This window comes from Balaenoptera physalus, assembly GCF_965194825.1.
Source record: "Balaenoptera physalus genome assembly, chromosome: 4".
Classification (NCBI taxonomy): Eukaryota; Metazoa; Chordata; class Mammalia; order Artiodactyla; family Balaenopteridae; genus Balaenoptera; species Balaenoptera physalus.
The window spans coordinates 79056537-79176874 of NC_138891.1; the positions used below are offsets into that span (position 1 = coordinate 79056537).

At 36.2% G+C, this 120338-nt stretch overlaps 1 protein-coding gene across 8 annotated transcripts; it reads left to right on the forward strand.

Moving 5' to 3' along the window:
* The first annotated feature begins 250 nt into the window (after positions 1-250).
* POLQ (DNA polymerase theta) lies at positions 251-117603 on the forward strand. 8 transcript variants are annotated; one of them, XM_082459383.1, is made up of 30 exons: positions 251-2761; positions 3248-3427; positions 5147-5277; positions 6718-6874; positions 9784-9892; positions 24004-24223; positions 26467-26614; positions 28792-28938; positions 30300-30512; positions 35057-35199; positions 36660-36864; positions 37184-37326; positions 50392-50585; positions 51465-51589; positions 52892-53135; positions 66743-69849; positions 72218-72361; positions 73376-73572; positions 76323-76563; positions 82200-82393; positions 85900-86037; positions 87276-87450; positions 89889-90015; positions 90596-90717; positions 98038-98222; positions 100932-101043; positions 105936-106060; positions 112221-112374; positions 114475-114590; positions 115042-117603. In XM_082459383.1, exons 1-30 carry the CDS (start codon positions 2581-2583, stop codon positions 115153-115155), a joined length of 7791 nt encoding a protein of 2596 aa, XP_082315509.1. In that variant the 5' UTR covers positions 251-2580; the 3' UTR covers positions 115156-117603. The 8 variants fall into 8 exon arrangements, 6 of the variants coding, with proteins under 6 accessions (XP_082315509.1, XP_082315510.1, XP_082315512.1 ...); XM_082459384.1 differs by lacking the exons at positions 51465-51589; positions 52892-53135; XM_082459385.1 differs by lacking the exons at positions 251-2761; positions 3248-3427; positions 5147-5277 and adding an exon at positions 5293-5796.
* Positions 117604-120338: the final 2735 nt, after the last annotated feature.

The following is a 120338-nucleotide window of genomic DNA, read 5'->3' on the forward strand; positions in this document are numbered from 1 at the left end:
GAAATGGAGGTATTTGTAATGAGGTGGATGGAGTTAGAGTCTGTCATACAGAGTGAAGTAAGTCAGAAAGAGAAAAACAAATACAGTATGCTAACACATATATACGGAATCTAAGGAAAAAAAAAAAAAAAGGCCATGAAGAACCTAGTGGCAAGACGGGAATAAAGACACAGACCTACTAGAGAATGGACTTGAGGATATGGGGAGGGGGTGGGGTGAGATGTGACAGGGTAAGAGAGTGTCATGGACATATATACACCACCAAATGTAAAATAGATAACTAGTGGGAAGCAGCCGCATAGCACAGGGAGATCAGCTCGGTGCTTTGTGACCACCTAGAGGGGTGGGATTGGGAGGGTGGGAGGGAGGGAGATGCAAGAGGGAAGAGAAATGGGAACATATTGTATATGTATAACTGATTCACTTTGTTATAAAGCAGAAGCTAACACACCATTGTAAGGCAATTATACTTCAATAAAGATGTTAAAAAAAAAAAAAATAAAATAAATAAATAAATAAATAAAAAATAAAAAAATAAAATGGGCCAGAATTGATATGTCTCCCAGGTAGCTGGCAGAAATATATTCAACAAAAATTTCAAGGTCTTTAATGCAGACCTTAAGGAATTACCACAGATAAAATTCCAAGGAATCCAAGCTCACAGTTAAAAGATAGGCGGGAAATACTTCAGGTGCATTAGCTTTAATTATTATGGTAACTATTAGCACCAAAAATGTTTAACATTTTTGAGAAGTAATCTTCTCCTTTCTATTTTCTAAGAGTTTTTTTTTAAATTAGAAATTTATGTTGAATGCTTGAAATACATTGTAAATTTAAAAATATTCTCTAGGCTTTTTAGAAGGATGACACAAACTATGCCTTTCAATTTCTTCCTAATTATTTTTCCCACTTGATCATAGTTCACCTAATAAAAATAGAATAACTTTGTGACAGAGATTTCTTTGGTTTATTCTTTTCCCATCGAAGTGCTGGATTTATATTGGGAGCAATATTACAATATTTATATAGCACTTTCTCTGAAGAGCACTTACTATGTGTTGGGCACTGTTCTAAGCACTTTACACCTATGACTAACTTAGTGCTAGTAATAACCAAATAGTTGTTACTCTTATCACCTCCATCATATAGATGAGGAAAAGGAAGCTCAGGGGGTTAAGCAAAATCACACAGCTACTAAGTCTTCAAACACAGACTGACTGGCTACAGAGTTGCTGCACTCTTGACGCCTATGCTACACTGCATCTCTGAAAGATCTTCCATGACTACAATCTAAATTAGGATCCTTTTATTTCTTTGATAGCACTCTATTCTTTTTGGCCTGAGCATTAGTACAATTTAAAATTATCAATAATTAATTAGTTTAATGTCTGTCTCCTCTAGTCTCTTTCACTTTGAGAGCAGGAGCCATTTCTTCCATTTCCCTGCCATATACCCAATGCCTAGCACGTAGTAGACGCTCAATAACTAGTTGAGTGAATGATCGCACGAAAGGTAACTAAGAAAAGTGCTTCCTTCATGGAGTAATGTCTCCATCTTGTGGAATTTTAGAATACTGTCCCCCCAAATTTTCTTTTAACAAGGAAGGTTTCACAGGAGAACTGATTCTCCTATTTCCCAGGCTACAAGTCCGGGAAATAGGAGAATTTTTGTTGTTGTCATTGGACTGGTCCTTTTGAGACTTTTCGAGCTGTAGAAAAGCACCGCCCCTTCAAGGCAGGCTTTTCCCTTACTAGATTTGCTTGGTGAAACGAATTGTGCAACTGGGTATTTAACTGGCATCAATTTAAGTCCAGAACTCGTTTGATTCTACCTTGCCAAAGGTAGAGCACAGATCCATTAACAAGCTCTTGGCTCCGAATGATCACTCAGGCACATCCAGAGCCCCTTCCATGCAGCGTTCTACTACCTAAGAGGTCTATCGGCCGCAGTCCCTATCTCTCCATCACATATTCCTCACAGCGTATGATGGCTAAAGTAGAAATTGTGTACAGAAATAACCTCTGCCCTACCATCACATACCAGGAGAAAGTAAATTGCACTCCATTCTAAATCCTAAATTTTACTTGTATAATGTTTTGCACATATAATTTGTAATAATTGTTTTAAAAATACGATATGTTAAATAGAGCTACTTCTCTACCGATTATGGGCAGTTCATTTTATGAAGTTAACATAAACTTGCTATTTAAACCAGACATGGACAAAAAGAAAAGGAAAAACTTTAAGCCAGTATGATTATAATTGGAGATTATATATACTGAGTTTGGTTTTCCCCTCGTTTAATCTAGGTCCAACTCTGGTTCTCTTTCACTATCCGACAACCAAGGTGAGCGGCCGGAGGCCTCGAACACCAGCGAGAGCCGCTCCTTCCCCACGATTCTATGGTCCTCAGGTTACTCTCGTCACTGAGAACTCTATGGTTCCGGGGCGGGCTGGGAGGCTTGAGTTTGAAAGCCGTGGCGGGAAGATGGCGGCCGCATCTGTTGCCAGCCTCGGTTTCTTCCGAGCGGGAGGACGCTGGGACTGTGCCTTTCCTTGAATGGCCGAGAATATTTCGCGATGAATCTGACGCGCTGGAGTGGGAAACGACGACGTTCAGCATCAGGCTCAGACTCCTTTTCGGGAAGCGGCGGTGACAGCAGTGACAGCCCCCTGCTCCTCTCGGGACCGGTGCTGAGCCCGCCCCCGGGCCTGAGACGCAGCCTGAAGGACCGCGGCCGCCCGCCGGCCAGAGCTGCAGGTACTCCCAGGCACTCCGTGGGCAGCGGGCGAGGTGGGCAGCTCACCCGGGCCCCTCGTCGGGAGGTGTCCTCACCGCGCGGAGCTCGCGCGTTTGCACGGCCTGCTAGGCTTCTACTCCCCTTTCTCAGTTTGTGACTAGGACCTGGTGCGGCACGTCACTTTCTGTTGACGTGGAAGAGCTTTCAGTCCATATTCAGCGACTGTCTGGTAGTAATCTTCCAGTGGTTTCTGGGTCTTTTCGACCTTTATTTACAGAAACAACTTGCTAGTTGGCCAAATCTCATCACCTGTAGGGAATTCACTCCTAATAGTGCGCAGTGCTCCTTACAGATCCTTATATTTTATATGTTTTATGTCAGGATGTACTTTAAATCGCCTCTTTACAACACATAGGAATCCCAAAACACAGTGGAAGGCTAATTACTGAAGTCTTATGTTAGAACTAAATTCAACTATTTCCTTTTTTTCTTTTTTTTCCTAAAAGGGGAATGCAAGCAGACGTTTCCTGACGATAAAGTAGACAAGCTGCTATTGGCAAATTGGGGGCTTCCTACAGCGGTTCTGGAGAAATATCACAGTTTTGGTGTAAAAAAGATGTTTGAATGGCAAGCAGAGTGCCTTTTGCTTGGACAAGTCCTGGAAGGAAAGAATTTAGTCTATTCAGGTATTCAAATTTGTGCAAGTTAATTTCTCTACTATTTTTAAGACATTATTAATGTAAAGGACACTCTATGGAGGTAAGGTGGGTGAGAAAGTGCTTTATAACTAGAGAAAGTCTTAAAATATTTGAAAAGCAGAGTTTCATCATATTCATACTTAAATTATGAAAATTCCATTAGATGGTAGGGTGGGGGAAGGCAAAACCCCAACAATTTAAACAGAATTATCTGCCTACCATTCCTCTCAAAAAACATATGTCCCAGAGTGAGTGTGCAGTATGAGATGTAAATGTGCTCTTCCCACAGTTGATCTCAGTTGCTTTTCAGTGTGTGAACATTTTACGTTATATGTTTATAAGTTGACCTGCTTATACAGGATTGTATATACAAAACCCTATGTAAAATACTTTATGAAAGGTTTATATGGGCTTTCAAGAGCAACTTTGACTTACATAATTTTTAACCATCTGTGCTTAGTATACTGACTTTAGAATCTAATCACTTGGTTAGATGTACGTCCTTTGTTATCAGTTTTCTCTGAAATTGTGAGTCATCCAGATTTTCATTATGGCTGCCAAAAATAATTAGAGAGTTAACCGTCAATAGATATAAGTTCAGGCTGTTTACTGACTGTGTAACCTTGCAAATTAGTTGAGAGAGAGAAGCGGAGGGAGGGAGGGAGTGAGCGCGTGTGCGCACAGAGAGCATGAGTGCCAGGGTGTGGGCTTAGAAAAGTTTTTGGCATGTAAGAAATACTCAGTTAATGCTAACTAGTGGCAGTTGGTGGCAGTGGTAGAATGGCCTGACCATTTCAGTTGCTTAAACAAGAATTTGGGTGTCATTCATAACTCTGCTCACCAACTCACATTAATTAATCACCAAGTGTAGTGTCTGTTACCTCAAATGTCTTGATTCTGGCTACTACTCTCTGTTCTTAGGTCCATTACCTAGTTTAGTATCATCTTCTAGATTATGCAATAGTTCTCTAACTAGTTAATCTTTTCTTTCTGCTCTTGCTTTGCTCCTGCAGCCAAAGTGATCTCTATAAAGTACAAATATGATTTTGTCATTCCTTTTCATAAAACTCACTAGTCACTCTGCATTGCTTTCAGGATGAATTCCTTACGTGGTAGGATTATAAAAGTCTTCTCCATGTGGCACTTTCATATCTCTTTTTTCACTCCCCTACTTGTACTTTATACTTCAGACTTACTAAATTACTTACTATCATCTGAACATACCAGGCTTTCCTCTAGACCTTTACATATGCTGTTTTTTTCTGCTTGGCATTCCTTTCTTCTTGCCTTCTTTGCTCTCATAAGTTCTGTTTCCATAAACTTCCTTACAGCTCTTCTCCCTCAACTTCTATCATAGCTCCTATCACAATGTATTAAAGCTTTTTATCTACTTCCCCAAAGCAGGGCTTTTAACTATTCAGTACTTAAAGGAAAAGATCTTTAGGTATAAGCTAGGTACTCAGTAATATTCATCATTTATTTGATGTAAAGATTTATTTGTATCTATTTTCATTGTGAGAGTATTTAGAAACCTGGTTTAAAGTCAGGGGCATTTCAGGGTATAAAGGTTTCAAATGCTAGCTGGGGCCTTAATGATAGTTTAGCCTTGGGCTATTTAGTTACTGGATATGATTTAAAACATTTATTAATGCAGTGTATCAGATATTACTTCTTTTTGTGATAACCTTGCCGAATAACTTGTTTTAGCTCCTACAAGTGCTGGGAAGACTCTTGTTGCTGAACTACTTATTTTGAAGCGGGTCTTGGAAACGGGGAAGAAAGCTCTATTTATTCTGCCCTTTGTCTCTGTGGCTAAAGAGAAAAAATACTATTTCCAGGTAATGTTCTTTTACTAAGTTTGAAATTGTGAAAGGCCTATTATTGGCAGCTTCGGCTTTACTCATTTGAAATAGAATTATAAAAGCAATTGGAAAATAAAATTTCTTTTATTACATCCCATTGTAGCTTTAAAAGTTGACCATTTATGAGGGGAAACTTTTAAATTACTGCATAAAGGAGAAAGGGCCATTAAATCAAAGAGCAATTGGTGAAAATTGTGTAAAAATTTATAAACTTTTCCTTAGGAAATAGACAGAGTACTTTAATTAGCATATAAAAGTGCAAATTAAGAATCAACCTCTTAAGTGAATAGTAGGACTAGACTGAAGCATGGAAAGGAAGTGTGTTTGAGGAAGCATATCCCATCCTAATGCAGGGCCATTTGGGAACGTTAGAGGATGAAGAACAAGATCCATTGGTGCTTATGTAAAGCTCCAGACCTGTGTTTTCTTCTTCTGTTCTCCTGCAAAAATGAATGACAACAGTATACATTTGTGTGATGCTCACTGGTCTTTAAGGTATTTTTACAAATACAATATTTCATTAAATAGAATAAATTTATTCTGATTTCTGCAGTGAAAAAATGTGATTTTGGAATGCCAAGATTATTGCAGTGGTAATACAAAAAATCTGAGTTCTCTTCCCAGTTTTGCCACTACCTGTGTCTTCAGGCCAGATACATAATCTGCTGGGCCTCAGTTTTTTCACTGGTAAAATGAAACTATGGGGTTAACTATGGGTTAACTTAGTAAACACTCAGAAACATTTCATTGAATGAACAGCTCTAAAATTCAGTGGTTCTATAAATCTTTTTTAACAGTTATTTCAGAGGTCAAATAGCCAACAAAGTTGGTTCTACATGGTAACATCCTTTCAACTTAGACCAAAGTAACAAAATAATGATCCTTTTTATTGAGAAGGTATGTTAGTTAAAAGTTAAACTAAAAAAAATTAACGTCAGAGTCCCATTGCATTTGACTTTTGAAACCTTTTCTTCCGTTATATAAAAAACTAATCTTTAGTGGGATAATGAGAATATTTTCCTCATGAAGTATAAATTTGTTTCTGAAAATATTACATTAGTGTTAAAGAAAGAGTGGGTTTCTTGCTTGTTTATTAGATTAAAAATGTTAATGCTTAAGGTAGTTTTTCTTTAATTTTAATTTCTATAAAGAGCTCTTAGAACTTATTTGATTAAGTATGCCATTTTATTTGACTCTGTCTTAACAGAAAATCTCTGTACTGAGTTTTGTCAGTTCTGAACTTCTTATTTTTAGTATATGATTCTAAAAAGAACCAGTGTGCCCTGACCAGGAATAACTAACAGTAATCTGATAAATGTATTTGAATACTTATGTCTATGTTTTGGGACAGAACCAATTTAAGATTCATGAATTTCAAATATTTTCCCCTGTATTTTTCCTTTTTACTCAATTTAGAGTCTGTTTCAGGAAGTAGGAATAAAAGTAGATGGTTATATGGGCAGTACCTCTCCAACAGGGCATTTCTCTTCTTTGGATATTGCTGTCTGCACAATTGAGAGAGCCAATGGTCTGATCAATCGCCTCATAGAGGAGAATAAGATGGATCTATTAGGTAAGGAAATAAGTGTATACTTTCTCTTGCTATTTTTGATAGAATGGAGTGAAGCTGTTGTGATTTCTGTATGTCTTATGTTTTATTCTATTGTCTGTCATCTACTTCTGGAGATGAGAATTGGCATCTGTAGTGTTAGGAACTCTGTAAAAAAAAAAAAAAAAGTTTTGCACCCTACTGATGTTATTGACTCTACTTCCTTGTATTTTTGCAGTTTACAAAGCATAGAGGGTATCCTTGAACCCTCAAGTCATTTCTCATTGCTTCTTTCCTATCTAAAGTTTACCAGGAATAGAAGGAGGCATCTGCCATCTTTGCAATTAGTGTATATATGTATTCATTATCATATTCTGGTACTGTGGTATCTAGATTAGGCCTGGACCCAGAGGCTACCATTTAGCAGGCAAATGGTAGGGAGCTATAGAAACTGGCACTGTATTTGAGCTTGGAACTTTTCTACCTTAATCCTTTTTTTTTTTCTTTTCCAACCACTTGGGAAAGCCCACTATGTAGAGGTAGCAACAGGAAGAGAATGGTTATAGCAGTAATAGAAGCTGCAAGAATGTCAATTAGCGAGACTAAGAGTGTCAGAAGGTCAGACGGTGGCGTTCTGAGAGTTCTCATTTCAGACAGCAAGTGTGCTCTCAGCGAATGCCTGACGGACGGGGAGACTTGGTTTGGCAACTGTGCGTGTCGTCTTCCGTTCGACAGTAGAGCTCAGATGGGTTGAGATAGCCCCCAAGTGGACTGAGTGGGGCGAAAGACAAGCCACCAAATCTGCAAACAGGACTATGGAACTGTGAGAAAATAGTGTAGAATTAAGGTGCCATTTGGAGTATGAGGAAGTTTCTGATGAAAAACTCCCATGGAAAAGTGATATTTGAGGTCAACAGTTACCACCAATACAAGGTACCCAACTGCACAGAGATGGAGCCTAGAGCAGCAGGAGGTGGTACATAAAAACCCAGGTACCACTGGACCAGGTCTTTGTTTGCTAGGATTCTGTCAGAGGTAAATGCATTTTGAAGTAGAGAACATGGATAATTGCACGCTTGGAATGGAAAACTAAGGGACCTCAGCCAAGAACTCAGAAGGGTAGAGGGAAAATTATTTTTCCTCCCCAACAAGGGCCTCGTGACTGGGAATGAGAGGACGCAGAGCGGCCGCAGAGTACACCGTGAGAGCAGAAACCCCATGGGAACGCAAGTGTCCTGAGGGATGCCAGAGAGAGGAGGGGAGGAGGACAGCCAAACAGAATGACATTCATCTCAGCAGGACCCACGGGGCACCTGTGACACTGGAAGACCAGATACCTCCAACCTCCTCCTCCCTCCGTGTCATGATGCTTCACAAACTCGCAGGCAGGGAGTGAGCCCCAAGTTGGATGGTTTAACTCTGAGTGGATTGGGTTTGCCCTAAACCAATGAGTTCTCCACTACCAAGCAGAATTGAGGTTCAAGTAACTTGACATAGTAACAGAGTGATAAAGACAGTTCGCGTATGGGGAGCCTCAAAATGGAGGCCGCCCCAGTGACCCCATGTCTGTGACCCACGTCACAGATCTAAGCCTAAATCAGCCTGCTTTTACCAGAAACTCCTGCCAAGGAAACCTGACATACACCACTCACAATCCTCCAACTCAGCTTTAGCTAGTTTACCTTACCCTGGAGAACAGGACCTGCTAGTTTTGTAAGGAAATCCCCACCCTCCTACCCAGTCGTGCTGTTTCCACGTGGCCTCTTCTCTCTGTAAGCCTCCTTCTTGCCCAAAATCCCTCTGGGAGCGGGTTCCACTGCTTGTGAGACGCTGTGCACCCCAAATCCTTGAATAAGGGACATCAAACTCAAAAAAAAAAAAAAAAGAGTATCAATTAGCTACTCATTGTTTTCCTGGTGAACTTAAATGGTAAAGTTAGGGTAAGCTAGGGGTGGGGAGTAAAATCAAAGATTAATGAGACACAGGCTCCGCTCTATAAAGCTTGGAGAGAGAAATCACATTCATCAGTTTGTATCAGAATTGTCAGATTGTGTTGTATCAGATTAAGTGTTATATCTACTATACCTAGCACAGTGCCTGGCACACTAGGTAGAATAAATATTTTTTGGGTGGATGAATGAATGCTGAAATAAGTCATCATACAGTATGATTTGGAAATAGGTAATTGATGAGGAAAAAGGATCATCATGTGTCATTAGGAAATAGTCTGAAAGGTCTTTATTTTTGTAGGGGGATTTGTGGGGGAGACACCAGTGCCCATGCAAACTATGATGTTATGAAAATGTTTAAAGGAGGCATTCGTTGATACTAATTTCAGTACTTCTTGAGCATTATTCCAAGTGCATAGACTGGTTTGATTCTCCAAGTAGGGGAGGAGGGAATTATGATCATATTTATGTTTTATAGTAGGGTGAGTCACTAGTCTACCATAATCAAACAAAAACATCCCCTTAAAATCATTTATTTCTTCTTGATCTGATTCTGTTTTTCTAAGCACTTGCTAACATCAGTATGGTTGCCCTGGCTGTTTTCCCCATAGAAAAGTCAACCCACTGAATAATTGTCATGGATGTCCTTGATTTTCATTGTACATGTATTTCTACAAGGTTGCCAATTAAGAATTGTCTGAGTAACACGACGAAGTTTTCCTTGAGTTAGACCTGAGTTAGCTAATCATTGATTTTTAGATCCAGAATACATTGTGGTAAGACCACTTATTATACTTGAAATATCTTGGAAAAGAATTGTTTGCTATGTGGAATCTGATTTTTGTTTTATGGTTAGAAATTTGTATGACCTGCAGTGTATTATAATGACAGCTATTTATGGTACAAGATACAAGATATTGAGTCTTTTAAAATTCTTGGAATTGTGAAATTCTGTAAAAACTAGTATCTGGAAAATCTCTTTAGGAATGGTGGTTGTGGATGAATTGCATATGCTGGGAGACTCTCCCCGAGGGTATCTGCTGGAACTTCTGCTGACCAAGATTTCCTATATTACTCAGAAATCAGCATCTTGGTAAGTACCTGAAATAACTAAGTTCCTGAGATTCCAAAGAATGTTGAGAATGTGTTTGCAAAAGTGCGTAATAACTAGAAGTTAAATACATCAGAGGAGGGTAGTACTTATTTAGAACAAACTCATGTACAGCATTTCATTTTTGTTCCAAAAGAAGTACTTAAGACTAAGAGTGATTTTAGATTATTTTGAAAACATTCTTAAATTTCTGACTGCTCACCACTTTTATCATAGAATTTTTAAAATCCAGTTTTTGTATTTGTTATCTGTACACACATCCTTTTTAAGTAGTCAAGGCTAATTATGAAAAATAGCATTTCTTTATCCCCTACTTTCCAGAGGTAACTATTTTCAACTCTTACAGCTTTTTAAAAATTCTATTTACACAGATATCTCTAAATATAGCTACTTGAGTTTTTAGGTTTACACATTATACACTTGTACATTTTATACATTATACACTTTTTACTATGGAAGGTGAAGATCTAGCTCTTTTTTATATTCTTTACTCACTCTGCCCGATCTCCTCCTCCAGCCCCTTAGTCTCTCTTTATCCTCTCATTATATTCCCATTCTTCAAATATACTTATATTCTAGTTTTGCTTAGTTCAGTATTCAATATTACACTATTATGACTATATAAGTGTCGTTGTCAACTGAGCAATGTGGTATATTATGATTATTTTTACTTTCTAAATAACTTTTTGTTTTCTCTGAAATTAATAAATGTCTTTTGTTTGATGAGTTGGTTTTCTATGAACTTATCATTGATTTATCTCCAGCCTCTTCCCCACTTATATAAATCTCCACCCAATATGTTCCAATACATTTGTTATTCTGCCCAATTTGTTTTCTTGAAGAAGTTTCTCCTAAAGCCTCCTGAGTTGTTCCAATTTAGATAGTTGGTTAATCTATATATGTGCTGTACAACAGTTATCTTGAGATCTCTTTTTATCATTATCATTCATTCCCATTGCTGTTTGCTTGAGTCAGAGCCCTCTTTTTTCGTGATCATACGTATTTCTCTTGATTCACTTTCTTATTTTAGTGGGGATATCTTCTAGGAAGTTCCACTTCATTTCAGTGTACAGGCTATTCTGGGTATAAATTTTGCAAAAATTAGCATGTCTGAAAATACCTTACAATTATTTCATAGATTTTCCAGGTACAAAAGTCAAGATTTTAAAAACTTTTAGAGTTTTTAAGATAGTACTTCATTTTTCTCATTACTATTGAGAAATCCAGTACCATGCTGATCCTTCATCCTTTGTATAAATTTTATAAATTTATTTATTTATTTTTGGCTGCGTTGGGTCTTCGTTGCTGCGCGCGGGCTTTCTCTAGTTGCAGTGAGTGGGGGCTACTCTTACTTGTGGTGTGTGGGCTTCTCATTACGGTGGCTTCTCTTGTTGGGGAGCACGGGCTCTAGGTGCACGGGCTTCAGTAGTTGTGGCTCGTGGGCTCTAGAGCACAGGCTCAGTAGTTGTGGCTCACGGGCTTAGTTGCTCCCCGGCATGTGGGATCTTCCTGGACCAGGGCTCGAACCTGTGTCCCCTGCATTGGCAGGCAGATTCTGAACCACTGGGCCACCAGGGAAGCCCTATATAAATTTTAAAATTTTTCTCTGAGAGTTTTTAAGAGATCCTTTTCTTCCTTAGTATTGTGAAATTTCACTGATGTGTCTTAGTGTTGGTCTATTTTCTAACATTGTGCTGGGTACTCAGTAGTTGCCTTCAATCTAAGAGCTCTTGTCTTTCAGTTTAGGGAGATTTTTAACACATCTCTTGCAGTATGTGGGAAAACATGCAGATAATCATCTATATCCCAAATTAGTAGGGATATAGAAGATATGACTAATACAATTAGCAAATTTGACCTAATGGATGTATGTAGAATATTTGCCAAATAAGAGCTGTGTATATATTCTTTTCAGTTACATATGAAACATTTACAAAAAAAACCCCCTACCATATGCTAGGCCATAAAACAACATATTTAAAGGATTTAACTCATTTAAAATATATTCTTTGACAGCAGTGGAATTAAGCGAGAAATAAGTATAAGAAAAACATAACTAAAAGATGCCCACGTGTTTAAAAATTAATAAATAATTTTGACCCCGTTTGGGGTGAAAAAATAATCACAGTAGAAACAGGAAGATAGTTTGGAATGAAAGTATAATAAAAATATTTCCTAATGAAATTATGAAATGCAGCTAGAGTTGTTTTTAAAGGGAAATTGATAGTATACAGTGTGTATATTATTAAAGAGGAGAGACTGGAAAATTAATGACTTATTCATCTCTAGAACTTAGAAAAGAATAGTAAAATAATGCCACAGAGAGTGGAAGGAAAAATAATAAAGACAAGAACAAAAATTAATGAAAGGGGAAAGTCATTATCCTGAACATTAAAAAAAATTCTACAAGCCAATGAGGAAAAATACAATCTAATGTATCAATGAGTAAGGAACTTGAACAGACATTTATAAGAGGGTATCCAAATGGTGTCTAAACATGAAATGGTGCTTAATCTCATTAATAATCAAGGAAATGTAAATTACCTCTTCAAAGAGATATTACCACACACTGTCCAAAATACCTAACAGATTGACAATACTAAGTGGTGACAAAGATGTGGAACAGTAAGGAAGTCCTAGCCACAGCAATCAGACAAGAAAAAAAAATAAAAGGAATCCAAATTGGAAAGGAAGAAGTAAATCTGCCGCTGTTTGCAGGTGACATGATAACTATACACAGAAAATCCTAAAGACACCACCAAAATACTAGAACTCATCAATGAACTATGTAAAGTTGTAGGATACAAAATTAATATATAGAAATCTGTTGTATTTCTGTACACTAACATGAATTATCAGAGAAATTAAGAAAACAATCCTATTTATAATTGCATCAAAAAGAATAAAAATTCTAGGAATAAGTCTAACTAAGGAGGTAGAAGACCAATGCAATCCCTATCAAATTACCAATGGCATTTTTTGCAGACCTAGAGCAAAAAATCTTAAAATTTGTATGGAAACACAAAAGACCCAGAATAGCCAAAGCAATCTTGAGAAAGAAAAATGGAGCTGGAGGAATCAGGCTCCCTGACTTCAGAGTATACTATAAAGCTTTGTTCCAGTACCATACTGAAATCAAAACAGTATGGTACTGGCACAAAGACAGACTTATAGATCAATGGAACAGTATAGAAAGCCCAGAAATAAACCCATGCACCTATGGTCAATTAATCTACGACAAAGGCAGCAAGAGTATACAATGGAGAAAAGACTGTTTCTTTAATAAGTGGCACTGAGAAAACTGGACTGCTACATGTAAAAGAATGAAATTAGAATACTACGTAACACCATACACAAAAATAAACTCAAAATGGATTAAAGACCTAAATGTAAGACCAGATGCTATAGACTTCCTAGGGGAAAACATAGGCAGAACAGTCTTTGACATAAATTGCAGCAAGATCTTTTTGGATCCACCTCCCAGAGTAATTAAAATGAAAACAGAAATTAACAAATGGGACCTAATTAAACTTAAAAGCTTTTGCATAGCAAAGGAAACCATAAACAAAATGAAAAGACAACTCATAGAATAGGAGAAAATATTTGCAAACAAAGTGACCGACATGGGTTTAATCTCCAAAATAGACAAACAGCTCATGCAGCCCAATATCATAAAAACAAACAACCCAATAAAAAATGAGCAGAAGATCTAAATAGACATTTCTCCAAAGAAGAATACAGATGGCCAAAAAACACATGAAAAGATGCTCAACATCGCTAATTATTAGAGAAATGCAAATCAAAACTACAATGATGTATCACTTCACACAGAATCACCATCATTAAAAAGTCTACAAACTATAAATGCTGGAGAGGGTGTGGAGAAAAGGGAACCCTCCTACACTGTTGGTGGGAATGTATATTGGTACAGCTTCTATGTGAAGAGTATGGAGGTTCCTTAAACTAAAAAGAGAACTATCATATGACCCAGCAATCCCTGGCCATATACCCGGAGAAAACCATAATTTGAAAAGATACATGCACCCCAATGTTCACTGCAGCACTAATTACAATAGCCAGGACATGGAAGCAACCTAAATGTCCATCAACAGAGGAATGGATAAAGAAGATGTGGTACATATATACAATGGAATATTACTCAGCCATAAAAAAGAACAAAATAATGCCATTTGCAGCAACATGGATGGACCTAGAGATTGTCATAAGGAGTGAAGTAAGTCAGACACAGAAAGACAGGTATCATATGATATCACTTATATGTGGAATCTAATAAAAGTGATATAAATGAACTTACTTACAAAACAGAAACAGACTCACAGATCTTGAAATCAAACTTATGGTTACCATAGGGGAAATGTGGGGGGAAGTGATAAATTAGGAGATTGGGATTAACCTATACATACTACCATATATAAAATAGGTAACTAACAAGGCTGTACTGTATAGCACAGGGAACTCTACTCAATACTCTGTAATTACCTATTACTGGAAAAGAATCTGAAAAAGAATAGATAAATGTATATGTATAACTGAATCACTTTGCTGTACACCTGAAACTAAAACAACATTGTAAATCAACTATACTCCAATATTAAAAAAAAAAAAAATCCTAGGAATAAGTCTAACTAAGGAGGTAGAAGACCTGTACTCAGAAAACTATAAGACACTGATGAAAGAAATTGAAGACAACACAAACAGATGGAAAGCTATACTATGCTTCATGGATTGGAAAAATAAATATTGTTAAAATGACCATACTACACAAGGCAAGTTACACAATCAGTGCAATCCCTTCCAAAATACCAATGGCATTTTTCACAGAACTAGAATGAAAAATTCTAAAATTTGTATGGAAACACATAAGATCCTGAATAGCCAAAACAGTCTGGAGAAAGGATAACAAAGCTGGAGACATCACACTCCGTGACTTCAGACTATACTGCAAAGCTACAGTAATCAAAACAGTATGGTACTGGCATAAAAACAGACACATAAATCAATGAAACAGATTAGAAAGCCCAGAAATGAGCCCACACTTTAATGGGCAATTAATCTATGACAAAGGAGGCAAGAATATACAACAATGGTGAAAAGACAGCCTTTTCAATAAATGGTGTTGGTAAAACTGGACTACTGTCTCACAGCATGCACAAAAATAAATTCAAAATGGATTAAAGATTTAAATCAAGACCTAAAACCATAAAACTTCTAGAAGAAAGCATAGGTAGTATGCTCTTTGATGTTGCTCTTAGTAATATTTTTAGGATATGTCTCCTCAGGCAAGGGAAACAAAAGTAAAAATAAACAAATGGGACTATATCAAACTAAAAGGTTTCTGCACAGCAAAGGAAACTTTCAACAAAATGAAAAGGCTGCGTACTGAATGGGAGAAGATCTTTGCAAATGATGTATTCAGTAAGGGGTTAATATCTAAAATATATGAAGAATTCATATAACTCAACATCAGAAAAAAATCCAATTAAGAAATGGGCAGAGGATCTGAATAGACATTTTTCCAAAGAAGACATACAGATGGCCAACAGGCATATGAAAAGATGCTCAACGTCACTAATCATCAGTGAAATACAAATCAAAACCACAGTGAGATATCACCTCACACTTGTCAGAATGGCTGTTATCAAAAAAGACAGCAAATAACAAGTGTTGGCAAGGATATGGAGAAAAGAGAACCCTTGTGCACTTTCGGTGGGAATATAAACTGCTGCAGCCACTATGGAAAACAGTATGGCAATTCCTCAAAAAATTAAAAGTAGAACTGCCATATGATCAAGCAGTTCTACCCCTGGGTATTTATCTGAAGTAAAACAAAAACACTAATTTGAAAAAGATTTATGCACCCCTAGGTTTAATGCAACATTATTTACAATAGCTAAGATATGGAAGCAACCAAGTGCCCATCAATAGATGAATGGATAAAGAAAACATGGTGTATTTATATACAATGGAATATTATTCAACCATAAGAAAGAAGGAAATCCTGCTGTTTGCAACAACATGGATGGACTTAGAGTGTATGATGCTAAGTGAAATAACAGAGACAGAGAAAGACAAATACTTTATGATTTCACTTACATGTGGAATCTAAAAATACAGAACAGATGGTTGCTAGAAGGATGGGGGTTGTGGGGAGGAAAGAAATAGGTGAGGAAGACTGAGGTATAAACTTCAGTTGCAAAATAAATGAGTCATGGATATGAAGTGTACAATGTGGGGAATATAGTTAATAACTAATAGCTTTGTATGATGACATATTGTAACAAGACTTATCATGCTGATCATTTTGAAATGTATAGAAATATTGAATCACTGTGTTGTGTAACAGAAACTAACAGTGTTGTAGGTCAATTATACTTCAAAAATGAACAAACTCGTAGAAAAAGAGATCAGATTTGTGGGTTACCAGAGGCAGAGTTGGGGAGAGAAGGAGCTGAATGAAGGTAGACAAAGGAACAAACTTCCTGTTATAAGATAACTAAGTACTAGGGATGTAATGTACAACATGATAAATATAATTAACACTGCTGTATGTTCTATATAAAAGTCATTGAGAGTAAATCCTAAGAGTTCTCATCACAAGGAAAAAACATTTTTCTGTTTTTTTAATGTTGTATCTATATGAGATAATGGATGTTCCCAAAACTTATTGTGATAATCTTTTCATGATGTAAGTCAAATCATTATGCCGTACACCTTAAACTTATACAGTGCTATGTGTCAATTATATCTCAATAAAACTGGGAAAAAACACACATGGATTGCAGGGGTGTAACTCTGGTACAGTCTCTTTGGAAAACAGTTGGACATTATCTAATAAAATTGAAGATAGACAGAGGCTCGGCGCCGAGCAGCACTCTCCAGCCCGAGAGGCTTGTCTGCTCACCCGCCGGGGCGGGCGGGGCTGGGAGCTGAGGCTCCGGTTTCGGTTTCGGTTGGATCGCAGGGAGAGGACTGGGGCTGGCAGCGTGAACACAGCCTGAAGGGATTAGCGCACAACAGCTGGCTGGGAGGGAGACCGGGAAAAAGTCTGCAGCTGCCGAAGAGGCAAGGGACTTTTTCTTGCCTCTTTGTTTCGCGGCGCGCAAGGAGAGGGGATTCAGAGTGCCGCCTAAACGAACTCCAGAGAAGGGCGCGAGCCGCGGCGATCACCGCAGACCCCACAGCAACAGGGGCGCAGAGAAAAAAAAACGGAGAGACTCCCGCACAGAGGCTCGGCGCGGAGCAGCACTCACCAGCCCGAGAGGCTTGTCTGCTCGGCGGGCGGGGCTGGGAGCTGAGGCTCGGGTTTCGGTTTCGGTTGGATCGCAGGGAGAGGACTGGGGCTGGCGGCGTGAACACAGCCTGAAGGGGTTAGCGCACCACAGCTGGCTGGTAGGGAGTCCGGGAAAAAGTCTGCAGCTGCCGAAGAGGCAAGAGACTTTTTCTTGCCTCTTTGTTTCGCGGCGCGCAAGGAGAGGGGATTCAGAGTGCCGCCTAAACGAACTCCAGAGAAAGGCGTGAGCCGCGGCGATCAGCACGGACCCCAGAGACGGGCGTGAGACGCTGGGGCTGCTGCTGCCGCCTCCAAAAAGCCTGTGTGTGAGCACAAGTCACTCTCCACATCGCCCCTCCCGGGAGCCTGTGCAGCCCGCCACTGCCAGGGTCCCGTGATCCGGGGACAAGTTCCCCGGGAGAACGCACTGCCCGCCTCAGGCTGGTGCAACGTCACGCCGGCCTCGGCCGCCGCAGGCTCACCCCGGCTCCTCTGTACACCTCCCTACCCGCGGCCTGAGTGAGCCAGAGCCCCCGAAGCAGCTGCTCCTTTAACCCCGTCCTGTCTGTGCGGGGAATAGACGCCCTCAGGCGACCTACACGCAGAGGCGGGTCCAAATCCAAAGCTGAACCCCAGGAACTGTGCGAACAGGGAAGATAAGGGGAAATCTCTCCCAGCAACCTTAGAAGCAGCGGATTAAAACTCCACAAACAACTTGATGTGCCTGCATCTGGTGAATACCTGAATAGACAACGAATCATCCCAAATTCAGGAGGTGGACTTTGGGAGCAGGATATATTAATTTTTCCCCTTTTCCTTTATTTGTGAGTGTATATGTATATGCTTCTGGGTGCGATTTTGTCTGTATAGCTTTGCTTTACAATAGCTTTATTTTACTTCACTATATTATAGCCTCTTTCTTTCTTTCTTTCTTTCTTTCTATTTTTTCTCCCTTCTACTCTGAGCCGTGTGGACGAAAGGCTCTTGGTGCTCCAGCCAGGCATCAGGGCCGTGCCTCTGAGGTGGGAGAGCCAACTTCAGGACACTGGTCCACAAGAGACCTCCCAGCTTCACGTAATACCAAAAGGCAAAAATCTCTCAGAGATCTCCATCTCAACATCAAGACCCAGCTTCACTCAACGACCAACAAGCTACAGTGCTGGACACCCTATGCCAAACAACTAGCAAAACAGGAACACAGCCCCATCCATTAGCAGAGAGGCTGCCTAAAATCATAATAAGGCCACAGACACCCCAAAATACACCACCAGACGTGGACGTGCCCACCAGAAAGACAAGAGCCAACCTCATCCACCAGAGCTCAGGCACTAGTTCCCTCCACCAGGAAGCCTACACAACCCACTGAACCAACCTTAGCCACTGGGGACAGATACCAAAAACAACAGGAACTACGAACCTGCAGCCTGTGAAAAGGAGACCCCAAACACAGTAAGATAAGCAAAATGAGACGACAGAAAAACACACAGCAGATGAAGGAGCAGGGTCAGAACATACCAGACTTAACAAATGAAGAGGAAATAGGTAGTCTACCTGAAAAAGAATTCAGAATAATGATAGTAAGGATGATCCAAAATCTTGGAAATAGAATAGACAAAATGCAAGAAACATTTAACAAGGACGTAGAAGAACTAAAGAGGAACCAAGCAATGATGAAAACCACAATAAATGAAATTAAAAATACTCTAGATGGGATCAATAGCAGAATAACTGAGGCAGAAGAAAGGATAAGTGACCTGGAAGATAAAATGGTGGAAATAACTACTGCAGAGCAGGATAAAGAAAAAAGAATGAAAAGAACTGAGGACAGTCTCAGAGACCTCTGGGACAACATTAAACGTGCCAACATTCGAATTATAGGGGTCCCAGAAGAAGAAGAGAAAAAGAAAGGGACTGAGAAGATATTTGAAGAGATTATAGTTGAAAACTTCCCTAATATGGGAAAGGAAATAGTTAATCAAGTCCTGGAAGCACAGAGAGTCCCATACAGGATAAACCCAAGGAGAAACACACCAAGACACATATTAATCAAACTGTCAAAAATTAAATATAAGGAAAACATATTAAAGGCAGCAAGGGAAAAAAAACAAATAACACACAAGGGAATCCCCATAAGGTTAACATCTGATCTTTCAGCAGAAACTCTGCAAGCCAGAAGGGAGTGGCAGGATATACTTAAAGTGATGAAGGAGAAAAACCTGCAACCAAGATTACACTACCCAGCAAGGATCTCATTCAGATTCGATGGAGAAATTAAAACCTTTACAGACAAGCAAAAGCTGAGAGAGTTCAGCACCACCAAACCAGCTTTACAACAAATGCTAAAGGAACTTCTCTAGGCAAGAAACACAAGAGAAGGAAAACACCTACAATAACAAACCCAAAACATTTAAGAAAATGGGAATAGGAACATACATATCGATAATTACCTTGAATGTAAATGGATTAAATGCTCCCACCAAAAGACACAGGCTGGCTGAATGGATACAAAAACAAGACCCATATATATGCTGTCTACAAGAGACCCACTTCAGACCTAGAGACACATATAGACTGAAAGTGAGGGGATGGAAAAAGATATTCCATGCAAATGGAAATCAAAAGAAAGCTGGAGTAGCAATTCTCATATCAGACAAAATAGACTTTAAAATAAAGACTATTACAAGAGACAAAGAAGGACACTATATAATGATCAAGGGATCGATACAAGAGGAAGGTATAACAATTGTAAATATTTATGCACCCAACATAGGAGCACCTCAATACATAAGGCAAATACTAACAGCCATAAAAGGGGACATCGACAGCAACACAATCATAGTAGGGGACTTTAACACCCCACTCTCACCAATGGACAGATCATCCAAAATGAAAATAAATAAGGAAACACAAGCTTTAAATGATACATTAAACAAGATAGACTTAATTGATATTTATAGGACATTCCATCCAAAAACAACAGAATACACATTTTTCTCAAGTGCTCATGGAACATTCTCCAGGATAGATCATATCTTGGGTCACAAATCAAGCCTTGGTAAATTTAAGAAAATTGAAATAGTATCAAGTATCTTTTCCGACCACAACGCTATGAGACTAGATATCAATTACAGGAAAAGATCTGTAAAAAATACAAACACATGGAGGCTACACAATACATTACTTAATAACGAAGTGATCACTGAAGAAATCAAAGGGGAAATCAAAAAATACCTAGAAACAAATGACAATGGAGATACGACGACCCAAAACCTATGGGACGCAGCAAAAGCAGTGCTAAGAGGGAAGTTTATAGCAATACAAGCCTACCTCAAGAAACAGGAAACATCTCGAATAAACAACCTAACCTTGCACCTAAAGCAATTAGAGAAAGAAGAACAAAAAAACCCCAAAGCCAGCAGAAGGAAAGAAATTATAAAGATCAGGTCAGAAATAAATGAAAAAGAAATGAAGGAAACAATAGCAAAAATCAATGAAACTAAAAGCTGGTTCTTTGAGAAGATAAACAAAATTGATAAACCATTAGCCAGACTCATCAAGAGAAAAAGGGAGAAGACTCAGATCAATAGAATTAGAAATGAAAAAGGAGAAGTAACCACTGACACTGCAGAAATACAAAAGATCATGAGAGATTACTACAAGCAACTCTATGCCAATAAAATGGACAACCTGGAAGAAATGGACAGATTCTTAGAAAGGCACAAACTGCCGAGACTGAACCAGGAAGAAATAGAAAATATGAACAGACCAATCACAAGCACTGAAATTGAAACTGTGATTAAAAACCTTCCAACAAACAAAAGCCCAGGACCAGATGGCTTCACAGGTGAATTCTATCAAACATTTAGAGAAGAGCTAACACCTATCCTTCTCAAACTCTTCCAAAATATTGCAGAGGGAGGAACACTCCCAAACTCATTCTACGAGGCCACCATCACCCTGATACCAAAACCAGACAAAGATGTCACAAAGAAAGAAAACTACAGGCCAATATCACTGATGAACATAGATGCAAAAATCCTCAACAAAATACTAGCAAACAGAATCCAACAGCACATTAAAAGGATCATACACCATGATCAAGTGGGGTTTATCCCAGGAATGCAAGGATTCTTCAATATACGCAAATCAATCAATGTGATACATCATATTAACAAACTGAAGGAGAAAAACCATATGATCATCTCAATAGATGCAGAGAAAGCTTTCGACAAAATTCAACACCCATTTATGATAAAAGCCCTGCAGAAAGTAGGCATAGAGGGAACTTTCCTCAACATAATAAAGGCCATATATGACAAACCCACAGCCAACATTGTCCTCAATGGTGAAAAACTGAAACCATTTCCACTAAGATCAGGAACAAGACAAGGTTGCCCACTCTCACCACTATTATTCAACATAGTTTTGGAAGTGTTAGCCACAGCAATCAGAGAAGACAAAGAAATAAAAGGAATCCAAATCGGAAAAGAAGAAGTAAAGCTGTCACTATTTGCAGATGACATGATACTATACATAGAGAATCCTAAAGATGCTACCAGAAAACTCCTAGAGCTAATCAATGAATTTGGTAAAGTAGCAGGATACAAAATTAATGCACAGAAATCTCTTGCATTTCTATACACTAATGACGAAAAATCTGAAAGTGAAATTAAGAAAACACTCCCATTTACCATTGCAACAAAAAGAATAAAATATCTAGGAATAAACCTACCTAAGGAGACAAAAGACCTGTATGCAGAAAATTATAAGACACTGATGAAAGAAATTAAAGATGATACAAATAGATGGAGAGATATACCATGTTCCTGGATTGGAAGAATCAACATTGTGAAAATGACTCTACTACCCAAAGCAATCTACAGATTCAATGCAATCCCTATCAAACTACCACTGGCATTTTTCACAGAACTAGAACAAAAAATTTCACAATTTGTATGGAAACACAAAAGACCCCGAATAGCCAAAGCAATCTTGAGAACGAAAAATGGAGCTGGGGGAATCAGGCTCCCTGACTTCAGACTATATTACAAAGCTTCAGTAATCAAGACAGTTTGGTACTGGCACAAAAACAGAAATATAGATCAATGGAACAGGATAGAAAGCCCAGAGATAAACCCACACACATATGGGCACCTTATTTTTGATAAAGGAGGCAAGCATATACAGTGGAGAAAAGACAGCCTCTTCAATAAGTGGTGCTGGGAAAATTGGACAGGTACATGTAAAAGTATGAAAATAGAACACTCCCTGACACCATGCACAAAAATAAACTCAAAATGGATTAAAGACCTAAGTGTAAGGGCAGACACTATCAAACTCTTAGAGGAAAACATAGGCAGAACACTCTATGACATACATCACAGCAAGATTCTTTTTGACCCAGCTCCCAGAGAAATGGAAATAAGAACACAAATAAACAAATGGGACCTAATGAAACTTAAAAGCTTTTGCACAGCAAAGGAAACCATAAACAAGACCAAAAGACAACCATCAGAATGGGAGAAAATATTTGCAAATGAAGCAACTGACAAAGGATTAATCTCCAAGATTTACAAGCAGCTCATTCAGCTCAATAACAAAAAAACGAACAACCCAATCCAAAAATGGGCCGAAGACCTAAATAGACATTTCTCCAAAGAAGATATACAGATGGCCTACAGACACATGAAAGAATGCTCAACATCATTAATCATTAGAGAAATGCAAATCAAAACTACAATGAGATATCATCTCACACCGGTCAGAATGGCCATCATCAAAAAATCTAGAAACAATAAATGCTGGAGAGGGTGTGGAGGAAAGGGAACACTCTTGCACTGTTGGTGGGAATGTAAATTGATACAGCCACTATGGAGAACAGTATGGAGGTTCCTTAAAAAACTACAAATAGAACCACCATACGACCCAGCAATCCCACTACTGGGCATATACCCTGAGAAAACCATAGGTCAAAAAGAGTCATGTACCAAAATGTTCATTGCAGCTCTATTTACAATAGCCAGGACATGGAAGCAATCTAAATGTCCATCGACAGATGAATGGATAAAGAAGATGTGGCACATATATACAATGGAATATTACTCAGCCATAAAAAGAAATGAAATGGAGGTATTTGTAATGAGGTGGATGGAGTTAGAGTCTGTCATACAGAGTGAAGTAAGTCAGAAAGAGAAAAACAAATACAGTATGCTAACACATATATACGGAATCTAAGGGGAAAAAAAAAAAAAAAAAAAAAGGCCATGAAGAACCTAGTGGCAAGACGGGAATAAAGACACAGACCTACTAGAGAATGGACTTGAGGATATGGGGAGGGGGTGGGGTGAGATGTGACAGGGTAAGAGAGTGTCATGGACATATATACACTACCAAATGTAAAATAGATAACTAGTGGGAAGCAGCCGCATAGCACAGGGAGATCAGCTCGGTGCTTTGTGACCATATAGAGGGATGGGATGGGGAGGGTGGGAGGGAGGGAGATGCAAGAGGGAAGAGAAATGGGAACATATTGTATATGTATAACTGATTCACTTTGTTATAAAGCAGAAGCTAACACACCATTGTAAGGCAATTATACTTCAATAAAGATGTTAAAAAAAAAAAAAAAAAAAAAAAAAAAAAAAATTGAAGATAATATAAGACCCAGCAATTTTACTCCTAGGTGTATACCTGAAGAAATTTATACACATATATACCAAAGGACACGACCAAGAATATTGTTAGCACTATTTGTAATTAGTACTGTGTGTCTTTTAGCATCATTTTCATTTGTTTTTCACAGCCAGGCATATTTAGCCAGTCCTCTGTCTAATGCCGTGCAGATTGTTGGCATGAGTGCTACTCTCCCAAATTTGGAGCTTGTGGCTTCCTGGTTGAATGCTGAACTCTACCACACTGACTTTCGCCCTGTACCACTGCTGGAATCAGTAAAAATTGGCAATTCTATTTATGACTCTTCATTGAAGCCTGTGAGGGAATTTCAACCCATGCTGCAAGTAAAGGTAAGTCATTATTTTTATATAATTACCACCAGTACTTTTGTGTTTGATTGCATTTTCTCACAAGTTAACAGTTTTTGAGTTAAGTAAAGTAGGGGGTTGCAAAGTAGTTGAATATGCATTATATATGCATTAGAAGGATTCCTAATGTTAAGCTAACTGGTTTCATATTAAAGAATTGGTGGTGTTGGTGAGAGAGGAAATGTAGCTGTGTCTTAAATTTAAATATTATCATTTCCTGTAAGTGTAAGTATAAAATTTTGTAGATTTTTCTTTTTAACTAGGAAAAAGATTTTCTTATGGCTTTGTTTACACTAAACACTAATGTGGAAAATTGACCTTTTGTTTAATGATATAGGTATAATAGAGTAGAGTGGAAAAATCATGTTTTGGAGTCAGAAAGACCTACTTCTGATACTTCATAGGGATACTTGATATGGCTATGATATTAGTTGAATCACATAACTTCTCTGAATGTAGTGTCTTCATCTATAAAATGGGATATAATACTTGTCTTTAGTATTGTAAGAATGAAATTTGATTTAAAAAAATTGCCTAGCACCTAGAAAGGGCCTGAGAAATATCCCCTCCCCACACCCCTAAATACACTTTAAAACGTTTAGTTCACAGTATTTTTCTAAGCCTGATTCTTCAGTCCTGAGGTTAAAGGACTGACTCATGATCTGTGCTGCGAGGGATCTGTTTTTATGCCGAGCGGTGCCTCTGAGTACTAAAAAAGTTAAGGGTAAGTTTAGAACTAGGAATAGGACTAAATTCATGTGTTTTAGTATCCTCATAGGTATGCATTTGTAGCTTCTGTATGCCTGGTATGGAATCTTATTTAGTTGCTTCGATCTGTACCCCAAATTTCACCTGACTGTGCCTTGGTTACCTCAAATATATAAGTAAGCACATTCATCTACTCTCCTGTTAATCTTCTATTATCATGCCTATGCCTCCATCTCATTTAAATGTTACAACTCTTACCTGGATTTTTGAAATAGCCTCATAATTGATCTCTTTGCTTCCTACTTTGTCCCCTTCAGTCTGTGCTTAAATCAAGAGCTAGTGACCTATTTAAAATGAATATCACATTCTGCTCAAAAACTTGTGATGGTTCCCTGTTTCATTTAGAATGAAAGCCAACATCTTTAAAGTAGCCTACAAGCCCCTGCATGATCTGCCCCACTCCCTTAGTGCTCTGACTTCAGTTTCTATATTCCTTCTTACTTCCTCCATAGCCTTTTTGCTATTCCATAATATGCCAAGAATCTCCCACCTCAGGTTCTCTTTATCTGGAATGCTTTCTCCCCCAGGCATCAGTAGGGTTTACCCTTTCACCTTTGGACCTTTACTCAAATGTCAATTTCTCAGACCTTCCTTGGCCACCTTATTTAAATTGCTGTGTTCTCCCATTCCTCCTATTTTCTCTGTTTTATTTTTCTCCTTTGCACTTTTCAAAATTGAACATACTATGTGTTTTACTTATCTTGTTGTTTTTATCTATCTTTTCTTACTGAAGTAGAAGAACTCTGAGGGCAGAGCTGTTTTTCTGCTTTATTCTCCATCCCCAGTGCTTAGAACAATATATGGCACATAGTAAATATTTGCTTAATGAGTGAATGGATTAATGAATTGATCCAGTTACACACACTGACCTTCCAGTTTTGAGAACTCCCTGGGCCCCACTGGGTGTTTACAAATGCTCTTTGTTCTGCTTGAGTTACCCAGTTACCTTTCATTAAGATAATGCTTCCCATTCTTCACGTCTCAGCTAAATCATCAGTTTCTCAGGGAAACCTTTCTTTCAGATCTTTCTGTCAAATTTATGTCAAATATGAGGCTTCAAAACACCATAAAATCTCTTTTATAGTACATATTATGATTGTATTTTACATTTGTTTGTTTAGTACTTTAATATGTTTCCCCAGTGAGACCTAAACCCTTTAAAGATAGTACCTTGACTTTCTTTTACTCACCATTATATCCCTATTACCTGAGGGTTGGAGGTCAGTCAATATTAGTTGAATGAATATATTTCCTACTCACCTTGCATCATAAGGAAGTTTATTTTCTTCTTTTCTCTTTCTGTTTTTTCTTTGTTTTATTACTGACTTTGTGTAACTGATTTTTATCATGCCTTTGTGTAGAAAAACCTTTCCCTTGAAGCAAAATGAATGACTTTAAAATGATATGAAAATGTTTTGAAAGTACTACTACAGTGGCAACTTCTCTTTCTTTTTTAGGGAGATGAGGACCATGTTGTTAGTTTATGTTATGAGACCATTTGTGATAACCATTCAGTACTACTTTTCTGTCCATCAAAGAAATGGTGTGAGAAGTTGGCAGATATCATTGCCCATGCGTTTTACAGTCTACACCATCAAGCTGAGGGTAAGTTACTGATGGCAGTGAAAGCCTCCATACTTAGGACATTTGCTTGAAAGTAATGTTAATAATTATATTAGCAAAGCATGGCTCTCTTTCTTCATTGCCACCACCTGCCTACTGGATACTCCTTTGTAAAACTATGCTTTTGTGACTAATCATCTCCTTATCCTCCTTACAGTGTGTACACACATTCAGACTAATCTTCAGAGTTTTAGAATGTTGGATTTCTACAGGTATACACTGAGGTTCTTCATCTAGGATCCATGGGCTTTGAGAGGTTGACCTCGAAGCCCCTAAATTGTATAAAAAACTTAACATATACACATTTTTTGGGGGAAAGCAGTCATATCTTTTTTATATTTCCAAACTGTAACTCTAAAAAGAATCATACACACACACACACACACACACACACGTATATGTACATATACATATATACACATGTATTGGGTTGGCCAAAAAGTTTGTTCATAACATCTTACGGAAAAAGCCTAATGAACTTTTTGGCCAACCCAGTATTTTAAAATCGGCTTTACTGAGGTGGAATTTATGTGGAATAAAATGTATCCACTTGAAGTGTGTAACTTCATGAATTTTAACAAATGTGTTCACCTGTTTAACTCCCCCACTGTGATCAACATGTAGAACATTTCTGTCACTCTAAAATGTTCTCTTTTGCTGTCAATCTCCTCCCTCTATCCCCAGCTTCAGGCAACCACTCATATATTTTCTGTCACTCTAGATTAGTTGTGCCTTTTCTAAGAATTTCATATTATAAATGAAGTCATATTGTGTGTATGTGTCTTTTGTGCCTGGCTTCTTTCACTCAGCATAATATTTTTAAGATTCATCCAGATTGTTACTTTTATCAATTTGTTTCTTTTTTATTGCTGAGTATTGATTTAGTATATTGCTATAACCATTAGTATATATTTTTACTGATTCTAGGATGAGTACTAGCTTATGGTCCCTTGGGGTCAAAGATAAGTGTAGGGAAGACAGACCAGTTCTAGTTACAGAATACTACGATATTTTATGACTTTGTTATGACAGTGGCATCTTGAGGACAGGTGATGGATATCTCAAGCCTAGCTCCAATAAGTAAACTTTGCCTGAAGTTATATTGGGTAGACTCTGATCCAACGTTATAATATCTCTTCTAGTTCCCTCTTAATTGATACTTTCTTATTATGCCAACTTGTATTTTTTATGTGAACCATGATAACTTATATTCCTTAATAACCAGAAACATTATTAGTATTTTCTTTGCTTGAGGCTCTGTTATTTTGATTTATAGCAGTGGTTCCCAAATCCTAGTGCTTAGACTGGAGCCTGGGCTATGATGAACTTTTCACCAGAAGAGTAAAGACAAGGCAGCACATTTTTCATAAAGATGAAGTTTAAATTTTGAAATTATCCCTACTAATTTTTTTATGTTAAAATAACTTTTCTTTTGAAATAAGGAATCAATGATAATTTTTAAAAAAATTTAAATTGTCCTTAGAGAAATAAAACTTTGGCAACCCTCTGTGGATCCTCAAAATTTTAGGAAAAGTTTACCTAAAAGACTTAAAAATATATAAAATATAAGATACATTCTATGAGAAGGTTTACTAGTTCAGAAATCCAAAAGTCTAGGAAATTCTTTAAGCAAACATAGTTCTTGCATCTAAGAAAGTCTTCTGGGGGAAGTTACACATAGAGGCAAAAACAGAGGGTAATGTATGATTAATTACCACATTGGTGCCAAAAAGGCTAGAAGAATTGTCATTTAGAACTAAGCTCCTATGTGATTCTGACACTGCTGGTTTGGGGGGTGGGGCACACTTTGAGCAAGGATTTTGATTTTTAGGCTCTGAGTGGTAGTATCTGTAATTTTCTCCTTCCTTCAGCTGTTTCTTTTGATCTCCTCCTGTGGGCTTGATCTCACCCTAATATAGTGTTTCCTAAACTTTGGTACACATTAGAATTGACTGGGGAGATTTAAAAATCGTTATGTCCAGGTTGCATCGCATCGCAAAGTCCAGAGGTGAATGCCAGGCATCAGTATTTTTAAAAGATGTCCAGGTGATTATTATATGTAGTAGTTTCAGAACCATTGCCCTCTGTCATGACTCAGGCAGATAGCAGTTAAAGAGGTCCAAGGGGAGGTGACAGTGTTGATGATTTTTTTGTGACAGGATTGGTAAGATCATCTGAACTTCCACCAGTGATACTGGAACAAAAGGGCCTCCTAGAAGTGATGGATCAGTTAAAACGTTTGCCTTCAGGACTGGACTCTGTATTACAAAAAACTGTGCCATGGGGAGTAGCGTTTCATCATGCAGGTATCTGTATTTATAGTATGTTTTAAGAAGCCCCCTCCAAAAATCCTTATAATTTCTTCATTTTTATTTTTATATTTGATTTGCATTTGATTTCTTGTTAACCACACTTAATACTCTTAGATTTCATTTTAAGAAATTGTGTGATTAAGGTTAAACAAGAATAAAACAAACATGTAGGTTTACTTATCTGTATGGTATATAAATACTAGATATAAGCTTTTTTGTACCATTGGGGAAGTGAATTCTAAAATTATTACCTTTCTATACTTTGTTTCCTTAAAAATTAGGTTAGAGTGGTACTTGCTATCCTAATTTTATGCCACTCTGTTTCCTTTTATCTCAAGGGGTATTGGAAATATTCTCACGAGTATATCAAAATCAAATTAATTTTAGAATTTGTCATATTATATTTTGAGAGGGCTACAAGTGTTTAAAAACCAAATACCTAGGTTGTCAAAATTGCAAGGGTTATGACAGTCACCGAATTAAATAATTTCTTTCAGGGTATGATCTGTCCATGATGATACGTGCTGAGGATATGATTAAGAATATATAGTTTTTATGATTAGGAACTTAGCCTTTTCAATTTATTTAAAATTTTTATCATGCTATATATAAATAAATTTTAAAAAAATATATATATACCCACACACACAAACACATAAAAGAATATTTTCATTGTATATAACTTATAATGCATACTAATAAAATGAATACCGGTGGACCCACAACTTATTTACAAACTAGAACCCCAATCCTTTTGATTTTTTTAAAATAAAAGAAAATAAAAAATAAGCCACATAAGTGTGTATTCTATATGCTGTTTTTCATTTACTCATGTATTTATTCTTCAGACATTTATTTATGTGTCTCACCATGGTGTTGGATAGACCCTGCGGATACTGTTACAAGGCATGTCTCTACCTTCAAGGAGTTCTTGTCTAGAGCAGGGGTCAGCAAACTACAGTCTGCTGGTCAAATCCAGCTGTTTTTGTAAATAAAGTTTTATTGGAACACAGTCTTGCCCATTTGTTTTGCGGCTGCTTTCATGTGACAATGGTAGAGTTGAGTAGTTGCAGCAGAGACCATCTGTCCTGCAAAACCTAAAATATTTACAGATAAAGTTTGACAACCCCTGGTCTAGAAGATGAGATAAAAGTACAGTATACAGTACAAGGGTTGGCAGATTATACTCTTAAATTGGTAGACTGTGATTACTTCTTTGTTTACAGTCATAACAATAGCTTGAAAAAAATCTTTACATGCTTGTAACAGATTATCAAATCCATTTGTAAGTGATCAAGTACAATATTTTCATTATATGTTAATAAATATATGCTATTGTAATTTCTTTTTTTTAGGTCTTACTTTTGAGGAGAGGGATATCCTTGAAGGAGCCTTCCGTCAAGGTCAGATTCGGGTCTTGGCAGCAACTTCTACTCTTTCATCTGGGGTGAATTTACCTGCACGTCGTGTAATCATTCGGACTCCTATTTTCAGTGGTCGACCTCTAGATATTCTTACTTACAAGCAGATGGTTGGTCGTGCTGGCAGGAAAGGAGTAGACACAATAGGTAAGTGAGTTTGAATTTTGTAATAGTGTTGCTGAAGGACAGTGTCAATCTACCTGAAATTGAATGGCAACCCATTTCTTATCATGCTGTATTTCTTTGTTATCCAAAACACTAATGTCATCCTTTTGGATTTACTTAATATTTATATGAGTATAACTTAAAATTTTCATATCATTAACTATTGATTTTCTAGTAATGTAGAATCAAGATTTTCTTTTGTATTATATACAGTGAAATGATTCAGTATTATGTTAATCAGATGACATCACATTGGCTGTAAGATGACTTAATTTCCAGTATCATCCACTATTTTGTGCTAGTGAAGGGATTAATTTTTATGGGTATTAATTCTGTTTATGTGCCTGCTGTAAGAGTTCAAATAAGGATGCTGAGAGCCGGGAAGTACTCTCACACTTTTGGAATAGGAACTTCATGTACCCTCTTTCTCTTTCTAAATTGGTGCTGGCTCTGAAAACACTTTTTCAGTTTTTTATCTTGTATCAGCAAGTAATGATAATATTACCAGCAATGCAAACAAAAGTTTTGTCTTAAGCAATAGGGAAGAGGCTTGTTTGAATTAAATATGAAGATAGCAGCAAATATTATTTCTTGCCTGCTACATTATTCTGGGTATGACTAAATTGTTGAGTCTTCTAACATTAAAGAACTTTGAGAGGAACATTCTCTGTCACACTTTCTTTCTTCTAGTTTGTTTTTCCGTGTTCAGCAATATAGTTTCTATCTTGTGGTATAAGATGGCTATTCCAGTCTCTGTTATCACATCTGCATTTCAGTCATCAGGAAGGAGAGATGAGGAAATAAAGGGCCCATCCTACCCTTTAAGGGCACTTCCCAGAAGTTGCACATAGTATTTCTCCTTACACACAATTGGCCAGAACTAAGTCACATGTTTATATTCCCCGATTACAGGGAAGCTGGTGAATATAATCTAGCTGAGTGGCCCTGTGTTCATCTAACATTTAGGGGTTTTATTAAAGAAAGAATGAGAGAATGGCTATTAGGGGCAAGTATTAGTCTCAGCCCTAGTAGCAAATGATTCGTCTGTGTGTAATCCCTGAAGGGCCACTGGTCTGCCTCACTTTTAAGCCCTAAGAAGTTTGTTGATTAAACAAACCTTGCAACTCATTGGATTTCTCTTACTGTAGGAATCAAAGAAGTTTATCCTGCTTCTGTCTCTTACTTTATCTACGAAATATGCAGATTACATTTATGTGTTTTAAAAGGGCAGGAGGAAGAGCTAAGACACTCCCTTCTCATTTCTAACTGCCTCCTTCTGTCCTTCCTCCAATTTTCATTCCTCAGTAGACTCACAACTCTGGAGAGTGGAGTGTAAGTTCATTTTACACAGATGCTCTTCTTTCAAGGCCAGAGGGTCTTCAAGGTAATGTAAAGATAAGGAGGTTTTATTTGCCTTGCTACATTCTTAGCTTGTGCTTATCTTTCTCATGGGGAAGAATAATAGGAAGGTTGGCACCCTGGACTAATATCAAGCCTTAAATCAGATAACATTCAAACAATACTAAAATATACCACAACAACTTTGTTTCTGAGGTCTTGGAAACTTCTGAGATTTTGACTTTGCATAATGTTCCATTTTAGGATGGCATATGGCTTGCTCAGAATTTCTTTAAGTGGGGAATGTGCAAATAAAGGGTTTCATATCAACTACGAAGATTTAAATACTTGGTCATTCTTTTTGGACTGTGTAGCATGTTTGTAACTTCTTTGCATTTTATAAATGATGTTAATATTTCCTGGATAGTTCATGGAGTTTTATTTAGATGACTCTTTAATCTCTCTTTGGATTTCTTGGAACCTTCCAGTGTAGGATGATGGTGCTTTGTGCCAAAACAGTGACTTGCAAGTTAAAAAGTTTGCAGATCTATCTATATCAAATCTATGAATGATTTGATTCTAATTGACTTCTCAATTATAATATGGATACAGCCTCACTAGGCAGGTGGGAATGGGATCTGGACATATATACTGGCATTATTTTGGGCATTTTCATAAATCTTGCTCATCCTGAAAAAGGATTGTCTATTTTGTTGAAGAATCAAAGCCTGGAAGAGCTTTATACTGCTCAAAGTGGCTTTTTACCTTGTTGCTAATGCTAGTTGATCCATTTTCTAGGTAGTTTTTTTGTTTTAAGCTGGGTTGTTTTATAGTTATCACAAGAGCCAGGTGGTATATTTTATTCACCTGGCTTTTGTTTGTTTGTTTGTTTTGATGGTACCTATGTTTTCTGTAATTATATTTGGGATAACTAACCAATGGTTATCAAGTTTATAGTTCCTTATATTTTTCCTATCTTGTCTCAATTTGGCAGTGTTAAGAAAGCATCATCTGTATTTTCTTTCTGCCTGGGTGGTTAGTATAGTCCACCACAATGCTACTTTTATTTTTATTTTTCTCTAATGCAAATGGCTTTCATTTTGCCTGTTGAATATCTTATTTACCACTTCCTTTCCCTTACTGTTGGATTCATTTTTGAAAAAAAATTTGTTTTCTCTTGTCTTAATTGTTGTAATAAGTGTTTATGTTTGTATAAATTGTATATTTGTGTATTTTTTTCTTAGTGACTTTTTTTTAAAGATTTATTTATTTATTTTTTTTGTGGCTGCGTTGGGTCTTTGTTGCTGCACGTGGACTTTCTCTAGTTGCGGTGAGTGGGGGCTACTCTTCGTTGCAGTGCGCAGGCTTCTCATTGCGGTAGCTTCTCTTGTTGCGGAGCATGGGCTCTAGGCGTGTGGGCTTCAGTAGTTGCAGCACGTTGGCTCAGTAGTTGTGGCACACAGGCTCTAGAGCACAGGTTCAGTAGTTGTGGAGCACGGGCTTAGTTGCTCCATGGCATGTGGGATCTTCCCGGACCAGGGATGGAACCCGTGTCCCCTGCATTGGCAGGCGGATTCTTATCCACTGTGCCACCAGGGAAGTCCTATATATGTTTTTAATTAATAAGTGCTTTCACATATTTTTGTTCACTTGATTGTTTCAATAGCCTAAAGCATTTAAATTAATGAGTGTTATAATATGATTTCTAGGTATCTGTTAATAGTTTTGATTTTATATTATCATCATGTATAACTGATATTGAACTCAGGTTTGGCTACTCACTACACGATAGGCCAGTAAGTTAAGTGACAAGGTGTTGAGTCAAGGAAAGTGACTTTATTAGAAAAAGCCAGCTAACCGAGAAGGAGAAGATGGTGGACTAGCGTCCTTAAAAATTATCTTAACATCTTGGTGCAGGCAAAGGGCTTTTAAAGGCAGTGTGAGGGAGGGTGCTTCCAGGTGCATGAGCAGCTTGTGCACAATTCTCGGATTGGTTGGCATCAAGGTGAAGTTTCAAGCATCACCAGTTTTCTGGGTTCAGCTGGTCTGGGGTCTGCATGCTTGCAGTCAGCAGTTTTCATCTGGGGGTCTGCTTCCTATAGAACAACTTAGGAATGTGTGTTAGATCTTTTATCAGTATCTTTCAGGGAACTGAGAGTTCGGTGACTCTGCTTTGTGGCTGGTTTATAGTCTAAATTGTTACTAGTTTCCTGGCCCAACAGCTATTCTTTGTTTCTACACCTTCACATTTCCTAATCATTAACTCCTGAGCCAGCCTTTTGAGACTGAGGGGAGGCCTGGGAGCTTTTTACTTCAAAGGACAGGAACACAGGGACTGGTATGCAGTTTCATAACCAGTAATAATTTGCATCTGCATTTTCCTTTATAGTTTTCAAAATATCTATTACTGTTATATACTTAGTTATTCAATAACAGTAGTTAATCCTGTAGGGAAGGAAAAAACTTTTCCTCTACCCTCTTAGGTTCTATGCCTAGCGCCTGCAAATGAAACTGACAAATTACAGATTAACAGGAAAAAAGCCATACATATTTGACTTGATGTTAATGTTTAATTTTTTACATACACAGAGTCCCTAATAGAAAAGTAGAAATCTAAAGAAGCAGTTAGATGCTGGGGGCTTATATACCCTTTGAACAAAGGGTGATGAATTGTAGAGAAGTGACAAGACAAAGGAATAGGGGTTTGGGCTTCTAGGGGGTGGTACATTGTGGGAAGGTAGATATATGCTGGAGATTAATGCAAGTTAAGGTTTCTTTAGTGAGGTTTGTGCACACCCATCTCAATACTGACTTTTTGTCTCCAGTGATAAGAATTGTCCTCCTGCTGTGAGAGACAGGAAGGGGAACACCTTCACAGAGAAATTTACGTCCTGCTTCTAAGCAAATAAGGAGAAAGCAAAGAGCTCTTTCTATGTTTGCTGCTTGCCAATTGGCTTCAGGTCAAAATAATCCTTATGCTAAAGTGGCATATTTTGGTGTAGCATATTCTGATCCCCTTCAATCCAAAATTCAGAAAATAAAAACATTAGTGATAATTATATGATTATAACAGCCACTATCATCTCTTGTCTCCTTTTAAACAAGTAAACCAGTTTAAATTCTCTTTAGCAGGTATTTTATCTAGATGTGTTGGGATTCTGCAAATATATAGTTTTTTTTGATTATAGGTGAGAGTATCTTAGTTTGTAAAAACTCTGAGAAATCAAAAGGTATAGCTCTACTTCAGGGATCTCTAAAACCTGTTCGCAGCTGTTTGCAAAGACAAGAAGGAGAAGAAGTAACTTCGAGCATGATAAGAGCTATTCTGGAGGTAAGAGAGAGTTCACTAAATTACCATTTGCTTTTTTGTTCCTATAGTACAATGATAGAACTTTAGTATGTGAAAAATCTTAGCTTTGTGTTTCTGTATGAGATTATTTATAGCCTTCCCAAGTCTGAACCTCTTCTACTTTATATAGTTATTTCCTGGAGTTTAATACAGCTAGTGCCATATGAATCTACTTCAAAACAGTGAATTAAATCACAAATGCCAGATGGTTATTTTTTAGATATTCTTTATTATTTTCTGAATTTTAAAAAAAGATGACAAAAATGGACCTTAGTTCCTCCATCCAGATAATACGTGTTGACATTAAAATAAAATTAAATTACAAATACACAATTAGAAGTTGCAAACTTCTAAATACGGAAGTATCTAAAGTGAAAAATAAAACCTTTTGCTCGGAGTCCTCAAAGGTAACCCCTTTTAACTGTTTCATGTATTCATCCAAAAAAGTTTCTATTCCTATACCAACATGTCTTGCTGTTGGTTTCATTGCTGGTGCTGGAGGACTCGTATTGTACTCATTCTCTTTTTCTCCCCTTTAGCTCTGTTTAAAAAAAAAAAAGAAAGTAATTGATAGCACAGGATAGGTAAGACTGTAAAAAGTAGGCACTCATACAGTGCTGAAACTCTTTTGGAGAGCAACGTGGCCATAGCTACTAAGAATTTTTTAAAAAATGCACAAAGCCATTTATCCAGCAGATTCACATCTAGGAATTTTACCTAGAGATGTATTTGTGAAATTTCATAAAATTAAAGATACAAGAATGTTTATTATAGCTCTATTGGTAATAAGAAGAAACTGGAAACATCTAAAATACCATTAAAACTAAACAAATCTTGGTAAAACTATGCTTTGCTCTCATTAAAAAGAATGAAATAGCTCTGTTTAGAATGATTTGGTATGTTTCCAGTATACATTAAATGAAAGAAGACAAGGGGCAGATTAGTATATGTAATAGAATAGTTTCAGGAAAATGATATCTATAAGATGCCACTTTCATCTTTTTCTACACCGATTCTCACCCCTCTTCTAGGTGGGGAATATTCAATACTTGCATTCTTATATGCCCACATATTTAAAAAAGGAAGGATGAGAAGAATTGATTTGGTTCATGGCCATGAACCATCAACACCTCCTTTATATATGTTATATACTTATATATGTATATTATTTAATTATGTTGTTAATTCCCACATTTCAGATAGATAATGATTCATTTATTTTCATTTATGAGAACATGCTATATCTACTTTTAAGGAAAACTTTTCATGTTGTCAGTAGGTGTTATCTACCTTTGTAATGAATGATGGTGGAAGAGTTAATAAAGAGTCTCTACATTACGATGCTGATAATATTTTAAGAGAACAAAGTAATTTCTTTTATATTTTGAGGACCTATGTGTCTTATTAAAAAGTTACAGAATATTTCAAACCTCTTGTCTCAGATAATAGTTGGTGGCGTGGCAAGTACATCACAGGACATACAAACTTATGCTTCTTGCACATTTTTGGCTGCAAGTATGAAAGAAGGGAAGCAGGGAATTCAGAAAAATAAAGATTCTGTTCAACTTGGAGCAATTGAGGCCTGTGTAATGTGGCTACTAGAAAATGAATTCATCCAGATTACTGAAGCTAGTGATGGAACAGAAGGTAAATTATTCTTAATTGCAACTTACTCACTTTTTTACCTTTAGTGATTTAGAGTATCTAAGACTGCTTAGTAAAAGGAAATTGACTTTTCCAGCAGTATAAAAGGAAACTGACTTTTCAACTCATTTTTAGTAAATTAGTGCTGTCAACATCAGACAATTAGCATAGAGCCTGCTAACAAATATCCATGCATTGGATTCTGTTTGTAAAATTTATCAGAGCCTTAAAATGTTAATTATAGAATGCCAAAAGACAGCATTTGTTTTATTTTATTTTTAACATTTGGTCCTTTATTTTTCCACCCCCAATCCCAAATCAGGAAGTGTGTATCATCCAACACATCTTGGTTCGGCAACTCTTTCTTCTTCACTTTCTCCAGTTGATACTTTAGATATTTTTGCTGACCTCCAAAGAGCAATGAAGGGCTTTGTTTTAGAAAATGATCTGCATATTGTTTATCTGGTAAGTTCTGTTTTCTTCATTATTATATTTGTGAAAATGGGGAGAAAATACCTATAAGAATGCTGAACATCAAAGATACCCTACGGGAATATCTTGTCTGCTTTCCTTGACTAGGGTAGTACTGGTGGGAATAGAGAAGAAGTAAGAAGAATTGTTGTAAAGTAAAAAGCTAAATGTTCTAGTGACCTTTTCAATCTACTTGCCTACTTGTCTTTTTTCTCCAACTTTCTTTCAAAAAGTACTTGAGGTGATTTATTAATAAATGTGTATTATATAGTATGTAAGAACACAGCAAAGGACAATGAGATATCTGGAAATTAAAGATAAGATCATAATGTAAAACTCAAGCAAAGGTTGGTACATAAACAAGAACACCATTAAGTCATGTACAGTTGTTGTGCCCAACATTGGTTCTGGGCTGTCTAGCAGCTGTAGCAAAGAGGGAAGCTTTGTTAGTCTCAATGTTCATAAGATAAAAAAAAAAAAAAAAAAATTGGGAGAAGCATTGCATTTTATTGCCTAAGAGAAATGTCCTAAAAAGACACTATGGGACTTAGATTCTTGATAAAATATTTAGAGTAAATGCAATTAGGAATTTTTAAAGTTTGTTTATATTAGATAATCTTTTATAAATATTATTTCTTATAACAAAGATTTTTGATAAGAATTGAGTAAAATAAAGTTTGAGATCATATTCTCTGGGAAGAACCTGACCGGAAATAAATACTTAATTTTGCAATTAAGAGCAGATGTGGGGAGTGGTGTAAGCAAGATGGTGGTATAGGAGATCCCTGGCTCTAGTCCTCATCAAAAATACAGATTAGCAACTATTCACAGTCAAGAATGCCTTTCTGAAAATCCCAGAACCTGGTGGTGAGGTTAAAACACTCTCTTAGAGCACAAAAACTGAGAGAGGCCACATGAGAACACTAAGAGCAGTGGTTTCACTTTGACTCTGTTGTCGCTCCTTCAAGCAAGCACAGTGCCACACTGAGGCATCCAATTTCTCTAGTGGGGAGAAGAGAGTCAAGGTAGTCATCCAGTTTCCTCAGCATTCTGGAGTATTCCCTGGGAAGGTCACTTCTGTCTCGCCTCATGGAGAACCCTGGGAATATTGGCAAGGCTAGACCACCAAGGGTCAGCTAGTAACAAAAAAGTGGGTGGGGCTCACAGTGACCAGTATGTGGATCATGGCAGTGGCTCTGTATCTCTCCTGGCCACCTTGCCCAATCAGAGAGGCCAGTAAGCGATTCCACTCACTGTGACATCAGAATGACGTCCCCATCTGGCCAGGAAGCAGGGTGAGCAGTTCTGCCCAGCTGGCATCCCTGGCTAGTGGCCTGTGCATAATCCTCAATGTATATTTATAAATTTTTATTTTTTATAACTTTGGGAGAATTCGTGGAGGGAAAAAGTAGTAACAGAGCCAGATTAAGAATGTGATTTATGAGCTCTTAATAAAGGTCATAATAAAAACCTTTTAATTAAAAAAAAAAAAAAAGAGAGCCAAGCCAGCAGCCCCACCAAACTGCAGAGCTTGCTTGCAGTCTTACCTGACCAGGGAGCCTGACTGTGGAACATAGCCTGGAGTCCTGCATGAACACAGAGTTCATCCTGTGGGCACACCCAACTGTGGAGCACAGTCTCTGTCTACACCTGAACGTGGAATCCAGCTAATGGCACCAACCAGCCAGGGAGTACAGTTTGTTCCTGCCTGACCGGAGAACCCAAGCAGCAGCCCTACCCAACCTCAGAGCTCAGCCAGTGGTCATGCCTATCCATGGACCCCAGCTAGCAGTTTCACCTGACCAGGCAGCTCAGGCAGTGGTCCTGCCTGAATGCAGAGCTGAGCCAGTGGCCCCACCCAACCAGAGGCCCTGCCTGCCCTCCTATGGACTCTACCAGCTGGCCCTTTCTAGAACCCCAAGCTAGCCTGACTAGTGAAGGTCTTTCTCTGCCAAAGCAAATGTGAGGATTGGAAGAGGTGACTGCTTCCTCAAATGCACAGACACCAACACCAGTATGCAAGAGTAATGAAGAATCAGGGAAACATGACACCACCAAAGAAACTAATAAAGCTCCAATAACAAAACTTAAAGAAATAGAGATCTATGAACTGACTGACCAAGAATTCAGACTAATCCTTTTAATGAAGTTCAGTTAACTACAAGAAAACACAGATAGGCAACAACAAAATAAAGAAAACAATACATGAACATAATGAGAAGTTCAACAAAGAAACAGAAACCATTTTTAAAAAGCCCCCCAAGCCACCTAAAACCCAGAAATCCCAGAGCTGAAGAATACAATGAGTGATCTGTAAAATTCAATAGAGAGCTTCAAAAGCAGACTTGATCAAGCAGAAGAAGGAATCAGTGAACTCAAAGGTAGGTCATTTGGGGCTTCCCTGATGGCGCAGTGGTTGAGAATCTGCCTGCCAATGCAGGGGACACGGGTTCGAGCCCTGGTCTGGGAAGATCCCACATGCCGCGGAGCAACTAGGCCTGTGAGCCACAACTACTGAGCCTGCGCGTCTGGAGCCTGTGCTCCGCAACAAGAGAGGCCGCCATAGTGAGAGGCCTGTGCACCGCAATGAAGAGTGGCCCCCGCTTGCCACAACTAGAGAAAGCCCTCGCACAGAAACGAAGACCCAACACAGCCAAAAATAAATTAATTAATTAAAAAAAAAAAAGATAGGTCATTTGAAGTTATACATCCAGAGGGGGGGTGGGGGTTGGGGGGATGGAAAGAATAAAGAGTGAAAAAACCCTGCAAGACTTATGGGACGCCATCATATACATTATTGAAGTCCAAGGTGGAGAAGAGAGAGAGAAAATGGCAGAAAGTTTATTTAAAGAAATAATGGCTAAAAATATGCCAAATATGGCGAGAGATATGGACGTGAAGCTAAAAGGACCCCAAACAGGTACAACCCCAAAATGACTTCATCTAGACACATCAAACTGTCAAAAGTCCAAGAATCAGAATTTTGAAAGCAACAAGAGAAAAGACTCTTGTCATGTACAAGGAAACCTCAAAAGGCCATTAGTGGATTGCTCAGCAAAAACTTTGCAGAGAGAATGGTATGATATATTCAAAATATTTAAACACGAAAACTGCCAGCTAAGAATGCTCTACCAAGTAGTGCTGTCCTTCAGAAATGAAGGTAAGGTAAAGACTTTCCCAAACAAACAAAAGGTGAGGAAATTCATCACCACTGGACGTGCCTTATAATAAATGTTAAAAGGAGTTCTTCAAGCTGAAATGAAAGGATGCTAATTAACAGTGTAAAAACATATGAATGTATAAAACTCACTGGTAAAGGTAAATTTATAATCAGATTCAGAATTCTGAATGTAATGGTGGTATGCAAATCACTTTTATACAAAAGTTAAAGACAAACATTGAAAATAACTATGATTACAATAATTTGTTAATAGATACATAAGATAAAATGTAAATTGTAATATTAATGGCATAAAATATGAGGGGGTGGAGAAGTAAAAGCATAGAGTTTTTGTATAGCATTGAAGTTAAGTTGTTATTAGCTTAAAATAGGATTTTATAACTATGTATACAATGGAACATCATTCAGCCATAAAAAAGAAGGAAACCTTGCCATTTGTGACAACATGGATTAACCTGGAGGGTGTTGTGCTAAGTGTAATAAGCCAGACAGAGAAAGACAAATTTTGTATGGTCTCGCTAATGTGGAATCGGAAAAGTTGAACTCAGAAACAAAGGAGAATGGTGGTTGCCAGGGGCTGGGGTATGGGGGACATGGGGAGGTGTTGGTCAAAGGGTACAAACTTTCAGTTAGAGGCATACCTCCTCATTTTATTGTGCTTTGCTCTGCTTCATTGCGCTTTGTAGATACTGCATCTGTTTTTTAGAAATTGAAGTTTTATAGGAACCCCATGTTGAACAAGTCTTTTGGTGCCATTTTTCTAACAGCATTATTTTTATTTTTTTTAACTAAAAATTTTTATTTGTATTATTTATTTTTGGCTGTGCCTTGTGGCTTGAGGGATCTTACCTTGCGGCTTGTAGGATCGTAGTTCCCCCACCAGGGACCGAACCCCGGCCCTCAGCAGTGAGAGCGTGGAGTCCCAACCACTGGACCGCCAGGGAATTCCCTAACAGCATTATTTTTAGATTAAGGTGTGTGCATGGTTTTTTTTTAGACATAATGCTATTGCATACTTAGGAGACTACTTTTATATGCACTGTTAAACCAAAACATAACTTTTATATGCACTGGGAAACCAAAACACTTGTGTGGCTCACTTTATTGTGATAATCGCTTTATTGTAATGTTTTGGAACTGAACCCACAGTATCCCCAAGGTATGCCTGTGTAAGATGAATAAGTTCTGGGAATTTAATGTACAGCATAGTGATTATAGCTAATAATACTGTATTGTATACTTGGAATTTGCTTACAGAGAGAATCTCACCACACACACGCACACAATGGTAACTATGTGAGGTGATAGATGTGCTAATTAACTTGATTGTGGTAATCATTTCACAGTGAATACATATGTCAAATCATTATATTGTACACCTTAAATATATACAATTTCATTTGTCAATTATACCTCAATAAAGTTGGGAAGGGGGAAAGAGCAAATGCATGTGTTTTGATAGGCAAGAGAGTGGGGGGTAAATTTGAAATTATCATAAGAATTAGGAAGGCTTATCAAGAAATGTATTTCAATAAAAACACTATATAGAGGAGAGCAGAGGAGAAATTTCTGTACAGGGCCTCCCCCCCTCCCCCCCAGTGAACATGTGTACTACGTGGGTGATAATGTGTTCAAAGTTCTGTGCCTGAGAATGTGTCTAAGGAGAATCTCAAAGCTGGTCTTACCAGTTATCTGGCATGGCCTTAAAAATAAGTCTCATTTATTGTACAGTGGTTATGATTATGGGCTCTAGAGTCAGACTGCCAGTTTACTTCTATGAAAATTAGATTTAATGCAAGTTACTAAAATAATTGCTGATAAAATATGTGAGTGAGACTTCTGTAAAGCTCTGAAAAAAAGTTATAATCTATATTGGAAAACAACTAGAAGGATACTGTTCACAGATTATTTTGCAACTTTCTTTAATGTCTAACTTCACTTGACCAAAAGAGAAACTGGATTTATGAGACAATGTATTGTGGGTATGGTTTACATAAGAAAGACATGGTAAATTCTAATCAATAGACTCATACTCAAAAGACCTTAACCCTATCTCAAAAAACTGGCAAGTTAATGTACATTTATATTTTAAATAAAACATTTAAGTTTGCATGTACTATTTTGTTTTTTGAATATTTAAAACATTTATGTGATTCAAAAGTCAGAACTATATAAAAAGGAATACCCAGTGAAGTCTGGCAGCTATATGTCAATGCCCTGCATGCCGTTTCCTGTCACCTTCATAGATAACTGTTTTCATTAGTTTCTGGTGTATGTCTTTTCTTTTTCATTGTATAAATATTAGCAAGTGCTAATAAATATTAGCAAGTGCTAATAAATATTAGCAAGTGCTTAGGTACAGTCTCACTTTACCTTTCTTATTCAGAGGATAGTATTCTATATACATTACTTTGTACCTCTTTTTCCCCTTTAACAATATATCTAATATATCTTGGAAATCACTCTTTGTCAGTTCATGGAGATTTTTATTCTTTTTATATCTGTATAACCCCATTGTGTATGTGGATATACCATTGTTTATTCAGTCAGTTCTCTGATGGATATTTGAGTTGTTCCCAATATTTTGGTATGGCAAATGATGCTGCAGTGAGTAACTTTGGCATATATTATTGTTTAGTTTAGTTTTGATGGAGGTGTATCTTTAGGAAAGAATCCTTCAAGTATGATTGCTGGGTCAAGCGTAAAGACATATGTGATTTTGGTTTTGCAAAATTGCCCTCTGTAGCGTTTGTATCATTTTCCAGTTTTACCAGTGCTATATGAGAGTGGGTATTTTCCCACAACCTCATAAATAAAGTTATATTGTCAAGCTTTTATATTTTTGAGTGTACTTTTAATTTACACTTTTTATTATGAATAAATTTGAACATTTTTTCTATATGTTTAAGGTAGTATTTTATTTTCTACGCGTTGTCCATGTCTTTTGCACATTTTTCTATTGTATTTTTGGTTTTTTCTTAAGTTTTAACAATTCTTTTTTTTTTTTTTTTTAACTTGTTTTTAGCTGTGTTGGGTCTTCGTTTCTGTGCGAGGGCTTTCTCTAGTTGTGGAGAGCGGGGGCCACTCTTCATTGCGGTGTGTGGGCCTCTCACTATCGCGGCCTCTCTTGTTGCGGAGCACAGGCTCCAGACGCGCAGGCTCAGTAGTTGTGGCTCACGGACCCAGTTGCTCCGCGGCATGTGGGATCTTCCCAGACCAGGGCTCGAACCCGTGTCCCCTGCATTGGCAGGCAGATTCTCAACCACTGCGCCACCAGGAAAGCCCTTAACAATTCTTTTATATATATTAGGGAGAGTAGTTCTTTGTGGTATAAATATTTTTCTCTTAGTTTTTCACTTGGCTTTTGACTTTGTTTATTGTGTGTTTTGTATAGCATTTAAAAAAAATGTAGTTGAATTTTGAACTTTAGAATCAGTGAGAAATGCTTTTCTTGCTCTGAGATTATAAATTCTCTCACATTTTCTTCAAGAAATTATATGATTGTAGTCCCTCTCTTTTGTGCTCCGTTCCATTTAGAGTTTATTCTAATATATGGTTCTTCAATTTTATCTTTTTTCATAATGGCTATCTGTAGTCACATCTTTATTTATTAAAAAGATTTGTTTACACACAGTGACTGAAAAATTTTCTTCAGCTTTCATTTAACTTTTTTCTCCACTTTTTATGTACTAATTTGCATTTGTGTTTAGATGCATTTCTAATTTCCATTTGTTGTTGGGTATATTTCTATTTCATTTGTTGACCTGACAACAGACCAATTTTACCAATATGTACACTACTACCTCTGTTTTAATTAAAAGCTTTTATTGTATTATCTAGTAGGGTTAGTTTCGTTGCTCTCCTTTTTTAGTGTTCATAGGTATTCTTGCTTACCTACCTTTTCATATATTGCTTAGAATTAACTTGGTATTTTCATTGGTATTGTTAAATTTATACATTAACATGGAGGAGAACTGACTGACATCCTTTTTAATTTGATTGGTCTTATTCATGAAAAGAGATGTTTCTCTATTTCTTTGAGTCTATTTTGGGGCTTTCAAGAGTGTTCTGAAAATTTTCTCATAGGGAATTTGAGTTTTTCTTAAATAGCTTTGTTGCAATACAATTCACATAGTATATAATTTAAAGTGTACAAGTCAATGATTTTTAGTATGTTCACAGAGTTGTGCAGTCATCAACATCTAATTTCAGAACATTTTCATCACCCCAGAAAGAAACCCTGTACTCATTAGCAGTCACTCCCCATTTTCCTTCAACCTCCTCATCCTCCCCTACCCCTGAGCAACCACCAGTGTGCTTTCTGTTTTTCTATAGACTTTCTATTCTGTTCTTATTCATATAAATGGAATTATATAATATGTGGTCTTTCATGGCTGGTTTATTTCACTTAGCATAATGTTTTCAAGGTTCATCCATGTTTTATCATGTATCAGTTCTTAAGTCCTTTATATTGCAGAATAATATTTCATTGTAGAGATGTACTACATCTTTATCCATTCATCAAAATGATGGACATTTGATATGTTTTTACTTTTTGACTATTATGAGTAATGCTGCTGTTAACATTCATATTCAAGTTTTCGTGGACATATGTTTTGAATTCTCTTAGGTATATCTCTAGGAGTAGAACTGCTGGATCATATGGTAACTAATTTTAACATTTTGAGGAGCTTCCAAAGTGCTAAAAAGCAGCTGCATAATTTTACATTACCACAAGCAGTGTACAAGGGTTCACATTTCTCCACATCTCTCCAATGCTTGTTTTTATCTGCCTTTTTAAGTATATCCTTATGGGCTTGAAGTGCTATCTCATTATAGCTTGAATTTGTATTTCCCTAATGGGTAGTGATGTTGAACACCTTTCCATCTGTTTCTTGACCACATGAATATCTTCCTTAGAAAAATATCTACTCAGATCCTTTGCCCATTTTTAAACTGGGTTATTTATCATTTTATTATTGAGTTGTAAGAGTTCTTTATATATTCTGGATACAAGTCTCTTATGAGATATATGATATGGAAATATTTTCTTGCATTCTGTGGGTTGTCTTTTCAAGTTTTCGATTATGTCTTTTGAAGCACAAAGATTTTTAATTTTGATGACAATTAACAACGTTAAGTCTTCCAGTTAGTGTACATGGCTGTCTTCACATTTGTGTAGGTCTTTAATTTCTTTCAACAATTTTTATAGTTTTCACAGTACAAGTTTTATATGTCTTTTGTTACTTATTCTTAAACATTTTATTGTTTTTAATGCTATTGTAAATGGAATTCCTTTATTAATTTTATTTTCAGATTGTTTGTTGAAATGTATGAACAATTTTTTAATATTTTGATCTTGTATGCTGCAGCCTATTAAACTTGTTCATTAATTTTAATAGTATTTTGGTGGATTCCTTAGGATTTTCTATATACAAGTTCATATCATCTGCAAATAGAGGTAGTTTTGCTTCTTCCTTTCCACTGTGGATGAATTTTATTTCTTTTTCTTGACCTGTCTAGAATCTCCAGTTAAATACGAATAGAGATAGTGAGAGCAGACATCTTTGTCTTGTTCCTGATCTTAGAGGGAAAGTGTTCAGGCTTTCACCATCAAGTATGATGTTAGCTGTGGATTTTTTGCACATAGCCTTTATCAGGTTGAGGAATTTACCTTCCATTCCTAGATTGTTGAATTTTTTTAATCACAAAAAGGTGTTAGATTTTGTGACGTGCTTTTTCTGCATCTATTGAGATCATCATGGGATTTTTGTCCATTATTCTATTGATATTACATTATTTGAGTTTCAGATATATTAATCTTGAATTTTCTGGGTAAATCTCACTTGGTCATGTTGTATAGTACTATTTATATGTTGCTAGATTTGGTTTGCTGGTATTTTGTTGAGGATTGTTGCATCTACATTCGTAAGACACATTGGTCTGTAGTTCTTTATTCTCATGATGATTTTGTGTGGTTTTGAGGTAGTAGAATGAATTAGGAAGTGTTCCTCTCTCTTTTTGGAAGAAATTGTGAAGGATTGCTGTTAATTATTTAAACATTTGGTAATAGATTTCACCAGTCAAGCCATTTGGGCTTAGACGTTTCTTTGGAGTACATTTTTTGATTACTAATTCAGTCTCTATTCTTGTTGTAGGTCTATTTAGATTTTCTATTTTTTCTTGAATCAGTTTTGGTAGTTGGTATGTTTCCAGGAATTTGTCCATTTCATCTAGGTTATCTAATTTGTTGGTATTCAATTGTTCATAGTATTTTTTTATGATTCTTTTTATTTCTATAAGGCAGCAGTAGTGTCCCCTCTTCCATTCCTGATTTTAGTAATTTGAGTATTCTCTCTCTTTTTCTTGATCAGTCTAGCTAAAGGTTTCAGTATTGTTTCAAAGAACTGTTAACAATACTTAAACAAGGAAGCTGTTAGACTGAGGCAGCTTTAATGTCTTAGCAGCTTATGTAAGCAAACCAAAACTTAAGCCTTAGTCAATGCACTTGAATCCAAGAAAGTGAAACTTGAGAACAACCAATCACAAAAAGGTAACTAGGTTTTCCCAAATAAGGCAACTGCTGAAGCTATAACCAGTCCTGTAATTGCTTTGCTTTTCTTCAGCATCTTCTCTATAAAAACTTTGCCCCTAGCTCCTGTCATTAGAGGGCTCCTAACTGCCTTTGGTTTGGTGCTGCCCAATTCTAATTGGTGCATGCTCAAATAAACTCTTGAAAATTTTAATGTGTTTCAGTTTACCTTTTAACAGAACCTATTTTGGTTAGGTTGATTTTCTCTATTATTTTTTACTCTCTATTTCATTAATTTCTGCTCTTTATAGTTGTTTTTTTTTTTTTTTTTTCCTTCTTGCTTTGAGTTTCCTTTGCCCTTCAATTTGCAATGTCTTAAGGTGGAAGATTAGGATATTGATTTTAGATCTTTATTCTTTTTTAGTATAGGCATTTATAACTATAAATTTCTTTCAAAGCACTACTTTCACTGTATCCCATAAGTTTTGTTATTTTATGTTTTCATTTTTTATCTTCATCCGTTTCAAGGTAGTTTGTAATTTCAATTGTGATTTCTTCTCTGACCCATTGTTATTTAGTAGCATCTTGTTTAATTTCCACATTGTGAATTTCCAAAATTTTTTAAAATTTATTTTTAATTTCATTCCATTGTCAGAAAACATATTTTACATGATTTCAATCCTTTTACATTTATTGAGGCTTGTTTTATTGCCTAGTAGGTGGTCTGTCCTGGAGAATGTTCTGTGTGGCTTCAAGAAGAATGTGCATTCTGCTGTTGCTGGTTGAAGTTCTACAGATGTCTGTTAGGTCTAGTTGATTTACTGTATAGTTTTCACCTTCTATTTCCTGTTGATCTTCTTAGGTCTTCTTTCCACTGTTGAAAGTGAGGGTATTTAAATCTTCAACTCTTATTTTTGAATTGTCTGTTTCTTCATTTCTGTCAAGTTTTGTTCATGTGTTTCGGAACCCTGTATATATTTACAGTTGTTATGTTTCTTTGATGGATGGGTCCTGTTGTCATTATAAAATATTCCTCTTCTGTGAACTTTTTTTTAAAAGTCTATTTTATCTGATATTAGTCTATATACTCTGGCTTTGTTATAGTTGTGGTTTACATATTTTCCCTTCCTTTTACTTTTGACCTGTTTGTATTTTTGAATCTGTAATGTGTCTCTTATAGACAGCATATATTTGGATTCTGGGGTTTTTTTTTTATCCAATCTGTCAATCTCTTGTCTTTGATAGATTATTTAGCCCATTTGCATTTCATGTTACTATTGATGTAGTTGGATTTACATCTTCCACATTTTGTCTGTTTTCTATATATCTCACGTCTTCTTTTGTTCTCTTGTACTTTTACTGATTTCTTTTGAATTAAGCAAAACTTTCTAGTATAACTTTTAAATTTCTTTAATTTTTCTCTATATTTTTTGAAGTTATTTTCCCAGTAATTACTCAGGGTGTTAGCATATACAGCTTAAAATTTATACTTACTTAATCCCATTGAGCCCATTGAGATATAGAAACATTATTCTTGTATAGCTGTATTCTTATTCCATTTTTTTTTCTTTTTGGTGCTATTAGTGTTATACATGTTACATCTAATCTACATGTGTTACAAACGCAACAGTACATTGTTATAATTGTTATTTTATACAATTTCATGTCTTTAAAGAAGCTGAGAGTAGAAAGGAGAGCAAATGTATACTTATAAAATTTGTTGTATTTACATTTTTATTTAAGATTTGTGCTTCCCTTTATTTGTTTCTGTGGATTTAGTTGCTATCTCTTGTTATTTCCTACTTCAATATAGCTTTGCTCCCACCTGCCTCCTTTGGGCTGTTATTGTCAAACATTTTGTACTTTTATATGTTTTATACATACTGTTTTGTACTGTTGCTTTTTAAAGTCAGTCAAGAAAAGAAAGGAGGGGAAATACGCAATAATACTATCTTTACAAGTACCCACGCAATTACCTTTGTTGGCACTCTGTTTTTCTGTGTGGAATTAATATACTGTTTTGGGTCACTCTCTTTCAACCAGAAGAGCTTTTCTTTAGTAGTTCTTGTAAGGCAATTCTGCTAGCAACAAATTTTCTGTTTATCTGGGAATGTCTTTGTTATGCCTTTATTTTATAAAGTTAGTTTTCCTTTATATAAGATCCTTGGTTGACTTTTTTTTCTTTCAGCAGTTTGAACACGTTGTTTCACAGCATTCTGTCCTCCAGTTTTTGATGAGAAGTCAGCTCTTAATTTTTTTTGGTTTCCCTTGTATATGATGCATTGTGTTTCTTTTGCTGCTTTCATGATTTTCTCTTGGTATTTTACATTTTGACTCTGATGCATCAGGGTGTGGATCTTTTTGAGCTTTCCTAGTTGGAGTTCACTTTTAGTCTCTTGCATATGTAAAGTTTTCCATTAAATTTGGGAAGGTTTTAGCCATAATTTCTTCAAATGTTCTTTCTGTTCCTTTCTGTCTTCTTCTGGTACTCTCATTATGCATATGTTGGTACACTTTAATGCTTCCCACATTTCTCTGAGGCTCTGTTCATTTTTTTTTCCTTTTTTCTCACCTCTCAGATTACATAATCTTGATTGATCTATCTTCATGTTTGCTGATTCTTTATTCTGCCAGCTTGCATCTACTGTTGAGCTCTATAGTTAATAGTTCATTTCAGTTGTATTTTTTAACTCTAGAATTGCCATTTGGCTCTTTTTTTTTATCATTTCTCTTTACTCATATTCCCTACTTGATGAGACATTGTCATCATACTTTCCTTTACATTATTAAGCATGTTTTTTTTTGTTGTTGTTGTTCTTTGACCATACTTATAATGTCTGTTTTGAAGTCTTTGCAGATATTTCTGACATCTGGAACCCCTCAAAGGTGTTTCTTTTGCCTGCTTTTTCCCCTGTGTTTGGGACACATGTTTCTGTTTCTTTGCATGTCTCATTTTTTGTTGTTGTTGTTGAATCCTGGACACTTCAGATAATATATTATAGCAATTGTGAATATTGATTCCTCTTCCCCCTCCCTGTATTTTCTCAGAAATCATACAAAATACTTAAGATTGTATTTAACATCAGAATACTGAGATTAAAAATGTCTATGATTAAAGTTCTTGGATTCTGTAAAATCCAGCTTGTATGCTTAGTGGTCTCTTCTTTTCTCTTGTCAGTGAGTTGTTTGTGATTAAATGAAGTTTCCATATAAGTGAGGCATTATCACATTTAGAAATTTTTCCAAATACTGAAGCCTTTGTTTTTAATATGAAGTTTACATTTACAATTTTGTCCCTTTTGTAATGCAATAGTCTTAGGTAATGAATGATGCTTCTTCCCTTTAGGTTACACCTGTGTTTGAGGATTGGACTACTATTGATTGGTATCGATTTTTGTGTTTATGGGAGAAGTTACCAGCTTCTATGAAACGGGTGGCAGAGCTAGTGGGAGTTGACGAAGGGTTCTTGGCTCGCTGTGTGAAAGGAAAAGTAGTAGCCAGAACTGAGAAACAACACCGACAAATGGCCATCCATAAAAGGTAAATATCAAGGAGCCTGGACTATCCAGTTTTTAACACAGTATTGGATATACAGTAGATGTCCAGTTTATTGTAATCACTTTCATTGTCATTAAAATCAAAGTTTTGGCTGAATATAGTAAAAATTTTCAACTTCTTGTATTTACTGAATTTATTGATATTCTTCTTCTTTGTAGCTTGTAAGAAACCACTATATATCAAGACTTTTTAAAGTAGAACATTTAATTACTTTCTTCCCTTAAAGAATATATGATCAGAACTGCCAACTTAGTGTGGCTCCATTTGAGGATACGGTTTGTATCATCCTTTGAAGTGATTTGTTACCAGTAGGGAAGAGCCAATTAAAAGATTCAGGTGGGGAAATTGTACAGGCTTTTTAGCCTCTTTGAAATATAATAAAATTATTTTTCTTAAAGCATTAGTCTCATATTATTTACATCATAGTCAAGTGTAAATTTTGTAAGGATTATATACTTGGATTATTTGTGGCACAATTGCCTTTCACATCAAAACTTTTTTATAACCAAATTTTGATTGAAATATGATTAGGTGATATAATTGTGTATCAAGTGTTCTTTAAAATTTTTGTGCCATCGTATTTCTTGAACCAAGTCTCATTTCTTAAAATTAGTTAGCATTATTGAAATATGGACAAAATTGTTTTGTTATACAGATATTAGTTTTTTGCTATAGTACTAACGTATGTTAGAATTTACAAACATTGAGCTCTTTGTCCACTAATCCTATATCCTATTAGGAATCTTCTCACCTTCTCACCCTCTTACCTTTTTTGGTTCTTTCTTGTTTCTCAACATACATCGTACTTTCATAGTAGACATAAGTGACCTCTTACCATACTTTTGGTAATTTACTTTCCAGGTTTTATACCAGTCTTGTGCTATTAGATTTAATCAGTGAAGTTCCCTTAAAGGAAATTAATCAGAAATATGGATGCAGTCGTGGACAGATTCAATCGTTACAACAGTCAGCTGCTGTTTATGCAGGTCAGTTAAACAAGTGTTCCCACATTTATTTAAGACTCTGTGGTTTGAGGCCAAGTTAAGATGACTTTTTTTCAAATTCCATTTTACTGTAGGTTTCTCTAAAGGTGAGGGGATCATGTTAAGCCATAATTTTGTATCGTTCCTGTCATCATCAGAACACCCAAAACTATGACTCCTGTGGGCTCAGTTACCCTGCTACAGAAGAATAGCAGCTGGCTGAGTGTCTGGGTCTTGGTCCCCTTCCATTCCCTAGCAACCTGCTGACCATTGCTCTTCTTTCTGTTTTTCTGTCTGTTTTTTGGGGCGGGTGTGTATTGTAAGAAGAAACAGACACAGTTCTCACTGATCTTCATTTTCTCATCAAGTTATTGATTAATACTTATTATTGTGGAAGATGGCAAGTGGAGAGGGATTTCTGGACTTCCTTCTCACTGTTCTAAATATCTCTTCTCTAAGGAAATACTGGTCTTTCTTAATAAAATTAAACTCTTATCTTCTAAGCTAGGCAAACAAGGGAAGCTCTAGGTCTGATTTTACCAAGAAATCCTTAAGCCCTTAGGAGGGAAATCCTGGGCTGCTGGAGAGTGTGTTTACATGTGTAAGAAGTTTCATTGTGAAATTGTGTGCATGAGAGATTACTGAGGGAAAGATGCCAGGAGAGGGTAGTAAGAAGGGAGAGACTTACCCTTCAACTCACTGGCATCAGAAATCTCAGATTACCTCTAGGGTTAATGTTCTTGTAGGGAAGTGATTTTCTTAATGACTTGACACTTGGCTACTCTGGCCTCTTTATTTCAAGAGGGTATAGCTATCAAGCTGGGCAACCTTTTTTTTTTTTTTTTTTTTTTTTTTAAGAAATTATCAATGGGACTTTCACTCTTTGTAAATAATCCTCTCAGCACTTGACAATTTAAATTAGCTCTCTTGTTTTCCTCTAGGTGAAAAGAGTTCTTTACCTGTTTTAAGAGTTCTTTCTTCCTTAAAGAAAGTAAGGAAAAAAATTGAGAGAGAGGGGGGGGGGGAACTAGTGAGGGCTTTTTGTTTGTTTTGTGTTTATGTGCTCTGCCTCAATTTTTTCAAATGCAAGTTCATGATTAAGAAAAAATGAGATGATATTTAATGTGTCTAGCCAATTAGCTAGGCCCTTAAAGATGTCTGCTCTCCTATTATTTTATACCTTGGGCCTGTTAAACTTTATAATTCTGCAGAAAAAACAACAGTGAAACAAAAATACATCTCAAGAAACGGAGAATTGGTCTAGAAAGAATTTTTAATTCAATAAATATTATATGAATATTCTAGGGATGATTACAGTGTTTTCCAACCGCCTGGGCTGGCACAACATGGAACTACTACTGTCCCAATTTCAGAAGCGTCTTACATTTGGCATCCAGAGGGAGCTGTGTGACCTGGTCCGGGTATCCTTACTTAATGCACAGAGAGCCAGATTCCTCTATGCTTCTGGCTTTCTTACTGTGGCCGATCTTGCCAGAGCAGATGTTGCTGAGGTGGAAAGTGTTCTGAAAAATGCTGTGCCTTTTAAAAGGTAAGAAAAATCCCCTTGTCTACATATGTTATTAAATGAAAACAGGTCAATTTGTAAATAATAGATAATATATTAAAATATTTTTCCCTTAGATAATATCATGCCATATTTGGTATAAGTGGAAGAAAATGTGGCTCCTTTTCCCCTTTGAGGATTACTTTTTTCTTTTTTTGTATATTTAAAATATATTCTATGACTTTAAAGACACTTCTAAATGTATCATAACTCTCTCCTAGAAAGTTTGAGTAAAGTTAAGTTACTAATGTTTCTGCATTGATGGATTTTAGTTCTCAGTATATATCCAGGGCTCACCTTAGATTTTCTTCAGGCAAGAAAACTTTAAAATATACTCTTCTTGAATATTCTTTGGAACACTAGTCCCTCAAAAACAGTTTATGAGAAGAGGACTTCTTGATATATGTGTGTGTGTGTGTGTGTGTGTGTGTGTGTGTGTGTGTGTGTGTAACCAATTCATTGAGTGGGCTGGACTCAGCATATTATCAAGGAATAGCTTAATTATTTTCTCAACCATTATTCTTTGAACTCACTGTTGTATGGAATCTCAGCCAGATTCTATAGCTGTTTAGGCAGTTTCAAGTATTAACAGTTTTATTTTCAGGTTTTAAAAATTTGTTCTAAATTAGAGCATTAATCTCATTTCCAGTTCAGTGCTTATTTCCTCTTTGGTTTGACACACGCTCTGAAACTTGAAACATGTGGGAAGGGATGGGGCATAGTCAAAGAAAGGGCCTCACTGCGCAGTGCCACCTCACATCATGGGCTCTACTCCGTGTATTTCGGCAGCAATGCAGGTGTGATTCCTGCTAGTGGGCCCTGGTACAGCATGCACTACAGCCAGCATAGCTATAGCTGTATAGCTACCTCTACCTAGATTTTGAAGGATGAAATTGCTTGGAGTCTTAAGTATATGCAACCCAAGCAGAGAATGTGGAGCTGTGGGGGCAGGGTCATCCCCTGTGACCCCAGATTGGAAGATCCACTGGTGGGTGATTTTGTCACTTTTGGGTGTGCCTCTGGCTGAAACCTACATAGAGTATGCTTTAAAACCTACTTATAAAGGTGTTGATCTCCTCTGGAGCCTGTGATTTTCACAGAATCTTTGGATATATTCATACTTGCTTAGAAATATGTAATAAAAGACCTGAGGTGAAAAAATTCAGATGTGGGAGTATCTCTGTGGTAACAGCATACCATATATCATACTTAACCCTTCCAGGGAGTCATCTGAAGTCAGTACACATTTTAAAAAAGTTAATTGGAAAAAATTTGTAAACACATTTTGGAATCTCTTCTGTGTGATTCTAAGGCCATTATTGCCATGACTGTTATTCTTCTGAAAGCCCAGAACCTTCACTGATCAAAATTAATGAAACATAGTAATATGAGAAATCAACATTATCTGCCTCCTCATGTGACATACTGAGAAAGACACAACATTACTCCTGGAATATTTTTATCAAAAATGTCTAATGTGAATTTAACTGTAGAGAAACATCAAACAAACCTAAATTGAGAGACATTCTACAAAATAATTGGCCAGTACTTTTCAAAAATATCAAGGTCGTGGAAACAAAGACTGAGGAGCTGATTCCAATTAAAGCAGGCTAAAGAGACATGACAACTAAATGTACCACCTTACTCTAGATTGGATTAGAAAAAGGACATACTTGGAACAACTGGTAAATTTTGCGTAAGGTATGTAGATTAGATACAGTATTGTATTAATGTTAATTTTCTGAATAGAAACTGATGTATTTGGAGACTGGCCACCCTTTCAGTGCCCGGTACGTAAAAGCCAGAAAACCCATCCAACATTCAGATTGTCTCAAATAGCTTGCCATTACCAACAATCTGTAATGAATTACCTTGTGCATATGTATTTTCATATTGTTGGTGATGTTTCTTCAGAGTAAATTCCTAGACATGAGATTTCAGAAGGTAAGTGCATATATATAGATTTATTAGATTCCAAATTGCTCTGCAGAAGGGTCTAGCCAAGTTGCACTCTCACTAGTCTATTACCCCTCAGCTCACCAGTAGAATCCATTGTTAGAGGTTGTTAAAAAACAAAATTCAGCTGAGTAAATTTGAAGATCCAACTAGCTTTATTAGGCGATTCATGAATTGCAGCATCCAATCTAGGAACTAGAAGGGGTTTTACTAAAAGATGGAAGGTTTTTATAGGAAGAAGGATAGGGCAAAGGAGCTATTAGCAAAATAAAAGAAAGGATTATTTTTATACCAGGGCAGCTTTTTGGGGGTAAAAGGGAAAGGCAAGGGGGTTTTATCATGCAGATTGTATCTTGCGGGTGGGGAGGGAGGATGGACAGATTACCTCTTGGTGCTGACCAGGAAATTCTAGACTGGTTGATTAAGATTACATTTCTGGTGAAGGTCAAAACTGCAATTAGGTTAGGTATTAAATCTAGGTTTGGTATCATGGGCTTTAGCCATTTGGGGCCTGTGGCTTTTCTCTTTAATAATTCCCTCCTTTTCATCATACTCTCAGCCTGAGAGATGTGATCAAAATTTAAGGCATTAGCTTCGCTCTCAACTACTGCTCTGCAGCTTTGTTGATCTTTGTTGTGCTATCCATAGGTCATGACGTCTTTGATGAACTCCTATGATATTCACAGGCCATGACTTCAGGTTTGTTACCGAGTCCAAGCTTGCTCTGCTGCACAACAGACCAATAAATCAGGAGACGAGGTGTTGAGACAAGGAATAGTGACTTTGTTTGAAAAGCTGGGCATCCGAGAAGATGGCAGACTAGAGTCCTAGAGTACCATCTTATCTGGGTCTGATGCTAGTTTCTTTTATAGAACAGAGAGGGGAAGGAGGTGAGGAAGTAAAGTAAAAAGGCTCTAAGTCTTGCAAAATATCTTCTGGTTTGGCCAGCCTCTGGGAGGGGATGTGTTAATTTCTTCTTTCTTGCAGTCATTCAAGGGTGGGCAGGGGCAGGGTGTTTCCCTGTGAGCTGAACGAAGGCACTTTGGTTTAACATTGAGGCAGAGGGGCAGGGTTCCCCAAGGGAGGCCATTATGTATGCTTATAGCTATAAACAGCATCCTTTTAGTGATTATAGTCACAAAAGCAACGGGAAGCAAAGGTTAAAGTAAAAGAAACAGATCCAACATGGAGTCAGATTTTGTTCTTCCTTGTTACGGTTTCACAACTTCTAAGGTGGCTGTTCTCCTCGTTTCTTTTCTGATGTTCCACTCTTAGGGAGATCATTTCTCTGCTGGTCAGTGGCTGTGAACATGCATTTAAAACTTTTGAGAGGATCCAATGCACTGATGTTTATGATAACTATAAATAGGATAACTCCCAGTATTTGGAGTGTGCTTCAGAGCCATAGTCCCCAAGACCCAAACCAGTCAAAGGCACTGTTGAAGGAGTCACCCTTTTAAGCCAAGTGGCTTACTCAGTGATCTTACATAATTAAGTTTCAACTTCACCAGAAGTGTCAATCCAGGTACAACAGATGGTATTGGTCATAGCACAGACACTTCCCTGCTCAGCTAAAAGATTATCAAGGGCTATCTTATTATCAAGAGCAACTATGACCAGAGAGTCTAAGTATTTTTGTTGGGCAACTAGTGCCCTAGCAGTGGAATCTGCAATGTTCTCTAAGAGTTGAGGAAAGGTTCCTGATCATATTCTTCTTTGTTTTAACTCCTAATCAGGGAAGTAGGCCCTGCCAAAGGAAACAGTTCTTGAATCATGAATCCTCCTGTTAGGCCTTTTCTAGAACAGTTAGGGGCACAGTTAGATAACCTAAGATGCCTAGTACAGTTGTGTGCCAGCCATATGGGCATTCATAGGCCCAAGGAGAATGATAACCACCACAGACAAAGACAAGACCTGTCGGGATGCAAACCATTCCTGTTAAGGAATACTGATAAAAGATTTATTCACAGGGACTGCTGCATTTACCTGTTCAAGCCAGGAGTCAGTCAGGTTTTTAGTGCATGTGGAAAGAGAATCTCCCATCCTAAAATAGAGTTATCCTAAATACTGAAGGTTATCCCTTCTTAGTAATGGCCTGGGAGATACAGATGAGAGTGTTATCTTTCCAGGCCAATGCCAGAGTGAAATTAAGAAAGAAAAGGAGAAAGGGTTTCATGTTTAACTAAAGCAAGAAGACTTGAATCTGGTGTCTTGGGCGAAAGCAGTAGACATCGATATCAGCGACTTTTCTTACTCATCATTTTGATTCAGGGGTCTCCAGTGTTGTGTAGGACCAGATGTCAGGTGGTCCTCCTTAGCTGTGAGACATGTACCCAAGGCTCAATACTTTCTATAGTTCTGCATCAGTGTCAGTGGTCAGGAGCACTTGGTAAGCTCCCTTCTGACAGGGCTCGAAGGCTGCCTTTGTTCTTAGTGATGTCAAATCAGAAGGGTGGGAGAAAATTGGAAATACTAGTTTGGTGAGTTGTAGCGAGATATTTAAGGACACTAGAAGAATTCAGGATCCAGTCCAGTTTACAGGTATGTAATAAAACCTCAAAGACAATTAACAGGACTAGAATCTAATTCTATCTACAAAGGTGCAAAGATAATTTTTCTCTCTTTAATTACCCCTATTTTTTTTTTAACCAAAGATAATCATAGTAAAACTAATTTGCTTGCATTAAACTTGGCCTGATTATTTATATAAGTACAGCAAGAATAATGATTGACCATATAAGTCCTTTTTTAAGACTGCTTTGCTGAAACCTTGTAAGCAAGGTACCAGGTCGATTTTTTTTGAAGCAGTTCTTTGAAGCTATCTGGTCATATCTGAGTCTGTGCACGCCTTTCTCAAATATGACATTCCAGTCAAAGCCTTGGTAATATAGCCAGTGTTTCTAATTGTATCCTGTTACAAGGAGAAAAGATTGTATTGAACTTATGCAAGCAAATAAATTGTTAAGAGAGTAAGAATATTCACTGAGAGTTCCTGAATTCTGGAGGGATCAGGTGGGGAGAAAAAGTTTCATCTTTGTTCACAAAGGTATACTTTACCAAATTGTTTATGTAAGTCATAGATAGCTTAAGAAAAGGTCTCCTTAAATCTGGAAAAACAAAAACATTAGAGTATCCTCCTCAGGTCATGTAGTCCTATGTAATTAATTCTTTTTCTGCTTGAATACAGTTTTTCAGGGGTCCAGAGGGAGGAAGCCTGAGGCCTTTAGGGACACAAATAGTTGTTCTTACATATACTGTGGTGGGTGAAGGAATGGGAAAACAGAAAAATGAGCTTTGTCAGGGAGCCAGGAAGAACCATGAGGCCATCTTGGTTTTCCACAGCTCCAACTGTTTGTTTAATTTACAGCCATTGTTTACCCATCTTAGTTTCTCTGATTCAGGAGCATACTGTCATCTGTTATAAGGACATCAGGTCTGGCAGTAAGCGGGTCATTTTTGGAGAAGTAGAATGAATCTCATCAACACTTGACACAATCTTTATATAGATTCTGTTGCCTTTACATGAAAGTCAGCTAGGTCATTTCCCTGTTACTCAGGTTCAATATTTTTAGTGTGAACCTCAATTTTGATGAGTAATTTCAGAAAGTAAGTGAATAGCAGTAAAAAGGATTGTTTACTGGTTACCCATTTCTGATTGGGGTCCCAGAGGATGTCATACACCATTTTAAGATAATGACTAGAATTATAAGTTAAGATTACACCAGGATATATCAAGTTTCTAGGAATTTCACACAATTTCTAGAACACTTATACACCTAATCAAGTACAACATAAAGAAGGCTTAATGTTACTTCTTGTTTGGTAATGCTTCCCATGTAATTTAACATACCAAATAAGCCTAACATCTTTTGAAATGTTCCAGGGGCCTCTGAAAAATTTCAGTTAGTTTGTGGTCAAAAGACTTCATTCAGAATTTGATTTGGGGAAGTTTGTCAGAGATATCAAATGGTTTGGACACTTGACTAAATAGGATCACAGGTCCATATGAAACAATACTAGATTGTCTATTTAGCAGATGAAGGAAAATTAAGTTCTAGTTTTATATAAGTACACTATTGATATTAAAACTTAATTTTTAAAATGCTTATAATAATTCAGTTTTAGCCAGCTTGATTACACAAGGTAAAATCTTTTCTCTCTTCAGTGAAGAGAGAAAAGATTTTTGTATGCCTTTAGTTTACCCTTTATAACCAGAAGCTCTAGTTCAGACAAAATTACTCTCATTTCCCTTAACAAAATGCATCTTCATTCCTCATGCCTTTTCTTTTCTTTGTTTTTTTTTTAAATTATCATTATTTTTTTTGGCTGCGTTGGGTCTTCGTTGCTGCACGCGGACTTTCTCTAGTTGCGGTGAGAGGGGGCTACTCTTCGTTGCGGTGTGCAGGCTTCTCATTGCAGTGGCTTCTCATGTTGCTGAGCACGGGCTCTAGGCCTGCGGGCTTCAGTAGTTGTGGCTCGTGGGCTCTTGAGCACAGGCTCAGTAGTTGTGGCACATGGACTTAGTTGCTCCGTGGCATATGGGATCTTCCTGGACCAGGGCTCGAACTTGTGTCCCCTGCATTGGCAGGCAGATTCTTAACCACTGTGCCGCCAGGGAAGTCCCTCATGCCTTTTCTAGCCAAAAACACATCCTGCTTTCCTTGCATATGGAGATGTTTCCTTTGTTGTTTCTTGTAGCTTTAATTATATATATTAGAATTTTTAATCTTTTGAAAACCTTAATTTCTGGCTAAAATTTAGGAACTAAACAGTTGTGGACTCTTACACTAGCATTCCGAAGCTTGGCAAAATTATAAGTACTCTTTATAACTTCTAGAAACATGTGCTTTCTCATAGAAACTTTCTTAGCATGGCACTGTTGACTGAAAAAAAAAAAGCACAATGTGAGAGTCGTGAGTTAAGTTTTATTTGGGGCAAAATGAGAACTATAGCCTGGGAGACAGCATTTCAGGTAGCTCTGAGAAGCCGCTCCAAAGAGGTAGCGGGGAAGGTCAGTGTTATATGACTTTAGTGAAGGGGTTATGAGCAGCCAAGCACACATTTTGGCAGAGGGTTGCTGCTAGTCATGAGGAGCAGGTGTCACTGTTAATGATTTTAGTGCTTTTCTAGATATGAGGAATGTAAGAATTGGGCTCATAAAATCTCCTGAAAATAGCTATCTGAAGACCTGTTCTGCCAGTTTTTCCCAGAGCACGAAGTGCCTCATTTCTGATCTCCACCCTGAACTCCTTTCAGGGGGTGTTGAAGGTCAGCAGCTGCAGCAGCTCATGATTTAATCCTTGTAGAGGTAAATGGCAAGTGCCAATAGTTGGCAGCACCAAACATGCTCACTAATAATCCCAAATTTTATCTTTAGTTTTTCAACAATAGAAAGCCAAGAGTAGATAAAGCTATGTTCAGTAATTAATCTTTCACCTATTTTATCTTATTTGGAATGATCTAAATGTTCAATAAATTTCCATTACTTAACCTAAGCTTAGCAAAACTTTAGGGTTTCAGGCTAAAGATTTGGAAAACTTATTTCAAAAGTTCACCTAGAAAATCTTTTTATTCTACTTTTATTTATTTAATTTACTTGCTCTAAACAGTTATATTTAGGTTACTAATGAAAATTTCATCATACCAAGTTATTTTTCTTGCTGACAAATTTGTTAGCTTAGGTAGAGTAAAAATATTATAATTAATGCTGACAACTATCAAGACATGTCTGTTTTAATTAAAGTGACAAACTTAAACTAGCTTTTACTTCCTAAAGATTATCTTGGATAACCTGATCTTGAAAAGCATTTGAGTTAGCTATATTCCTTAGAACTTTGGAATAGCCAATCCTTACAAGCTTGTCTTTAAACCAAAAAAAAAAAAAAAATACAGCTCTTATTGTAGATCAACTATATTTCAAAAAAAAAAAAGATTACATGTCTGATGAAGGTTTAAATTATATTTAGGTTATGTATTAAATCTAGGCTTGGTATCATGGGCTTTAGCACAAGTGATGCCATTTGGAGCCTCTGGTTTTTCTCTTTGACAAAAAGGTTTTCATTTTTACTAGTCGGATAGATGAGAAGTTGTATCTCAGTATGGTTTTAATGTGCATTTCTCTAAACGTGCGTGATGGTGAATATTTTTTCTTATTTTCCGGATTACTTAAAGAAATATATCTTTGTGAATTATCTGGTTATATCTTTTCCTTATGTTTCTACTAGGTTTTGGTTTTTACCCTCTCATTTTTAAAGAGTCTTAGAATCTTTTCTTTTTAAAACTGATTAGGGTTCTTAGCCATTTGTTTCACATGTATATTTCATATATTTTTCTCAAAACTTATCAATTGTCTTTTGACTTTATTGCATTGTTTTCACCATGCAGAATTTTTATTTTTCTTTTCATTTATTTTTTAGCAATCTTTTTTTTTTTTTTTTTGCTTCTAAATTGTCATAGTTAGAAAGGTTTTTCATATATTGAGATGAAAGAGGAATTCACACGTTTTCTTCTAGTATTTGTAAGTTTGCATTTGGATTCCTGATGCATTTAGAATTTAATTTTGTGTATGGTGTTAAGTCTGGATCCAATTTTATTTCTCAGTGGTTCCCATTTATAAAAAAGTTTATCTTTGTCCCAGTGATTTGAGATGCCATCATCATATATTAAATATCCATATGTAATTAAGTCTATTTCTGGACTTTCTATTCTCTATTTGCTATTCTTTCTGTCAATTAATGAGCCAGTACCATGCTTTTAATTATAAGGGCTTTATAGTGTGTTTTAATGTCTGGTAGGGTAAATTCTACCTTATGGTTTTTCAGTATTTTCTTGGCTATTCTTGCATGTTTACCCATATGAAACTTAAAGTGCTTTTTGATATTGTATTAGAATTCGATTGAAATTTAATAGAACTGAAATCTTTATAATGTTGAGTGAACCTACCCAAGGATAGGTAATATCTTTGCATTGGATCTAGTCTTTTTGATTTTTCAGGAGTTTTAAAATATTTTCCTCGTATAGGTTTTCAGGAGTTTTAGTTTTCCTCATACAAATTGTGTACATTTCTTGTTAAATTTATTCCTATTTAATCATTATTCTGTTTTTAATTAGTGGCTCTCTTCTATGTCTTCTACATGGTTATTATTTGAATATGTAAAGGCTGTTGAGTTTTATATTTTTTTTATCGTGCTATTTTCTGAATACTTTTGTTGTTTAAATTACTTTTATCATTGATTCTCAAGGATTTTCCAGGTATATTGTCATATCATTTGTAAATAGAGTTATTTTACTTTTTCCCTAACAATTCTTGTGCATCTAACTGATTTCTTTGGTCTAAGTGAATTAGCTAATAGCTCTAATAGGTAGTGGTAGTTGACAGTAGTAATAGAGATAGTGGACATTTTTGCTTTGTTTGTGATCCTAGTGGAAATGCCTCTGCTACCCTAGTAAGATACTGACTTCAGGACTATGGTGTGTGTGTGTGTGTGTGTGTGTGTGTGTGTAATCATTTTAAGAAAATGTCCATTAATTGCAATTTTCTCGTATATTTTTTATCAGGAAAATTTTTTATTAAATTTTGTTAAAGGCTTTTTCAGTATCTATGGAGATAGTCATAGGTTTCTCCCCCTTTACATCTCTTAGCATGTTATATTAATAGATTTCCTACTGTTGAATCAGTTTTATGTTCCAGAATAAATTTCACTGGGTCGTGTTATATTATTTTTTTTACATGATGTTGGATTCTATCTGCTAATATTTAATATAGTATACTTTTGCATTGTTATCCATAAATATTTCCCTTATTTTCAGTACTTTGGGACTGGTTAAAGGTTTGATATGATTACCCTATGAAACAGTCTTAGATGGTGCCTTTTTATGGGGTTAATTCTCTGATCACCTTCTCTATTTTATTTTTTCAGAACTTAATCTCTTTAAGCTTTCTATGTCTAGTGGGGTCAATTTTGGTAACCTTTCTTTCCCAACGAAATTATCTATTTCATCTGGATTTTCAAATATATTTTCATAGCGATCTGTAAATTAGTCTGTTAGGAATTTTAAATATTTCTTCTATTTCATTGGCTATGCCTCTTTTTTGATTTATTATTTTGTAAATTTCTACTTTCTGTTTTCTTCTTGATCAGATTAACTAGTGGTCTATTTTGTAAATTTTAAAAAATTAAGTATTTTCTTTTACTAGTTAGGTCTATTAAAAAAAATCTACCTCATTAAATCCTATTTTTTGAATTTTATTACTACTTCCTACTGCTTTCTTTTGTTTTACTTTGTCATACTTTTTCTAGTTCTTTTTGTTGAACTAGGAGTTTAATTTGTTGACATTCATATTTTTATTGATAAAACACTGTTTGTTTTTATTTTAATACTATGAATTTAGTACTGTGAATTTTCCTGTGGTGTCTTATTTTAAATGTAACCATAGATTCTGATATTTAGGGCTTTTGTTATATTTTTTTAGGAATTATGGAATTTGCATGTTTTCCCTTTTTTGCCTGGGTAGAAGTTCTTTTTTGTTGTTGTTGTTAATAATTTTTAGTTTTGTTGCATTGCAATCTAAGCATGTTGTTTATAACATTTCTACTTTAGGGAATTCACTGACAATTTCTTTGTTTACTAATATATGATCAATACAAACTAGATAGTTGTATTCTCTATTATAAAAGTAAAATATTTGAGATATTTTCACAAAGTCTACCTTTTTGATTATGTTAATTAAGTCTTATTCATTCCTACTTATTCCCCCCTGCCAGTACCTCATCTGTCTTTTAATAAGAATGGTTTATTAAAGTCTACTAATTGTTAGTACACTTCTCTCTTTGTCTCCTTGTATCTCTTACAGTGTTTGCTTCACAAATGTGGTTGCTTGTTATTTAGAGTGTAAATGTTCATAGTAAATATGACTGATTGATAGTTATCTTTGTTGTGCTTTTGGTTTTGAGCATTAAATTATACCCTTCTTGGAATATCCCTCACTGCTTTCTTCTTGTTTCCCTTTGCCTGGGAATTCCTTTGCCCATCCCTTTATTTTTAGCCTTTTTGAATTACTTTGTTTTAGATATGCTTTTTTATACCACATTGAGTTGTAGTTGTGTTTTGCTTTCTGAAACAAATTGAAGATCTTTTTAATAGATGATTTAATCCCATTCACATTTATCAATATGAATAACATGTTTCATTTCAATTCTCTCAAATTATTTTATAATTATGTGTATTATGTGATATTTGCTGTTTCTTTCTCCACCCAAGGGTATTCTTTGGTATTTTATTTTTAAATTTAGAAAGGTGTATATTTTTGTTTTAATGGGTGCCTTTGTACTTTTTATTATCTGGTTTGTCAAAATTTTAATTGTATCCTGTAATTCCTACCTATTGCCGGAACAACAGTCACTGACATTGAGCTTACTTTAACTTTCTTTTTCCCTCTCCCTTTTTCAAAGTGCATTATTTCTACTTTATCTCAATATAAAACTTGTGTACATTAATTTTCCACCTTTGCCTCCACCCTTGTGGGGGGTAGGGATGGAAGACTAATATAATCTACATTTTTAGTTATTCAGATTACCATCGTTCTTATTGCTGAAGTATTCCTTCCTCTCTTGAGTGGATGAAACTTATCCTCTAGTAGCTTTAGGTTCCTTGAGGAGGGCTTATATAATATAGAATTCTTCAAGTTCTTGTATGTTTCAGACAGTTTTTCCATAACCTTAATATTTGAAGCACACCTTGGCTGGATAGAAATCCTTGGTCTATACTTTCTTTTACTGAGTTTTTTGAAAATGTTGTTTCTTTGCTTTGTATGCTGTTTTCAAGAATTCTTATGGGAGTGTGATTCTTTTGCCCTTCCAAATATGTAGGCCTTGAGAGTTCTTTTTTTTTTTTTTTTTTTAACATTTATTTGTTTATTTATTTATTTTTGGCTGCATTGGGTCTTCGTTGCTGTGTGTGGGCTCTCTCTAGTTGTGGTGAGCAGGGGCTCCTCTTCATTGGGGTGCACGGGCTTCTCATTGCAGTGGCTTCTCTTGTTGCAGAGCACAGGCTCTGGGCGCGTGGGCTTCCGTAGTTGTGGCACGTGGACTCAGTAGTTGTGGGTCGTGGGCTCTAGAGCACAGGCTCAGTAGTTGTGGTGCACGGGCTTAGTTGCTCCACGGCATGTGGGATCTTCCTGGACCAGAGCTCAAACCTGTGTCCCCTGCATTGGCAGGCAGATTCTTAACCACTACGCCACCAAGGAAGTCCCGAGATTTATTTTCTATACCTTTGAAGTTCGATAGTTTTACTAGGCATTTTAGTTAACTCTTGCTATGGAAGAAATTACTTAAGAACTTAGTGTCTTAAAAGCAACTAGTAAATATATATTAACTCAGAGTTTCTGCAAGTCATGAATTTGGGAGTACCTTTCCTCATAGTTCTGGTTTGAGCTCCTCAGGAGGTTGTACTTAAGTTGTTGGCCAGAACTGTAGTCATCTGAAGGGCTGACTTAGATCTGCTTTTAAGATGCCTCACACACATGCTGGCAGGTTGGTGTTCATTTCTCTACATGAACTTCTCCATAGTGCTGCTTGAGACCCTTATGCCATGATGGTTGGCTTCCCCCAGAGTGAGTGACCCAAAAGAGAGCAAAATGGAAACTGCAATGTCTTTTATGACCTAGCCTCAGTTTTTAGTTGTTTTGGGTGAGAGGCTAAATTGGTCCCTGTTATTTTATCTTGGTTGGAAACAGAAGTTTCCCAGCTTCCATAATTTTTATGCCTCATCCTGTTTTTCTTCTCTTCATGGTACTTTAGTTATGTATGTTGATCTTTTAGGGTGTAGAATCTATTATTTTACTATGAAGAGCACTGATATTTTATCAGTCAGCTTGGCTAAGCTCAAACTTTTCCTGTCGTAGGCAATAGCTCAGATCTCTGTTCAGTTGTTTAGACTTTCACCTAGCTGCTTGGAGTCTCTCCACACTTGCATAGTTTTGAGGTCAGCCAGATATTTGGGGAGAATTTGTATGAAAAATATGGGGTTCTCCTTCCCTGGATCTCTCAATTCTGAACTTTCTCTCTTCATTTTGAATCTCTTGTAGTTACTCTGAACTGTCTTTCAAATTCTGTCAATCAATAAACTCCAGGTTTCCATTTAAAGACTCTGTCTTAGTGAGGCCTTCCCTAATGATGCTATTTAAAAATTGCACAACCACCTATCCCTTTCTGGTGCTTCAGTTTTTTTTTTTTTTTTTAACATCTTTATTGGAGTATAATTGCTTTACAACGGTGTGTTAGTTTCTGCTTTATAACAAAGTGAATCAGCTATACATATACATATATCCCCATATCTCCTCCCTCTTGCATCTCCCTCCCATCCTCCCTATCCCACCCTTCTAGGTGGTCACAATGGTGCTTCAATTTTTTGCACAGCTCTTATCTATTACCAGTTGACACAGAATGCATTTTAACATTTGTTTACTTTCTGATTTCCCCAACTATAATGTAAACTCTATGAGAGTAGATACATTTCCCTCTTGTTCAGTGCTATTTCTTCAGTTCCTAGAAAAGCTCAGATTGATGCTTAATAAATACTTGTATTAATAAATGAATCAGTGCATTAATTTATTTATTTTCCTACCTCTTGTATAGTACCCGAAAGGCAGTGGATGAGGAAGAGGAAGCAGTTGAAGAACGTCGGAATATGCGAACTATTTGGGTGACTGGCAGAAAAGATTTAACTGAAAGGGAAGCGGCAACTCTTATAGTAGAAGAAGCCAGAATGATTCTGCAGCAGGACTTAGTTGAAATGGGAGTGCAGTGGAGTCCATATTCCCTTTTAAATTCTGATACACACTCATTGACCTGCAGTGAATCAGAAGTAAAAGAACACAAATTTATACCCCAAACTAAGAGTTCTTATAAAAGATTAACTTCAAAGAAAAAAAGTAACACATTTAGTGATTCTTCTGTTACTCATTTACCAAAGACAGTGCAAGATTTAGATAAAAGTAGAGAGCATACAGATTCCTTTTATTATAGATTTCAGGATGGGCATCAAGAACGTCAGGTGCATTCCACTTCCAGAGCAAAAAAATGGGCTTCTTTGAGTATAAATAAAGAAAAGCTAGGAACCTCTCTGAATGAGGGGAAAGCAAGCACTACGAAAGTTATTCAGACTCTCTCATCTGAGAAAACAAAAAAAGAAGCTTTGAATTTCAGTTCAGAAGAGATGAGTACAACGTCTCAATCTTGGAAACATAGTAAGCATCTAAAACGATCTAGAGACAGTAGCCCTGTGAAAGACACTAGGATGTGTAGAATCAATTTACAAGAACAGACTCTGTCTAATCCTATTCATTGTGAAGAGTCATTTACTTCAGATGAGAAGAATATGGAATTTAGAAGTCCAGAGCCATTTGCTAAAAACATATCTTTCTGTGCTGAGGGAAGATATAGCAAAGTATCATTCCCATCACAAACAGAACAGAGTTGTTCAAGGAACAATAAAATATCTAATGATGTTCTTGTGGAATATTTTATCACAGGATCCCAGAATAAAAATGTGACTCATCAAGCCACTAGTGTGGTTAGTGAAAACGGAAGAGTATTAGCTGTTGAATCAGAAAAAAAAAATGAAGCGCTGATACAAAATGATTCAAAAAACCAGCGTGTTAATGTGAAACACCATGACACCCATCCAATTAACCAGTGCCTGGAAAAGCAGTTTGATAAACAGACAAATACTTACACCAAACTGAAAAAACCAATAGCAAGACAAATGCCCTATGAGACAGATAGCAGTTATATGAATAGGGACTCAAATGTTGTTATGAAATGTGAAAGTACAAAGTTGAATGCTGAGGAAAATAAATCAAGTAATCTTCAGGTATCAGAAGATAACATAAGCAGCACTGAGATACCCAGTGGAGTACATCTACTAAGTGGAGCATTTGGTAAATCAGGAGGCCAGTGTGAGAATATTCTAAATACCCTTAGAGTACAGGTAAAAACAGACACTTATGCAGCAGACAGAACTAAAAATAATCATGTTTCTGACTTAGGTTTAGATCTCTGTGATTTTGAAGATAGTTTCTACCTGGATACTCAGTCAGAGAAAATAATTCAACAGATAGCAACTGAAAATGGCAAGCAAGAAGGAGCAAAGGATACCAGCCTGGCAACAGGGATGATGCAGAAAAGCCTAGACAAACAGAGCTCAGTGAGCTCCTTTCAGAAAGAGATTCACATTACTTTTCCAGGTGAACAACATTCACCAGGAATGACAAATCATTTGAAACTTAAGACTGTAGATGCTATGAAACAAAGCACTGATTCACATGGGGTTGATAACCTGACTCCAGAAAGCCCAATTTTTTATTCTCCAATATTAATAGGGGAAAATGACCCATGTTTTAAAGGCAATGAACTTTCTGTTACTGACTCCCAATTAAATAGTTTTCTTCAAGGTTATCAAACACAAGAAGCTATGAAACCAGTTATACCTCTGGTTCCTAAAATGAGAACTCCTACTGATATAGAAGTAGAACGTCTGCCAGTTCCTGAAACAAGTTTGAATTTGAGTGGTAGTTTACTGTTTGACAGTTTCAGTGAAGAGTACCTCGTAGAAGAGCAACCACCTGATGTACAAGCAAAAGAACGCCTTCCTTCTGAAATAACTTCAGTCCATTTTGGTGATGCTCTGTGTCTACAACCAGAGGGCCCAATTAAAAAATCAGATGTGAATGAGAATCAAGATAATCAGCAGCCATTGTCTTGTTTCAGTGATGAGTCTACTGTATTTTCAGAAATGGATTCTGCTCAGATGGTTGAAGCTTTGGACACTGTAGACGTATTTCCTGTCCAAGAGAAACATAATACTGCAGGATCTCTTAGAGTATTAGAACTGAGTGATCCAGTGATTGTGGGTAATGATTATTCCCAAAGAGAAGTAATTGGAGGAGATAAAGATAAAAGGTCTCAAAAATCCAAATTAACTGGGACAAGGCAAGATAATTCATTCATATGGTCAGGGGCATCATTTGATTTAAGTCCAGGACTGCAAAGGATTTTAGATAACGTCTCCAGTCCTCTAGAAAATGAAAAGCTAAAATTAACCATTACAGACTTGCTCAGTTTGAAAGGAAAAAATACAGAGGTAAATGACAAACAAGAAATGATTTCAAATTTGGAGACAAATCAAGTTCAAGGAATTCCATTTTCCCCTAATATTGTGTTAAAAGGCAGTATTGACGCACTAGAGAACAATGTCATTCATGGTGAAACCTCCTCCCTCTTGCCTTGTAAAGAAAACTGTATAGTTGATGATAATGGACTCCTTCCTCCTATACCATCTGCTTCTAAGTTGTCATTTCCAGGTTTTCTTGGAACATCTTCTGTAAAACTTAAGAAAATTAGTAGTGGTTTACAACTTGGTGAAAGTTATTCATTTGGCTCACCTTCAGATAATAAAAACCGTGATTTAAGTCCAGAGACTAGAAATGGTTTCAAAGATGACAGTCCTATTAGAGACACAAGTTTTTCACCGCAGTTACCACAGGATGGATCGCAGTTAACTCTAGCCTCATGCAGTCCAGAAAGTTTGGCCATAATTGACGTAGCGAGTGACCAAACTCTCTTTCAAACATTCATGAAGGAGTGGCAAAACAAAACTCGATTTTCCATCTCATTGGCTTGTGAAAAGATCAGTAATTTGACATCTTCTAAAAGCGCTACTATTGGTGGTAGGTTTAAGCAAGGTAAGTTTTTTTAAAAATCTTTTACATTTGTATGTAAAATAGTGGACTGAGATGGGACTGAGACTTTTCAGTATTGGATATTAAATGTAATAAATGTGTTCAAAGTTTAATAAGTTTCTCCTATGTGCGTTTACATGTGGAACAGCCTTATTGTTCAGCACAACTAGATTAAAAATAGTTACCCTCTGGTATAAGAGATGGGGGACCTCTGGACACATGGGTAGGAGAGCTGAGCAGTGAGGCCAAGAGCTCAAGCTGGTAGACTGAAAACGTGCAGACCACTAGGAGACTGTTCGTTCCTCTGGCTCTGATCCATTGTTGTGCCTGGATCAGGCACAATCAGGCCTGTGTCTGCCTCCTTCCAAGCAGGCCAGAAATCCCATCTAAACAGCCTTTCTATAGCAGCTCCCCACAGGAGTTCCATACCAGTGTTGTCTCCCAGGACATTGACCCAGCAGCCAATCTTATTGCTGGTGGGGACACCACAGTTGGTATGGCTGGTTCAGGGGCCAGCATTAGAACAGTGTTTGACAGATTGATGCTTGGGTGTGCCAGGAATCTGTCTCTCAAACAACACCTCTTTCTTCTATGCCATTGTGGGCTCTGCCTTGTCTGAGGCCATAGGGCCCTTTTGTTTGGTTAGCTCCTGGTCATGCCTGGTGTTAGAGTGTGCCAAGCTTACCATTAAACACAGCATTTCTCTAAGAAATCATATATATATGCATCTATGTATATATATATATAATCATAATGTGCATATATTATATAATATGTATATTAGTTAGAATATAATTTTGTAAAATTTAAGATGTATATTTTGACAATGGATCAGACTTTTTTTATGGTACCTTAATGGTGTGACATGGTTTGAATTTAATTAATTAATTAAAGTATAGCTGATTTAAAATATTAAATTAGTTTCAGGTATACAACATAGTGATTCAGTATTTTTATAGATTATACTCCATGTAATGTTATTGTAAAATAATGGCTATATTTCCCTTTGCTGTACAATATATTCTTGTAGCTGATTTATTTTATACATAGTAGGTTGTACCTCTTAATCCCCTACTGATATCTTTCCTCTCCCCCCTCCTCTCCCCACTGGTAACCACTGGTTCGTTTTCTATATCTGTGTCTGTTTATCTTTTGTTATATTCATTCGTCTTTAATTCTTAGGTTCCACATATAAATGATAATATACAGTATTTGTCTTTCTGTCTGACTTATTTCACTTAGGTCCATCCATGTTGTTGCAAATGGCAGACTTGGTGGTTTTTATTAATCATCATTGCTCATGAATTATTTTCTCTTAAACTGTAATATCCATATTCACTTATGTAATAACAGAAGTACATAGCAAATAGGCACTATATTTTTCACAGTGTATATTAGCTATGTCTTCCAAGACTTATCTCAAGTAGAACTTGTACCTCTACTGATAGTCATGAAAGCCTCATAGAACTCTTTCAGGTTTTCAGAGAATTGAAACTTTTGGATAAATAATGCCATGTATTCCTGTCTTATTTCATGGAAGTAATGATTCAGTATTATGGGGGATAGCTGTAGTCAGCTTGACAACCTGTTGTGGAAATCAAAGATTTGTTCAAATTTCTTAAATCTCTATATTTATGAAAGAGTTTGTTCATAAAGTTCTGAGTATTTGATCTTCAATTCAGGAAGCATATGTGTTAACGACAAGTTTTATGTACTTTCATTGTTGACTAGCTCTTTCCATTTTTCATTCAACAAACATAAAATTGAGTACATTTTCTGTGCTAGAGGTTAGAGGGATAAAAACATTCACTTAAATTTAACAAATATGTGACAGTTATTTTTCAGGTATTGGGGATATAATTGTAAATAAGATGGATTAGTTTTTGACCTATGTCTTTGTGAAATTGAAAGGTGTATTATTTTAGGAAAAATATTGACTCAAATACAAAATCATACCTAATTCTTCACTAAGAAGTAAGAATCTTGATTTTTCTGGAGTTTCTAAGTATTAAGAATTGCTAAATTTGCTACAAAATTTTTGTAGTGTGCAAGTGGTCTTTATTTTTGAGTTATAGAAATTCAAAATGCAGCTTTTGGAAAACTTAAAAAAGTTAATTTTAAACTATCTTAGTCATTATTACAGATCTCTTTTAAGAAATCTTTGGTAGATTTTTCATAGTGACAGTTATCTTAAATGATGGGAAGCCTAGAAAGATCTTACACCTAAAAATGACTATCCACATAATGCATATTGTAGGGATCTGAAAAATTTGCTTATCAAATAATTTTTTATTATATCATTTTTTTTAGTATTCAATTTAGTGGTTTCATTTTTAGAGATTTTTAACTATTTCACTTTGGTTTTACATAGTTAGTTCCTCTCAGGAAAGCCCTATTGGAGATGATGGAATTCCTGTTAAAGGTTGTGATGGCATCTTGGTGGTTGGACTGGCAGTATGCTGGGGTGGAAGAGATGCTTACTATTTTTCATTGCAGAAGGAACAAAAGCATTCTGGTAAGTAATCACTATTTGGTTAAGTTACCATATAATTTTAATGTAACCTCTATGAGGATAGTGACTTGTCTGTTGAGAATAGTTTCCTGATATATACCTAGAATTTATTTTTTAGGATTAAAAAAGAAACCTTTAAAAAAATAGTGGCTATTGTGTACATTATTTCATATATTAACTAGAATGATGTTTTAAGAAGCCACCCCCCTTACTCTCTTCTGCTTGTCACATGTGGCTGTTAATACTGTGTTTTCTTCTTCGGGGTAGTGGATCCTGAAGGACTCACTGGCCACCTTGAGGATTTGCTTCTGAAGACTGGATCATGGCAGTTTCTTTCCAGGCTTTTTTTCTCCTATCGACTGTATCTGGAACTCATTTAGAGGCAGTGATGAGCTAGACATCTACAGTAGTTGAATCACACAGCCTTTGGAGAAGTCTTGGAATTAAAAGGATAGGACCTAGGTATAAATTGTGATCTGATTATGGTTGTTGGATACCTAGTTGATTGTTTGGTTTTAGACAGAAGCAAAATTAATAAGGAAACATTTTAAAAGATGCCGTATAATGTCTGTTCTGAGTAAGCATGACATATTTTCAGTTGTTTCGTAGGAAAACATCTTAGGATAAGTAATTACTTGAACTTCTTTTATTTTAGATGTAATTTTATACATTCATTCTAAAATTCCCTCTGAAATGAGTTCCTTTAAACTTCATTTCAAAATAACTTTTCTCTCTTTAATTCCACATTCTGAGAAGTGTAAGTTTATTTTTAGGAATCTTAATGTTCAGAATTTTCTCCCACCTGATTAAATAGAGCATTATAAATCACGTAGCCCAACCCTTAATTTTTGGATTACAGAGCACTTCATCTATATAGCCAACATGACCTGGATAAGGTCTTGCTGAACTAAACTGAGGCTTTTGAGTCTTTTTCAGTCTTGACACTAAAGATTGCTGCTTCAAATGAATGCATGTACTTTTTGTCTTAAGACTTTTTTTTTTTTTTTTTTTTTTAAGAAATCAGTGCCAGTTTGGCCCCGCCTTCTCTGGATCCAAGCCTGACTGTGAAAGACAGAATGCGGCACCTTCAATCTTGCTTTCAAAAGGAATCTGATAAAGAACGTTCTGTTATCATCTATGACTTCATCCAGAGCTATAAAATTCTTCTTCTGTCTTGTGGCATCTCCCTGGAACAAAGTTTTGAAGATCCTAAGGTTCTCTGTCTTATTTAAAAAAATTTTACATACTTCAAAAAATATTTAATTTTAATGTTTAGGGTTAATTCTTAAATGACTTGGTATTTATTTAGCTTCAACAATACAGCTTAAGTATTTGAGTAGTCACTCCTTTGTCCAATAACTTCATCCACCCAGAACAGATTATTATGCACCAAATGCCTCTGTGTAGATGAAAACAGAGATGTCACACATTCCAAGCACTAAAGTTCACATCTTTCTTCAGAGACTTAAACAATTTTCATTTTGGTCATAAGTTCTAAATTTTCTGTCTCATAGTAAATTAGAAATGAAAGGAGAACTGTCAGATTTAGATATATGATAGCAGGGTGTTTCAAATATCCATGAGGATAGAGGCAGAAAAGTAGCAAAAGCATATAGATATAAGAGATCACAAAGCATAGTAGTTAGAGGCCATTAGCTTAGGGACAAATGACCTTACTAGCCCCTGAGAACTTTTCCATATAATAGCAAACTATGATGCACTCTTCATAATGATGACTCTGAGTTATTAAGGAAAGAGTAACTTATGTTGTTGTAATATACACTTAACAGTATAATGCACTTTCAGAAGACATTTATTTACAGGATCATAGCCCTGAAAAGGGATATCGTTTTTTCCCTCCTGTTGAGACTGGATACATGAGGTGTGTGGAATATTAATTCTGAATTGAGATATGATACTAATTGGTTGTTATTATCAATATAATCAATGATAATAGGATAATATTTTAGTTTCTTTAGCTTTTTTGGCAAAGATTTTTGAAGACAGTATCAGGTAAACTAATGATACTATTCTTTCCTATACTTCAAACAAGCCTTGGTTTATATGTGATAAATTTCATATAGTTTGTAAACTGACCTTTACTGGATATAAAAGGTTATCACCTAATTTTGATGTTCCAGAGCCCAAAATGAGAATATGGGTAATGTGAGCTTATTAAAACTATAGTAGTATCCCAGATTTATATAGCACCTTTGGCATAAACTATTTGAAATATTCCATACTTGGTTTTGTTAATCATAACATTTTTGGTGTAAGAAGAGAAGCTATTAATTTATAAAATTTCACTTTTATAAGAGACGTTTGCCAACTTTTACATCAGACTATCTTATTCAACACCCCAAAAGGGTTCTGATCACCAATTTCTAATGGTGGGGGGGAGGGGGTTTCAGTGTATCTCCAACAGTTCTCTGGGTACCAGCTGGGTGTCCTACAATTCAGCTCAATTCTGTTACTATCTACCTGGAATGAGCATCAAATCCCATAGGTTAAGGGCTCAGTCCCACAAGCCCCCAACTTCAGACACCAGTTGCAAGCCCAGCTTGTTACCTTTGCTTCTGGTCAACCAGCTATAAATAAATCAGATTCCCACAACCCCCTCCTTGAGTTTTATTAATTTACTAGAGCGGCTAACAGAACTCAGGAAACCAGTTTACTCACTAGATTACTGGCTTATTACAAAGGATATTAAAGGATACAAGTCAACAGCCAGATGAAGAGATACATAGGGTGAAGTTTGTAAGAAGAGGCGTGGAGCTTCTGTTCTTTCTAGGCTTGCCACTCTCCCTGCATCTTCATGTGGTTACCAACCCAGAAGCTCTCTGAACCCTGTCCTTTTGGGTTTTTATGGAGGCTTCATTACATAGGCATAATTGATCAAACCATTGGCCATTGGTGATCAATTATCCTCTGGCCCCTTCCCCTTCCCAGGAGTTTAAGGGGGTGGAACTGAAAGTTCCAGCCCTCCTATTATAGGGTTGATTACTGGTGGCAACCAGCCGCCATTCCTAGGTGACCTAGGGGCACTCCAAGTCACTGCATTAGCATAATTAGAGACACCTTTATCTCTGTTGGGAAGACCCAATTTATATTTCTTATTATAATTTACAAGATCGCCCCTCCCCGCCCCGTAAAACTACATTCTAAACCTATAAAAGAAGTAATCGAGTCATTTAGTAATTATTGAAATTATGAACAAGGCTTAGATTTCCTTGTTCTAAATCCAATTTCGCTCTGCTAGAATCAAGTATTAGAAAATACAGGTCTTCTAGTCTCATAGGGAAGCTAACAATAGCAGTCAAATCACTAGTTGGATGGTCATGGTGACAGGTCCTCATCCTTGAGAGAAATTCTGTAGGCATTCTAAAACACTGGATATGAACTTGTAATGGTGAAATATTTATGTCTCACTTCTTCCAGTATTGAATAAGCCACTCAACTGTACAATTAAATATGCTTAAAATAGTATGTTTTATATTATGTGACTTTTACCGCAATAAAAATTTTTTTTTTAATTAAAGAAACCTAAAACTATATAGGCCCATCTTTATTATAGTAGTAGGAAAGCCAAAATTAGCCTTAGTGGAGAAGAATCCAGCTGCATTTTCAGAAACATGACTTTTGTTAGCTGAAAGGCACTTGGTTTTCAAGCCTACTTCTGAAGTAGGTCAGCAGGAGCATTGCAGTAGTGGAAAAGTATAAATTTTCCTTCTTTGAAGGCCACCGCTCTTATTGGTAAAAAATGAGTTATTTTTTATACCAATTATCCTTTCCTTATCCTGGTACAATTATCCTTTCCTTCTCCTCTCCTGGGAAGACCACTGAATAAGTATTCAGTGAAAACGAGTGAGATTAGAAATGAGCTTTCTTTTTTCCCCTTTTAATTTAAGGGTACAGAAATATCTTTGAAAAATCAAGAAAATATTCTGATTGTTATCCCATTCAGGTGGCATGCTGGTTACTAGATCCAGATTCCAAGGAGCCGACTCTTCATGGCATAGTTTCCCGTTTTCTTCCTCATGAGCTTCCACTCCTGGAAGAGATAGAGACTGGCCAAGGAACTCAAAGCCTAGGGCTGAATGTCACCACTGAGCATTCTGGGCGATACAGAGCATCTGTAGAGTCCATTCTCATCTTCAGCTCTATGAGTCAACTTAATTCTTTGTTGAAGAAGGAAAACCTTCAAGGTAAAAACACAGTTCCTGGCATTTTTACGATGTTATAAGACTGGGGATAGTTATGTATTTAGCCACTCTATCACAGGTGGATAAATTATACTTTTTATGCAGACCCTTTCTTTTGATTGTCTAGTGCAGGAATCAACAAATTTTTTCCTGTAAAAGGCCAGATGATTTTTGGTTTTGCAACCTAGACGGTCTCAGTTACAAATATTTAACTCTGCCATCACAGCACGAAAGCAGCTATAGACAATATGAAAATGAGTGTTCCAGTAAATCTTTATTTACAAAAACAGGCATCTGGCCCTAGTTTGGCCGTAGTTTGCTGACCTTTGGCTCTACTGTAATGAGGTGAATTAGTGGCATCTTATTCATTTATTCCTAATTTTATATTTGAATGTTATCAAATGGTTTTTATTCACACTTAGAATATATCTTTTATGGATTTAAAAAAATCAACTGTTTTCTTTTTAGAACTATTAACAGTTATTTTTTTCAGCCAAGGGTGTTTATGTGAATCTTTTTTTTCCATTGTGACAAATAGCGTGGATTTATTGTGCAGGCTGCTGGCTCAGATTGAGTACCTTGACTTCGGAGAGCATAATATATGCTTATGGTGAAAATGACGAAGTGGAACAAAGTTGGCTTCATTGTGAGGAGATATAAACCATGGATTTAGTGGCTGATTAATAAATACTAGAAACAGCAGACTGATGAATTCACAGAGACCAGGGCTTGAATCTGTATTATTTATTTGTGAGGGACCTTGGGCAAGCTATGTTAACTCTCTAAGTCTGGTTCTTATTTTGTAAGTATTAAATGAGACAGAGAACTTAGTGCAGTGTTTGCCACAGAGCAGGCGCTCATTATTGTATTCCTTGATGATTATTATTACTGCTAGCACAAACCCTCTGTGCTGGTAATAAAGTTCTCCCCAACATCACTGGGGTAGAATAATACAGAAGACCAGACTGACTTATTTGCTCACAGGAGACTTGCTTAAGTGATGTTAATTAGTAGCTCTTCAACAGGCATTGTAGTATTTCAGACAGCTTCTCTAAGCCAATCTAGGCAGGCCAAGGAGTGGGAGTATGCAGCACACATACCTCAGGCTACTTTACAATAGTGCTGAATGAACATAGCTCATTCCCTCTTAGTCTGACTAGTCTGCCCCTAGGATAGGCATCCTGGGTAGTCTGTATAGTTCCTAGACACTGACATTTGATGATGGTGATATGAATTAGTCTGTAACTGTTTAGATATTTGTTGCCCATTATCAGATTTGTAAGTTTTCAGTCTGATTGGGAGGGGATGGTTCCACTATTTAAAGACAGTTTTTCACCTACAAAAAAAAGAAGACTGACTTTCCTTTCCAGAAACGTACAAGAAACCCTCTAGATTTGTAATTTTTAACTTTCACAATTTCTTTCTATGTGCCTTGAAAGCTTCTTTTTTTCCTGCAGATTTTCAAAAGTGGGTGACCAGGAGGTGTTAAATGCATTCTTGTACAGTGTTAAATATTTCTTATTCACAGAATCCATAGAATTGAAGTACATTGAGATAAGGGAGGTTTTTGGAGAGAATGTGGACATCTATCAAATTTTATTTGAAAATAATTATTTCAGGATGTGCTTGTTAATTTTAATGGGCCTCCAGAATCTTCATCTTTTTCTTTTCTCATCCTCTTGCCTGTTGGAAAGGTGTGTTCTAGCTGACTTTCTCCCCATAGAGAGCTGATTTTTGTTTGGGTGTGAATTAATACTAATAGCACAATGTGTCTTTGCTTAATTTGACCCAGGACAAAGTATCCTGTCCTCTTCACATTGATCAATTAGGTCCTTTCTAGTTTGAACATAGATGAGATGATTTTCTAGGTATGGAGTGAGTTGGTTTCTCAAAGGACCTCAGCTGCACAGATTTATATTAGTCATAATCTTTCTTTCATGAACACTATTATCATTGGTCCATGTATGGTCCTCTTATTATTCACCATTATTTTAATAATATAATGATAACTGTTAACTCACATTCATAACTTAGACATTTGTCTACCTTTGTGCTCCTCCTTCCTTGTACATCCCAAGTTTTATTGTCATTCCCTTATTTTCTTATTTAAATTTTATTTTTAATTAAAAATTTTAGCATATATATGTCTAAGTCCAAACAATATATTATTTGGTTTTGCTTGTTTTTGAACTTTATAAAGCATCTGTCACACTATATCTTGTTTTACTTGCTTGCATCATGTTAGTAAGATTCCTGCATATTATTGCAAGTATGTGTAGTTTATTGATTTTCACTGCTCTGTAATATATCACTGTGTGTGTGTGTGTGTGTATGTGTGTGTGTGCCAAAATGTATTTATCCATTTTCCTCTTGGTGAATGCTCAGGTTGTTTCTAGTTTTGTTTTATTTTGGTTTTTTGTTCTGCTATAACAGGTATTTCTGTGTAAATATTCTTATAAATTTACATGTCTCCTGCTACACTGGGCAAGAATTTCTTTTGCATGTAGAATTGCTCTGTCTTGGAAATGGGAATATTCAACTGTACAAGATTATGTTAAATTGTTTTCCAGAATGGTTGTATAAAGTTTGTTCTTTAAACAGCAATGTGAAAGAAGTCTTGCTGATTACGTTGTCTCTACTTTGCCAAGTCATTGGTTGTAAAATGACTGTAATTTTTCTGTCTTGTGCTTTGTTTTTGGTAAGAGAGTTGCTCTAGTTTCATGGAATGAGTTTATGAATATAGCCTCTTTTTGTTCTGGAGGAGCTTATGTATCGTAGGAATGATGTGTTCTTTAAAAGTTTGGTAGAATTTGCCTGTAAAGTCTCTTTATGGAAATATTTTTAGCTACTACTTTGACTTCTTTAATAACTGTAAGATTATTCAGTTATATCTTTTGATTATGTTTTGGTAAGCTATATATATTTTTAAGAATTTATCTAAAGGTATTGCTGATTTTTTTTTTATATATCTCTGGTTTATCTGTTATGTCCTCTTTTTCTTTCATAATATTATTGTTTGATCTCACTAGAAGTTTATCCAATTTTTCAGTCTTTGTAAAGAACCAGCTTTTGTCTTTGATCTTTCCTGTTGTTTTTGTTTTCTATTTCATTGATTTCTGTGAACATTTATGTAATCTCTTTTCTTCTAGTTCCCCTGACTTTATTTGCAGTCCTTTTTGTAAATTCTTAAGTTTAACACTAAACTCATTACTTTTAAAATCATGTTTTTCTTTTCTAATTTAAGTACTTAAGGCTATAAATTTTCCTCAAAGCTCTACTTTCATTATATCTTACAAGTTTTGACATATATTGTTTTCATTGTTTTATCCTAAATATTTAAAATTTTCTGGTATGCCTCTTAGACTCATAAATTATAAGAAGATTGTTTTTAATTCTCAAATAGTTGGAAACTTTTATTTTATATTTTTATTATTACCTTCAATCTTTATTGTGTTATAGCTAGAGAACATGTTTGTATAATACCCATTCTTTGAAGTCTTTTGAGAATTGTTTTGTAACCTAAAACTTGAACTATTGTGTAAACGTTCTGTGCGCATATAAAATAATATGTATTCTAATTCTGGATGCAGAATTTTATAAATGTCTGTTAATTCAATGTTGTTGTTTAAATCTTCTATATCTAATTTTCCCTGTAGTTCAGGTAATTTTAATTTTATATGTTTTGAGACTATTTTATTAGGTGCATACAGGTTTAAAATTGGTGTATTTTCCTGGTGCATTAAACCTATCATTATGTTGTGACTAGATTTTCCACTAATATGATTTTTACTCTTAATCTATTTTTTGGAATGAATATGGCAGCATCAACTTTCTTTTGATTAATACTTGCCTCATATATCTTTTTTCTATCCCTTTAAACCTTCTAGATCCTTACTTTTTAGATGTCTTATAAACCAAAGTATAGCTTATTTCTTTTTCAAACTACCAGTTTTTTTTTTTTTTACAAATTTAGCAATTTATTATGATTATTTATGTGTTTCTATTCATTGTGATTATTGACATATTTACACTTTCCTGCTGTTTTGTTTCTATTCATCTTGTTTGATTTTGTATATAGTTTATTCGTAGCTGTGCTCTGTTCTAATGATTCCATACCTGCAACTCTTAGGGATCTAAATCTGTCATTTGTTGTTTCTGCTGAGTCCCATTCATACATCTTTGCTATCTTATATTTTTTATACTCTTTGTGAAATCATACAAGATTTGATCAGTAGAGCCCTGCAGGGCTTATGTGGGGGAAGCCTTCCTCTAGAAAGGCTTTGCTCTGGCTTCTGCTTGTTACTAAACTAAACTGCATCCAAGGCCTACATTAGCTTTTGGTTCAGAACAGAAGTCTGAGAATCAGCTTCTCCTCCAGTTGCTACTCCAAAAATCTATTATTCCCTCAACCTTTTTGCAGTAGGACTCCATTCCCATTGCAACCCTGTTTCTTCCTACTGTCTATGAATCCAGGCTGGCTTCCTACCACTCTTGACTCTTCTTTTTCTGACCCTAGTTCCTTATTTCTCTGGTCCCACATCCCATGAATTTCTGCTCTGATTCCAAGTCTTCAAAGCCAGGCTCTGACTGCCCAGTATGTTCTGACTATTAGAGGCCAGTAGCTCTCACGTGTTTGCTTTTGGAGGTGGTTACGGGTGTCCTTTGGGATTTTGCCTGCTGCTTGAGACCAAGAGTGCCTTAAGGAATGTGTGTATGTGGAGCTGGGGAGGGCAGGCCAGGGTTACACAGAGTCCTAGTGACCCATAGTACTGGAGCAGAAATCTTTGTTATGGATTTTTTCTTAATAATTTTAGGATAGCATTTCCCACAGAGTGTTCTATGGACACTTACTTTTCACGATGTTAATAAATATTATACAGATAAAGGGTTTTATGGTCAAATGATTTCAGACTTTTGGTTAAAACGAAATTAAATAGTTGTCTTTGTTCATTTCTACTCAGAGCCTTTAATATATTAACAGGCATCATGAACATCTAAGAGTAATTTATAAATGCTGAAACTCATAGTATACAGTGTCTCTCAATCCCAGCCTTTTATAGAGTATTTTTGAGACTAATATTCTAAAGAACATACTGGGAAAACTGATTTAGAGTGACTATTCTGTTGAGAAATGTCAGCAGATAGAAAAATACTCTGATTCTTACTTCAGGAATCTTATTCTTTACTCTTAGAGCATTGGAAAATATAAAACCTTCATGTTTATCTTTGTGCACACCTGCATACCATGGGACCAGGAATTCTGGAAATTATTTTGGTGAATTAACCTTTTGCAGTCAGCTTAGCAAATAAGATTGGCTACCTTGTTCTTGCTAAGAGTAGAAGCAGAAACATCATCTTGGGAGAAATGCAGTCTCTTATAATTCAGACTGTTCATAAGATTGCCTGTTTTACTCTGCATAGACACAGATAGTAATCCAATACTCAAGTGGAAAAGTGGAAAGTACTTTAATACCTTTCACTGATGGTTTGAGAATGCTGCTCAGGAGACTGGATCTTGAAGGATAGCTTAGTAGCATCTCTGATTCTCCCAGAAAAATTCTATGTATGTTTAGGTAATCATGTTGATCTAGTCACTTAGCTGGTGAATTAATGTTTTTTGCTTTCTTTTTTCCTTCCAGATGTCTTCTGTAAAGTGGAAATGCCCTCCCAGTACTGCTTGGCCTTGCTAGAACTAAATGGAATCGGCTTTAGTACCGCAGAATGTGAAAGTCAGAAACACATAATGCAAGCCAAACTGGATGCAATTGAGACTCAGGCCTATCAACTAGCTGGCCATAGTTTTTCTTTCACCAGTTCAGATGACATCGCTGAGGTTGTATAATGGGAATAAAAAATTTAGAAAAGTCATTTTTAGAGCAAAAAATGTGTGTGTGTGTTTTGTAAATGTGTTTACCTAAATACCAAAGATCAGTAAAATAAGACAATCAGTTAACCAGAATACTTTGGAGATAGAGTATTCTAACATCTCCTTTGTAAGTTTATACCTATACTTATGAATAGGAAGGTAGTAAAGAAGTATCCTAGAATGTGTATTCCATAAGGAGATTTGCCTGGAACAGAAGGGGCACCCAGTAAATATTTTTTGTGTGAATGAGATCCATAGTGGTAGTTGTATAACAGTGTAGGTGTTTCTCCATGAAGTTAGTCATTTCATGAACTCTCACTCCTTCTTCACTGCAAAATTAGATATTTTTCTTAGATGTTAGTGAAAAAGGGATTTTGGGGACGCTCTGCTTTTTTAAACCTACTAATATTTTTATCATCTTAGATAAATTTTGACATAGTTTACTTCCCCCCCCCCCCCAAAGGTTGGTGTTCTCTTCCCTCCCCACACTCCATAAAGGGTGGTTGGGTTGTTTTAGAAGAGTTACTGATACAGGGTGGGTGCTTACTCTTGACAGCTTTGAAGTTCTATTGTTATCTAGATGTGATTCAGTATTATAGCATATTGGTAAGTATTATAGACTTTAAAGCCAGACTTCTTGGGTTTGAATGCTACCTGCTCTATTTATTAACTAACTCCATGACCTTGGACCACTTCATTAACTCCATATCTCAGTTTCTTCATCAGTAAAATACCTCATGTTAGAAATACCTCATAGAGTTGTGAGGAATAAGCAGTAAATGTAAAACACTTAGAACAGTGCCTATCTCATAGTAAGTGTTGTAAAGTGTTGTATAAATATTATATAAAGGGCTTACAAATACCCCCCCCACTTTAAGCCACAGTTATGTGTTTTTAAAAAATGAGGAACTTTGTTTCTCCTAATCACATGGTGCATTTGTATTGAATTCAGTGGTGTTTTTTGGGGTGTTTTAAAATACTTTCTTTTGATTTCTTTAGTGCAGAAGTCCCCAAGCCAGAACCTAGCTGGCTGCACCTAAAATTACATGGGGAACTTGTCAAAAATATAGAATCTCTGGATTCAGCACAAGTAGGCTTGGGGCAAAGGCAAGAACCAGTACTCTTGTAATTCAGATGGGTGCAAAGGCATGTGGGCCTTAGGCCTAGACCAAACTCTGGCCTAGAATAAAAGTCCTTTGATATTATTGGCTTGTTCTTATGTCTTCATGTTAAAATGGAAGTTATATTAAAGGTAATCTAACATTTTCATACATTGATTATTTTATCCTTGGTGATTTTAAGTTGAGTCTTTCAAATAGGCAAGATGTTACTAATCATATAGAGCTGTAGTGTTCAATAAAGGAGTCACTAGCCACTTATCACTGTTTCAGTTTAAATTAATTGAAATTAAATAAAATATATCATTTAAGTTCCTTAGTCATGCTAACCACATTTCAAGTGTTCAATAGCCACGTGTGGCTAGTGGCCACTATATTGGACAATACAAATATAGAACAGTTTTATTATTGCAGAAAGTTCTTGGATGGCACTGGTCTTGAGAAGGTATCAGCAAAATATGACTTGCAGGCCAGATCTGGCCTGCCACCTGTTTTTGTAAATAAAGTTTTATTGGAACACAGCTATAGCTGTTCATGTACTTATTGCCTGTGGCTGTTTTCATTCTATAATGGCACAGTTGAAAAGGTGTGACAGACAGTAAAACCTACAAAGCTAAAAATATTTACTGTCTGGCCCTTTGTAGAAAAAGTTTCTGACTCCTGGTCTAGAGGGAAGCATGGGTTAGTAGAAAGAAAAAGGACTTTAGAGTTAGAAGACTCTGGGTTCTAATTCTTAATTCTACTACATTTTGGGCATGCAACTTTGAGCAAGTTTCTCCAACTGTCTAAACTTTGCAGATTTGTCATAGAGTTGTTATAAGGATTGCATGTTAAAGCACCTAGCCTGATGGCTGGCACATAGTCAGTGCTCAATAAATATTAGTGTCTCTTGCTCCCATCCAGTTCAACTCCCTCAGTCACAGATGTGTTAATTAAGACCTGAAGAGAGAATTTATGTGTGAAGTTTTTATAATTAATTCTGAAGGATTCACCAAAAATGGAAGCTTAAGATAAAGAACTTTTAAATACATAACTCGAGATCTTTAAATTGTCTTAATTATGATAGGTCTTCCTTCCTGGGGTTGTTGATTTATTGTTACTGTAATAATGTTTCATTTTTCCTATTCAGTTATTTTTTTCTCTCTGCTGCCATTCATTTATATACTCTTTGATATCTATATTAGAGTTGCCTGATTAAATACAAGCACTTAGTTAAATTTGAATTTCAGATGAACAGTGGACAATATTTTAGTATAAGTATGCTCCATGTCATTCAAATTTGACTGGGCATCATGTAATTTTATTTGCTAAATATAACAACCCCAATCCTTATGTGTGCATATGTTCATATCTATATAACACAGTCTTTGGGCAAGTTAGTTATTAACATCCATAGTAAGCCTCAGTAATTTTCATGCCTAGGACCCCAGTTATTCCCACTACTTAAAACTAAAACCAGATTTTTGTTTCTGTCATCACCACTGTTCTAGGGAAACAGGTATATCTTTACTTCCACCCCTGGCCCAACTTGTAGAAAAAATTCTCATGCAAAGGGTTTCAATTTTTAGAATTATTACTCGGAAAATAATCCAAGGTTCATTAAATCTTACTGAAAGTATATAAATGAATGAGTAGAAAGAGTAGATAGTGTTCTGAATTGCCTAAATTGGAACCCCTCTAACATGAACTAGTGAGTTTAAGGTATACACGGGATGTTCCCTCTGACCCACAGCCTGGATCCCTGTTCCGTGTAAGCCTAGTTTCTTCAGTGGGTGCTTACTGGCCACTCTCTAACTTTCATTATTGCTACATTGGATCAACCACCTTCTCCTGGCTTTTTGCTCGGGGCCTCTCAGGGTCTAGCCTTGTGGTAGTGGAATTAGATGGCTTTTTGGGCCCCTTCCTACTTTAGTGTTCTCTGAGTTTTGTGATCACACAATAGCCACGAAGGCTCTCATGTTTATCCTCTATGGGGCTTAAATGATCAAGCAGCCACATTGGTTACCACATCAAGGGGTATTTAGGTGAGCTTATAATCAGAGCAACCTAAAGTCGCAATGCCAATAGTTTGTCAGTCGTTCAGCACAGAATATACATTCTTGTGTTCTTGACTGTTTAAGAGCCTGGTGTTACTATTAATCTAATACTGACTAAATTAGGGTATGGACAGCCTACTTGACGTAAGATTTTATTGCCATTATTTATTAAATGTGATAGTTCCAAATTGTCCAAAAAAATTCTTACAATCCATGTTGAAATGTATAGAATCTTTTCTCGAATAACTTTTTAAAATGTTTTCTGAATGATAATACTTGTGATTTGATTCTTGACTAAAGAAGCATTAACTTCTTGCAGGTTTTATTTTTGGAATTGAAGTTGCCACCAAATGGAGAGAGAAAACACCAAGGCAGCAAGAAAACTTTGGGTTCTACCAGAAGAGGGAATGACGATGGATGGAAGCTAAGGCTGGGAAAACAGTTCAGCACTAGTAAGGTGCTCTTTGGGGCAGTCACAGGGCAGAATCTGAACTACTTTTAACATTTTGGTGTCTTGAAAGAATGCTGATGAAATCAAGATCCAATGTAGTCCACCATTTGAACTTATCCAGACAAAAACAAATTGGTTTTTGGTTCAGCTGCCCACAAACACTGTGGAAACATTCCAGCATGGAAAATCTGGATCATAATCTGAGTTAGCAGTTGTGTCCTTCCTATCATTAAAACAGTGTAAAGGTTTGTAAATTCAGACCTATATAGACATTAATTATTGACATGCACTACTCTTGGACTTCTAGTATAATATAATTTCTGTCGTTATATGAACATGAACAAAAAGGTATGGAAGAACTTAAAAAATAAAAAGACAGTCAATATAAATAAAATTTTGTTTTTTTCAATTCCAGAGCAAAATAGTAAGTTTTCCATACATTTGTTTTGAGAATCTAATCTGTTAATTTCAAAGTAAAATTGAATCACAACCCATGAAAACTGTATGCGTGGGACAAAAGAGAGAAAGGCTTAATTTTACATTTTTACTGAATGAATTATCAATGGAAAATAAGGATAGAAAGTACAGCCACAACAGCCATGGAGAGAGCAGTCCAAGTTGCCATTCTGTAGAATTTTGACCATAATATTATTAATTATGACTTGCCTGCCCTGGGGAAGTTTCCACAGCTTCATTCTGTAACAAAACTTTTTATTTAATCGCATTGGCCTTTTTACCTCACAAGTTTTTGTTCCTTAACGGTTCATTGAATGTCTGTAGCATGGAAAATTCAAAGTTTTAAAAATAAATTTCCTTGATACAAAAACCATGAAAGTATTATGGCAAAAAGAAGAAAAAAAAAAGACTGGGAAACTTACAATCACATGAGCAATGGAGGAGGAAAATATAAAGAAAAGAGATGATGTAAACAATTGGGTGGGGTGTGGGGAAACAGTTGTTTTACTAAGTTGACATCTCATTGATTTTTTTTTTTAATAGTAGATGTAAATTGACATTACTCAACATTAATATGTTTACATTTTATAATCTATAGTTATTATAGATTTATCATTATGGTGATTTCCAAAATACCCAAATAGTAATTTTATAATAGTAAAGTTGAGTTTAGATACAGGAGTTATCAAATTTAATTTTGAGATTATATTGTTTACTTAAAAGAGATTCTAGTTTGCTATGGAATTTGGACAAGAATCTGATCCTACTTTATTATAATTCTTTGGCAGGATGCTTTAAATAAATTAAGGACATTACATCCTTTACCAGGCTTGATATTAGAGTGGAGAAGAATCACTAATGCTATTACCAAAGTGGTCTTTCCCCTGCAGCGGGAAAAACGTCTGAATCCTTTCCTTGGAATGGAAAGAATCTATCCTGTATCACAATCACACACTGCTACAGGTAATGAGAAATCTTAAATATGGATAATATCCTGTTTTGCAAAAAAAAATTCATATGTAATATTTGCTTATGACGACCAAGGAATTCAAGTGTTGATCATTGGGTTCAGTGAAGTTCTATAAACATTTATGAAACGCATACTACATCCAAAGCATAGGTGAATATCAGGTAGATAAAGAGATGAAATTTAGTAAGATACAGTTCCTGCTTTCAAGTACTGTATAGAGTAACTCAGATGCCTGATATTGGATGAGAGTATGGCCAAGAATTAAATATTTATTTGAGTCAGTGATCTTATCTAATTTCAGTCCCAGCCCTATTCTGAATCTCTTAAGAGTCTCTCCAAGTTGAATCTAAGTAGGCCTGTGCAGTAATAAGGGAGTGTCTTACTTTACTCAATCAGAAAAGAAAGCTGTAGAGTCCTTTGCATGTCTTATGGCCCTCTTGGGATAAGTATGCATGTAATCTCATGAAGAAAAAAAAGCATTCTTTTTCTAGGTAGTGCACAACTCCACATATTTGTCAAATGCAATGTGCAGTGGAAGAAAGGGCAGCATTAACTCCTTCATAGAGGAGGCATTTTAGTTCGGTGGTATAGAATGTGGACTTTGATATCACATTTTCACAAGGTTTGAATCTTGGTGCTAAGAATCTTTAGACAAGGTACTTAACCATTCAGTGCCCAAGTTTCCTCATGTATAAAACAAGATAATAACAGTCCTACCTCACTGGGTCATCCTGAGGATTAAATAAGTCAATACATGTAAAGTGTTTAGAATAATGCGTGGTACATTATCAGTTGTTGCTGTTATTGAGGATGGGAGCACCGTGAGGAGCTGCTTTTCTCTTTGCTTGCTTAGTCTCTGTTCTAAACAATTCCTCTTTTCCTTCTCCCTATTTAGCTCACCTCTTTGTGCTTCTTGCCTATTTCTTGCCCTGTTTTAAGTTTCATTTTGAAACATATGCTAATGCTGTAAACTTATGTAAAATAAATTCTTGTTGGTGAAAAAACAATCAACCTAGAGTTTTCAAAGCTTTTGCACATTTATTTGTTGCTTATAATGCAGAAAATCATCAATTCCTTGTTGTTTTCCTGATTGTTTTTCATTATACTATGCCTACATTTAAAGAATATTTTAGAAATACAAGCTTACCTAAGTATAGTAAAGCCCTTTCATTATTAAATTCATCTTCATGAAGCTATATTCATGTTTTGTAGTTTACTTTTGCCATTTTATTTGTCTACCAGTGTTACCTCATTAATTCAAACACTAGACCTGAATATTAAGTATTGATATTATCATAGAAGAGAAGACAGTGTGCTGAGGCAGAAAGAGACTTGGATTCTTTCCTGTGCTATTTGTTAGCTTTATAAAATTGATTAGGCCATTTAATGCTAATAAGTGTATTAATATCTACCATTAATTGAACACTAATTTTTGCTAAAATTGAAATAACGAGGATATAGTATCAGGAGTTTATTCAGAAAAACAGTATCTGGGATACTTTAGATCTCTGATTCATCTAAAGAAGATGGAATTACATACAGTAGCTAGTAGAGAGCCTGTTAGAATGAAGAGTATCATAAAACAGAGGATATTTGTGTCACTATATGTGTATTATAAAAACTGCAGTAGCAGTCAGTTACCCAAACTTTTTGAACAACACCTGTGTGTTTTTGAAAAATTCATCCAATAAGTAAATAAAATGTAAACTATTTGGGGGAAAGTAAAGGCCATAAGCATTAAAACAAATAGCTTTCTGTTTCCTAGAAAATGTATTAGCCATCTGATTCTAGTTTCTAGTCATGTCAGTGCTACCTACCATTGATTCTTGTGATAAGTGATGAGGAGGAGGAGGAAAACTGGCCAGGTGATATCTAGAAAGTAACGTTCTAGTCACCATCTCTCACTACTACTCCATCTCCTGCATCCTGTGGCCTAACTTCTGTGGCCCCAGTTGTCCCTGTTCAGCACTCAGTTGCTCTTCTGCTTCAGATCCTCTTCTCTGTATCTTGTTTGTTCCTGGCTTTTAAAGGCTTCGACAGTCATTTCTCCTATGATCCATTTGATTTGTCTTTTACTCATTAGTATAACTGCTAGCATTTTATAGTGCTAACTTCTGGTACTCATTTTAGCGTAGAAATACTGTGATTTATCATATTCTTATCATGGGATTGTTTCTGTAGAACGAGGTTAATTATAAAACACTGTATTGTAGCTAATTCATATATTCACTTATATCACAATTGGTCTTGTACTTATTATTGTTAGACACATGAACATAATGAAGTGTATTTCATTTAAATTTAGTTTAACAATAACAGAGCATTCATTTTTAGGATAATTCAGAAATGGTATTCGTGTTAAAGTAAATGTCAGATTTCCCCTCTTCCCTTCCCCCCCCTAATTTTATGTCTTCATTCTGCTTGATTTTAGGACGAATAACCTTTATAGAACCAAATATTCAGAATGTACCAAGAGATTTTGAGATCAAAATGCCAACACTAGTAGAGGAAAGCCCACCTTCCCAAGCCCTAGGCAAAGGCCTACTTCCTACCGGCAGGTAGACTCTATTTCTCTTTATTTGGGTTAATATACTTTTGGGAGTATGAATGGCTCAGAAATAGCCTATTGGACAAATAATGAAATCAGTTTAATTTTCTGTTCCAGGCATACACATTTCTATTCTATTTCAAATCCTGAGTCTGTCTATAAAGAAGCTAGTTGATGGCAAAAAGCTGAAAATCTGGGTCACTAATTAAATCAACCAGCACTATATGCTTGTTTAAGTCAAATACTAAAGGGACAAGTTTAGAAATGTCTGGGACATCCCCCTTCCTGCCCTCTCCATATGCTCACAAAAGGAAGAAAAAGCACAGATCATTTACATTAGATACGGTCAATGAGATTTACTGAATTGAGTGAAGCAGTTTGTTGGAAAGGTTATTACAGAAATACCTTACTTCCTGTTTAATTGAAGGTTTGCTGAACGAGGTCTAGTATATTTGTTAAGCTTTAAAGTGTGTTTCAAATAAGGTTTTTAAATTTCTTAGATGGAAATATTGACTTAATGAAAAACTCAGACCATTTTCATATATTTACGACTACTTCATGTCAAGCTGATGATGTTTTTCGCACAACAGAGGAGGAAAAAAGAAGGGTTGTGGCCTGAACCCCAGGCATCAGGCAAAGATGGAGGAGAGAGCCTCAGACAAAGGAATGCCATTTTCAGTTAGCATGAGACATGCCTTTGTGCCTTTCCCAGGTAAGGTGACCGATGATGTTTTTTGAGCTTCTTTTGCTGTGGGAATGGTTTTCAAAGCACTGATAAAGCCTGAATTACGAATAAGACTCAGAAGAATACATTAGTTCGTCCATCTTCCTCTCTTTGGAGGAGCCTGTTTTTCCCCTTCATGTTGCCAGGTTTATAACAGTCAGTCATTATTGTCTTCATGATCTGCTCAGTGGGAAACCTCTGTGCTGTTTGCTCAGCATCCTGCTGAAATCATGTAATCCTGGGTCACTGTAAACCTTTTTGCAAAATCCAGTGAATTTTGTTAGTTGTCATCCTCTTTGACTTCTCTACAGCATTTGTCACTCTGTCAACCCTCTCTTTCCTCAATTTCTCTCCCCCCCGACCTCTAAGGGCACAATTTTTTTTTTTTTTTGGTTTCTTTCTAACTTTTTTTGCTCTTTTGTTTCTTCTCCACTTCTCCCCACTGCTGCTTCCTATTGCAGGGGGTAACCCTCAAGGCTATCTTACTTCTGTCTGACCTCTCCTCAGTACTCATCATCAAAACATTTGGAAGTCATGATCTATCTCCCAAATCATCCCTATTATTTGTATACATATTTGCTCTTTTACCTTTTGCCACCTGGCAGCTCTGGGTGAGTGCAGTTAACCAGCTGAATTTATTTGAATTCTGTCAGAAATTTATATTCCAAGGGTGAATTCAGGTCTATGATAGTATAACCCATTTGGCAATTTTCAGCTTTGCTTTTTAAATATGAACTACCAGCATTTTACCATTGTAACTATATTTAAGTATTCAGTTCTGTGGCATTAAGTACATTCACATTGTGGTGCAGCCATTACCACCATCCATCTCCAGAACTTTTCATCATCCCCCCCTGAAACTCTGTACCCATTAAATATAACTTTCCCCCCGGACTCCCACAGCCCCTGGCAACCACCATTCTATTTTCTGTCCCTATGAATTTGACCACTCGAGATCATATAATATTTGTACTTTTGTGCCTGGCTTATTTCACGTAGCATAATGTCTTCAAGGTTTATTCATGTTGTAGCAATCGTGTCAGAATTTCTTTCTTTTTTAAGGCCAAATAATATTTCATGATATTTATTTATTCTTACCTAAACAATAAAACTGTGTTTAACACAACAATATTTTATACTGATTCTGTTTAAAATTTTAAAATTAATTTAAATTCAATGTATATGGATTTAACCTGAAAATTTCTGCCATTTAAATGTAGTGTTTAGTTAACTATCTAAAATAATTCTTGATGGGGTTTATCCCAGGAATGCAAGGATTCTTCAGTATATGCAAATCAATCAATGTGGTAAACCATATTAACAAATTGAAGGAGAAAAACCATATGATCATCTCAATAGATGCAGAAAAAGCTTTCGACAAAATTCAACACCCATTTATGATAAAAACCCTCCAGAAAGTAGGCATAGAGGGAACTTACCTCAACATAATAAAGGCCATATATGACAAATCCACAGCCAACATCGTTCTCAGTGATGAAAAACTGAAACCATTTCCACTAAGATCAGGAACAAGACAAAGTTGTCCACTCTCACCACTATTATTCAACATAGTTTTGGAAGTTTTAGCCACAGCAGTCAGAGAAGAAAAAGAAATAAAAGGAGTCCAAATTGGAAAAGAAGAAGTAAAGCTGTCACTGTTTGCAGATGACATGATACTATACATAGAGAATCCTAAAGATGCCACCAGAAAACTACTAGAGCTTATCAATGAATTTGGTAAAGTAGTAAGATACAACATTAATGCACAGAAATCTCTTGCATTCCTATACACTAATGATGAAAAATCTGAAAGAGAAATTAAGGAAACACTCCCATTTACCATTGCAACAAAAAGAATAAAATACCTAGGAATAAACCTACCTAAGGAGACAAAAGACCTGTATACAGTAAACTATAAGACACTGATGAAAGAAATTAAAGATGATACAGATGGAGAGATATACCATGTTCTTGGATTGGAAGAATCAACATTGTGAAAATGATTATACTACCCAAAACAATCTACAGATTCAGTGCAATCCCTATCAAACTACCAATGACATTTTTCACAGAACTAGAACAAAAAATTTCACAATTTGTATGAAAACACAAAAGACCCCGAATAGCCAAAGCAATCTTGAGAAAGAAAAACGGAGCTGGGGGAATCAGGCTTCCGGACTTCAGACTATACTACAAAGCTACAGTAATCAAGACAGTATGGTACTGGCGCAAAAACAGAAATATAGATCAATGGAACAGGATAGAAAGCCCAGAGATAAACCCACGCACATATGGCCACCTTATCTTTGATAAAGGAGGCAAGAATATACAGTGGAGCAAAGACAGCCTCTTCAACAAGTGGTGCTGGGAAAACTGGACAGCTACATGTAAAAGAATGAAATTAGAACACTCCCTAATACCATACACAAAAACAAACTCATAATGGATTAAAGACCTAAATGTAAGGCCAGACACTATAAAACTCTTAGAGGAAAACATAGGCAGAACACTCTATAACATAAATCACAGCAAGATCCTTTTTGACCCACCTCCTAGAGAAATGGAAATAAAAACAAAAATAAACAAATGGGGCCTAATGGAAATTAAAAGCTTTTGCACAGCAAAGGAAAGCATAAACAAGACGAAAAGAGAACCCTCAGAATGGGAGGAAATATTTGCAAATGAAGCAACTGACAAAGGATTAATCTCCAAAATTTACAAGCAGCTCATTTAGCTCAATATCAAAAAAACAAACAACCCAATCCAAAAATGAGCAGAAGACCTAAATAGACATTTCTCCAAAGAAGATATACAGATTGCCAACAAACACATGAAAGGATGCTCAATATCATTAATCATTAGAGAAACGCAAATCAAAACTACAATGAGGTATCACCTCACACTGGTCAGAATGGCCATCATCAAGAAATCTGCAAACAATAAATGCTGGAGAAAAGGTAACCCTCTTGCACTGTTGGTGGGAATGTAAACTGATACAGCCACTATGGAGAACAGTGTGGAGGGTCCTTAAAAAAATAAAAATAGAACTACCATATGACCCAGCAATCCCACTACTGGGCATATACCCTGAGAAAATCATAATTCAAAAAGAGTCATGTACCACAATGTTCATTGCAGCTCTATTTACAGTAGCCAGGACATGGAAGCAACCTAAGTGTCCATCGACAGATGAATGGATAAAGAAGATGTGGCACATATATACAATGGAATATTATTCAGCCATAAAAAGAAACGAAATTGAGTTATTTGTAGTGAGGTGGGTGGACTTAGAGTCTGTCATACAGAGTGAAGTACAGAGTGAAGTAAGTCAGAAAGAGAAAAACAAATACCGTATGCTAACACATATATATGGAATCTGAAAAAAAAAAAAAGGTTCTGATGAACCTAGGGGCAGGACAAGAATAAAGACGCAGACATAGAGAATGGACTTGAGGACACGGGGAGGGGGAAGTGTAAGCTGGGATGAAGTGAGAGAGTGGCCCGGACTTATATATGCTACTAAATGTAAAATAGATACTAGGGGGAAGCAGCAGCATAGCACAGGGAGATCAGCTCAGTGCTTTGTGACCACCTAGAGGGGTGGGATAGGGAGGGTGGGAGGGAGATGCAAGAGGGAGGAGATATGGGGCTATATGTATATGTATAGCTGATTCACTTTGTTATAAAGCAGAAACTAACACATCATTGTAAAGCAATTATACTCCAAAAAAGATGTTAAAAAAATAAAAATAAAATAATTCTTGATATATGGTTGGATTTAAGTCTTGTCATTTGTATTTTGTTCTATCTGTTCTTTATTCTTTTTTAAAAACTGTAAATGACTATTTTTGTTATTGTTTTATTTCCTCTATTATCTTTTTAACTCTATATCTTAGATAGTTTAGACTTTACAATATGCATCACATCACAGTCTAGCTTCAAATAATTTTATACCACTTCATCCATAACGTAAGGAGTGTTTTTCCATTTCCCATTTTTTGTAATACGTTTAACTTCTATGACTATTATAAACTTGGCTATGTAGTTTTTTTTTGCTGTAAACAGTTATGACCTTTCAAAGAAATCAAGAAACAAAAGTGTCTTTTCTATCTGTTCACTTTTTTACCCTTCCTGGCACTCTTTGTTCTTTGAAGTAGACTCAAGTTTCCATCTATTATCAATTTTCTTCACCCAGAGTACTTCTTTAAGGTTTTTTTTGTAGTGCAGTTCTACTGACAGTGATTTCTCTTAGCATTTCCTTGTCTAAATTTCTCTATTTTATCCTCACTTTTGTAAGATATTTTTATTTGACATAGATTTATGGGTTTATAGTCCTTCTCTTTTAGCACTTTAAATATATATTTCCATTAGCTTATGGTTTACATTATTTCTGATGAGAAGTACACCACTATTTTTCTTGCTATTCCTCCAAGCATAATATATTTTTTCCCAGGATGCTTTTTTGATTTTTTAAATTCGTTATTCAGTTTTAGCAATTCGATTTGGGTGTGAGTCTCTGGGTGGTTTTTTATGCTTTACTATTTGGGCTTTTGAGTTTGCCGAATTTCCTGAGTTCACTTAGGTTTTTTTTTTTCTTCTTCTTCTTAATCTATGTGCTTATATTTTCCATTAAATTTGGAACATTTTCAACCATTATTTCTTATAATATTTTTGTCCCTATTTTGCCCTTTTTTCCTATTACTCCAAATATACATGTGTAATACCACTTAGCATAGTCCCACAGATCACTGAACCTTTTTTTCTTTTCTTCTTTATTCCCCTCTCTTCATTTTTTTAAACTCTGTACTGCAATGGATATTTTCTCTTGACTGTTTTAATGTTCACTGATCTTTTCTTCTACAATGTCTAATTGCTGTCATATCCTTTTAGTGAATTTTACATTTCAGATATTGTATTTTCAGTTTTAGAATTTTAATTTTTTATATAGTTTTCATTACTTTATTGTGATTCACTATTTGTTCCATCATCATTTTTATATTTCTTTAAATTCCTGAACATATTAAAATTCCATCATCTCTAATTTCTGAGTCATTTTTCTATTGACTGAATTTTCTCCTAGTCAGAGTTAGATTTTCCTGGTTCTTCATATGTCTAGTATTTTTTTATTGTATGCTGAACATTATGGTTACTACATTGTTAACTCTTTGGATTTTGTAGTCTTCATTTATAGCATTTTCTTCTGGCAGGCAGTTAATTTACTTTCACATCAGCTTGATCATTTTGAGACTTTTAAAGCTTTGTGAGCAGACGTTTAGAGTAGCCTTTACTCTAGGGCTAGATTAACCTTCATTGTAAGGTTTGGCCTTACTGTGGTCTCTACTTTGTGCTCAAGTTGTTCAGCAGGGTTTCTGCACTCAGTCTGGTCAGAGCGTGAACATCTTTCAACATTCAAGAGTATGTTGTTCAAGTAGTTCAGCTGATAGCTGAACTTTGATAATAGCTATTTCTTTAGTGTTTGTTCTTTGCCTGGTTCTCTGAACTTTCTCCCTGCACAGTTTAGTATTTGGTCAAAAATCCAAAGGGATTACTGTGCATATTTCTGGTGATCCTTTTATGCACAGTTCCTTTCTCTCCAAATTTCACAAGTTCTAGCAACCTCAGCAGGCCCAAATTACACTTTCTTCTTCCAGCTCAGAGACCACAGTGCTTTGTTTCATCTCTTTCCCTGCTCTGCCTCCATTCATAAACTTGAGACAGTTGCATGGCTCCTCTTATCTCCCCTCTCCTTCCCCTTTCTCAGGGATGGTAGTCCTGCATTGCCTATTGTCCAACATCTGAAAACTGTTATTTCATATAGTTTGTCCAGTTTTATTTTGTTTAGGGCAGAAAGGCCATAAAAGTTGTGGTCATTTGTTTCAAATCAGTATTTATATATTTTTGAATTGGTTATTCATTCACATAGTTCAGAAATCAAAATATATAAAAGGTATATATTGAGAAACTTTGCTTCCTTCCCTGTCCTAGCTACCCTGTTATGTACAACTCTTATAGTTAATTACATATTTGAGTTTCTTATATATCCTTCCAGTATTTCTTTATGCAGATACAAGCAAATATGAATATGTACTATTTTCTTCCTCTGTTCTTACACAAGCATAAGCATTCCATATACACTGTTGTTTGCTTTGTTTTTTTGTTTAATATTTTTATGCTGAAGACTTGTGATTATCAGTAAAGAAATTTGAATGTAAACCAGTTTAATCTGTGTGCAGATAATCTTTGCAGCAGCCTGTGGGCTTGTTTACTGAGTCACAGAGTAAAAAAACCTGTTTAATTTTGATAGATATTGTCAAATTGCCATCTAATGGGACACAGTTACCATTTACTTCCAAGTAACAATGTATGAGTGTTTCTTTCTCCACAGCCTTGCCACAGAATGTGCCATCCAACCTCTGGATTTTTACAAGTAGAAAAGAATTGTTTCTTGTTATAGAGTTAATTTGCATTTCTTTTATTGTGAATGAAGTTAAGCATTCTTTAATAGGTTTAAGGTTCTTTTGTTTTTATTAGTTCTGTGAATTGCTTGTTTATATTTTGTTCTTGATTTATAGCACCTCTTTTATACAATATAGCAATGAGTCCTTTGTGATATCAGTTGCAAATATTTTTCTACTTTTTCTTTAACCATGTTTTTGCTTGTTTTATTTTGTTTTTGCCATGCATATCCAGTCATTTCTAGTCCATAGATAAATTATTTGAATCCTCTTAATTATTTGAATACTCTTTTTCACATACAGGCCACTTGACCGTTTTTTGTTGAACAAGTTTATTTTCAAAGCAGAGCACACATTTCTCTCCAGCCCCCTTAAAATGTCAACACACATTAGAAACCAGTTTCTTTATTCACTCATTCATTCATTCCTTCAACAACCATTTGTTAAGGACCTATTAGGTACCAGGAATTGGGCATTTCTGTAGAATGCAAAGGAGGATTGTCTCCCATCCCTAATGGCTCAGTGTTACATGGGAGAGGCATGAAAGAACCATTTTAGATTATGTGTCAGTGCTATAGGAACACTGAGGAAAGCACTACCACAGTGGTAACGGGCAGAGGTCAAGGGTGGCTTTACATATATTACGTATCCTTGAAAGCTAAGCAAAAAATTTTTACATGTTACAGAGCTGAATTGCATCATATTAAGAGCAAGGTTTTAGCTTTTTCTGATTTGAGCTTTTTTACATGATCTCACAGTTGTATGTTGGAACTAAATTTCTGTCATCCTGCTCAGTGTTATAAAACTTGGTTTTGTCTTTGTACCGACTTTTCTAAAATCATTTCTATTTCAGGTGGTTTAATATTAGCTGCTGATTACTCTCAACTTGAGCTGAGGATCTTGGCTCATTTATCCCATGATCATCGTCTCATTCAAGTACTAAACTCTGGAGCTGATGTTTTCAGGAGTATTGCAGCTGAATGGAAGATGATTGAGCCAGAGTCTGTTGGGGATGATCTGAGGCAACAAGCAAAACAGGTGGTCTTTACTGAACATGTTTAACATAAATGAGGAGAATTTTTACGATTCAAAAAAAATTTTTTTAACTATCTCAGTCATTTGTGGTTGAGGAGTGATTTCTCCCTCTTTGGATTTTTCACAGCATTCATCTGAGCCTGTCTCATGGTATTCATATTTTCCTTTGTAGAGTCAATAGTAAGAATCAGGTAGACTTAGTCCGAGCCTACTTAGTTCTGGGAAATCTATATGCATTAGTGGTAGATATTGTGGTGGTGGTGGTAGATATTGTGTGTGTGTGTGTGTGTGTGTGTGTGTGTGTGTGTGTATTTTTAAAATCTCTAGCCTGTAAGCACACATATATTTATCTTTTTATATTCACACACATTGAGCCACGGTGCCTTTCATAGAAGGGTGCTCTCTTAATGTTTGTTGAAAAATAAACATTGCTGAGCTGCGGATTATAATCAATAACTATTAGCTTTTTAGTTATTTTAAGATTTATTTATTATTATTTTTTTAAATAAATTTATTTTATTTTTGGCTGTGTTGGGTCTTCGTTGCTGCTCACGGGCTTTCTCTAGTTGCGGTGAGCAGGGGCTACTCTTCATTGTGGTGTGCGGGCTTCTCATTGCAGTGGCTTCTCTTGTTGCTGAGCATGGGCTCTAGGCGCGCGGGCTTCAGTAGTTGCGGCACGCAGGCTCTGTAGTTGTGGCTCACGGGCTCTAGAGCGCAGGCTCGGTAGTTGTGGCGCATGGGCTTAGCTGCTCCGTGGCATGTGGGATCTTCACAGACTGGTGATTGAACCCGTGTCCCCTGTATTGGCAGGCAGATTCTTAACCACTGTGCCACCAGGGAAACCCAGCTTTTTAGTTTTTTGAGGCCATTGGTTAGCTAATCTGCCTGTGAAACTTCATACTGCCCTTGGACTTTTCACATGGGCCCATATTAGTTCCTACTTCTGGATGACTGTTGGGCACAGAGAAAATCAAAGGCCACATTCACACTGTTCCCTGGCCTAAATTAACACTGATACTTGCTTATCACATGACCTGTGGGAAATCTGATGCCCTTTTCAAGAGAGCAGGATTGTTGGCTGAGGTAAAGTCTCACCACCTCTAAGATCCTGCTTTACTAGTTTTACATTTACACTTCTTGTTACTCACAGCTGTGATTCTTGACTGGCTCATTAGGCATGAAACACTTCCTCTCACCACTGCCTGTTTAGCACCAACACTTGTTTCTTCCACTATTTAGAAAGCCAGCTTTGTCCTCTCTATTTAATCCTCTCAGATTAAATCCTGCATTTAGCAAGAATCAAACCCTAAGTTAAATAGGTAATATTCCAATACTTAATCCTCGTAGTAAATACATGAAATAGGTTTTATTATTATTATTCCCATTTTACATAGGAGGAAACCAAGGCACAGAAAGTTAGTAGTTTGCTTAAGGTCATATAGCTATAAGTGGTGGAGCCAGGATAAGTTCAGAATGACAGAACTTAGACATTCTGACTCCATAATCTAAACGTTTATACACTGATGATAGCTGCCTCTATTTAATAAGTTCTTGCATGATTTAATAGTGTTTATGCTATACCAGTTTTTTTTTTGTTGAATTGCCATGCACTGAACCATCTAATCTAGATCTCAGTCTTGCTGAGATATCAGCTAGCACAAAGTAATATCTGAATTAAGAAAAAAAAGTGTAAAAAGACCAAAAAGGAAAAGAAAACAGGAGTGAAAAAAAATCCCTCTCAATGTAATTAAAAAAAAAAATTATTTTGGAAAGTATTTTGGATTTTGATAATCATTTTTTGCAAGTTATCTTTTTAAATTTTATTTAACAATATTTATATAGATCTTGCTTTATGTCAGGTGGTATCCTACACCACACAGACACACACACACACACACACACACACACGCGTGCGCACATACACACGTACATAAAATAACTCATCTAATCCTAACAAACTCATGATGTAGGTATTACTGTTCTCATTTTATAGTTGAAGAAACTGAGATACAATGTAGATTGTGCAAGATAATACCTCTTGTAAATGGTGGAACTAGGATTTGAACCCAGGCAATACTTATTACTAAATCAGTTTCTTTATTGACCTATTTAGACCATTTTTCTCCACTACTCCCAAAATTTTCTCAAAAGTTTGTGTTTAACCCAAATGAATTCTGCAATTGTGGGATTTCAGGTGGCTGTGAGATGAAGAGGATATTTATTTCCAATGATGTCCTCCCTATTATGAAGCCATGTAGTCTACTCTTCCTGCTTTTTTAGTGCTATTCAAAGGTGAGGAGAGGAATGTTTGTAATGCTTCTCTTTCCTGACTCCTAGGCACTTCTTTAAGCAGCAGTTAATGAAGTATTAGGAGTAGAAAGCTTCTCTGAAGACTTCTGGATAAATGACAGTCAGAAATATTTCCTTTTAAACCACTAGGGTTATTTTCTCAACACACACAGACTCATATTCATTCATATTCTGCCCCTTCTTCTCTTTCTCCCCACACCTCAAAAAGTATTGCTAAAAGGCAGTAAAGGCGCTCACTGGATATCAGCTTCTATGGATCTAACCCACCAAAGCAAATCTAATCATTTCTTTGACTCACTATGAAAAGTTTACCAAATCTCAATCCTAATGAACTTTTTATGTTTGCATTTTATGTAGTTATGACCTATAATTTACTTACTGAGTGTGATGAGTCCCTTTCAGATTTGCTATGGAATCATTTATGGAATGGGAGCTAAATCTTTGGGAGAGCAGATGGGTATTAAAGAAAATGATGCTGCTTTTTACATTGACTCCTTCAAATCCAGATATACCGGTAAGGAAGCACTGAATGTTAATTATCTTCTAGATACTATTCTTCTCAACTCTCTTTCCATATTATATTTTTAAAAATTTGTGTTACAGAATTTTCTATTAACAGAAGTTTTCATCAAGCATTGTTGATTAAATAACGTCAACCTTACTTAGAGATGTGCTTTTTTCATAAAAGTAGGGACAGAAGTGGAATAGCAAAATGAAGTTGATGTATATGCTACTGTGTCGTTGTGAAAATCTTATAAAATCTAGGAATTGTCCTGTGCTTTAGGTTTACATAGCTTTATCTTGAAACAGTAAACCGTTGAGTAAATGTACCAGAAACTGTGAGAGAAAAATTGCTTTTATAGAGCAGTTTGAATATCACCATTTTAAATTCTCTCTTCTTTTGGCAGTTGATTGAGGTAATTTTCACACAATAAAATTCACCTTTTTTAGTTGTATAGTTCTATGAATTTTGACAAATGCACGCAATCATACTGTCTACATTACAGCTGAGGTATGGAACCATCACCTCATCATCTCAAAGAGTTCCTTTATGCCCCTTTGTAATCAACCCTGTCCTCAGTCCCCAAAAAGAAAAACTTTTATTCACACATGACATGGTCTTGTACATAGAAAATCATGTGAATTCAACAAAAACAACTACTAGAACAAATAACTAAATTTGGCACAGGTTCCCACCATACAAGGTCAGTTTGTAAAAATCAGTTTGTTTTTTTTTTTTTTTTCCTTTTTTTGGCCATGCCAACATGGCATGCGGGATCATAGTTCCCGACCAGGGATGAAACCCTTGCCCCCTGCAATGGAAGTGTGGTGTCTTAACCACTGGACCACCAGGGAAGTCTCTGAATCAGTTGTATTTTTATATACTAGCAATAAACAATTAGTGAATGAAGTAAAAATAAAACCATTTATAATACATCAAAAAACATGAAATACTTGGGATAAATTTAACAGAGTATGTGCAAGACTTTATTGAAAACTCCAAAGCAATCCTGAGAGAAATTGAAGAATACTTAAGTAAATGTGAGGTTTACCATGTTAATTTATTAGAAGGCACAATATTGTTATGATCACGGTTCTCTGTAAATTGTTCTACAGATTCAGTGCATTTCCAATCAAAATATCATTAGACTTTTGTGTCAAATTTGACAAGCTGATTCTAAATTTATATGGAAATTCAAAGGGCCTGGAATAACTAGAATAATTTTTTTGGGAAAAGTACAATGTTGATTACTTACACTCCTTGGTTTCAAAATTTATTATAAAACTACAATAATCAAGATAGGTATAAGGGTAGATGCAGGGGACAATGAAGCACAATAGAGCATCAGGAAATAGACCTATACATATATGGTGAATTTGATTTTCAACAAAGTTGCCATGGTAATTCAATGGAGGAAAGATGGTCATGTCAACAACTGGTGCTAGAACAACTGGATACCAGTATGGTAAAAAAATGAACTTCTGCTTTTATCTCATACTATATTCAAAAATTAACTTGATATAAGCACGAACCTAAAAGTAAAAACTAGAACTATCAATCTTGCAGAAGAAAAGGGAGAGGAGCTTTATGACATTGAGGTAGGCAACAATTTCTTAGGTGATAATAACACTGAATTAACCATAAAAAATAAATATTGATAAAAGACACCATTAAGAAAATATAAAGTCAAGCCACAGACTGAGAGGAAATATTTATAGTTCCTGTTATCTAACAAAGGACTTGCATCCAGAATATATAAAGAACTCTTACAACTCAATACTTAGAAAGTAAATCATGCAAAAATTTGAACAGACACTTCACAAAAGAAAATATGTGAATAACTACATCAAGTGTTATCGTCATTTGTTCTCAGGGAAAAGCAAGTTAAAACCACAAAGAGATACCATTATAGAAACACTAGAATGCTAAAATTTAAAAACATTGTGTCTCTTTTACATTGCTGATTGGTTGTAAAATGGTACGACCACTTGGGAAGACAATATGGCTCTTTCATATAAAGTAAAACATACACTTAACTGTATGATTCTGCAATTCTACTATTGGATGGTTGCCCAAGAAAAATGAAAATATATTTCCAAAGAAAGACTTGTATGTGAATGTTATAGCAGTTTTATTCATAACAGCCAAAGACTGGAAATGTTAAACAACAAAACTCCTAGTGAGTAAATTAAAAAAAAATTTTCCCCAGTTTTATTGAGTTATAATTGACACACAGCACTTTATAAGTTTAAGGTGTACAGCATAATCATTTGACTTACATACATCATGAAATGATTACCACATAGATTTAGTGAGCATCCGTCATCTCATATTGATACAACATTAAAGAAATAGAAAAAAAAGATTTTTTCCTTGTGATGAGAACTCTTAGGATTTGCTCTCTTAACAGTTTTCATATATAACATTCAACAGTGTTAATTAGCTTTATCGTGTTGTACATTTCATTCCTAGTACTTATTTATCTTATAACTGGAAGTTTGTACCTTTTGACCACCATCACCCATTCCCTCTCCTCCCACTCCCCACCTCTGGTAGCCACAAATCTAATCTCTTTTTCTATGAGTTTGTTTTTGAAGTATATTTGAACTACAAACTATGTTAATTCCTGGTATACAACACAGTGATTTGATATTTCTATACATTTCAAAATGGTCACCATGGTAAGTCTAGTTGTCATCTGTCACCATACAAAGATATTACATAGTTATTGACTATATTCCCCACACTGTACATTTCATTCTTGTGACTCATGTGTTTTGTAACTGAAAGTTTGTGCCTCTTAGTCTCCCTCACCTATTTTTCTCCTCCCCCCAACTCCCTCCCCTCTGGCAACCATCTGTTTGTTCTCTGTATCTATTACTCCATTTCTTTATCAACTGAGTAAATTTATTAAAGATCAAATTGGCTTTATTCAATGATTCATGAGTCGGGCAACATCCCATCTAGCACTAGAAAGGAGCTCCACTGAACTGTAGAAGAGGAAAGTTTTTTAAAAGCAGAAAGGGGGTAGGTGGATAAGGAGATATTAGCAAAGAATGCATTGTTTCAGGCAAGGTCACTCTCCTAAGGGGAATGGAAGGGCCTATTGGGCAGATAACCTCACTAGTGCTGACCATGTAATACCAGGTTGACTGGTTAAAGGTTACATTCCTGGGGGTGTTGAGGCTGCAATTTGGTTAGGTATTAAGTCTTAGTTTGCTGACATAGGGTTTAGCACAAGTGACTCCATTTTGGCCCTGCTGTCTCCTTTTTAACAGGAACAAATATCTGTCAACAAGATTATGGATAAACAGATTTTGGTATATCTCTTCAATGGAATGCTACTTAGCAAGAGAAGGCAGACACAAGTGAGAACATACAGTGTAATTTATGAAATTCAAGAACATGAAAAAGATACAGTGTAATAAAGTAGATCCATTAGTGTTTGAGGCTGATAATGGGGAGCTGACTGTGAAGGTGATTAAAATGTTTTGTATCTTGTAGCGGTTGTTGGAGGGGTGTATACGTTTGTTAAAATGCATCAAACTGTTCACCGGAAGTGGGTGCATTTTATTGTATGTAAATTATATCTCAGCATTGTTTATTGTACGTAAATTATACCTCAGCATTGATTGTTTTTTTAAAGTAGTTCTTGCAATCTCTGAATATTTGAAGGCTTCCTACAGGAGTCAGGTAAGAGAATTCATAGAGGTGTAGTCTTAAATCTCATCCTTTTCTTTGCTCTTTACTCAGCAGTATCACAGTAATTCTTGAAGAGAAGAAGATGAGAGCCTGATTGCTTTCTGAAATCCCTATGCTAGTAGTCAGATATCACCAACAGCTGCACTTGGCAGGGTTTCTCCCCTTCCTTTCACCCACAATCTGTGCCAGCCACACAATAGAAATCCTCAAATGAGGGGTTTTAATTGGGAGGCATTAGTGTTTATTACTTAGGATGAGCAGAGCTGTGAGAAAGCAGAAATTGCACAAAAGAATAAAGATAGATTAGCAGTCTCTGTACTTGAATGTGTTTTAAAGAGTATAGAAAAAGAATGTTCCAGGAGAGAAGAACCTCTCTAGCTCAGAGACAGGAATGAGCAATGAAGAGACTGGCCCATCTGAAGCAAAGAGTTCATCCTGGAGAGTCATAAGACCTAATAACGGACCTATATAGCAAAGGATGAATGCTGGTATAGGGAATATGAATGTGTTTGAGTAATATACTATATGTAGTCTTTTTGAATTTTAAGAAGTGAGTTGTGTAAGTTTCTAATAAAATATTACAACTTCATGCATTAGTTTCAGTTAGGTCCTATTTGAATCATAGCATAGATGGTAACAAGGAGCTGTTGGAATGTATTAAGCCTGGAAAAGATAAGCTCAAAGAGTAAAAGAGCGTTAGTGGGATCAAAGAACAGAACCCTGTGAAAAGTAGCATGGAATAGTCTTAAGGTCCTGTAATAAAACCATCTAGGTTTTAGTACCTGCTCTGTTGTTCTGGAGTTTAGTTTTGTATTTTTTGTTGTTGGTGGTGGTGGTTGAAAAACAGAGATTATGTCATTTCTAAAGTCCCTTTTGTTTCTAACTTTCATGGCTATATGAGGTGATGAGTGTTAATTAAATCTATTGTGGTAATCATTTCACAATATATGTATATGTGCTGCCTAAACGAGCACTGTTTCGTAATATATGTAAAGCAAACTGTCATGCTGTACAGTGATGTGTGTCAGTTATTTCTCAATAAAACTGGAAGAAAAAGTGAATGAAAGTTTATATGCAAAATTTTGATGATGTGATATTAATGTTAATCATGGTGAAGTTTTGGTATATTTCACTATATTGAAACTAGTGAGTGAGATTAAGGATGGACATTGGTTGCAATTATTTCTTCATTTTCTCTGTAGGGATTAATCATTTCATGAGAGAGACAGTGAAGAATTGTAGAAGAGATGGATTTGTTCAGACCATTTTGGGAAGGCATAGATATTTACCAGGAATCAAAGACAACAACCCTTATCACAAAGCTCACGTATGTTGAAATTTCTCTGGATTCTTAACTTAATATTTTAACTTAAATTTTTAACTTTAATGACATGTACTTTTTCAACAAAGACTGCACCCTGCTAATGTCCCTTTTAGAGATCACTAGCATATTAATTGGATCTTCTGTTTTATTAAGGACTTCTGAAGTGATGGTACATGCCAGTATTTGCTGAACACAGTCTCTTTAGGAGACTAATGTAAATATGGGTTCACTTAATAATATTTCAGTTAAAAATGTTCTGTTTTAGTAAGCCAGTTATTTATTAGCTTTGGTAATAAGTTATATATAAACTTAATTCTTACATTTGCTAATTGTTCTTTGTTTCAGATATCATATACTAATTTGTCATATTACACCAGATTGCCAGTATCTTCAGAGATTAGCCAGTCATTGAATTGTGGTATTTTTTGGTTCATTCCTTTTGTTTATTTATTTCAAAAGCACTGGCTCATCAGAGCTTATTAGGATACCCAAAATATTAAAGAAGGCTATTTTTAATATCATTCAAAAGATGTATTGATGGTATTTACTCAAATTATGATTGAAATCTCTTTCATTGGGATCCATAAAAATATTTTGTGTATCTGAGCATTTAAGTTTCTGTTATAGTCCAAACCTTCCTATTTTAACTGGTTGTATTTTGCCCTTACCCCATACTTTTGTGTGTCAGTGCCCACTACACATTGTATGTAATGAAAATATCCAGCCCCCAAATTGCTAAACTACTGTCTTGAGCTAGAATCTCTCAGAGCAATAATGCTCTTAGGGACCATGGAGGAATAGTTGGGGTTTTGTTACTTCTTCACTCTCTCGCCTCCCATATATCCACATACAGACATCAGATATTTATCAGCCTTTTACCATATCTCCAAGTGAAGTAGGCACTGTAGTTGATGCACTAGGAAAAGTAAGTCTTAAAATGTATTGGAAGAGATAAAGCAAACTAAAAAAATATAAAAGTAGCATGTATACTCAGTTATTTAGGCTTCTAGAGGAGGTAGGACTTAAACAGATTCTTGAAGACTATTTAAAATTTAATTGATGGGCATGAGAAAAAGATAATCACAAGTGACTAAGAGTTTGAGTAAGGATTGGCTAGAAGCCAATCTGATAGGAGTGGAAAGTTTGAGTTGTCAGTTAGGAATAGATAATTTTCTACCGGTCAGATGGAATCAGCTATTGGAAGGCTTTTAATGGCAGGCTGAGAAATTTGGGCTTGATCTAATAGGGATTGATTATGTTTTTTGGTATTTACACAATGAAAAATGGAGGATAGAATGATTAATGTTAATGAACCATATAATTTTTAAAAAACTAATATTTTTGAAGTTAAAAATGTGAGACTAAGACTTTTTATACCAAATCCTTAGGAGTCAGAGTTCTAACTGATTCATTATGTTGTTGCTGAGGAAAATAAAAATTGTGCCCCTTTGAATCAGAAATGGAATAAATATAGGCAGATTTATTGTTTGGTTTTCGTTTAGTTTGGTTTTACATTTTATTTCAACTTTTACTGTACTGAAAAATATACATAGAGAAAGCACAAGAAACAAATGTAAATTTCAGTAAATTATCATAGAGCTATACCTATGTAACTACCATACAAACCAAAAAATAGAATATTGTCAGCACCCCAGAAGCTCCCCTCATGCCTCTTCCTAATCACCATCCACTGCCTTCCCAGTAATAACCACTATAACCTCTAACCCTCTGGTTTTGTTTTGACCTCTCTATATATCAAATATATGTATTCTGTGTTTAGCTTCTGTCACTCAAAATTACATTAGGCAAGTCATTTATGTTGTTTCATGTTGGGGTAGGTATATAGCTCTGTTATATGAATATACCACAATTTATCCATTTTTCTGTTGATGGGTTTCTAGTTTGGAGAACTTTCTGTTTGGATGGGTTTCTATTATGGATCTTGATGATTTGATTATTCTTGTTCAAGGTTCCTGGTGCACATATGTTTCCGTTAATGTTTGGTAAAGCGGTAGACATAGAATTGCTCTCATCTTCAAATTCAGTAGATAAAGCCACGTTGTGTTTTATGTTGGTTGTAGCAATTTGTCCTCCCATATAAGTTTGAGTTCTCATTGCTCTGCATCCTTGCCAACATTTGCTATTAAGTTAACATAATTTTGGCTTTTCTGGTGGGTGTAAAGTAGTATCTTGTAGTTTTAATTTGCTTTTTCTTGAATACTATGTTTTGATATATGGTAAAGTAAGTTTTCCCAACTTGCTTTTTTTCTCTCCCCCAAGAATATTTACCTATTCTTGGTTCTCTGCATTTCCATATAAATTGTAGAAGCAGCTTGTGAATTTCCATACAAACACAAAATCCTGTTGGGATTTTTTAATTGCAGTTGCCTTGAGTTCATAGATCAAGATGGGATTAATGACGTATTTATAAATTTGAGTTTTCCAGTCGATAAACATGTTATATATGTCCATTTATTTAGATCTTCAGGTCTTTTAAAATTCTCTCACTAATGATGTATAGTTTTGGGGAAGAGATCTTACAAGGTTTTTATTAAATTTATAGCTAGATATTGGAAAAGTTTCATGCTGTTGTGAATGGCATCTTTTTAAATTTTTAATGCTTTTCCTTCCCTTTTTTTTTTTTTTTTTAATAAATTTATTTATTTATTTACTTATTTTTGGCTGCGTTGGGTCTTCGTTGCTGCGCATGGGCTGTCTCTAGTTGCGGCGAGTGGAGGGTTACTCTTTGTTGCGGTTGTTACGGAGCTCGGGTTCTAGGTGTGCGGGCTCAGTAGTTGTGGCGCACGGGCTTAGTTGCTCCACGGCATGTGGGATCTTCCCGGACCAGGGCTCGAACCCGTGTCCCCTGCCTTGGCAGGCGGATTCTTAACCACTGTGCCACCAGGGAAGCCCTTTCCTTCCCTTTTTACGTTTTCTAACCCTTTACTGCTGGTATAGAAAGATAATTGCCTTTACTGTTGTTCTTTTGTCTAGAAACCTTGCAAACATTACTTACTAATTCCAAAATTTTATCTGTAGATACCTTTAGGTATTCTATCTACACAGTCATTATCTGGAAAAAAAAAAGTAGTTTTATAACTGTCTTTCCAAGTCTTATTCTTTTTTTTTTTTTTTACTTTTGCTTGACTTACTAGCTAGGACAGTGTTGAATAGAGTTAGTGATAGTGAGTATCTTTGCCACTTTTCAGGTCTCAGAGGGAAATTTTAAACATTTTACCAATAAGTAGAACTTTCCTTTAGGTTTTTAATAGTGTCTGTGTCAGAAAAATTAAGCTCCCTTAAATATGTGCTTGTAGGCCGCAGGGTCTCCATCACAACTACTCAGGCCTGCTGTTCTAGTGCAGATGCAGCCATAGACCCTACATAAATGAGTGAGTGTGGCTGTGTTCCAGTAGAGCTGTATTTACAGAAACAGGAGATGGGCCAGACTTGGCCTGTAGGCTGTAGTTTGCCCATCCCTGGTCTGTTTCTTCTTTAAATGCAATCTGCCTTTTTTCTCTAGATTGCTTTTAATACAGTATTTTTCTTTCCTTGTGGTTTCCAGCAGATTTTCTGTGATGTGCTTAAGTTTTTGGGTTTTTTTTTTTAACTTCATGTGCCTGTGTGTGTGTGTGTGTGTGTGTGTGTGTGTGTGTGTGTGTGTGTTTAAATGATCTGTTTTTGAGGGTGTTAGGACTTCTTGAATCTGCACCTTGAGATCTTTTGTTGATTTTGGAAAATTCTTAGTCATTTCTTCTTCAGTCATTGCTTCATCGAAATCTCTCCTCTCTTTCTGGAACTTCTATTATAAACTTTTAAAACTTTTCTCTTTAATTCCTCACTTTTTGTATCCTCTGTTCCATGTTTATATTTCATCACGCTTAATTCTGGATATTTTCTTCTAACTTATCTTTCAGTTGGCTGATTTGCTCTTCAATTTGCTGTTGAGCAACTATTGAGCTTTTAGGTTCTAAATGATATAGAACTTTTCCAGCACCCCAGAAGGCCTTTTTATCTTCTCTCCAAGTCAATACTATCTCCCCACTGCACACATACACCAAACTATAGGGAAAGCACTGTTTAAATGCTTTAAGTTCTGTTGTTTTAATTTTTTTGGTTATAGAGTTTCTATTTGGTTCTTATGGTATTTTGTTCTCTGCCGAAATATTCAATTTTGTCTTTTATTTTCTTGATAACATGATCATTTTATAGTCTAATAGGTTTGATAATAGTCTGTAGTCAAATATGGCTCATACTTGAATCCCTGTAGTCTGTTCCTATTGCCTTTTGTTTTTCTTAGTTTTCTATAAAAATAGTTGTATTATCTCACCTCCTTACCAGGCCTCCTACTTGTTGGGCTGTGAACCCAAATATTTCAAGACCGTCAAGTCCTGCTCAGCTTCTTAGCCTCTCAGCTGCCTCTTCTGGAATCTGTTGATTTCCCTTGGAGAAAGGATGGCCTCCAATGCCAGGATCACCTCCTTGGTTTCCTTTCTCTCCCAGTTCTCTAGGTTCTATAATTCTTCACTTCCCTTTTCCTGTCTGATTCGTTCAAAGAGGCATTTTCTGACCACCTTTTCTGGTTATCAGTGGAAGGGTTAGTCCTAATGGCATAATCTCCTATTACCAGAAACCTATATATTTTTATGTATATGAAAACACTCTAGTGATGAGAAGGGACTGAGATTGTGGGACACAAAGCTGAGACTGCCAAGTTTTCTTATTTTGGAATAGAATCAGGGAAGTACAGTATCATAAGAATGAATTATATATTTTAGTTATATTTGCTTGTGTCACAGTAAAAACAACTCCCATATTTCAGTGATTTATAATAAGAATATTTATTTTTAATTCATGTTATAGTTTGGCTCTGGGTTGACTCTGCCTCTGCTCTGTATTTTCTTCATTCTAAAATTCAGAATAAAGAAAAATACCTACCTGGGATAAGCCCTTTTTTGTGACAGTGTTAGATAGCTTTTAAAACTCCTTGCATGTGCTGTATGTCAGTTCTGCTCCCATTTTATTGGCCAAAACAAGTCAAGGCCATTCTTTTAGAGTGAAAACCACTTTGAATCACATGGCAATGGGTGGGGGCCATGGGACTTCACAGAGAAAGGCAGCAAGTAATAGCAACAATAACATAATCCACTGCACAGAGGCATATAGTTTCAAGAAGGGGAGCAGTCAGAACTTTGAAATTCAGTCACTCTTTAAACAGTGACAACTGAGTGAGTTTAGAACGGATTCATCAGCATTTGACAAAACAATAGGTAAAAAGTCTATCTCTTTAACCAGTATTTAATATACTAGGAGTTGGATATGGCCCAGGTGACAGGGAACTAGAGAATACCTCTCAGGTTACATAGATCCCTCCAGTGAGTAGACCCTTCCCATTTTCTGAGCCCTTTTGGAACAACAGGAGTGATATTCATGGATAGATTACACCTTGGATATTAACCTAGACCCCTATTCCTACTGCCCCAGGATGTTCACTTTTAGCAGCTGTGGTTGCCTGCCAAGAAGCTCATGGCAGCAATAGTTTCAGGGAAGTTCTAATCTAATACCTGGGGATCTAGGATCTGCATTTTCACCAGCAGCTAACGATTAGGCCCAATAGCCCATAAAAAGCTCTGATTCATACCAGAAGGCTGCAGACTTGCTGTGGCCAAACTCTACACAGGACTGAGAGGCCACTGATATGGGGGATGTGCTTGAAACATTCCAACCCACATCACAAAGAATGGTATTCTAATTATATCTATTTAGGATTAAGAGGAATTGTATTTTGAGGAATAGATCCTTTAAAGTGAAGTTTAGAACACTGATAATATATTTTTTAAAAGATTATGGAGCTTCTAGATACATTTCAAGTGTAATGTAGTTTTTGGTTCCTAACTAACTGTCGAAGATTTCTAAACTGAAGCAATCTGACCTTCTTCTGTTTAGTCTATCCTCATGTGAATGATAGCCCAGAATCTAGAGCCCTGGATCATTCTGGTTGTTCTTCTTAAGATACAGCTTATAGTGGATGCCCTGGGTCACATCTCAGTTCCAGATTTCCAGTCTGGTTGCACATGTGAGCACTAATCTGTGGACGCTAAGGGCAGGTATGAAACCATGCTGGCGTGTCTGATGGAGTATCTGTTATTGCTGTTTTTCATAGGCTGAGCGTCAGGCTATCAACACAAAAGTCCAAGGTTCTGCGGCTGATATTGTCAAAATAGCCACAGTTAATATTCAGAAGCAATTAGAAACCTTCTACTCAACCTTCAAATCCCATGGTCATCGGGAGAGTATGCTCCAAAATGACAGAACAGGTTTGTTCATAAATGAGGCCCTTGCTATAACATGGTGAGATTAATTACATCAGAAAAGAAAAGGGGAAATGATTTATATTTATTTCTCAGCAGTTCTCAAACATTTTGGTCTCATGATGTCTTTACACTCTTAGAAAGGATCCCAAAGAGCTTTTGTTTATGTGTGTTATATCTACTAATATTTACCATATTAGAAATTAAAACTGGGATTTTAAAAACATTTATTAACATTTACAGATAATAATAATAAACCCACCATGTGTTGACATAAGTAACATATTTTCATGAAAATAACTACATTTTTTTCAGAACAACAAAAAAATTCATGATGAGTGGTTTCATTTTTTCTGAAAATCTCTTTAATGTCTGGCTTAAGCGATGACAGTTGGAATCTCATATATTTTTCTGCATTCAGTTTGTTGCAATATTACCTGTTCTGTAATCTCTGGAAAATCCTCTGTAGAGGATGATGAATGTCCCAGTCTGTGGGAGACCGATGGTTTCCCAGGATGTGGGACTTTCATTGCTAAAACCAAGATAATTGGCCACCTTGCTGTATGCTTATGAAAGAAGGAGACTGAAAAAGGAAAATAACCTTTGGGTGTTATTGGGAAAATAATTTGACTTTGCAGATGCTTTGAAAGAATCTCTGGGATCCTCTTCAGTCCTCAGACCACACCTTAAGAAGATGTTGATTTTCCTGTTCATGACTTTCCATGAACACATGCACACATTCACACTCTTATATTTGTAGGATGTATGGTCAAACTTATTTGGGGAATAACATTGTACTGTGTGCTTTGGAGGATTTAGAAGTAAAAGTTGTCAACTTATGTTTGAATTTTAAATCTGCTAAGGAAAGGAAGATATGATACCTTACTGTGAAATATTTACCTGACTTCACAGCAGAATGATGCAGTGTCAAAATGAAGATATAGGTGGTATCACTCTTTAGAGTGAGTGGAAGACAATGTGGGTATGTCACTGAGGATGACTTGATTGTGTCATGTTGAGTTAAAGGCAGTAGTAGGTCAGTGGGATCAAAGGGAGCTCAGCCTGAGGAAGCAGACCACACAGGGAACAGGAGGATCATGGCATTCTGGGTCAGAAGCCAAGTACCCAAGGGAAATCAAGAGGACAAAGGTATAATGATCAGAAAGCAGAAAAACTAGAGCATCCAGACAGCCAATGATGCAAGATAAGTGGGGCCCAATGGGTCAGATCAGATTTTAGCCAAACTGGCAAACAGATGCACAGCCTTTGCAGCCCTGGTATGGAAGCAACTTGCCATGCCTCATCTGCCTTTGTTCTCTTACCCTGTGAGAGCCACCTCTGAGAAAACTTGGGCTGCAGGTAGTGACAGCTAAAGAACTCTCTCTGAGGGAAGCACCAGATATTGAGGGAGACGGTATTTGTGCTGTCCTGAAGAATAAGTATAGGAAATTTGAATGGCGAAAAGGAAGGACTGCTCTGAGAAACGGGCAAACAATGGAAGGCAGTTACTCTAAAAGTATTAATGTTGAACCTTATTTTAGTGATCAGAGGGGCATAATCTGTACCAGTAGGCCCACTAGTTAGGAAATAGTGACTAACTATAATACAGTGATTTTTTTTTAACCATTTTTGGATTCATGAGTTTTTTTGAGAATCTTCTGAAAAGGTATACATCATCTCCACAGAAAAATGTACAGACATAGACCCTTACATATATCTTCAAGGAATCTGTATATCCTCTGAAGTCTACATTTGGACCCTAGGTTTAGAATTACTTGTCTAGAGTGTGTGGTCCAACTGGGGAATCACCAGTTCTACCATGGTGACACTTCTGGCCAGAAAAAGACATCAAGGAGTGTCAATCAACTCCATTTACTGATGTCTTTGTTAGACTCCTCATTTCTGGGAGGAGGTAGGTGGAGATTTGAGTTTACCTGATAGGTGGGCTAGGTGGCAGCCAGCAATTAGTTATTTTCTTGATAGCTCCAAATTTTGTGTGTTTTAATCACTTAATTATAATTTCCCAAAATCTCTCTTAAAAAAAAAAAAATACTCCCATAGCACAGTGACATGCTGATCAGTTTTGCTACTTTTTTCATGGGGTAGGATTGTTACCAAAGAGAAAACTGCAAGGGATGTTCTGTCCCATCAGAGGAGGCTTCTTCATCCTTCAACTCCATGATGAACTCTTATATGAAGTGGCAGAAGAGGATGTTGTTCAGGTATTTTTGCAGTGTTCATGTCCATTCTATAGAAAGCTGAGACACTGTAGGTAAGGCTAAGATGCATGAGATTTCTGGAACCCTTCCCTAGCCCCAGGATGGCTATAGAAAAGTAGAATCCTTAAGGGTAGAGAAAGAGCTAAGAGTGCTCAGCTTTAAACTCATTTTAAAAGAAATCCCTGATGCAGGGATATTTTTGTCTGCGAGAAGTTAGATGAGAATTTGGAGTCTTGCCCTGAGGATTTCGAAGCTCTGAGCATTCTAGTGAACCTGGCAGAGCTTCTGCTTGTCAGTGCAGACTAGTGTGGGATGCCTGGCCCTTTTCCAATTTAGAGTTTTAAGCACCATGAGGTAAAGAGCTCCAGTCTGGTTTATCGCCTCAGTGGGTGGGCTGGCAGACATTCTTTGATTGGGCAGAGTTTGTTAACCTCTTTTTTTTTTTCCTTTGTAGGTAGCTCAGATTGTCAAGAATGAAATGGAAAGTGCCATAAAACTCTCTGTGAAACTGAAAGTGAAAGTGAAAATAGGTGCCAGCTGGGGAGAGCTGAAGGACTTTGATGTGTGATTGTAGGGAAGCCTGGTGTAGGTACAATCACATGGAAAGATTACCCTTTCACCTACTTCATGAAAACAGAAACCCTCAAGTTTTGATGAGCTTATGATAGTAATTTTATAGTGAGAGTTTCAGAACATATAATGAGTTTATTTTCTGTAGTATGAAAAAACTTTTTGAGGCAAAATATCAAGTTTAATGTTTAATATCAAGTTTAATTCGCTCTCAAAGAGTATCTATGAAATTGCCTTTTATAGTTTACTGTGGCTCTAAACAGTTTCAGAACACATGCTTGAAATACGTACTTAGCACTTTGGATCTTCATCTGTCTGGTTGAGCATGAAGAAAATGAAACTGCTGTCTCAGGGTCATTTTCATCCCAACCAGGATTCAGACACTGGTGATACAGACCCCTGAAGGAGCCAGAGGCAGATAAGGATTTGGTTTCACATAAACCACCAGGGTTAGGTGTTGTGTGTGATTTTCATCCAGTATCGGTGTAAGACTTCTGAAGTGGTATTTTTAAATAGCACTGGCTAGTAATTTTAAGAATTCTATAAAGTGGTAAGACTTGGTATGGATGTAGTCTAGGAATGGATTTTCATGAATTGCCATTTCTTCTTCCTTTCCCTCTCCCAATTCATGCAATGAATATATTTCCAATACTTAGGTATTATAAAACAAGCTACACCTCTTCAAGAGGTATTCTGATCTTAAGATCAGACGTTTATACTGCAGTTTAATATAGCACTGCCAGAGAAGGAAAACACCCCCTCACCAGTCCCTCAGTGCCTCTTTCTCTGTGGCATGGTGAGAATACTCATGCTAAAAGATTGTACTTTATAATCCCAGTCAGAGGTGAATAACTGACTTTTTTTTGCTGTTTTAATAAAATTAATTTATGAGAAACTTTATACCAGCAGTTCAGTTTTTAAAATTGTGTTTGGTCTAAGTATCAGAAGCCTGTGTATCCATTTACTTATTCTATAGTTTGCTCAACAATGTACACATAGGAAGTGTTTATTATATTCTTAATCAGTGATCAAAGAGCTCTTTTATGTTTATTCATCAGAATTTTAAAAGACAGTTGCTTTATAAACAAAGTGTAATATACTATTAGTAGTTGGATATTAGTGCACAAGATCCTCAGATATTTTGGTGCTTGGGGGAAGTGGCAGAAGACGACAGAGGTAAGAGGGAAGTTATATCATTATTTCTCGAATTTTTTCCATATTCACCTGTACAACGTTTCTCAGAAAAGTTGCAGTGCTGTTAGTATTCTGGCGGCCTTGAGAATCCAGCACAAGAGAAACCTCAACCTATTTACATGAGTGTTCTCCAAATATGAGCACAGACATATAGATCACTTCCACCTTATCTTCTGCAGCCATGGCTCTGCATGTGTGGTTACATGCATTTTCTCATCCTTTTTGACCTATCAGCTGGGCTTAAAACAGGCACTCCTTGCTTTGCATGATTCAGTTATGAAAAAATTCCAGTTACCATGGTTTACTTAAATAACACTAGTGTCCATACAACACAATTCAAATTTCAGTCAACATGGTATATTAACTTAATAATCACATAAAGTTCAAACTTCAATGGTAGCTCTTCAGTCTACAAATCACTGTTAGTAACAGATGCCCTTTGTTGTAGGCAGAATAATGCACCTCCCCTCCCCAAATGTTCACATCGTAATCCCCAAAACCTGTGAACATTTTCGTCACATGGCAAAAGGAACATTGCTGATGTGATTAAGTTAGAGATCGTGAAATGGGGAGATTATCTGGGTGGTTCCAATATCAACACAAGGGTCCTTATGAGAGGCAGGCAGATGGTCAGAGTCGGAGGAGGATATGTGACGATGGAAAGAGTGAGACTGAGGTTTGAAGATGCTGCACTGCTGACTTTAAAGATGGAAGAAGGAGCCATGAGCCAAGGAATGCAGACAGCCTCTAAAAACTGGAAAAGGCAATGGAATGTACAGCCTCCAGAAGGGACACAGCCCTGGCAGCACCTTGATTTTAGCCCAATAAGATCATACTGGACTTCTGACCTTCAGAACTGTAAGATAATAATTTGTGTTTTTGTTTGTTTTTCAGTTTTATTGAGATATAATTGACATACAGCACTGTATAAGTTTGTGTACAACATAATGACATATTGTGAAATGATTTCTACTGTAAGTTTAGTTAGCATCCATCATCTCATTAGATACAAAAACGTTTTTTTTCCTTGTGATGAGAACTTTTAGGATCTACTCTCTTAGCGACTTTCAAATATACTGTCCAGTAGTGTTAACTATAGTCTTCGTGCTGTGCATTACATCCCTATTTTCTATATATAAAATCATGTGATCTGCAAATAGAGACAATTTTCTTCTTCCTTTCCAATTTAGAAGCTGTTTATTTCTTTTTCTTGGCTGATTTCTAGTATAGGACTTCCAGTACTATTTTTTTTTTATAAATTTATTTATTTATTTATCTATTTATTTTTGGCTGTTGCGTCTTTGTTGCTGTGCGCGGGCTTTCTCTAGTTGCGGTGAGCGGGGGCTACTCTTCATTGTGCTGCATGGGCTTCTCATTGCGGTGGCTTCTCTTATTACGGAGCACAGGCTCTAGGTGTGTGGGCTTCAGTAGTTGTGGCATGCAGGCTCAGTAGTTGTGGGGCATGGGCTTAGTTGCTCCGTGGCATATGGGATCTTCCTGGACCAGGGCTTTGACCCGTGTCCCCTGCATTGGCAGGTGGATTCTTAACCACTGTGCCACCAGGGAAGCCCCCTTCCAGTACTGGCTTTTTGTTTGTTTGTTTTTTTAATTAATTAATTTATTTTTGACTGTGTTGGGTCTTCGTTTCTGTGCGAGGGCTTTCTCTAGTTGCAGCAAGCGGGGGCCACTCTTCATCGCGGTGCGCGGGCCTCTCACTATCGCGGCCTCTCTTGTTGCGGAGCACAGGCTCCAGACGCGCAGGCTCAGTAATTGTGGCTCACGGGCCTAGTCGCTCCGCGGCATGTGGGATCTTCCCAGACCAGGGCTCGAACCCGTGTCCCCTGCATTGGCAGGCGGATTCTCAACCACTGCGCCACCAGGGAAGCCCCTCCAGTACTGTTTTTAACAGGAGTGGTTGAGAGTTGGCACACTTGTGTTATTCCAAATCTTAGAGGAAAAGCTTTTAACCTTTCACCATTGAGCATGGTGTTAGCTTTGGGCTTGTCATATATGGCCTTTATTCTGTTGAGGTACATTCCTTCTATACCTAATTTATTAAGAATTTTTATTATGAATAGATGTTGAATATTGTCAAATGCTTTTTCTGCATCTATTGAGATGATTGTATGATTTTTATCCTTCATTCTGTTAACTTGGTGTATCACACTTATTGATTTGCATATGTTGAAACAGCCTTGCATCCCAGGTATAAATTTCAGTTGATAATGGAGTATAATCCCTTTAATGTGCTGTTGAATTCAGTCTGCTAGTATTTTGTTGAGGATATTTGCATCTGGGTATATCAGTGACATTGGCTTGTAATTTTCTTCTCTTGTAGTGTCCTTTTCTGGCTTTGGTATCAGAGTAATGCTGACCTCATAAAATTAATTTGGAAGTGTTCCCTTCTCTTTGATTTTTTTCAAAGACTTTGAGAGGGATTGGCATTAATTTTTCCCTAAATGTTTGGTAAAATTCACCAGTGAAGTCATCTGGTTCTGGGCTTTTGTTTGTTGGGAGGTTTTTTTTATTACTGAATCAGTATCCTTACTAGTAATTTCTCTGTCCAAATTTTCTAATTTTCATGATTCAGTCTTGGTTGGTTTTATGTTTCTAGTAGTTTTTCCATTTCTTTAGATTGCCCAGTTTGTTGGAATATAGTCATTCATAGTAGCCTCTTATGATCCTTTGTGTTCCTGTGGTATCATTTGTAATGTCTCCTCTTTCATTTATAATTTTGTTGATTTGGGTCCTCTTTTTTCCTTGGCTAGTGTAACTGAAGATTTGTCAGTTTTGTTTATCTTTTTAAGGAACCAATTCTTAGTTTTGTTAATCTTTTCTATTGTTCCTGTTTTCTATTTCATTTATTTCTGCTCTAATCTTTATCATTTACTTTCTTCTGCTAAATTTGGGCTTAGTTTGCGCTTCCTTTTCTAGTTTCTTGAGCTGTAGAGTTAGGTTGATTATTTGGGATCTTGGGGTTTTTTTCTTTAATTAAAAAATACTTTATTGCTAAAAAATGCTGACCATCATCTGAGCCTTCAGCAAACTGTAATCATTTTGCAATGGTAATATCGAAGATCATTGATCACAGATCACCATAACAAATATAATCATAATGAAAAAGTTGGAAATATTGGGAGAATTACCAAAATGTGACACAGAGACACAAAATGAGTAAATGCTGTTGGATAAATGGTGTCGATAGACTTGCTTGACACAGGGTTGCCACAAACCTTTAATTTGTAACATACACAATATTTGTGAGTTTGTCTTGTTTCTTAACGTAGGCATTTTTTGCTGTGAACTTCTCTCTTAGAACTGCTTTTACTGCATCTCATACATCTTGATAAATTGTGTTTACTTTTTCATTTTTCTCAAGCTTCTCTTTTATTTCCCCTTTAATTTCTTCTTTGATCCATTGGTTGTTCAGGAAAGTATTGTTTAATTTCCTTGTAATTGTGAGTTTTCCAGTTTTTCTCCTGTTGCTGATTTCTAGTTTCTATACCATTGTGGTCATAGAAGGTATTTGGTATAATTTCAGTCTTGTTGAATTTGCTAAGACTTGTTTTGTGGCCCAACCTATGGTGTATCCTAGAAAATGTTCCATTTGTGCTTGAGAAGTGTGTATATTTTGCTGTTGTTGGATAGAAAGTCCTGTATATGGCTGTTAGAGCCATTTGATCAATAGTATTGTTCAAATTCGCTCTTTCTTTAATGATTCTCTTTTTGGATGAGAATCCATTGTTGAGAGTGGGGTATTAATGTCCCCAACTGTATTTGTATTACTGTTTATTTCTCCATTCAGTTCTGTTAGTTTCTGCTAACATTTATAGGTGCTCCAATACTGGACGCATAAATATTTACAATTGTTATATCCTCTTGATGAACTGACCTCTTTATCATTATATAATAATCACTTTTTTGTCATTTTTACGTTAAAGTCTATTTTGTCTGATATAAGTCTAGATACCCCCTGCTTTTTTTGGG

Bases quoted from the DNA above. Each gene is read 5' to 3' on its own strand.
- POLQ (XM_082459383.1), top strand. From the start codon at position 2,581: ATGAATCTGACGCGCTGGAGTGGGAAACGACGACGTTCAGCATCAGGC. The intron at 5,278-6,717 runs GTAATGTTCTTT...TACTCAATTTAG, and splicing joins AGAAAAAATACTATTTCCAG to AGTCTGTTTCAGGAAGTAGG. The intron at 30,513-35,056 runs GTAAGTGAGTTT...TTTTGATTATAG, and splicing joins GAAAGGAGTAGACACAATAG to GTGAGAGTATCTTAGTTTGT.